We start from the raw sequence: 138,833 nt of genomic DNA, 5'->3' as shown, positions 1-138,833 counted from the left end.
CAAACCTGAACTGAGAAGGGACTGAAGTACTTTTGAAGCTATCTGGGCTGAAAAAGATCGCAAATTTTTGATACTTCCCTGAGCAAGTAGGTCAGTTGTTACAGAATCTCCACAGATAAGTCTGGGTAATGCTTCCTTTATTGATGCTTAATATGTTACAGAGTTTTAAGTAATTCCAAGCAATTGTCAGAGATTTATTATGTTTAAAAATATGCACATTTCAGGTAGTACTTATTTCGAAATGATAATCAGTGCACTTTTTTTTTAAATGGAAGCCATATTCCAAAAGTACAAGGTTTAAGAGCAAAGTTAAATCCTTTCAGCCATCCTGGTAGCTTTTAATTAGCCTAAGTTTAGAGAAGTTTAACTGGATAATATCTTTTGTTATATATTGCGCAATATTAAACTCTGGTATGTTTATTCTATCTATTGGAACATTACATAAATATTTCCTGTGTTTTGACTAGTACATCTCATCCAAAGATGGTTAGCAGAGGCATAGAAGCTGCTACTGCTTTGAACATTCTTGTCCTTTCTCCTTGCATCTCTCAGTAGAGGGTGCCAGAAAAATGAGCTCTAAATTTCGCAAACAGAAAACTTGTGTGATGTCAGGACTGCCTGGGATACCCTCCTTCAGGTAAAGCCTTTAATAGTACATATGAAATTCTGAGCTACTGGTCTGCTTCCCAGAAACAAAACAGATGCAAAACACTGTTTAAATTTTGTACTTGTCAGTCCCTGCCACAGGACAAAATTAGCTTGGTAAATAATACAAATAAATAAATTAATTTGGATTTCAGAATAATAGCAAAAAAAAACCCCCAAACCAAATGCCGAAAGCCTTGGTTCATACAGGCTGCCACTGAAATGCCAGAAGCAAACAATGACTCTATTTTAGCCTAATTGTTCAAAATTTAAAAGTATTTAAGAGCCACTTTCTCTTTTATGATAAAAAACAGAGCTATTGAGAAAAAAAAAGTTTAATAAAATGGGTAGATGTGCAGAAGGGAAATTAATATACAAGCAGTGCCCTAACATCATCTCTCTAATCAACAGTTAACAGGCCTGCATTATCTTATGGGTTGCTGTAGGCCATGAGAAAACTTTACCTGTGCTCTAAGTGGATTAATACATGCAAGAGCTTTTCAGTTTTGCTTACCTGTTTCTGGTGCACTTAGATTCAGTAAATAATTTTTTTCATTTTACCTTTACCTTGCTTGTATGGGCAATGATGTCAGGTTAACTAGCAAAGACCAAGGCATTCCATGCCTGCAATGCAGAAATCCTTCAACTTCTCCCAGCTAGGGATCCCAGCATCAGTCTTCTGATGATCCACACAATAGATTTTGACTGAGCTCCAATCTTAGAACCCTACCCATGATTTCAGAAAGCCGTTTGCAATTGAAGAGTTACCCAGAGTTGATGGGGTGCTTGGGAGAACAGCTTTACAATCATTGTGTTAAATTCTCAAAAATATGTGTTAACACCTTTCTGGAAAAGCAAAGTTATTACTTAAAAATTCCTATTCTTAATATGTAAAAACAGTTTTCAAACTATGCTTTGAAGAGAACTGATTTATCAGCAACCATTGTGTAGTCAAAATTCTTTTCATTTCCTTCAGAATTGGTCCAGAAATTAGACTGTGTGGAACTTTGCAATTCGTAGGGGATACCTTGGTGAACAGTTTTCAGACACTGAAGGCAAATGAGAAATGATAAACCATCCATGTATCAACAATATATATGTTCATAAAGTCAAATAAGCAATCCTTTCTGGAAACAGAAAGTGGGGGTTTTTACAGGTACAGGGCATATCTCAGAATATGGAGCACTTGCTTGCTCTTACAACATCTTTTCTGTTTCATTAATCAGCTGAGTTTTTCCTGTGTATAGAAAATAATCTTCCCCTAAAACTGCATCAGTCCCTCTTTTTTTTAGATTCTGAAAAACAGTAGCAGTACATTACCTTTACAGAGATCATGAAATGTCCAGGGACATCAAGGACAACAAGAAAAGTTTCTTTGTCAGTGATAAAAGGAAGACGAGGGAAAACATGGGCCCCCTCCAGAATGTAATGGGAGACCTGGTTAGCCAGGATATGGAGAAGGCTGAGGTATTCAACAAATTTTTTGCCTCAGTCTTCACCAGCAAGTGCTCAATCCACACTACCCAGGTCACAGAAGGCAAAGGCAGGGACTGGGAGAATGAAGAACCGCCCACTGTAGGAAAAGATCAAGTTTGAGACCATGTAAGGAACCTGAAGGTGCACAAGTCCATGGGACCTGATGAGATACATCTGCTGGCCCTGAGGGAACTGGTGCATGAAGTTGCAAAGCTACTCTCCATCATATTTGAGAAATTGTGGCAGTCCAGTGAAGTTCCCACTGACTGGAAAAGGGGGAACATAACCCCCATTTTTAAGAAGGGAAAAAAGGAAGACCCAGGGAACTACAGGCCAGTTGGTCTCACCTCTGTGCCTGGCAAGATCATGGAGCAGACCCTCCTGGAAACTATGCTCAGGCACATGGAAAATAAGGAGGTGATTGGGGACAGCCAACATGGCTTCACTGAGGGCAAATCATGCCTGACAAATTTGGTGGCCTTCTATGATGGGGTTACAGTGTTGGTGGACAAAGGAAGAGTGACAGATGTCATCTACCTGGACTTGAGCACAGCATTTGACACTGTCCCACATGACATCCTTGTCTTTAAATTGGAGAGACATGGATTCGATGGATGGACCACTCAGTGGATAAGGAATTGGCTGGATGGTCGCACTCAAAGAGTTGTCAGTGGCTTAATGTTCAAGTGGAGATCAGTGACGAGTGGTGTTCCTCAGGGGTCAATATTGGGACCGGCACTGTTCAACATCTTTGTCAGCGACAAGGACAATGGGATCGAGTGCACCCTCAGGAAGTTTGCCGACGACACCAAGCTGTGTGGTGTGGTCGACGCACTGGAGGAAAAGGATGCCATCGAGAGGGACCTTGACAGGCTTGAGAATTGGGCCCGTGCGAACTGCATGAAGTTCAACAAGGCCAAGTGCAAGGTCCTGCACGTGGGTCAGCGCAATCGCAAACACAACTACAGGCTGGGCAGAGAACGGATTGAGAGCAGCCCTGAGGACAAGGACTTGGGGGTTTTAGTGGGCGAGAAGCTCAATGTGAGCCAGTAATGTGTACTTGCAGCCCAGAAAGCCTGGGCTGCATCAAAACAAGCATGGCCAGCAGGTCGAGGGAGGGGATTCTCCCCCTCTACTCCGCTCTTGTGAGACCCCACCTGGAGTACTGCGTCCAGCTCTGGAGTCTCCAGCATAAGAATGACATGGAGGTGTTGGAGTGAGTCCAGAGGAGGGCCACAAAGATGATGAGAGGGCTGGAGCACCTCTCCTATGAGGACAGGCTGAGAGAGTTGGGATTGTTCAGCCTGGAGAAGAGAAGGCTCCAGGGAGACCTTACAGCAGCCTTCCAGTACCTGAAGGGGCCTACAGGAAAGCTGGAGAGGGACTGTTTACAAGGGCATGGAGTGATAGGACAAGGGGTAATGGCCTTAAGCTGAAGGAGGGTGGATTTAGATTAGATACTAGGAAGAAATTTTTTACTGTGAGGCACTGGAACAGGTTGCCCAGAGAAGCTGTGGCAGCCCCTTCCCTGGAAGTGTTCAAGGCCAGGTTGGATGGGGCTTTGGGCAATGTGTTCTAGTGGAGGGTGTCCCTGCCCATGGCAGGGGGGTTGCATGGCAGGGCAGGTGATCTTTGAGGTCCCTTCTAACCCAAGCCATTCCATGATTCTATGATACTTAAGTTCTATGTTACCTACATCTAAAATGATGTCATGATTTAACCCCAGCCGGTTACTGAGTACCATGCAGCCACTTGCTCACCCCTCTCCCCAAAGGGGATGGAGAAGAGAATGGAAGAAAACACTCATAACTCACACTTGAGATAAAGGCAGTTTAATAGAATACCAAAGAAAGAGAATAATATTATAATACTAATAGTAATGACAATTATGACAATAATGACAATAATAACAACAACAACAATAACCAAGTGATGCACAAATGCAATTGTTCATCATATGGAGAAGGGAAAAAGAAGCAACCCGATGCCCAGTCTGTTTCTGAGCAGTAATCCTGCCTCTTGGCTAGCTTCCCCAGTTATATCCAGGCATTCTGTGGTAGGGAATATCCCTTTGGCCAGTCTGGGCCAGCTGTCCTGGCTGTGCTCTCCCAGCTTCTTGTGCACCCAGCAGGGCATGAGAAACCGAAAAGTCCTTGACTTAGTGTAGGCACTACAACTACCCAGCAACAACTGAAAACATCAGTGTGTTATCAACATTATTCTTATCCTAAATCCAAAGCACAGCATTCTACCAGCTACTAGAAAGAAAATTAACTCTCAGCTGAAACCAGGACAGATGGTAAAGTCTTCAAACAAAAGCAACTATTAACCTTTTGTCTAAGATTGTATTTCCTGATCATTCCATAAGGTTTAAAAAGCATTTACTGGGAAATGTTAATTGCAAGGGCCAATAGCAAAATACTGCAATTCAGAAGGATGTTACAGTAAAACTTGTTTTAGATTATGAGGAGAAAAGTCTTTCCTTGCAAGAAGTCACCTTTAGAGTAGACAGTGGGTGGTCTGTTAGAGGTGGATGTCAATGTGGTACTTGCCATGCTTCCAGGGGTAAGGAATGGAAATCAAATGAGGTAAGATAAAGACAGGAACATTAGGAAGCATTCATTAGCCTTCTTTAAATTGAGCCTTAAAGACTTCTAAAAGAATGTTACCCACAGAACACATCTATTTGATATAAAATCAAATAGTTCTATGTTTTAAACAATTTATGAAAATAAAATTTAACTTCAGATTCAGCTACTCTTGGGGCATTGGTAAAACTTGCCTCTGGAATTCCCAAGACCCTGAGACCAGTGAGAAGGTCTGGAGCAAGGAAGACATACCCTTGGCAGAGGAGAATCAGGTTTAACAAACTGTACACACACGAGTCCATGGGACCTGATGGCATGTTCTTATGACTGCTGAGGAATCTAGCCGATGTCACTGTGAGACCACCATTAGTTATCTTTGAAAGGTTGTAGTGTTTGGGGGAGGTGGATGTCACCTCTAGATTCCAGATAGGGAAGAAGGAGCATCTGGAAAACTACAGGCATGTCAGCTTCACCTTGATCCCTGGGAAAGTGACAGAGCAAATCCTCCTGGAAACCATTTTCAACCATGTTAAGGACAAGAAGGTGATTGGGAGTTGTGAGCATGGGTTTATGAAGAGAAAATTATGCTTGACCACCTGATAGCCTTCTACAATGAAATGACTGGCTCCATGAACAAGGGGAGAGCAGCTGATACTGTTTGTCTTGACTCTAGCAAGGCTTTTGTGACTGTGTCCCATAACATCCTCATAGACAAACCAATGACGTACAGATTATATGAGTGGGCAATCAGGTGCATTGGAAGCTGGCTGAACTACCCTGCTCAAAGGCATGGGATCAGTGGTACAAAAATCCAGCTGGCAATGAGTCAGTAGTGATGTACCCCAGGGTCGATATTGGGTCCAATACCATTATATCTTCATTAATGACCTGGACAGGGGGACATAGTGCAACCTCAGTAGGTTTGTAGATGATACAGAATTCAGAGGAGTGTCTGATACCTTACAGTGTACATGCTGCCATTCAGAGGAACTTCAAAGGACTGGAGAAATGGGCTGAGAGGCATCTCATGTTGAGCAAAGGGAAATGCAAAGTCTTGCACCTGAGCAAGAATAACCCCATGCACCAGTCCATGCTGGAGGCCAACTGGCTGGTAAGGCAGCCATCAGACATGGACCTGGGAATCCTGTTTAACAAATTTAACATGAGCAAGCAAGGCACCCTTGTTGCAAAGAAGGCCATCAGCCTCCCTGAGCTTCATTAGCAAGAGCATCACCAGCCGGTTGAGGAAGGTGCCCTTTGCCCTCTGCTCAGCACTGGTGAGGCCATGTCTGGAATGCTGTGTTTGGTGCTGGGCTCCCCAGCTCAGGAGGCTTCTTATTGATGTGAATAAGTACCAGATGGAACAGTATAAACAAGACAGCCACACTTTTCTTAGTGTTGTCCAGTGACAGGACAAGAGGCAATGGAAACAAATTGAAATACAGGAAATTTCATTTAATCATAAGAAAAACCCCTTTGTTTTACTGTGAAGGTGGTTGACTGGTGGAACTGGTTGCCCAGAGAGGTTGTGGCGTCTCTGTTCTTGGAGATGGTCAAAACCTGGTGGGAGTAACCTACTTTAGTTGACCTTGTTTTGGGTAGGGTGGGGTTAGACTGGATGATCTCCAGAGGGCCCTTCCAGCCTCAGGAACTCTCTGATTCTGTGAGAATTAAAGGTGCTTTCCTGAACTGACTTCACTTAATCACCCTTAATTGATAAGAAGCTTAGAAAAATGCTTTTTGTTAACTTTCTGCAATAATGGAGATATTCTTTAGTAATCTCAGGAAGTCTTTGAATATCCATTAAAAGTGTTACATTACTGCTACCTTGCTCAGAATGTCTGTAGTCAATGCAGGTCTACGGTTAGTGGAATAGTTCAGTCTTTCATTTTTTACAAGATTTTTCAACTACTTCACTGATGTTTTCCACAATCGTATCTTCTTCAAGGAGAGAGAATCTAGCAGACTTTAATTTTTACTGTCATGCCAAAAGCATTGATTAGAGAGAACCAGCAATGTTTTGATGAATTACAAATACATTTAACAGGATTTGATGGAATGTGATTAACAAGTGAGACTAGCATATACTAGTTCAAATAGGAGAACAAGCGTGAAGAATTTGTTTTTCTGTTCTCCTATGATAGAAAGGAACAATGCTTGACTTGTACCAAGATGTGATTAAGAATGAACAGGATTTCTGCAAGGAAAGCCTAGCTGCCAGTTTCCCAGATAGTATTGTAGCAGTCAGTCATAGAATCATAGAATCCTTAAGGTTGGAAAAGACTTAAGGTCATCAAGTCCAATCGTTAACCTAGCACTGCCAAGTCCACCACTAAACCATCTCCCTAAGCACCACATCTACACATGTTTTAAATACCTCCAGGGATGGTGACTCAACCACTTCCCTGGGCAGCCTGTTCCAGTGCTTGACAACCCTTTCGGAGAAGAAATTGTTCCTAATATCCAATCTAAATCTCCCCTGGCACAACTTGGGGCCATTTCCTCTTGTCCTGTCACTTGTTACTTGGGAGCAGAGACCAACACCCACCTGGCTACAGCCTCCTGTCAGGCAGTTGTAGAGAGCAACAAGGTCTCCCCTCAGCCTCCTTGTCTCCAGGCTAAACAACCCCAGTTCCCTCAGCCGCTCCTCATAACACTTGTGCTCTAGACCCTTCATCAGCTTCGTTGCTCTTCTCTGGACACACTCCAGCACCTCAATGTCTGTCTTGTAGCGAGGGGCCCAAACTAAACACAGTACTTGAGGTGCGGCCTCACCAGCGCCAAGTACAGGGGGACGATCGCTTCCCTGGTCCTGCTGGCCGTTGCTCTTTCTGATACAAGCCAGGGTGCTGTTGCCCTTCTGGGCCACCTGAGCACACTGCTGGCTCATACTCAGCTGGCTGTTGACCAACACCTCCAGGTCCTTTTCCACTGGGCAGCTTTCCAGCCACTCTTCCCCAAGCCTGTAGCGTTGCCTGGGGCTGTTGTGACCCAAGGGCGGGACCTGGCACTCAGCCTCGTTGAACATCACACCGCTGGCCTCAGTCCATCAACCCAGCCTGTCCAGATCCCTCTGCAGAGCCTTCCTAGCCTCCAGCACATCAACACTCCCACTCAACATGGTGTCACCTGCAAACTTACTGAGGGTGCACTCAATCCCCTTGTCCAGATCATTGATAAAGACATTAAAGAGAACGGGCCCCAGTACTGAGCCCTGGGGAACACAACCTGTGATCAGAATGTTTGGAATTGCTCAATAGATCATATAAATTAATACTTTCTATTGGCCAAGCAGTACATAGAATATCAAGCATATTATTACCAACTTAAGTGTGACTGCAGGATAGTATACAAAAGGCTTTGTATGAGAAACCTTCTGTGGGTACATGAAAATCTCAGATAATTTGCATCACTGTCAGCAAAGCCAACTAATCTCAGAGGTTTATATCTGTCAAAGTATTTGCCTGTGTGTCAAACTGCTTTTCCCACTTGTCATAATATTTTTCTCAATCACCAGTTATTCTTTGTGTGATGCTGTAGCACCTGTTACTCACCTGACTTAACACTCTGTTAAACAAAGAAAAAAGATTAATAGGTACATTCTTTGGGGAAGAACCACACATGGTGGTAGTGTGGCTGTATGACTGATACTCCTTTCAGTGGGCATTTCTCAGCTGAGTTTGGTTGTCAAATGAGTAGATGTTTCAGTGTAGGCTATTTACGTATCAACTCACATTAATACACTTGCATGCTAAACAACACACTCTTTGTTCTGTTTTTTTCAGTCAGGTTTTCATAATTCTGCAATTAATCACTGAACTCAAAAAAAAGCTAGTGGTCTACAGGGGAAAAAAAGTCCAAACATTAAAATACTCATTGTGTAACACAGTCTGAATTTAGGGAACTTTTGACATCTTACTGACACTTTGAGAAAATTTTGAGTGAATGGTACAAATGTTTAAAATACTACCATTATATAACTATAGCTAGCACCTTTGGTTCTCATTAAAGCATTCAAATTGTCTTCAGTATACTACTTTTTATTTATTTATGATGAAGTTTTTATATGTTTAATTTATCTTACATAATATAAGAGTGATTAAAATAGACATGTATCAATCTGGTGAAGAGATCCAAATAAAAATAAAGTGGTTTTCTTCTGAATGTCCTTTCACAAGCAGAAATGGAAAGCCACTAAAACCCAGTATATTTGTATAGCTTTTGCTACATAAGTTTATTTCCATACACAGTAACTTTACACCATTTGCCTTATTGTACAACCAAAATGCCAATGTCCTGTGTAGGTGGCCAATGCATAATATGGGAAACAAATGTGTCTCTTACAACATGAATGTTCCTTGTCTTGTGAATTTATCAAGATTTTTCAAATGCCAGTCTCCTATTACCACTCACAGTAGACTGCCTGTTCAGACTGAATTCTGATAATGCTCTTACTTTCCCAGACACATGCTCCAGGTTGGGATATTTTTCTGTCTCTCATAATCATTTAGGAATTTTACTCAATGTATAAATTCACACAGAGGTGCTTGCCAAGTTCTGCACGTGGCCAGAACATCAGATCTGATAGTGTGAAGTGTTTTCTCATCAAAGTAAGCGGTTAACATGAAATCTGAAAACAACAGTATATGTTATGCCTACATCTATAGTTATTTTGGAATAAAACTGCACGTGGAAGTAGGATATTTGAAATATCTAATGCAATTCAGATTCACATCTCAGTTTAACTTGAACTAGCTTTCAAATACAGACAAATTGGAAAATGTCAACTTTTTAGTGTTTCACAGACAATAGACTTCATTCTAAACTCCAGCAAATGGACAGTCACAAATGGACAGTTCTTCCCAAATGCTAGAAATTGATTTCAGCCTCTTTCCATCATTATGCCATTCAGGTTTATCAGGTAGCTGCTTTCTTTTTTGTATATGTCTTAGTATAATTTGTTGTTTGGGTTTGGTTGTTTTTTTTTTTAAGACGACTGTTGTTTAGTAGAGGAAAACATCTTATAGAAAACAAACTCTTAATTCTGTGAAGTAATCCCTAATCCATCACATCTGTAATCTCAAAAATTATATAAAATGCATTTAACAAGACCTATATTTCACAAAGTGTGAGACCATTTTTATATCTCTACCTAGAAAAATTATAAAAAGATTTTTCCAGCATAAAATTTCTCTAGTAGTAGTTGGTTTTCCCAGATGAAACTTGATCTAGAAATATTAAAATCCTACCTATATTGAGATTAACAGATGAACTCTACATAAGTCAATGTAAGCATCTGAAACCCTTTCAGAGTTCCTGCCTCTGGACGGCAGTCATCTATATAAATTGTCATTCATAAACTGAAACAGCCGAGATTTCTGCATCTGCTTTTTATCTGTTTTATGGCAAATACATGAAAAAAGTTAGGATTGCTGTACTTAGCATAGCAGTATCAATTGTAAGAATCATATTAGCAGCTGTATGAGTGTGTATGTTCCCCTTCTCCCCATTAAATTGCTTAAATCAAAGATGGAGTACCTTTTCTCAGCTTTCGATTCTTTTTAAACTTACTCCAAAATAAGATGAGGGACTTAGCTGACAACCAGTAGTATCTGGATAGTATTTTTATCTCTGAGTCTCCAAGCACATATTAACAAAGGAATATTATCACCACCATTTACAGACTGGGAGGATGCACCAAAGTGGGTAAAAGAAAGATCTGAGAAGAGATTCTGCATCCAATTATTGTTTCACGGCAGCATTTCTTCAGTCACTTATGAATTCTAGTATCTGTTTTCCAGACAACAGCACTTGGATTACAGAAGCATCTCTTCTTCAAAAGGGGTTTTTGGGAGACCCTCTTTTAAAATGTAATTCTACATATCAATTTTGCAAGTTTATATCAAACTAAAAGTTTTACGATATACTTTTAAAATCAGTAAGTGTGAATATGTATGTGTAGGAGAAGGAAAAGAAAATATTAACATTCAGCTTTTTTTTATTATGAGCTACTTCTATTTTTCTGACAGGACAAGCTATTGGAGCTGTTTGGGTAGGTCCTCGCTATTTCTGGAGGAAAAAAGACTCTTTTTCCTTTGCTGTGAGGTTCACTCTGCTGTGAGCAACAGCATGTAGCTCTACATAAAGGGAAGATAGTCTTAAATCTCCAGAATACCTATCTGAACAAGATAGTTCAAAGGTGTTGGACAGAAAATTCTGGAATTCACTGGGAAGAACTTCCTCTGCCTTCCAGCCAGAGTTTGTAGGAGCAGGGCAGGAAGTTTAATAGCCAAATAATTTCATATATACTGGAGAAACTGCGGAAATGGGTCTTACTATTTTAGTGCCTGACATGGGGCCGCAAACACAGTTCCAGTCTACCCATTAGATATGAAATTTTCTTTTGTTGTGCAATAGTTGAGTTACTGTCATCATATGTATTGGTTTGATAAACTGGAGTTCATAGAGCATCATCTCCAGCTGGATAATACCACCTGGAACTGAAGAAGTCACAACAGTAATGAGTTTTCAGTCTGGGGACATTGTTTTGAAGGATGATAATCCAGGTATGGTTGCAGCTAAAGTAGCTGCTTTACTTTGCTCTCACATGCTGAATTTCAAAAAATGCTTCTTTTGCCTTAAGTTGGAAAAATAATACCAGGTCTGGTTACATCAGTCAGGCAAATTATTCTTGTATGACACACAGAAAAAAATATGCAAGATAACTTGCACAGTTAAAACTGTAATCGTGTGTCCTGCTGCAGGACAAGATGAGGAGGTCTGGGTACAGACACAACTCCTTTGCCAATGGTTCTAGTTCCCAGTTTCCTCCATGGCATCAGAATACAGGCTTCCACTGACAATAGAAGGATTAGAAGCTTTATAATTGTGTAGTTTGAAAACATACTGGAGTATAACTCAGTGCAAATAAACATTAACATTTTATTTATAACTTCTATTCAAAAGTGGTATAAAATAGACATTATTGCAAAACGAATCGTGTTCAGTAAGTACTAATGCTGAAAATTCTTTTTGGTATCTTAACATGTTTTGGTTATCGTAAGATGTCTTAAAACATAAGCACATCATGATTAACGTTATAATATAACTTAATTACAGTCTGTAATTAAAAACCCAGCACACATCACTTACTGCAGAGTTAGTGCCATTATTCAATTCATCAAGTGTATTTTCACAGGTTTTTTAATTAAAATGCAGCATAAAAAAAAGACTGGAGGTTTTATCTGTTTGGAGGCATTTCAGCATGGTTTCTAACCCTTGCATGCATCAACTCCAACCTCATCAGTCATTTCTCATTATAGTTTGCAAATGAGACAATGTTACATGATTATTTCATTTTCCCCAGGACTTAGTATTATGTCAGCTAACCAGCTGTTAATATCTATTTCAATATTTATTAGTAAACCTCACTTTCTCAGTAGAGGAGCCATGGCTTTCAACTGAAGTACTTTTGGCGGAAACATTCTCAGCAAAAGTACCTTCTCCATATTCAAAACCAGTTGTTGATTATTCTATTGTGAGTGGAAGTTGTTGCAGACAAAAATCAATCAAATATGCTAAAATGTTACAATGCTAGGAGCCTTGGCACATTACTTTCAAATCATGTGTTTTGTGAGTGCATACTCATAACTGAGTGGAAAGCTTTTCCACCTTTTTTTGGTTTGTTGGGTTTTTTTCCCCTCCAAAGTTTCCTTCAAAAATCATCAACATTAGCAATTGAATGAGAATTTCTTTGTAGGACATCTGGTTCATCTGCTACCAGTTTCTCTATTAAGAGACAGTTCTTGAGAAGTTTGTCCAAATCAGTATTTTCCCATGTCTGGCAAACAAGAGTGAATATTCTGTCACAGTTTTTTTTCATTACTTTAGACAATACTGAAAAAGAAACAGTTCAGCAATTTGTAGTGTCCAACCACGCCTCATGGAATGTCTGCAGTGCAGAGCCATATTCCCCTTTGCGTTATGCAGCTGCAAAAATAGATGTTGCAAACTACTGTAATCAGAAATTTAATTCCCGATGCTCAAAAGTTTGGACTGTGCAGAAAAGCAATGTCATTTCGGCAATATCACCTTTCATGGAGAACTGTTCTTAGCCATCTCTGGAACCTTGCCAGCCCTGGCACATGATATTTGTTCTCTCGCACCTTCTTACTGGATCTCTCAAACTTTTGATTGGGTATTCATATAAATGTGACTGGCCAAAGGTGTCCTCACTCAGACATTACATGCTACATGTTAATGGCATCTTTCACAGCTTAGTAACATTTATCCATAGGTACTTAATAGACTTTTCCCTCAGGTGGGATAATTGCAACCTACGTCTGCAATGCAGAAAATCCTGTGCAGAGTATTTCCAATGTAGTCTAAAATATGTAGGTTGTAATGCTTATTTCATGTTTTCTCTTCCTTTAGGCCAAATAGCTGCTGCTTTTCCTATACTTAATTCTTATCCTTAATACAAAAGCCGTATTTCAAATTGCAGTACAGAAATACAAGTCATGTTCTTGCAGAGAGTATCAGGAAGAGCAAACACAAGAAGAAATTGGAAATCAGAGAGTGCAACAGAAGAGGGGCAGGACTGGGCGGAGGGGTGATGCTGTACTTGAAAGGAGGTTCTTAGAAAGTGGTTGAAGAGGGGGACTCCGGGGAACTCTGAGAAACTTGAGGATACCTGCTGCTGCCAGGTGTGAGGCAAGGGAAGCCACAGGGCTGTAGGCCTGGGGAAGCCCTGGCAGCTTCTAGCCAGCGTGGTCAGCAGCCCTTGATGCAGGGTGCCTGGACCCTTTGTTGCAGCTGCCTCTGCTTCAGGAGGGTGATGCTCCCACTCTTTTAGCTGGGGTCAGAGCCTAGTGGATCAAAGGGAGTGCCTGGGGCCTCTCCTGCAGCAGCTGTGCTGCTCAGCAGAGAAGTTATGGAAGTCAGCAGGCTGCATAGCATCGGGGAGAGACAGGATCTCCTCAGAGACCCTACAGCTTCAAGAGCCCCCACCGCAGCACAGACCTGGGCAGAGTCTGTTGCTAGCAGAACTGCAAGTGGAAAATCACTGGAAGGCAATGGCTGGAAGCTGGTGTCTCTTGGCACCATGTGTGGGGCTCCTGCTCCACCTGAGGTTCACTGCCCTCAAAGCTAAGGAAGAGCTGAGGGTGCTTTCAAGCAAAGTTTCTGGACAGACTGACCCTCAGCCACGCCAGACCACCTGGAGGAAGCAGTGAGTGATGTAGTGGGCAGCTCCCCACTGTGGGACATAGAGGCACCCACCTGCTGACCTGACCCACTGGCTACAGAAGTTTGCTGCTTGCTGGGGACCCAGATCGAGGATGTTGTGGAGAAACTGCCAAAGCTCCTCTGACCCTCTGACTATTACCGTTCTCTCATGTGGACACCAGTGACACCTCCAGGAGAGGACCAATCTATTGCCCCCAGTCTCTGGGGGATACTCAGAGGTGTGGGGTCCCAGGTGCTCTTCTCAATCCTGCTCACGAGGGAAGGAGGGGACTGGTACTGAGCAGCAACAACTGGGTACAGAGCTTGGGTCAGCAACACAGTTTTGGTTTCTGTCACCATCCAATCCTCTTTAAGGATGAACGTTTGCTGGGAGAGATAGGATCCACCTAAGTGGTGCTGGGGAAGATTCACACAGTGAAGTAATCATCTCCAGACATAACTTTCAAAAATGTGCCAAGTCTAGAAATGAAAAATATTTTCACTATTGGAGCATATACTTGTACAGAAACTGTGTGTGCACCTCCCCTGGGTAATCAGAAAGCCCCGACTACTGAATGAATAGTATGGATAGCTGTAGAAAACTAAATTTCTTCAATGACAATAAACTACAACAACAGCAATATGATGAGAAATGTGATATGAAATTAATTTTTATCAGTTTCCAGAGGCTTTTTGTCTTAGGATCATCATTATAAAAGCTTCCTCTCCTTGCCAACAGTCATCAGTAGTTTTCTTTAGTTTTCATAATTTTCAGTTTTTCCAAAATCACCTGTCATAGGATAAGGTAAGATTTTCTTTTTGGATGTTTAATTTCAAATCCAAGTCACAAGGCAGAACTTGACCTTCCTTTGGCATTAGGAATTGTTTAAAGCAAGAGTTGGTTTTCTGTCTTCTGTTGAAGGTAGTTTAGAAACTTACAGGTTTATCCTCTAGGGAAGAGTGAAAAAACACCAAAAAGCCCCTGAAAAAAACAGAAATAGAACACTGGGATAGATCTGGGATTATCCCATGGCACAGAGGCACTTGTGGCCAGTCTTCTTTGTTACAGTCCTGTCACAGAGCAATTCTTGCAGAAAAAGTATTCAGGGAGCAAGGAAGTCTAGATGCAAACTTAAAAAGCAATAAAGGAATAAAGACAGAAGTTATTTACATTGAGCCGTCTAAATTAGATCAGTTATTGCAATCATGATTTGTCTTTGTTTTTTCATCTTGCAGGACAGAGTCTGAAACTCACCATTTTCCAAAGAAAAACCAAAACCTGTAACTAATGATAGGCTTTTTAGATGCAGTATCAGCCACTCATGAGGAAGCCTCTGACACAAAACAACAATCTTCTAAAATACCTTAATAGGAGGAAAGTTTTATTTCAGAAAGTATACTTGTTCTGGTAGAACAAATGTTCCAACATCTGTTTTTGGAGGACAGAGGCATGAAATGAAAAATATACAGAAAGCTCTAGTATTTCTTTAATTTTCTATGTAAGACCATTCAGAACAAGTGATCTACTCTGAGGCACTCAAAAACTTTTAAAATTTATTTATTCAGGTGGGCCTCTGGGAAAGATAATTTTTGATGGCAGAAGAGCAGAAATTATTTAATACTGTAACTTGAAAAAAAAAATATCCTAAAATCAGACATACCCAGCTGAGTAGTAAAAATTGAATAAGGGAAGATTTTGAGAAAGATGTTTCTTCTGTTGTTTGATTTTTTTGTGTTGTTTTCTAATACATGCCTGTGGTGGGTTGACCCTGGCTGGGGGCCAGGTGCCCACCAGAGCCGCTCTCTCACTCCCCTCATTCACTAAACAGGGGAGAAAAGGTATAACAAAAAGCTTGTGGGTCGAGATAAGGACAGGGAGAGATCACTCACTAATTATTGTCACGAGCAAAACAGACTGAACTTAGAGAGGGAATTCATCTAATTTATTACCAAGCAAAACAGAGTAGAGGAATGAGAAATAAAATCAAATCTTAAAACACCTCCCCCCACCCCTCCCATCTTCCCGGGCTCAACTTCACTCCCGGCTCCAACCTCTGCCTGCCCCCAGTGGCACAGGGGGACGGGGAATGGGGGTTACGGTCAGTTCATCACACGGTGTCTCTGCCGCTTCTTCATCCTCAGGGGGAGGACTCCTCTCATCGTTCCCCTGCTCCAGCATGGAGTCCCTCTCATGGGAGACAGTCCTTCACGAACTTCTCCAACGTGAGTCTCTCCCACGGGCTACAGTCCTTCAGGAACTGCTCCAGCGTGGTCTCTTCCATGGGGTGCAGACCTTCAGGAACAGACTGCTCCAGCGTGGGTCCCCCATGGGGTCACAAGTCCTGCCAGCAAACCTGCTCCAGCATGGGCTCCTCTCTCCAGAAGGCCACAGGTCCTGGCAGGAGCCTGCTCCAGTGTGGGCTTCCCACCGGCCGCAGCCTCCTTCAGGTGCCTCCACCTGCTCCAGTGGTGGGGTCCTCCACGGGCTGCAGGTGGAATCTCTACACCCCCTCATCCTTCCTCCATGGGCTGCAGGGGGACAGCCTGCCTCACCATGGTCTTCACCACGGGCTGCAGGGGGATCTCTGCTCCGGCGCCTGGAGCACCTCCTCCCCCTCCATCTGCACTGGCCTTGGTGTCTGCAGAGTTTCTTACATCTTCTCGCTCCTCTCTCTGGCTGCAAAAGCTCTCTCCAACTGTTTTTTTCCTTCTTAAATATGTTATCACAGAGGCGCTGATGGGCTTGGCCTTGGCCAGCAGCAGGTCCATCTTGGAGCCGGCTGGCATTGGCTCTGCCAGACACAGGGGAAGCTTCTAGCAGCTTCTCACAGAAGCCACCCCTGTAGGCCCCCCCCCCCTCAAAACCTTGCCACACAAACCCAACACAATGCCACAGGGAAAATTTATTGAAATAGTGTCCTTGCTCATGACAAAATATGGCTCCAGTTACACAGACAGTGAGATATCACAGAATGACATAAAACTGGCCAAGATGGATTCAGACACTATCGCAAATAATTTCTAGCCATATTTTGTATGTTTCAGCCAAGAATTCATCAATGGTGCAGGACTGTAGGTAGAATATTGCCTAAGCAAGGCATTGAACTGACAATAATTAGGTCTGAGGTTTTTCTGTTGACTTCAGTTGACCAATGTATGATCTTAAATAGAAATTTTCACTTCTCTTAGTTTGGCTACTTCAGTTTTTCATGTAACAACTCTTTTTAGCCAGGGGCAATTTTACAGTGCAGTTGTAACGTCTGGTGCAGTGGAACCTCAGTTCAAGGTAGTTTCATGGATGCCGCAACAGAATCTTCTGGACATTCCAAAACTGAATTTAATCCAAGGCAACAGAAATGACACACCAAAACCACACTTTCTCTCTGAAAAACTGCCTCCAGTCAGGAAAGTACAAGTTGGATCCAGCTTCTCAGATGCTGGATGAAAAAGTGAACTGTTGAGTCATGAAATGAAGTAGACCAAAGGCTCAGTTGCACAGGAATGAGGCTTACCTAACAAATAATACCTGTGAAACTGGAAAGAGTAAGTTTGAAGTCTGATGCATACAAGGCAGAAAAGACAACAAAAAGGTTTTCAAAAAGAGAGCTCACAAGGGAAAAATGAAGGGGGAAAAAATTCCAAAGCCCAAGTAGGGACCAGATACAGAAAACCTTAAATAAGGAGGGGACAATACTCAACAGTCATCAGGGCTGTAACCTGTTATTGTTAGAATCAGTTTTCTGTGTAGAGGAAGCAGGAAGTCAAGTGGTAAGTGATATTGATATGCCGGATCCATATGTACAAGGAAAAAAGACTAAACAGTTTGTGTTACTACATTGTCAGGTGATTTCCAAGAAAACTGGGTGTAAACCTGCATTTACCTCTCTTGTGAAATTCCGTGCCTTGCTCTTCACTTACTTTACCACATAACCCTTGCACATCTCACCTGAGCACTCTCAGGACACTCTCCTTGGCTGAGTCACCCCACTCTGCTATTGAAAACAGTTTGCATCAGATAGAGACCACTCATCTCCTTAGGAGAGAAACCACGGGCTGCCTGAGCTGATTTCATTGCAAGATTGGGTTATTCACAAAAGTACTTCTTTACTGTGAATAGCCCAGCCTTGCAATGAAATCACCTGGAGCAGACTCTGGGGCACTGAGATGCACCGGGCCAGAAACACAACTATGACTTTAGTAATGCATATTGGTAGAGTACTAAGGTCTACAGAAACTATAGAAGAGTAAAATGGTGTTATAGCAAATTTCCTAGAACTTAAATAAATCAATTACACACAGCTTTAAAGAGCATTAGTTTATTATCTATTCTCCATGTGTTACCTCAAAACAGTCTAATTATATACAAAAATTTGGAATGTTGAGTAAATGCTGATCAATAAAAACATTTTGTAGCTGTTGACAAGGGAATATTTCTAAGCAAAACCAAAATAATCATAAAGGTTTGATTCTGTGTGTTGTTTATTGCTATGTTTGTGTTCATAGAATGCTTTCACGTATATACACATTTTTTTAACTCCAGTCAAAAAAAGAAACTAAAAAATATTTACATAATAAATATGTGGGAGACTTCATCTTTTCATTACATCAGTTGAACTGATTCTTTAATGAACTATTAAGAATAGAATGAATTAACAGAGTTTGCATCAACTCATTGCATGCTGAATAACTTAGGCCGCTGATGGATTTTATTCTATTCAAAATGTAGTTTAAGATGCATTCAAAATGAAAACTGCTGATATTGTCTCTCCCCCTGCTGAAGCCTGGCTGGACTAGTTCAGGAGACATCTTTCTCCCACTCTCTGCAAAATAATCTTGTTTGACATGTGTTTACCTTTACACACAGACACTGAGGGAACAAACACATTTCAATCCACTGAAAACTCCAACATTTACTGAGTAAAATCAGCATAATCCATGTTTTATTAGATGGTTAATTTGCTAATTTATTGAAGACAAGCTTTGGCCAAGTATTTCCACAAGAAGTACTAAACTTCTTGCTGTAAATCTCTACTTCTATAGATCTACCACAGCCAAACAGTTTTTGGTAGAATTTTCCTGTGATACATAGATCTGAAAATTAAGTGACACAACAACATTTAAAACTTTTGTTACCATTAAAGCAAAATACAATACAGTATAATTCCCCAGTGATATAGTTAAATGTACTGCAATATGTATACAAAGTCAGTCCAAGATCAGTAAAGAATCAGTTCTGCTTTTTGGACTTTTCCCTTCCCAAAGATACAGGTTATGTAGAAGACCAAGGTAATTTAGGACTTGTCTCTATGCATTCCCTTTAAAAGGCAGTACGTGATTAAAATAACATGATTAAAATTAATGAACATGTGATGTGAACATTTTGCATTTTCAATAAAAAAATAGAAACTAAGCAACAACAAAAGACATCTTAGAAGGGGAACACTGAAGCCTGCCATTATATAGCCATGTTTCTCATTCTTTGAAGATTAACAGCACACAGAAAATAAGTGAATTTTATCAAAATACAGCACATTTCTGCTAATATATCAAAAAAATCGTTTTCTATGTAAATATTACCGGAAATCAACTAAAAAGAATTAAAATATACAAAGAGTTGTTAAAGGGTTTCAATTAAAATTATTAGAACTATACACAGTACAATAAGCAATAGTTAACATCTTTGAAAGAAGTGCAATAATATTGGAGTTCACTTATTTAAAAAGTACTGCCTGTTTATTACCGCTAGCTATGTATAATTCCCCTCTTCCTGCTTATTGTCCAAAAACTAAAGGAGGCTGGTGTTTTTGCTAGCTTTATTAAAAGCATTTACTTTTGTACACATGGGTTGAAAAAAGCAACTCATACCTGTCTCGAACTACCAACTTACATGTAATTAAAAATGAACTGCAATAACTGAATATTGCTCCGATGACAGGCTAATCATTAGCCCTGATTAAAAACAGTTATTGGTCTTCTATGGCACTTTTCCCACTGGTCCATAACAACCGTGTATTAATTATCACTGCAGATTATGCAGTCTCTATTCAATTACAAAGGAGAAAGAGAGAAATGAAGTTAATGTTTCTGGTAAACAAAATTAATAGAAGCATAATTGAATATTTTTATACAGTAATAAGGAACAAAGGCAGCCTGTGGTAAATCACTATTAACATTAATATAGTTAGAAACCCTTTAATGACTCTGAAGTGTCTAGTTCACATTTAATGTTACCTGTAGGAACAGCCCTTTAAGAAACATTGTTACGAACTGGTGGGTTGTAAGAACACCCTGGCTTTGCTCTCCATCTCACCACAGCAGTTCTCCATCACTGTTCAAAGTTTCACAAACTTGCTTTGGTTACCTAGCTCCATGCGTATGGTTTCCTTTTTGATTAACAAGGCAATGCAAAGGCCAAACAAAATCGAGATGTCTTTCATAACCCTTCCTGCATCATTTACGTTGTGTGTGTTTAAATATATATTACAGGCAACAACCTTAAAAACTGGCCATTTCAGTTTCATTTTTAAAATCTATAAGGTTAAAATGGAGTACTTTTTATAAAGATAAAAGTATTACCATTTGCACAAAATTGGGGATTTCCACGGCAGAGAAAAACCTCTGGGCACATTTCCACAGTACAGTTGAAAAAATTATGTATGCAGGAAAACCAAACTAAACATGAATCACATGTGGCAAATGAATATTCAATGACTATATTAAGAACAAATCCTGTAGAATATTACAAATTTGTAGTTACAGTCTTCCTAAAAAACACCGTAAGCTTTTATTGCATTTTCTATTGGTAGACGTACACTCCAGAACTAAACGCTTTTTCTTCTTTCCTGACTCCAAACTTAGATAGCAGATAGTTGTTTCACCTGACCTTTATTCTGTCCAACCAGCACCACCTTCCATCTACCCATTCATCTATACAATGTGCACATAGCAAACCCAACATTTCATATCTCCTGTCCGTATCTACAGAATTGGTTTCAGCATAACACATTAATATCTGGTGAATAAAAATAAAGGCAATAAACAGCTACAGGATAGACAGCCCTGCCATCTGTCCATTGGCTACAACTGAGGCTTTGCAAAGCCTTGCACAAAGTTTAGTAATGTGTATGAATTATCCAAAAATAAACCTACCATCTGTACAAAAAAAAGCAACACAGGTTTGTTCTTGGAGGCATGATCCTTAGATTGTTATAATGCTTAAAAACAAGTTTATTCACCATATGCATTTCCAAAATGATTTCCTGTACGCTCTATACAGTGGTTTTTCCCCCTTTAACCACAAGTTTGGTATTTCCTGTACAAATTTTGATCATAATTCTTTTCAAGTTCCTTTCACGTATAAAAATAGGCAAAATATTCAGTTTCCCATAAGTCCTTCAACGAATCCTGCTGGCTCTTCTCCCCAATCCACAGTATTTATGAAGAAACTTCTCGCACAATGATGAGTTCCACTGCATTCTGAAAAGTCTTTAGCAATGATACTGCTTGTCCATGATCAATATTGATGAAACTGTATCCATTAGCCTAAAAAGAAATATTTAAAATTGAAAATGATAAGTCCCCTATGCCATGTTAGTGAAATATGTCTCATATTTCATGTTAATTTATTTAAGCTTTAAGGTTTAAAATAACCAAATTCTATATGAATGCAGACAACAAAACACTGCAGATTTGCAGATTACATTGTTGATATGAGTTGAACATGTACCTGTTGAACATGTACCTGTATGCTACGAGAAATTAAACTACTATGTTAGCCTTGGAAGAATTTTGCCCCAAAGGTATTGCAAATAATCAAAAAAGAAAACTGAACTGTAAACCATTAACATCAGAATTCACTTCATCAGCCTTAATATAGCCATGCCAAAAAAAGCAAATGCAGTACAAATGATACATCTCTGTTTAAGTACTGGAATATTAGAAATGGCATTTATGATAAACTGGAACTACTGAAGACTAACAAAAAACATTAATGGCATTGGGAGCCATTTTAGGGTTTGAGACCTCCTGAGGTCACCCCCAGCTTGGATTTTCCTATGACTCAAAATACTTTGTCATTCTTGGGACAGGTTTGGCTTGGCAAACACAAGCAGGCCTGAGTGGTCTACAAAAGATAGGGAAAACATAGCTACGGTTCAACTTCTCAGGGTGTACTGCTGCAAACTCATGTTCAGTCGGTGTGATAAAATCTTGCAGAATGACAGATTTGTCCAGTTTAAACTGTTACTGCTTCCAGCTGTGCATCCCACCTTTCTCCCTGAGCTAATGCCCTTTATGTGGCGGCAGAGAGAACTGGTTGTGTACTCTGCGCTTTAGCTGTGCCGTATTGGAGTTGTGGTTCCTTATCCCATCACCAAATACTTGCTGTTGGTACCAGCTGAATCCTTTGTTGTAAAGGCAGTGGTTTTTAAATCTGTCGAGGGGTGCAGAGAGAGATTTATGTATAGATTGCTCAGACAGCAAAAGTGCCCATAACCTTTCCAAATCATTATCTGTACAGAATGTCCTAACTCTAACCTAATATGCAACAGTATTTTAAGACTTACATGCAATTATCTAGTCACTGGTCACATAGAGTATTTCTATTAGACATATGTATTAGACATGTGTTGTAATATGCATGCCCATTGCATGTTTTACAGAGAACGTCGCAAAATCAAGCATAGCAAAGTCATTTTGGGAGAGCTGATATTCAGTCAAAAACTGCAGAAGTTGTCTAAGTGGCAACAAGACAGAGTGGGACTGTCATTACATCATCACTGTGATTATCATGGATATAAAGAACATGCTGTTACGGAAATAAATATTCTTAGTTATGAGAAATGAAACAGTCTGTAATTGTCTAAGTATGCAAATGCAACTTCTCCTTCAGCTCTTTTTCAAACTATGAATTCCTCATTAAACAGAAAGCAAACCCCAAGCAGTGCCAACATGACAAAAGAAAACTTCATTATGTAAGTCATGCAGACAAACGAAATTCCATAAAGACAGGAATAAACCATTAAAACAAAAGTCACCTTTCACACATGTTCCACTCTATAAGTAAGTAACAAATATGCTGCCAGGATTTTCAACAAACATGCTTTTTGTTCCTGTACGGTGTGTTGGAGGGTTACCCCCATCCCTTAAAGTCATCTACATCGGTAAGAGAACTAGGACCTTTCTTAGGGGAAGAAGGAAGAACAAGTACAGAATTATTTACTGTGCTCAAAACAAAGCCATTTGCAGTTGGAACAACTACATCTCAGTTTAGTTCTCATGTTCTTTTTGGCTTTATCTTTCGTTTGAAGGATTAGGCTGTGTTTTCAGTTTGGCTGTGTTTTAGAAAGCTGTTCACATGATGTTATGGTTTAATTGAGATACTAGTGGGGTTTTTGTTTTTAGAAAACTGAAATGCAGCAGAGTCTACTCTATCAACATGCTCCAACAAGTAATCAGATGAATAATTAATAATTTTTAACAAGCTCTGCAACTTCAAGGGTGGCTACAGCACCATTCAATTGTCCTGTTAGACTGTTTCCAGGTTGCCCAAAGCCCCATCCAACCTGGCCTTGAACACTTCCAGGGAAGGGGCTGCCACAGCTTCTCTGGGCAACCTGTTCCAGTGCCTCACCACCCTCACAGTAAAGGATTCCTTCCTTATATTTCACCTAAATCCACCCTTCTTCAGCTTAAGGCCATTACCCCTTGTCCTATCACTCCATACCCTTGTAATCAGTCCCTCTCCAGCTTTCCTGTAGGCCCCTTCAGCTACTGGAAGGCTGCTGTAAGGTCTCCCTGGAGCCTTCTCTTCTCCAGGCTGGACAACACAGACTCCCTCAGCCTGTCTTCACAGGAGAAGTGCTCCAGCCCTCTCATCATCTTCGTGGCCCTCCTCTGGACTCGCTCCAACAGCTCCATGTCCTTCATATGTTTGGGACCCCAGAGCTGGACACAGTACTCCAGGTGGGGTCTCACAAGAGCAGAGTAGAGGGGCAGGATCCCCTCCCTTGACCTGCTGGCCATGCTTGTTTTGATGCAGCCCACGATATGGTTGGCTTTCTGGGCTGCAGGCACACATTGCCAGCTCATGTTGAACTTCTCGCCCACCAACACCCCCAAGTCCTTCTCCTCAGGGCTGCTCTCAATCCATTCTCCGCCCAGCCTGTAGTTGTGCTTGGGATTGTGCCGACCCATGTGCAGGACCTTGCACTTGGTCTTACTGAACTTCATGAGTTCAACCTCTCAAGTTCCCTCTAGGAGACATCCCTTCCCTCCAGTGCGTCGACCACACCACACAGCTTGGTGTTGTTGGTAAACTTGCTGAGGGTGCACTCAATCCCACTGTCCATGTGGCTGACAGACATGTTAAGCATCCCCCTGTACACTTCCTTGACCCCTCCACAAATAGGTTGTGAGCTCATTAGACAACTTCAAACAAATCTGATACAGAAGAGATCTGAAACGTACTGGTCTCCTACAGAAAAGAACTGCAGAGCTGCAGCCCAGAAGCCATGACCTCCTTGGCTCACCTGCAGCAGATGGGGCAGCTTGGAGGCACATGCTGTGACCAGCCAGGTATCAGCCAGGCAAGAGCCAGCTTCTGCCAGCACTTGCACATGTCCAGCCTGTCAGCTGGGGTAAAGGCAGCAAAGACTGGCAGAACCACAGGATGGAGGGGGATATAACAGCAAGGTGCAACAGGGAGAGGGATTGTGAGGGGCAACTTGCTGGCATGGAGACAACACATTATTCAGAACACTGCATGTGAATGACCACAACTTAAATAACTGAATGATAGTAAAGGCTAATGAAATGCTCATGTTCCATCTTGAATGACAATATTAGGCCTGGTTTTTTGTCTTTAAAGGTGTGAAAAATGTTCAGAGTTTGAAAAAATCATCCAACTGATTAATGCTTTAGCCTGTATCACCCATCCTAATGTTAGATGGAAGAAAATTAAAAGCATCATCCTAGAATGTAAGAATGCTTCTGGAAAAGATACTGGCAATCTATCTAAAAATTAAAGATTCTGCTCTTAGAATAGGTACAAACTAAAAATGAACTGGTATATTACACAGTATGTACAATTGTGTATTACAATTAGATGACCACAGTACCTGAATTATTTTATCTCCAGGCTGCAACAACTTAGATGCTGGTCCTTCTGGTTGTACTCTGGTTACAAATATACCCTTGAAAAACAGAGGTGGAAAACATTTTTGACAACTTACTGCAAGAATAGTAAGGTAGCATGAAACAAATGTAATTCAAAACATTATTTAAATTTTCCATCCTAAGTAGAAGAGAATGCAGTAAATGCAGGAGAATTACCCTTAAAGGAGTACTGAAGGGCAAATTCTGATCTGCCTTTGTTTAATTTGGCAGATGTATATGTCAAGATGAATTATCAACCACCAGAAATAAGGCTGTAGGCTAAATCCTGTTCTCTTTTAAGAGGCTTCCTAATTGTAAACTCAGTATCTCAAATCTGTTGACTGATATCTGGAACTGTGCAAGAACCACTCAGCTAGAATAATCCTCTGTCTTGTCATGTGACCTCTGTAGTCACCTACCACCTTGATTTTCCATATCATTTCCCCCCAGTTTTGTCCCCTCCAGTCCTGGAGTTTAGTGGTTTGGGTATATATACTCCCCCACCTCCTTTGCTAAACAGTAGAAACATTATTAATCAGAATGATTTTAAGATGCATAACTAAAAAATACTCACATCATCTTCAGGTCTGAATGGATTCCCTCTACCACCAACTCCTCCTGATATACTAAATCCAAGTTCTGGATCCTTGTCAATTCTCACTCGAATCTAAGTAGTTACAACCAAAGTTAGATAAACTGGCTGAAAATCTGCATTCAAAGCTACTGTAATGAAATTATTACTAAGGAATTCAGGTAAACAAAACCTTTAAAAAGAAAAAAAAACCTCAAGCATTTATCACAGTTCAAGGGAGTATTATATCTGATAATATTAATTCAGAACAAGATTCCAATACAACAACATCATGTATCATTGTACATAAGTTTTACTCCAATATCACTATTGTTATGATCATAGTTCACATGGGCTTTAAATTCAGACATTTAGATATTATGTAAATGAATTTAATGCCCTCCCAGCAAAAAACATGTTCCTATGACAGAACATGTTCTTCCTATTTCTTTGCTACCTCTACCTGAATTTTAAAAATCAAACTTTGTTCCTACTTTCGCTCTAAGTTCTACGTATCTAACACTGTCCCCCCTTTCTCTTACCAGAATAGTTGACTAGAAAACTTATTTTACACAAGAAGTGAACATTGTTGTCCTAGCACAGAATGAAAACATAGTTCTCAGTATATTCTCAAAAAACCCAAAACAATACAGAGGAAACATCCTGCGTCCAAGAACAGAAAGAAGGTTGCCATAATGAAAGAGCCATTAAATTGTATAAATATTTCTTACCCACATCTGTCTATCATAAATAGAACTGATAATTGTCAGGCCCGCATCAGATGCTCACTTTTTTTTTATACTGGCTTTTGTTTATGGATGTGCATTTCTACATTTGCAGGTTTTTGGACCGTTCTGGATAGCAATGCAAGACGCAAAGAACTCTTAAGTTGTACTGCTACTTTGTATTTTTTTCAGTTACTAGAAAAATAATGAGTTGGTGATCAAAAATGTAGTTGAGAGACAAATTTCTAGCTCAGTAAAAAGATGTAAGTTTAAGTTTCTAGTACATTCTGTTAAAAATCTACCATATTTATCTCTTAAAATGTACGTGTAAAAAGAACTCAAAACTAGAAGGAACATGTGATTTCAGTAGAACTGCACTGAGATAATGCTGTCTTCTGCTGGAGATAAATCCCTGTATGATTTCTGTCACCATCTACAGAGACATGGTAATAAAGGAAAACAATAACAATTCACTGCCACTGACAGATAGATGTCATATTGTCAAGTAAGATTTTATTCTTACCTCTTGCTTTGGCAATTCGTGGCTTTGTCTGGGAGAACACTGGGACTGGGTATAGGGAGGTTGGTGGGCAACTTTCAACATCAGATAATCAATTAATTGCTCTCTAGATGGATGTCTTGCTACTGATGATTGAGGAGGGAGATGATGGACTTGGCTGTAGTTTGCCTGAGGTCTTTGAGGCTGGCACATTTGTCCATTTGTCAAAGGTATCTGAATAAAACATGAATACTCTATGTCATACATTTTATAAGCAGCAGTCCTCAATTCCTCCTTTATTATTTCAATATTTCTTATACTTGACTGCTTTTAATTTAGGGAACATTACTAAAACTCCTCTTCTGGATCATGTGCAATTACACTCAATTTTCTTTATAGTCATCAGCTCTGACCTCCTGAGAACAAATATGAAAAGCAAAACTTACTATGAGTGCTAATCTACTAGAATAGACTAGACAGTCTTTGCTTTTAGCAATTGTTTCACTGAGTTATCCAACGACTATTTTCTAGCAGTGCAACTGACAGTATTGACACTCAGTTGATATCATTATAGTTTGCAATTTTATTGCATAAAATTCAGAGATTTTATAACAATTCCCAGTAGATCATACACAAAATAAAAATTCCACACAGCTATCCGACAGAAATTATATGCTCTCTGAGCATCTTTTGGTGACCACTTTGCCAGAAAACCTTCTGATACAAGCTCAAGATTTTAATATCAAAACTGCAACGACATTTCTAATATATATTATCCTTTTGTTAACACATCTGTCACTGATTTGATAGGTATAATGACGACAAATAGCAGTAAGGCACACAACTGTCAAGACATACAGTGCATTCAAACAATTTCACTGGGAATGATGCTGGAGATGACAAAGTCTCTTACTGAAGCCCCAGAGTTACTGTACAGCTCTGCAGCTCTGTCTTGAGATGGGTAGCCTTTTCCCGCCTCACAGGTATGTCTCCTGCTCTTACCTAGCCTAAGTAGTCACTCATCTGTCTATATGATTACCACATTCCAGAAATGCTACCATCTTGAGTTACAGATGGCTGCCTGCCACCATTATCCCATTACTTACAGGATACGAGGATATTAAAATACTCTCTCAATACTATAAATAACTGAAGTGTACAAATTTCAACCTTTAACCATGCTATGTGAATGGACACATATCAGAATCTATTCTGTTAAGATGAGTTTTTCATGTCAAAGTGATTCTGAGAAACAGTAATGTGTGTATATACATATATTAACTTATTTACAGATCAGATGCATTCAATTCACGTGATTTTCTACTGCCTTTTCTGAAAATCTAAAGCATGACAGGAAAACTATTTTTTGTTGCACTGCCAGAGGAAGAGTTTACATAGGCCAACATGTATCAACATCTATGCAAATTCCCAATATCCAATGTCTGTAGAAATGCAACTGAAATTACTGAGGTTATAAAAAGAAAATCAGTTGCTACATTGTAACAATTTACAAGCATCCATTTATTTTCATTGTAGTAAGTCCTGCCTGTATAGATGGACCTTAGAGATGAATACAGTGTCTCCTACAAATTCTAGCTTATCATCACAATTGCATGACAGCAGATTGCAAGTTTGTTCTTTAAAAGATTTAATCAGCTTCAGATTGCTTTCCTGAAATCATCTGCCATATTCCAATTTCCACTTACAATTACATCTTTTGCTGCAAATTTCTTCTTTCAAAGCCCCTGCTGAAAAGAAACAAGAACTATGCCCCTTCATTTAGTTAACTATTTTGTCTTCCAGAAAGAGGATGCTATTTCATTTACACCACCTTCTATATCTGGGCATTAAATTTTAAAGAAGCTTCAGTTCCAACTGCTATCCCAACATATGTTTCTACTACTATTAAAAAAAAAATCCCTACAGCTAATAAAAAATATATCCTATCCATGGTGTCATGTAGATAATTACCTGCACAGCTATTTTCTTCATGCTGTCCGGAGGAACATCTTTGAGACTAAGCGTAGCAGATGAGTAATTCTGCTGTCCTGAAATGAAAACTTCATCCTGGCATTGGTCTCCTGGAGCAGAAGCCTGGGGATGCTTTAAACAGAATGGAGCAGTAAAGACGACTATCTTCATATAATTCAAACTAAAAAATTCTCATAAGAAGCCCAGAATAAAGTATTTTAAGGGCTTTATTGTTCTTTATCTTCTTTGATTAACTAGTACATTGTAGAAAATCTTACTAGCCAAGACATCACACCCATAAAATATTGATGGATATTTACAAAAAATAGCACCTGCAGAGGTGTCTTTGATCACCAATAAACTGCTAAGTCAACAAATGCTAAGGACTGCCTATTCAAGGATTCATATGGTTAAAATTCTTCTCTTGACTTTATCCTGCTCATTATGGATACCATAACATCACTCAGGATGCTCAGAGAATCATTTCCTCACATTTTCTTACAAAGTAAAATATTCATTTTCTTGAATGCCTAAGATATCTTACAGTACAGTTTACATCATCGGAATTCGTTTGGGGGAGGAAAAAGCATAATAAGATTTTGACCAAACCTTTATCACCCTAGGTTAAATTCAGAATGGTAATTTCTTGTTCACATATGTACAATGAAACCAGACAGTTTTACATATGTTCAACCTCCTATAAAAGCCAATTGGAAAACTCAACTTCACAACATTCAATTGAAAAGCCTTGCAATAAGTTTAAGGCAAATTAAGTGAAGGCAAAGTATTTAATTTAATGCCTATAAAAAAAATCCAGCACATAAATTATATTCTTTTTATTGAAAGCATTGTCCGTAAGCAAAAGGATAACTCTATCAATTTACAGACACCTCTCACAGTTTGCTCTTTCCCCCTCTATATATTGCAACAGCCTCCTGTAGGTACTCACTCGAACAATGTGCACACCAGAACCTCTTCCGTCAGCAACACTCAAGGCAACACTACCCTGGCTGCCATGCAGATCCCTAGAGCTGCCATAGTGAAAGCTGCTAACTGGAGCATAATTGGAATTAAAGGACCTAGACAGCATGCTCTGAATAAAGAGGGGACAGATTTAACACAGAGATTAGTGCAGCATGCATAAACCACAAGACATGTTATACATAGACTAATACAAACATATTCCATTGTCATGCAAGATAAAAACCATGCAAGAACAGTACCACCGTGATGTATAAAACATGACTCAGTGACCCCTATTTACCTTTATTTACTGTAAATCAGCATGCAATCAGCAGTTAACATGCAGAATTACATGTAAATAAAGTCATTCAAATGTTCATGTGTCTGGAAAAACAACAAAGGTACACAGCTTATCAAAATTTCTAGGTTTTCATTGAAGTTGCAACATATCAAATACGTTGTAGGAAGAGAAACTGGCAGTCAAGATAAACACCTGTGGAAAACCATCTAATTAGCAGTTGTTATTTTGTCTAATTTTTTCCTCCTATTACTGGTACAATGCAAATAAAAATTTACAGAGATTTCACTGTTTGACTGGGTTTTCTTGCTATTGCAATGCTGTCAACATTCACAATGCATTCCAGTAACCATTCAAGAATGTGAACAAGCCTTATGTAAAGAAAAAGATGCTCAAAAGAAACTTTGGAGTCCACCCCTCTGCCACTGTAGGCAATCAAACAGGTAACACAAGCTCAGGGACAGAAGCAATAGTGGTTTGGTTTTGAGCTTCATCACCTGGCAAACCTGACCTTTGCAATATTGGCAAGGGTAATAGAAAGAAAGCAGTAGACATTATTGTCTTGCCACCACAGACTTTTGTAGTTGTCAGGACAAAACAAAATAAAAAGACTGCACAAAATAAGAAAAGGAGAATCTTCCATGTGCCACTTGACAAACGAAACAAAACTTCTTGAAAAAATGAGAAAGAACCATGAAAAAATATCACAGTAAAAGATAAAGCACAAAGCATCAAAACCCAGCAAATGCAAAGTTTTTGGTTTTTTAGTTTCTATTTTTTCCCAGTTTAAAAAAAAAAAGTTAAACATACATTTAACTGGCAACAACTCTTACATGAATAAATACATTTTGGTGTTTGTCTGTTGACTACATATACTAATCTGATTTTGAAAACAGTCACTAGTCCTCAGGCAGACATTTGCTCTTTCATACTAGCTTTATCTTGTGAAACTAGAACTAGTTTAGTAATCAAAGCCATATGCCTCTATATACTCATACTCCCCAGATACTCTGGTAGCACAGTCTTTGGAAACTCCCTTGGAAAACAGCATTTACTGACAATATTTGGCTTTTCTTGGCCAAGGCTCTTGGATAACCTCTCACTCAATGGCATAGTGAGCTTTCTTCATGGTCCTCTTCTACACGTACCCTGTTCTCTAGTCAATGGATTTTTCAAGATTCCAGACAAATCTCCAGAGGCTCTCCCCCTCTTGGGAGGGGACGACTGTACTTGGCATTCAATCCTCTCTTTATTAACCATACAATCTGAGCTTACTGCTCCTCTAAGTTTCAGGCCAAACACCCATATGAAACTGCCAAAGCCAGTTTTCCTTAGCTCCTTAATGCCTCAAAGCATCTCCTGACAACTCTTCTCAAAATAGTCTCTATAATTAGCCAGGTGCCCTTCCTTCCTGACTTGCACAGGAAACTCCCTGAAGTCTCATTACAAGAACCTCCTCTCAGAGGCTCCTGTCTCTCTCCCTCTTCTGTAAGTGGCAAAAAGACAGATAAAAATAGAAGAAATGCACAGTGAGACTAGAAAGTTATCTTCTGAAAGTGTCTCTAGCAGACCATCTTCCTATAAAGATCCCTAAATCCACTAGGTTCACTCTTCTCTTACAAGGACCCAAACAGATGGTCAATAAATAGTGACAATCTAAATACAGAGTTGTATTTACAATCTAAGACAGATCTGCAACAGGAGATCGAACTTTCCTAAAATTTGTAGAGGCATGAACTTGTCCACCAGGAATTAAGATTTCAGTTAACTCAGTTTAGTGATCTTCAAGGTGATTACATAGCCTGAGAGTAGTTTTATTCAAGGGTTTATAAAATCTCCTTTCTTGGCAGACACTTTTTCAGACTTTGATTAAAACTGCAATTCTGTAGCAATACTGAAACAGTTGGATGTTTTTTATTTAATAAGGCACTGTACACTGGTAACTTTGAGAATAAACCCACCTATTCTGCGTTCTGAATTGAAAAGTTGGAATCAAATTTTATGACCTCTTCTCTGAAGCTCTGCCATTTTAGATAAATAATAGATAAAAACTAGAGGACTTATTTCCAGATGAAATTAGAATTGAAAGCAAACACGCACCTGATGAACTCCCAAGAGATCCACAACAAAAAAAGAAAATATACATATGTAAGGAAAGGACAGAGTCAGGCTGAGTAACTGTTTCTGCCTACTCAGCACATAGAAATATAACAGATATTTACAAATAACTTATGCAGATATTTGTTATTGCAATTTATGGATCAGAAATTCCTCTACTGCACAATAAAATGTATGTGTTTTTACACAGGCAATATTTTAGTTTAAATTCCTAAATGAAAACTTTCAACAAGACTACTACAGAAGACTACTGCGACATATCAGGTAGTAAAATTGGCAAGTCACACTCAAAAAGGAAAATATGATGAAAAATATTACTATTCTAAAAAACTCACCCGTGCACTAAATTTATGAAGTTTGGGGAGGGGCAGCATTGACTGCATGCCTTTCAACAGCTTACATATATAACCACTAGAGAGCAGCTTGACATTTAAATAAGCTCTTTTCTCTGTCTCACAATTGAGATAATTTTAGTTGACTGGAGTATGCCCCCTTACAGCTTGTCAAAGGGATTATAAATGCTGGTTACTTGGCTGGAATCCACTGTTAATAATTTTTGCTGGACTATCCTGTATCTCTCCTCATGCAAATTAAATTCTTGAAAGCCTTTTTCCCCTACCTACATCAGGTAAAAAGGGCTAATAAATAAAACAAGAACTAGCTTTTCCAATGTGTCTAACAAGCAGACACTGTTTACTTAAGTCTGCTCACCTGCCCCCCCCCCCCATTACCAGATTTTATAGAATCAAAATAGACAAGTACTTCAGGAGCTTAGCAAAAAAATAAAAACAAAACAAACCCACAAAAATACCAACCCCCAAAAGCCCACTGCACCCTCTGTCCTAATAAACACAGGACAGAAATAATAAACATGATTAAATTCAACAACAGACTCAGAAGACTCACAGCAAAGGTAATGCTATTAACCCATACTGTTGTGTACAACCACGGGCAAGAAGATATGAATTAAATATTCATTGTAAGGCTTAATTTTGTATACCTGTGTTTGTCAGTGTTGTGTCTTATGCTTTAAAAAAAGAAATGCCATTTGAAATCCATGAAAACTTTGTCAAAGCAATTTCCAAGAAATGTTCCTTAAATGAGCTCTGTAATTGAACTTGTTCCTTAAATGCTTGTTCCTTAAATGAGTTCTGTAATTACTGATTTTTTTTTCAGACTTCAAAACATTTCAGAAGCCTGGTTACTAGATTAAGCCCCCCCGCCCAGCTAATTTTTAATTACAAACAGAAATACTGAAACCATTATTTTAGAAGAACAAAGAAATGCCCAGTAAATTCCTAGAATTTCCATATTATCATATTTGCCAGCTGCCATATAGGATCATATCTACATTTTTCACAGTTCAGATTTTTCTTTTTAAGTCTGTCATATGCCAGAGAATATAAAATTATATACACATTCACTTTTACACCCATAAATAAGTCTCAGATTGCTAAGTAAAAGCTACTTGAAAATGCTTCAAGGCCAGAACAAAAGAAACATGCATATAAAAAACAGACTTCTAAGATCTGTTAAATTAGATGCGCAGCTAAGATCTCAATAGCAGCTATTCCATATCACTCTAGTAGGAAACAAAAATTAAGATTTACACATGAAGTATGATAGAAAGTATGGACGGATATAAAAGTAATGAAGTCAGACATCAATTTCATTTCAGTAAAGATGACTACACTGCTACAGTACCTGAACAGATATCACTGGTGTATTAAATGTTGTTCCTAACATGTCAAATGTAGATGATGTAAGAATAAGCTGTAAACAAACTGCATTAGCAGTGCAATGAAGGTTTTTTTCACTCTGCACTCAGGGATTGCTGGGATTTTTGCTTCTCTGTTGCTTCATGTAAGATTTGATACATGCATCCAAGAGAATGGAATATTAGAGAATGCCCCTTTTATGAGGGGTGGAACATGGTGAAGTTTGTGACCACCTTGTGGGAGAGTGGGTCCCCACATTACAGCACAGTACTGTGAAAGCCTTAAAATATTTTACATTTATGTGACTCAAACTGGAACAGAAGAACAGATGCAGCTGCTGTGCAGGCTTCTTTAAAAAACAAACCAACCCCATCCTTTTCTCTCACCAGAAGTTATGCAACTTAAAACAAACAAAACCAAACCCATCACTCTAAACACTTGGATTTCCAAAGAACAATTATAGTTAAAAGTAATTTTTCCAACCATCTCCAATTAAATTTCTTTAGCTATCATAGATATTGAAGTATTTAGCATAATAATGACAAACCAAACTATGGTCTTTCAAAAGAAATCAAAAAAGAAAATCCATCTAGCTAGCATAATCAAAATGTATTTTGGCTGCTTTACTCGCTTCCCCTCCAAGGAAACAGGATCAGGCTAATGACATTCTACCCATTATTTAGTGACGGTATTTTAAACTGGTTTAGCTGGACAGCATAGCTTACACTCTTCCAGTCTCTACTCAAATTCTTTGAAGATATATAATTGTTCAACTCTACATATCAGCTCAAATTCTTGATAGCATTTACGGTACATAAAGAATCCTGTTCATCATCTCTAGTTATGTCAAAACCTCCTGTGATTTCCTGAAATGAACAAGGTTTTTGAGTGTTCTCATCTCACAGCAATAAATATTCATTCAACAATCTGTCAGATACCCAACTTCAAAAGACAACTGGCTTGGAAGCAAATACATGTTAATTATGGCTTTTGAATTCTTCTGCAACTGAAGCTGTAGACCTATACTTCCAAACAGATTTTACTGATATTCTTTTCCTTGTTCTTAAAGAGAAGAAATAGGTGAAAAAAGGCAGAACTGAAGGTTCAAGAAGCGCAAGGGAATAATTTAGTGTAATACAAATACAAGGCTACAATAAACATTATCTGCCCTAAAACAGCTGGGCCTGTAGTCCAGCAGGTCATTGTGACATTACTGTATTCTAAAGTAATTGGACTAAGCTAGCAAGTACAATGTAAAAACAAAAGGGACTTGTTTTTCTTTGGGGGAAAGTTCATTTACAGTCTACTATTTGACTGTTTCTCACATATCCATCACAAACATGTTTATCCTTTATAAGGCAGTATCAGAAGTACATTTTCACTGGTAATTAAAAGCAGTTCAAAACACAGAATATTTAATTTATTCCATATCCAGGTAACAGAAAAGTAGAAGTTTTAAAATTATTATTTTTACCTTTTCTAGCTTTTTAGCCTCAATATGTCGCAGCACCTGTTCCCTCCAGTCATGAGGGACTTTACTTTTTCCTGGAGGGTCTAATAAAGAGTGCTCAGAGTTAACCCTTGGGTTTGATCTCTTTGAAGGACTAGTCCGTGAGTAATTGAAGTCACTAACTGACATAGTTCTTTCTGGTATTTCATTCACTGATGGCCGAGCACTCTGCGGTCGGGGTAAATTTGGACCATCAATGCTGTATGTCCTGGCAGAAAGAGGTCTCTGTTGCCCAGACATTACTGGTGGAGCTCTTCCCATTGAATGCAAATCTCTGTATGTTAAATAGTCCCCTTCAGAAACCTGGGTCCGCCTTGACGGTCCAGTATCCCCAACATTTATAGAAGCTGTAGAAGACACACTGCTCTGCCTTTGAAGAGTGTGTCTGGTTGCTCCTGGCAGTAGTCTATCATTTGGTGGAATAGCCCACATATCGATATGTCTCCCCGCCATCCGTTGATGAGTGTTATACACAGCACTGGCTCGGACATTGTTATGATTGGAGAAATTCATATTGGCAGAATGCTTTACATAGCTGGGGGTTTCTGCACTGTCAGACCTAAGCAGACGTGAAGGAGGTAAGCTGCCTTGTTCTACTTGGGTGTTTTGTTTCTGAGGCCACAAGGCATCTTTCGCTGTTGCACTGCTGCTGTACTGAATATTATACTGGGGGGCGCAGAACATCTGTGCACCACTTGTCACTGATCCTCTCACTACATTAGCACCTTCCGGATTGTGATTTGAGTCATACTTGAACACAGTTTTTGTAGAAGATACTAAATCAGATGATGACGATGACCCAGGAAAAACCTGCAAAGGCTGATCATACAGAAGAGTAGCGGATTTACTTCGGACTATGTTTTTTCCATCTGCACTGTCAGATGCCAATTTTACCACTGAGTTTGCTTGTTGAGATCCATTCTCATTGACAATGTCGTAGATTTTCAGACCACCAGTGTCCATAGTGGTGATGCTGTGAGATTTCATCACAGGACCACTTCTCTGTGGGGACAAATCTTCAGTGCTCCTCGAAACAGACAGCTCAGCAGAGTCGCCATCAACTGTAGTGCTTCTTGTTAGTTCATCTCTACTGGGAGACTGTACTGCTTCCTCAGGATGTCCATTTACTTTATTTATAGGATATTTATTTCCATTTTCCAAGTGCTCACTTTCTTCTCTCATGTTGTTATTTAAGAAACCCTTCACTGAAACTATTTCCTGTGTTTGTAACCTTTCTACAGGAAGTGGCACTGCCTCTCCACTAACCAGTTTATTGATATTCATGTTTATTTGGTCTAATTTGTGAGACTCCTCCGTAGGAGTGCTTAGATCACCACCTCTTCCTATCAAGCTTAATCTTTCTTCAATGCTTAATTCATATTCAGACAAATTTGTAACCTTCTCTTGCACATCTATTTTTTCTTCTAACGTAATGCTCAATTCACCTCCATTTTGCAAAAGATTATTCATATTTTCATCTTCTCGCCTGGAAAAAAATATGGCTCTTAAAAGGTATTCCAAAAGGAACCAACATATTCCCTTAAGAACTGTTTTAGAAAAATAATCATTAACATGCAACACAGCCATACAGTGCACATGAAACAGAACAAAGACCAACATACAAACAGATTTATGACTTCCTATCTTACCACTACAAAAGTACATTGTATAGAGAGCTCATTTTGGCAATGTTTATGTCATCTGATTTCATAAGTCTGTTTAAATTCAACAGGATTTATTAAAGACAATTTAGAAGTGTCAAAAAGTACAAAGTGACAATAGCTCAAATTTTTTTTATGAAATATTTGCAAGTTCCATGACAATTTTGGACGAATGTCTTGTTTCTATTGGCAATTTTTTTAAATAAATGGCACCAACTAAAACCTCAGGAAGGGTAGCAACCTGTAAGTCCATTCTTTATAAGTTTCTAAAAGCCTTTTAGTAATATAATTGATCTTCAAAATTATGCAAATAAAAACACAGAGGTTTTTTAAGTGGTCTATTGAAGTATTTTGTAGAGATAACAAATTATAAGGATGAAATTATTATACTCTGTTATTAAAACAGATGGGAACCATGTCTTGTATACTAAAATTAGATTGAATTTTATTGTCTTTTTTTTTTTAAAGGGAACTATTCCATTATTTAACATTATTTTAAAACATTACATTTTAAATTATTTCATGAATGATAAATTAATGAATTAAAGAAATGGACACATAATATGAAAGATTAAGTAACATTTTTGTATTATATTTGCTCACTGGTATACAGCATCTTACAAACCTGATCTTGGATAAAACAGCAGCATGTGTTTCTTTGTCTGGAGAACAGAGAGAAATATCTTGGCTACTATCAGTATTTAAGGAAACAGAATCTGACATTCGAGAAGGAGAGGAACAGTTGCTGTTATTCTGATTGCTATTGTGGGTAGCTTCATCTGATAAGGAATCAGCATCTTTTGAATCATCTGAAATAAAAATTTGTCAATTTAGTTACAGACACATACATCTGTTTAATAGCCATTTAATGTGCTTTTGTTATGGTATTTAGAAATTGTTTCTTGTTCTTCAGTAATTCTTACTACTGGAAACTAAAATGTAAGCTAATACCTTTGCAAACTTCATTTAAACTTGATACAAAAGGCTGTTCGCAATAGTTCCTATTTTTTAAAGATTTGGCTCAATCTAAACAGCCCTCACCTGTAATGAAAATTAACTTGTTGCTTTATTCCAAGTTTCCTTGGCATAAGCTAGTGCTACATTATGTAATATTTCCCCAAAATATCTATCAAATCTTTTTTCTGTTTTTGCAATGATTTCAAAGTTTTGAATTACATGAGTCTATTAGCCCCTATGAAAATGAAGTACACTGCTGCACATGCAGGATTTTGAAAGTGTACATAGTTCCTGATTTTGAACATTGTTAAACAGCTATTTATTAGACCAAGCACTCTGGAAAGACCTAGATCACTGGATAACCTCTGTATAGTTTCATAAGTGTAAAAAAACAGGAAAGAAGAATGTTCTGCAGAGTTGGAAGACAACATTTTCAGAGTAATTTACATGTGTACACATTGATTCTTATATAATGTATGCATACTTACATACTACATCCATATAAAAATAGTCCCTCTGTGGGACTTCAAGACAACCATGATTCTGATATAAGTGTACAAACAAATATATTTAAATTTTTGCTTCGAGGCACAGGTACAGGTGCCAAAAGCATAAGTTTTGTGAAACTAATGTCTATCTCCAGAGACAAGAAAGAAGTTTTGACTTAGTACTTTAGCCAGGCACAAAGACAGCATTCATAAACATCAATCCTTTCACCTACATGTGGTCCTCAGCAAACTCTTCCTGCTACCTCCATGTGGTTTTCCTTCATCCCACTAAATATCACCCTTTTATATCTAATGGCCAGAAAAGCCTTTTGTCCTGGAAAGTACTGAATTAGGATATCATATGAAGCAAAATACAGTTTACTTTCCAACTTTTAAATTCTGTTTTTTCTGAATCCTAGGTCGTTCCTTACTCTTAAGGAAATGGTTACCCAGACTGAAATAATCTTTCAGACAATATAAAACTTAGGTAACGACAACAATGCTCTGAAGTTTCCTGTTAGAGGAAAGAAGAAAAATAAGAGAGTAAAGCAACTCTGGTGAAAGAGTTGCCACAAGAGAAGTTTATTCTTAAAGTCTAGGAAGAGACCACAGCTTCTCTGAGAAATTTAAACAAGTGATATTGCTGCCTACAGTAGCAATAATCCACAAAATCTTGGGGAGGGGGGGAATATGGAATATTTCCAAAGTAAATACCACTTTCTTTTTTTAAGCGTATCAAGAGTGTGTTCAAGCTAACAGTCCCCCAAAACATACACAGCTCCTTTCCCCCCTCTGCTTTTAAACTGATGACAAGAATCAAGAAAATCAGGATGTCAACATAGCTTTCTCTAGCACATACGCAAGTGTAAGATATTGCAGATTTTTTTCTGCTTTCATTGCTTAATTAGATAATTTATCTCCTTTCTTTTAAAATATACAAATTAAATCTACTTTTACATAATTTAGTTGGAAAAACTAGCCACCTAGAGTCAAGAAATTATCAGAATCACACAACACTGATTACTTTTATGGTATCTAACCTTTTTTGTTATTGCTAAGAGCTACCACTTTTGGTTGGTTTATGGAGGTTTCTATCAGCGGTGGTCTCATTTCTGCCATTTTCATCTCTTCATCAGAGGAGAGTTCTTCTGACTCCTGCTAAAGGAAAAACAGCTTTATGCCATGCATTTTAAATAACTGCTTAAAGGTCAAGTAAATGCTATCTGAACTGTCACCTACTGAACAATAAAGGGGAAAAAAAGAAAACAAGCAACATAACATAGGCATAACATAACAAGTGTGTAGTGCATTTGTAGTGCAAGTCAACTGAATTTAGTAATATTTGCCACTGAATTACGTTTAAGAAGTAGCACATGCAGACTTACATTGTCACTGATAACTGTATGGGAATGACAGTCAAATCAGTAACTTCAACTGCAAAAACCTACTTGGAGCAAGCAGATGCAGCCTCTGTTCCACCACTGGAGAGAACCTCCATTTGAATTGAAGTCAGAAAGTTATCACTGAACCAGCGAACGTCCCAGACTGACTAGTTGGATATTGGTCTTGCAGAAAAGAGCTCAGACTGAAACAGCTATAGAGTAGCATGACCAAGCCAATCTTAGGAATGGAGAGCTATGCTGTGAGGAAAGACAGAATAAGCTTGGCCTATCTAGCCTAGCAAAAAAAGAGCAAGTAAGCTTGGGGTTATATCTTTAAATTTACATTGGGGATAAATTCCAAAAGGAAGAAGTTATTTAACTTCAAGAACACTGGCAGAGGAATAAAGCAATGCTGACTACATTTAAACTAGAAATCACTAGTTCCTAACCATAAGATGGAGCTCAGTACACTTATAAAAGAGATTGACTGACAAAGCTGCTGCAAGAGCAGCCATGATTCAGTATCCTACTGCCAGCTCTGTATTCCTATCATCTTCAAGAAGTGTTGGAGGGAGTCCTGAGGAGGGCCATGAAGATGATGAAAGGGCTGGAGCACCTCTCCTCTGAGGACAGGCTGAGAGAGTTGGGATTGTTCAGCCTGGAGAAAAGACGGCTCTGGGGAGATCTAATTGCGGCTTACCAGTACCTGAAGGGGCCTACAGGAAAGCTGGAGAGGGACTGTTTATCAGGGAGTGTAGTGGCAGGACAAGGGGTAATGGGTTTAAGCTGAAGCAGGGTCGATTTAGATTAGATGTTAGGAAGAAATTCTTTACTGTGAGGGTGGTGAGGCACTGGAACAGGTTGCCCAGAGAAGCTGTGGCAGCCCCTTCCCTGGAAGTGTTCAAGGCCAGGTTGGATGGGGCTTTGGGCAACGTGGTCTAGTGGAGGGTGTCCCTGCCCATGGCAGGGGGTTTGGAACGAGATGGTCTTTGAGGTCCCTTCTAAACCAAACCATTTTATGATTCTATGAAATTATTGTTTCAAGTAATATTTTGAAGGAAAAACCCCTTCCTTCCCTAAAGTGGAAATCTCTTTCTAGTAAACATGCTTCCTGTTACAAGTGCTACAAAATCCATGTTGCAGATTGCATAAATAGTCTGCTAATGTCCACTTTTTCTTACAAGTTTCAGAACATTTAATGTATGGAACCTGCTGGAGCACCACCTTTCCCATGATACTAACTACCTGACCAGTTCTCTGGACTGCAGGGAGGACAAAACTCACTGAAATGTAGCAAACAAGCGATGATAATCTTCTTTAAAAATAAAATATAAACATCTGTGCAATCAAAACAGACAAACTCCTCAGACTGCCTTTCCTCTTGGATGTGACATACAAGTGTAATCAATGGTGAAATGAAAAACTTACACACATGCAAAGTTTGGATACCTGGATTCAACTGCAACAGAGTTACCAGTAGGTTATTACATGGAAGTAAGGAATTCACTATCCCTGATAGACTACACAGTGCTGCCTCACTTACTGGCATACAGCCAGCTACAAAGAATTGCCATCACTATTGTTAGACAACTAACATGATTTTCCGAAATTATGTTTTTAAACTAAATAAAAATGTCAAAACCAGTATTTTCAGAAAGTATGTAGAAGCAGGAAGACACTAGTGGGGTAATAGCCAGCAACAGCCACAACCGTTTATCACAAAGTCTCTTCAGCAAAAGTATGATATAACACAGGCAAAAATAATCTGCTTGTGAAACTATGAAAAAAGCATTTTACAGGTTGTGACTGGCAACTGATTAAGAGAGAAGTTCCAAAATTTTTCACAAGTCTAAAACATTCTAAATAAACAAATAGATTATGTTTGTCAGAGAGATGTACGAAGAGTTTAGAAGTTTAAAATCTCTGACTCTTTATAAGAGGTAAATACAATCCAATTCATATTCATGACAGCTCACTAATAAACACAGAGGAATACATATTTTTAAGCCCACTTTTCATTTGAAATGAATGTGCACAGTCACTTGGATATACAAGTTTGTGATTGTTCCCACTAATCAGATATTTTGTCATTTCCGTGACAATTAAAATCGATTATTTAATGAAGAACTGATGATCAAGCAAAACCTGGAAAATTCTCTGAGAGTCTATTCACAGTTTGATACTTAGGTCAACTTTTAATCAAGTTTGCTCAATTTTTCTTTAAATGCATGTATCTTGCATTATGAACATTTTATTAGCTATTTCAACTTTTACTTAATATAATCTGAAGTAAGAAAAATATTGCATTGCAAACCATCTGTATTTATAGCACTTAGAGATGGGAATTTTCTGCTATTGTCAACATGAATTTTCATCTCCCAGAGTAACAAATTCAATACACCACCAGCACAATTCTTTGACTGCTATGATGTTCATCACAATGCCATACCTCGAGCGTGTCTTCATGGTTGACAATTGTTTTCGTGTTCTGCAAGGTTTTAACAAGTGCAGTCATCTGTGAATTTGCAGTGCTGTGCTCTGCTTCTGGTTCAGTAGGCTTCTGCACAGAGCTTCCTGCTGAATACTGCTTTCTCTCATCTGCTTTATTCTTTATTGAAGCAATTTCTGAAGTCTACAGTATTAAGAACATTAGCACAAAAAACATCTTGAAAGGTTTTCAGTAACATATGACATTTAGACTTAACATTATATATTTTGAGAAACCATGGAATGGAAAATCTGAGCTTTGAAATTATAAAGAATGAAATGCACCAGGTATAAAATGCAGAGAAATCACTGCAGATTACTGAGGTAGAGTCCCTACCCTTTGTCAATCAGTTTGACTCTCTTCCTTATTGGGGTCAATTTGCACCATTAAATGTCGTGTTAAATAAAAAAAAGGCCAAGAGTACCTACAACAAGGCACGTCAGCACCAAACAGTAGTCCTATCACACTACATCAGCCTGTTAGAGACTCCTGACTCCTGTGTCAACTTGCTATGATTGGCTTCCCAACTTATCGTGTAAAACCTCCAGTCACGGGGGCAGCAGTGAGATTACCCCAATTTTCATTGTGAAGTCTGACAGATAAAAGAGGATCAGAGGATGACAAAGATGATACCTGTCCTCCAGAAACCAAAGCATCCAGCTCCTTAACACATCCATAGTTTGCACTTGCCTGAGAATCAAGTCACTTCCCTTGTTCTTAGTGTCAGGAAAATTGCTACTGCAAACCCAACATTTATGACATACTTCTTTAGATGGTGAAGAGGTAAATTCTGTTCTTTAATCTGGCAATTTTTCTTGCTAAAGCATTAGTGGGAAGGGAGAAGAGAATTAAAAGGAATCGATGACACTCTAGATCTTTGGAAGTTCTTGCAAAGTCAGAAGAGAATATTATCTCTAACCTTTACCCCCACATCTTTTACAGAAACCGTCTGGCCTTCTCGTTTTGGCTCCCTTGCAATATCTTCAGTAGATTCTTCATCCTTTAGCCTATGTACAATTGTCTGGACTGTTTTGACCATATTCTTCAATTCATCAGGATACGGAGTTGGATATCTCTTCAGGTTGCCTTCCTGTGTATCAAAAAGCAATAATGTTCTACATTTAATTAAATGCCATAATTAAAAGATCAGCTTTAAAATAGACAATGAATTGGGACAAAGCATGGAACAATCTAGGATCTCCACTTTAGTGTTTAAGTGTACCTGGACTGATGCAGACTTAAGCTCACAAAAGCCAGCAAGATTATGAATCACTTCCCCCCTTCCTCCCCAAATGTGTCCATTGATTGCAAGCAGGACGAACTATGAGAACTGTGATTTACTTGAAGAAAAATCAGGATTAAGAATTGTTTCCCCACTATCCTTCTCCATGGCAGCACCAGACAGGCAGTCTCCTAGTTATACCCTACATGAGCTGCGAGTTTTTCCTTTGTGCTGTACTTTAAATGATCTGGGGGGAAAAACAAACAAAAGCCCCAAACAAACCAACAATGCCTCCCCTCCCCCTTCCCCCCCAAAAAACCCAATCCACCCAAAACGTGGTGTTTCATCCTGTTAGATACTCTTAAACAATAACTGAAGAATTGATTTCTTCAGCAGAGTGAAATCTACAGCCAAAGGAAGGAAAATGATGGGATTCAGGGGTGGGCATAAGAGGGAGGGAAGCACCAAGTATTCAAAAATAAATTCAATACTAACCCGAGGTGGAGCCTCTCTCTCATCTTTATCTTCATCACACTCAAATGCCACCTGAGCACGCTGTTTCCGCTGTTCCTCCCACAGAGATGGATTGAAACTTTCATTATCAGATATGAACATAACTTAAAAAAAAAAAAGAGTCTCTTATAAGAATAGGATACATTATGCAAAATAAAAATCCTCTTTTTTTTCTCTTGGATGGGATTGGTGTGCTTTTGTATGCATTCTTAAAAGGTAAGAGACTAGCAGCACCATTAATTGAAGACTAGCTGCATTGCCACTGCTCTATGAACTTGGCTGTATTTTCCTCATAGTGAAATCCCAATCTGTAAAGTAAAAAACTTTATACACACAGCTGTATACTAGTCTTAACACACTTGAAAATTTTCAGCAGAACTCTGCTGCGAAGTATTTTTATTCATGTATATATATAAATATAAAAATAAGTATATATGTGTCTATATATATACACACATGTAAATTATACTATAGATTTCTATAGCTTGAATTCAGTGAGGTAGTCTTATTAGGCATGTATAAGAGCATTCACCTGATTTCATTTAATGAAAATTTTAAAATGAAGAATGACTCAGTGACAAAAACCTGCATTATTACTAACCCTGGAGAAAACTAAAGCATCTAAAATTTAAGGTAGAATTTGTACTTGGTAGTGGAGGAAACATTTTGTCTAACATTCTGTTAAAACAGTCAGTCTGAAGCAGACACCTGTTAAGGAGAATTTCACCCCAAACCATTAAGCTCTACCAGAATGAAAAAGGGTGTCACACTGTGACCACCACAGAATGCAATCTCACCAGTCCATTTCTCACCTCGCTCACTGGAACAGTTTCATCTAGAATTTAGCAATATGCAGAGCACATTAAGTTACTGTTCTCATTCTTCAGATGTAACTCTTCATCATTTACAAGTTTAATTCAAACTTGTATTTAAGTATTTTCTAGTGAAAATCGTAGTAGCCAGACAGTCTTCCCATTATTATTTTCAAAAGTGAGCATTCTGACAAGGTATTTCAGAAATTCTTACCATCCTCAGTCCTTGGTTGCTGGGGGAACATGTAATTAGTAAGCACTGTTTTCTGTGTGTCAGGGTCAGCTTCTTTTTGAAGAGGGATAAGTGGTTTAGACTAGGAAGCAAATGAAAGGAGGATATGTTATGAGAATATATATAAAAAAGTAAATATGATCTACATATCACAGAGCTTGCCTGTCCCATTACTTTGAAGACTACTCTGCCTTGTATTAAACCATTTCTCCTCTGAATAATTTTCACAAAATGAAGTTATTAACATGTCTGACTGACTGACGACTGGCTTTGACTGAGAACTGAAACTCAGTAACAGCTTTAGGAGAAAAGCAAACACTGGATATTCAAAAAACAGCCCAGTTTCTTGCTAGGACTTATTACTACCCCAAAGCAGGCTGATCTGGAATACACAGATATATTTTGCCAGCTGCAGACAATCACATAAAAAGAAAAATTTTGTACTCAGTTTTTCTAATTGACACCAGATTGAATATCCCCCACCTCTTATTAAAAAAAGGGCAGCGGATTCTCGAAATTACTGTATTAGTAAGAGTGCTTTTATTATACTACATCTGAGGCTAGTGGATTTCTTGCAGCCCTGTACACCTTACTGCTGTTCAGAAAATCAGCACGGTACAGAGGGCTTCAACACGCAGCAAAAATACAAGCCACAAGCACATGAGCTACTGCTTAGCCGCTTGAAAGTCAGACAGTCACAGAGTTCAAGGTGTGGCAAGAAACCTAGCTCAAAAAAAGGCATGCTAAGTTTCCCCAATGGTATAGCTATGGAAGAAACAGCATGCTACACATTCAAGTACTAACTTATCAAGTACTAACCCTCCTGTTTAAACAAGCCTGAATTAAGAAAAACAAAACAAAACAAACACCCCAACATCTGTTAAATGGCATTTCCTAACAGCACAGAACTTTGCTAGAAGTATGAAAGTCTCCATAGACAGGTAGGCTCAGTGTTGTTTATTTCAGGAGAACTGACATAGTAATGTCAAGGAAGTATTGATGTATATACACAGTACCAGGTCTCATTATTTGACAGATGGCTCTGTACTTTTTAATTCTGTTAGGAATAAAGTCAACACTAATCTATTTTTAATTTTAAAAAAGTTCACCTGATTGTCTGATAGCCACATAGCAGTGAGCTGTTGCAGTTTTGTAAAGGTGAATGGCAAACTCTTCAGTCTGTAATTACAATAAGAATTTATGTAAGTACACTTATCAAGACTGTTAAGACTGTTAAGAAACAATCCTGCATTAGACTGTAAAAATGTTTAAAAAGGACATTTACAGGTATAGTTAAATAACTATTAACAGCTGAAAGGCAACAGCATCTAATTTAGATTTAAAGCTATACCTGGAATTAAAAAAAAAAACCAAAAACAAACAGCAAGACAAGCAAGCAAAGAACGTTTCTGCCCAGTTTAGCAAGTAGCTTAAAAAAAAGTGACTATGTAACTTGAATTTAACTCAGAAATACAATTTTGTAGACAATTAACCTGAATTAATGAATCTAAATCCTCATCATTTTATCTTTCAATATACATGCACACCAATTAAGAAAAAAGTGCTACGTCTGAAAATTGTTGAGGTTTTTTCCAAGATACATGTGTTGGAAAGGGGATGCCTTGGGTACACATGGAGTACCGAGAAGCTGGATTGGCAGAACAGGAGGGAGAGCTCCATTAGACTTTTCTCTCCCAATATATTTCAATTCTATTAATTAGCAATTCCCAAAACAGAAACATTTTGTCAGTTTTTAAGGACCAGCTCTAATAAAACACAACTTTCCTTCCTCCCTTCTCCAGCACACTCAAGTGTTTTACACTATACTGTGATACTGTTTTGTGTCCTCCATATGCAATACAGGAAGATAGTAACTTTTAAGTAAGAATCAAAAGTTTTATGAAACTAACCAAACTAATTCCCCAGAAAAATACATGCTAACAATCGTGAATGTATTGAAGCTGTGCTTCAATGCATGTGCCATGTGCCAAGTCATTAAAATAAAGATGGCTTAATACAATGGAACTGCAAGATCCAGAATACAACAATAATACATTAAATACATGCATCTCAGTCAGCTTCTAAGCTATGCATGAGATAAGGAAAGATAACATAATATATTCATAACAATACCTCCACATTATTATTGCATTTTATACAACTCCTACTTAAATAAATGCATTCACAAACCTATTGTCACTCAGATTGATGACTTTTAATTTCTGCATATCACCCATTTCTTCAGGGAGAAATTCAAGCTTATTAGAATGCAGAAACAACACTGTTACATGCTTCCAGTTTCCAATCTGAAAAAAAACCCCCCGAAGAATTAATTCATCTTTATAACTCTAAATATGCAAACTTTTAGTTTTAAAACAATTAGTATTATAGGTAATTTTGCCTGTAAAGTATAATTAGATTTATTCTTACATATTAAACCTTCTTTTAGTTTCAATACACTAGCAAATTTCTACTTCTTGCTTAAAAAAAATTCAGAATTTCATTATTTGAAAACTTGTATATTTGTATATACCCTCCTTTAAAAACACACATGAAGAAAATCTACTCAAGAATTAACAACTTGTTATCCAAAAGTTGTAAAGGTTTTATAGTTTAAAATACATTAAAAATTCATCTTACAGTTTTGTAATTAAATACATACCTCTGATGGCAGCTGTGTTAAAAAGTTATGATCTGCAGCAAATGTCCTTATATTAGAGAGCTGCCCAACAGACGAAGGCAATGTTTCAATCTCATTGAAACTACAATCCAGTTCTTCCACTGATATTAACCTAAAAAAAAAAAAAATAAAATAAAATTACTCCTCCATGCAGGTTAATTCATCCAACATTAATTGAATACTTTAAGTTTAAATGAAGTTAATACCACACTTAATTACAAATCTCAAATGTAATTCAAAATAAAACTCTGAAGCCCAAGGGAATTCAAATTCAAGAAAAATACTTTACTAATTGCCTAAAAGGTGTTTTGGGTTTTTTGTTTGTTGGTTGGTTGATTGTGGGGGGTTTTTTGTTGGCAGTTTTTTGTTTGTTTTTTAAAATCTTCTTTACGCTGTCCTTATAAGAGAACATTCAGTAAAAACAGGGGCGTCAGCAACATCAAATGTTTGTATACTACATGAAAATGTGCTAGTGCAAGGCATAAAAGCATTCAGAATGGGACAGATCATAGCCGAACAGGAGCTGAGTGCAGTTTCTGAACAAGAAAAGAATTTCAAGAGTTAGAGCCAGTGAACCTAAGAATCTGGCATTGAAGAAGTATTTTGTAAATTCTGACAACAAAAGATAACCTACATTAATTGTAATAGGAGAAAAGAAATTGGAGCAAATACCCTTCATTTGTATAGCACTTAATTCTGAACCAATTATTTTTGTCATCAATTGCGAGTTTTAAATTAAATTGCTGAACACCAAATTACACTTTAAAAAAACCTGTTGATGAACAGGTGAAAATTGTCTTTCTAATATAAAAAAAGATAAATGTGTGTGTGCGTGTGTGGTCAAATTCACTTTTGACAAGCTTTTTGATAGAGGTTCAATCATTTGCAACATTTACCACAGCTATGTACTAACAAAAAACTTTCAGGCAGCTGACTGTCTTTTTAAACATCTTGATTTCTTTCACATTCAATTTTTCTTGTATAGACTGGTGGCTGCATTAATAAGTGAGGAATATAGGTCTTTTGATATTAAATAATACATAAAAGAATATACATGCTGTAAACTAGAAGGTATGAAAACACTTGTTTTCAATTTTATTAAGATATTAGCACGTAGAAGAAATTAAATCAAGTAGTTTTAAAACCCTCCAAAAGAGGAGCCATTGTTATAGGAAAGTGTGCAGAAAAGCAGCTCAACCTTTTATTCAGATTAAATACCTACCCTCCTATGGAGTCTGGCAAATAAATTAACTGGTTTTCATCAATTTTAAGTGTTGTTACCTTCTTCAGGGAACCTGTAATAAAATGAACAAGTAAATCAAAAAGGACATTTCAGTTCATTGGGCTTAATTTTAATTAGGGAAAAAAAGGCTATGGGCAAGCAACCACATCTTCTGCATTCCCTGGCATGCCTATAGTCTATACACCTAAGGAAATAAGCAGACGAGCTTACAGAACTTGTTTGCCAGCTTACCATGTGACAGCCATGGGACGAGGAATTAAAAAAAGTATTTTTTCATCCATTTACAAACTACTGTATAAATTTTAAGAATGGGCAAAACCAAATTTTATTATTCAGCTACACATTACAGCTTTATCCAAAACTGGCATTTTAAATCAATTGAAACTTGGATCTAAAATGGCATTTGTCTATTTTCAAGTGTTCTTTGTCTAAACTATAAGCATTGAAGAACATGAATTAATGGAAAATACAAACCAATAGACTCTGGCAGTTGCTGAAGGGAATTACTGGATAACAGTAGGTCTTGCAGGCTTTCACAACCTGAAATACCTTCTTCAACTACTTCAATGTTGTTTTTAGAAACATCCAAGTAGGTCAGTTGTTTCAAAGTGCCTATAAACTAAAAGCAAGAGAAAAAAATGCATTCTAGAAAGTGCAAGTTCAAAACAAAAAATCCAGCAGATGTGACAACAAACTGTCTCTCCAAGTGTAATGCCAGAGGAAAAGAGAAAACCTATTTATAGCGCTGAAATACAATTTTATGCATAATATCCGAGCTTTATAACGAAACATTTTGTGCAGATACACACAGTTTATGTTTTTTCACACAGACAAACATACCACATTAATTCTGCAGGTCTCTAAAGTCAGTCTGCTGCAAATTCTACGGTTTGATCAGTTACTGTGACTTAAATAACTGAAGCTTCAGAACAGACTTCAGACAGAGATAGATAACGTAAGGACATCACTAGGCTCCAGTAAAGCTTTTAATGCTTATTTTTGCCTTTTGTGTAAAACAGCATCCTGCTTAACCTCAAAAACAACAACAATGAATCCCTAATTGTACTAAACTGAAGAAACAAGCCAAAATATAAGCTTGTATTACCTTTCCATATGAACCAAGAATAAGCTTGAAGATTTGTGCACACTACTAAAATCTTCACAGGGAAGATGCAGTCACTTTCACAACTACAGTTTTACTTTTACTATAAAGTAGGAATGTTTAATACATCCATTCAACTCTTCAAGGAAGAATTAGATGAAGTGAGGAAAGACAATAGAGAAGACTGCCTCATAAGGCAAGAAAGCCTCACGTCAGAAGACTGGTAGTGATTTCAAGTCTGTAAACAGACCGGCTGCTTCCCAAATTTCAAATATTCATTTACTAGAACATAAGCACAGGTTCACAAGTTCTGCAATAACAGGTCTGGGTCCCATGGAATTCTGAGAGATGTCAGGAACCCCGAAGAAGTAAATAGAACATTTTCTCAGGAACTGGCTATATACCCTGTATACACGGCACTTGAACAGGCATTGCTTGCTTTAGAGCTGTGACAGTAAAAATTCACACAACATATTTATCCTGTAAATTCCTGCTTGCTGTCTAACACAAAAAAATCCCTTTTTAGAACGACCAGTCAACCCTAAATTTGATCCAGGATTTGATAGGGGATTTTTACCCCTTTCCTGAATTGGAATATAATTTTTAGATGAGAACTATTAACTTCAATGAAAGAAAAGCAGTGTACCCAACTCCTATGATCAGTGACAATTTCTAAGCAGACTAGTTAAGCATTTAAATGGCATTTAGCCTTTTGGCTCTAAGCAACATTAAAATTACATAGCAACTTTAACATATATGATAGCTAACAAAGCAAATACCACTGTGAATTAAAATACTAAATGTTTAACACAGTCAAAAGACTTACCCCTGGAATAAGTGTTAGTCTATTACCATCCATCCAAAATTCCTTTAGCCCACTCAGTTGTTCAAGTACTTCAGGCTGTAAAGGGAAGCCATTTTTTAAAAACTTCATACAGAAATAGTGAAAGGCAAAAACAACTTCAGTGATTCATCTATTGCAATTTTAAGTAATGTCTTGTCATGGCTGTTAGATGCACTTGTTTCACTAGGTCATCAAAGAAAACCCAGGCAACTCACTTTTTGAAATGTAAATATGTACTATAGAAAATTTTTTTTAAGAACTTGATCACAGCACTAAATAATCCTTACAGAAAGTGGGGGTTTTTGTTTGGATGGTTTTTTTGGTGGTTTTTTTTTTTTTTTTCAAAGAAAGTATTCTTTTTCAACTGGAGCACACAATAAATAAATGTTACGTGTATAATTCCCTCTTTCATGGAGGAGGTCTAAAAACCCTTAAAATCCATCAACTCAGAAGACCTGTTTTTCAAAAACCACAAATATTTTGTGGTTTTGGGGAAAAGGAAAACAAATTTTAATTTTCTAGCAACAAAGGGTGCATCTGCGTGACACAAGCAAACCACTCCATCCATAAAGTGAAGTGCAGGATTTTGCTTCCATTACAATTTATTGTTAGAAGTATCTTACGTATCAGGGAAAGGCCACTTCTTGGTAAACATCCATGCTGCATATGCTTTCCTATTTAAACTTCCCTCCCAAGAAAGTAATACAAAACAGGTGCTACTGCACCCTAACAACCACAATCAAGTTCAGTTAAATGCAGAACTCAATTTTGTTATACTGTAAATATACAGCATGCCTGCGTAAGTTGCAGTCATGACTCCCAGTAATTCATTTTCCAAGAGAAAATCTTAACTGAAGATGACCTTTCAGACTGATCTTTATCTAAAAGAAGCAGTTTCAAACCTTTTTGTGCTTCTACCAAAAGATCTTAATGAAATAAGTTACCAGGAGTTGACTTCTGTAGCTAAAAGGCTGGGAGAGATGAAGCAATCAGCCAAAAATATACCCCAACAGGTAATTTTTCTGCCTATACTTCATTCCTGGGTGTTATGGCTTAACATGGGCCTAGGCACGTTAATTTAAGGCTGCCACACGAATATCTGTCCTGTAATGAGAATATGGCAGTAATACTAATGGCTGAAATAATACTAATGAACAATTCCTTAAAATACGCTTCCCTATCTGCCAAACCATACAACTAGGCAAGTGTTCAGCTCCACATGATCTACTGGTGGCACACAAAGGCTTGAATTTATTATACAGCAGGTCAGTATGTTCCACTACACTTCTATCTCAATTCCTTTATCCAGGTAAGTACTTGTAGAAGCAGAGAGATGTTAAGTGATTGTAAATATAAGATGTATTTGTCTGTGAGATCATGAACAGGAAACAAGTTGTTCCATGCTGAAGGAAAAATCTGAGCACCTCAACTGTAAATACTATTTTGAACAATATTCAAACTCAAAATTAATAGAGTTTCTCTTGGATCTAAATAGTTTGTACAAAATAATAAAAGCAGGTTATGCACAGCATATACTGAACTTGCAATTTAAATACATGATAACCAGTAAGTGGTTAGAATCTATTATAAGCCAAACAATTATCAAACACATATTAACATTAATTTTTTTACCAGTACAGTAACCACACTATACCACAGGAGTGTTATTTTCAACTTCATGAAAAACATACCCATATTCATCAGAATATGCACATAATTTTTCTAACAGGCTCCATAAAGTATTATGAAGTATACATTATATTTGCTCAGTAGCAGAACTCTTAAGCTGATGTTTACTTTTTCATATTGATTAAAAATTGATTAAAGGACAAAGAGACTTATAAAAGATACAAAGCTCTGTTACTAAGACAAAACTCACCACTTCTGTGAATTCATTACTTCCTAAGTCCAGTCGCTCCAGCTGAGTCAGTCTGGACATGGTTCTGCGCAGGAAGGGAATAATAAGGAATTAGATTTAAGAAAATACCAGTTACATCCAATCTTCCTGTATTCATATAAATATATTACTTTAATCAGTATTAAGTAGTGATGCTGTTCTGTAACTGATATCTCAGTAAGATCAAATTTTCACACACTGTTCACCCAGGCACACATTAATGATTATGCCAACTGTGACTGTCACACAGAATACACTGCAACTCATCTACAAATGAGTTTACAAAAACTAAAGACCACTAGAGCAATCTTTATTATAAAGAGTAACTCAGTGAAGTTACTCTTCTTTCGAGTGCTTCGGCTTTTCACCTACAGCCACGACAAACCTTCTCAGCAGCCAAAGGCTGGTTAACTACAAGTTTTCCTCCCAAAGACCACTGCCTAAGTTGAATCACAGTAACCAACACCACCTTCCTCCCTCTCCAAGCTGCTGACAAAGTTGCTTCCATATGATATGGTCTGTAATCCTAATTGTTTCTCTAGTCCTACAACAAATTAGATTACTAAATGGGATTTTGTGACACATCAATACTCTTTAAGCCAACTTATGGCAAAGATTAAATCAAAGACTGAAATAAAGTAAAATCCATTATTTCAAGCTGTGTTTTGGTAAATTATTTCCTCCATTTAAGTTTACTTTGGGGACCCCACAGAGATAATCTACCACTGTACATGGTGGTATACACGATTGGTACTCCAGTCAACAGCTGTACTACCCAAAAAATATTTTCAAAGGGGTTGTGAATCCCTCACAAGGCATTAAGTTCTGTATTCATTTAATAATAGCTTTCCATAGAACAATTAATAATATCTAAAACTTTCAAATATAAATCATGTGGACATACTACAAAATTCTGGAAAAATTAAATATAAGAGCTTCTAAATGGTAGAGTTTTTTATATTATCAGAATACATGTATGAACCCAAATATCTTTAAAAAATATCTTCATGAGCACAAGATGCTCTATGCAGATATTCAAAGTTTCAGTTGTTCTTCAAATACACTATTACAGTTGTTCTGAATATACAGTTCAAAAACTATGTTCTACTGAAAAATGCCTTATTTACTCAAAGTTAATGTGATTATTACTATTATTCATGAAATAATTTCCAAAAAGAATTACACTCTACATTTGTCTATAGATTTAGTTTTCATTACCTTATAGTAATTATGCTGGGGACAAACTAGGAATTTAGCATAAGTAGGTAAAGAAATGATTAAGACAAAAGCAGAAGCCATTTTTTGCACTGCACACATAGTATACACAGGCTTTAGGGGAAAGTCTTTAACTCACATTCCCACTGTCTCAAAGAAGAAAAAGAAAAAAAATACATGAAAAGGCTACTTCCAGAAAAATCTGAGACACATTTTCCCTCATTTCTCAAAGCTCATGAACAGGATGACTATCAGTAAGCCAACTGCTAAAATTAATTTTCCAATTCTAACATAAATTATGTAAGTCTCTCCGAAATACTGGGTAAGCTGAATTTCTCAAAGCTTTATGAGGCCATGCCACTACCAATTTTAGTGCTGTATGCTGCTAATGAATCTGCCCCAATGTGACTCCCAGAAGCGCAGCTGCAGACTCACTTAAAGGATCTAGCACATCATTCTGTGCTTTCAAAACTTGGTGGGCAACACCATGCTGTACTTTTACTGAGGGCTTCAATTTAAAAATATTTTAGATTTCTTCTGTTTTCAAGCTATGTTAGCTAGACTGTGGGCTGCTAGAGAAAGCAGTCCAAAACTCCACTGCTGATCTAAATTTCAGCCTCAAAAAGTAAATTAAGGGAGATCACAACTATGTAGAACTGAATTTGATATATTAGTTTCAATAAATTATTATTTGGAAAAAATGGCTTATTTTAACATTTTTATAGTCCTTACATTTCAACAGTTTTAAGGCAGTGCCTTGATTTTTATTTGAACTGAATTTTCAGCTTATAAATAAATACAGATTTTAAAAGTAAAGAAAAAAAAAACAGGTAAGACCAACAAAATGAAAAAAGTTCAATGTGATTCAGTGAATGAGGCTGAATTGAAACAAAGTCACTGTCAAATAAATCCAACACTAAGGGATCAGGTAGTCTAAATTATGCCTCAGATTCTGATGTTGTAAATAGTCAGCTTCACGAAGGTTAACACTACAGCTTACTTAAAGGAGCATTCAATCCAAGGTGAGTGTGATAGCCCGATTGGGCCCTGAATCATTGAAATTACACTCTCAAATAACTTGCTTCTTTCTAAAAAGGTTACTCTCTTTGTTGACAATTAGGCAACAAACAGAAGCTAAAAAAAAATAAAATCAAGCCCCAACTTTTTTATTTCCATTAGACCATTTTTCCAACTTTCAGCTACCTATCAGATAAATGCCTCTAAACAGTATCTGTATTTTTTGCTTTCCCTTCAGTAGAAATATTTTCACTGAGCTGGTTTGCATTATAATACTGACAGTTTTGCAGTCTCTGGCTGTGGATAAACTCCAAGCAAAATGATGCATTTGCAACAAAGCAAGGTTGATTTAGTGTGTTGGCATTAATTACCCATTTTGATTAACAATCTTTCAAGTGCTTTATGCTTTAGTGTTGAAAATTATGTGCATGTTTAAATCAGCAAAAGGGCTAGCTGATTTTGTAGAAATTTATCCAAATATATTTCTCATTACAAATATGAAAGAATTCACTGTAAGTATGAAAATACTAAAAAGGTGAGAGTGACAGGGAAACAAGAAAAGATGTTTGTATTCTATAGCAAAAATATTAGCCTGTACTACTACTTCTTATTAGCTTCAAAAGAAACCCTTTGGATTTTCTACGCTGTCTAAAGCTCTACAGCATGTTTCTTTTAAAACACACACTCAGGTTTGGAAAACAGTGTAAGTTCAAATTTCACATCAGCTTCTGTTCTGACGTAACAGTTAAGGCCAGGACATGGATGTCTTTTTTGGCCACATTAACTGCTGCATGGTTGTATTAACCTGAAAGGCAGACTCGCCTCTTGCATACTATGGACACCACAATGAATTTTTTCTCCCCAGTGTACATAATACATAACCAATGTATGTTTCCACTGCCTCACTGTAGCAAAATGAATATTAATGTGGTTAAATAAATAAATTAAAAATTAAAAATTAGTCTCAGTAGCTTAATCTCCCTTAATTGAACCACAAGAGTACCAGAAGAGAATAATAAAGGTGGCATCACAGCATGTACTGTAGATCTTATGGAGGTGCTGCAGAGAACTTTTTCATGACAGCTGCTGTTTAGTTTTCCAGCAAGGATGAAATCCTGAAAACACTGAAGTCAACAAAAAAATTCCCAGCAACTTCAACATAAGTTGTGTTTGGCTTAAATACATTACAGCATTTGTTTAAATGTCTCTTATCACTACAACAGACCTCCGTAAACTACTCTTTTTAAAATATTGCATGTAATTCATGCTATTAGTGTTAATTATGGCAATTGAAGTCAGAGTAATTTTATAAACAAAATCTGTATTAGCTATAAGTTTTAATTATAGCTACTGGTCCTCAGTTGGGAGTAACTTAATTTACAGAGCTACTACTCCAAATTACATGTCCTCTAATTTTTTTCTACTGAAAATTAGTGATAGCAGAAAGAGCAATGGAGGATAGAATATTTATATCGCATGAATGAGTAGAAAGCTTCACACTTGGAAGATTTAAATTCATACTTTCTGATGCTATACATTTCATTCCAGATATGAAAGATATGGCATCTTTATACAGCAGACAACACAGTACAGTATCTAGACACACAAAAAGGGAATTCCAATGCAACTTACCTCTTGGTCATGTCTTAGGCGTATAGTTAGCTACAGTCACTAAGTAAATTGGCTGTTGTACTTGAAGAGCTGACAATTCACACTTCAGTCTACTGCATGCAAGTCTCTGCTAGCATATGAGCTCCTGTTCTCCACCAAAACATCTTACATGCACTAAAACCAGTACATCTCTTTACCCGTTTCTGTTGCCAGAGGAGGATGCCTTTTACAGCACACGACAACATATTTAGGACTCTACAGCTGGTTATTAACATCCCATCTTTGGGATTTCTGTTTGTCTCTTCATTGACCTTTTATATCTCTCTTAACCCACTTAGATCTCCAGGGTCCAAGTCAGAAAAATTCAGAGCATTGCTCTATCTCATAGAAACAGCAGAAAATGCAACACCATCAGTCTGGCCTTGTTTGATGAAATCAGTGAGAATTGCAAGGCAGGGCTCAGAAAGATGCTAGATTTTAAGAGAGACGTCCCATTGGATTTACTGTTAAAACAAATGCTTTTAGATTTTCCAGAACTATTTTACTATTACAAAAAACACACCTGAGGAATATGCTGCCATTATGTTAAACAAGCCTGTTGCATTACAGAAAAGGTATAGTACAGCAGATTCCATGCAACACAGTAACGAGTCGTTATTTTCTTCAGCCCTGAAGTATATTAAACAAAAAAAAAATTGTGTTCAAGTCATGTAAATTGCATTCCCTCAGTCATCCTAAAGCAGCATCTCTAACTCAATATTTGATTTAGAGATGATAATCTTAATTACCAATGCCTAAGTCTTAGACACTTAGCCATCAGACACGCATGTGGGAAGCCACACAATACCACGTGCAAGCAGCATCAGACCTCTCAGAATTATCATCCTGAGGTGTCCACATGCTGACTTAAAAGCTCAGTAAGTGGATCAGAAATCCACAGAGCTGGACAGGGACAGAAAATTTAAAAAAAAAAAATCTCTGAACAGGAAAACCAGTCAGTCCAAAGGGAGATATCATTTCAGCAGTATGAAGGGAAAGTTCCTTGTGAGACCTTAGCTACACGTTTTAAGCTGTGATCTACTTTTCAACAGTCACTACATTATTAGTGTAACTACAGAAAAAAAACCCCACAGTAATTTAAATAAATGTCATCCATACTTACTTTGGCAATATTTTTAATTGGTTTTCTCTAAGTTCCAATATCTGGAGTTTAGTTAGTCTGTAACAGAAAGGCATAACAAATTATCACAATATACCATATTTTATAACAAAAGTAATCTATGAACGTATTTATATTGATGAATTTAAAAAAAAATCTATAAGTTTGAAATATTTTTTTCTGTAAGAATACAAATATGTTTTGTGCATAAATCTGCATGTTATTTTAAATTCATTTATTCATTGGGGTTTGGTTGTAGTAAAGCAGCAAACAAACTAGATCTTGCCTGTTTTTCTGCACCTGTTTGAACACATTTGTTTTCCTTCATCCCTAAGATTTTAAAGTACTTCGCTGGATTCATTATGGGTACATGTTATCATCATATAACTATACAATCTGTAAAAAACGTAAAAGAAATATATAGCAGGTATAATTAGTAGCTTGCTGTTTAACAGCAGTCATAGAATCAAAGAATCATAGAATGGTTTGGGTTGGAAGGGACCTCAAAGATCATCTAGTTCCAACCCCCCTGCCATGGGCAGGGACACCCTCCACTAGAACACATTGCCCAAAGCCCCAGCCAACCTGGCCTTGAACACTTCCAGGGAAGGGGCTGCCACAACCTCTCTGGGCAACCTGTTCCAGTGCCTCACCACCCTCACAGTAAAGAATTTCTTCCTAACATCTAATCTAAATCGACCCTGCTTCAGCTTAAACCCACTACCCCTTGTCCTGTCACTACAGGCCCTTGTAAACAGTCCCTCTCCAGCTTTCCTGTAGGCCCCTTCAGGTACTGGAAGGCTGCTATAAGGTCTCCCCAGAGCCGCCTTTTCTCCAGGCTGAACAACCCCAACTCTCTCAGCCTGTCCTCATAGGAGAGGTGCTCCAGCCCTCTGATCAGCTTCGTGGCCCTCCTCTGGACTCGCTCCAACAGCTCCATGTCTCTCCTGTACTGGGGACCCCAGAGCTGGACCCAGTACTCCAGGTGGGGTCTCACAAGAGCAGAGTAGAGGGGCAGGATCACCTCCCTCAACCTGCTGGTCACGCCTCTTTTGATGCAGCCCAGGACATGGTTGGCTTTCTGGGCTGCAAGCGCACACTGCCTGCTCATGTTGAGCTTCTCATCAATCAACACCCCCAAGTCCTTCTCCTCAGGGCTGCTTTCAATCCATTCCTCGCCCACCCTATAGTCATGCTTGGGATTGCGCTGACCCACGTGCAGGACCTTGCACTTGGCCTTGTTGAAATTCATGCGGTTCGCACGGGCCCACCTCTCCAGCCTGTCAAGGTCCCTCTCTATGGCATCCTTTTCCTCCAGCGTGTCGACCACACCACACAGCTTGATGTCATCGGCAAACTTGCAGAAGGTGCACTCGATCCCACTGTCCATGTCGCCGACAAAGATGTTGAACAGTGCCGGTCCCAGTACCGACCCCTGAGGAACACCACTTGTCACTGGTCTCCACTTGGACATTGAGCCGTTGACCACAACTCTTTCAGTGCGGCCATCCAGCCAATTCCTTATCCACTGAGTGGTCCATCCATCGAATCCACATCTCTCCAATTTAGAGACAAGGATGTTGTGCGGGACAGTGTCAAATGCCTTGCACAAGTCCAGGTAGATGACATCAGCTGCCCTTCCCTTATCCACCAACGCTGTAACCCCATCATAGAAGGCCACCAAACTTGTCAGGCATAATTTGCCCTTAGTGAAGCCGTGTTGGCTGTCACCAATCACCTCCTTATTTTCCATGTGCCTTAGCATAGTTTCCAGGAGGGTCTGCTCCATGATCTTGCCAGCCACAGAGGTGAGACTGACTGGCCTGTAGTTGCCAGGTCTTCCTTTTTTCCCTTCTTAAAAATGGGCGTTGTTTCCCCTTTTCCAGTCGGTGGGAACTTCACCAGACTGCCAGGACTTCTCAAATATGATGGAGAGTGGCCTGGCCACTTCATCCGCCAGTTCCCTCAAGACCCGTGGATGCATCTTATCAGGTCCCATGGACTTATGCACCTCCAGGTTCCTTAGATATCCTCGAACCTGATCTTCTTCTGCAGTGGGCGGTTCTTCATTCTCCCAGTCCCTGCCTTCTGTGACCTCGCCAGTGTGGCTCAAGCATTTGCCAGCTGTGACCTGGGCAGTGTGGCTCAAGCATTTGCCAGTGAAGACTGAGGCAAAGAAGTCATTGAGTACCTCAGCCTTCGCCATATCCTGGGTAACAAGGTCACCCGTTTCTTTCCGGAGGGGACCCACATTTTCCCTCGTCCTCCTTTTATCACTAACATACCTATAGAAGCTTTTCTTGTTGTCCTTGACATCCCTGGCCAGACTAATCTCCATCAGGGCTTTGGCTTTCCTAACCTGCTCCCTGGCTGCTCGGACAGTTTCTCTGGATTCCTCCCAGGCTACCTGCCCTCTTGCTTCCACCCTCTGTAGGCTTCCTTTTTTCGTTTGACTTTGTCCAGGAGCTCCTTGTTCATCCATGGAGGCCACTTGGTGTTTTTGCTTGACTTCCTCTTTGTTGGGATGCATCTCTCCTGAGCTTGAAGGAGGTGACCCTTGAATATTAGCCAGCTGTCTTGGGCCCCTCTTCCTTGCAGGGCTTTGTCCCATGGTATTCTACCAAGCAGATCCCTGAAGAGGCCAAAGTCTGCTCTGCTGAAGTCCAGGGTAGTGAGCTTGCTGTGCACCCTCCTCCCTGCCCTAAGGATCTTGAATTCCACCATTTTGTGGTCACTGCAGCCAAGGCTGCCCTTGAGCTTCACATCCCCTACCAGCCCCTCCTTGTTGGTGAGAACAAGGTTCAGCATGGCACCTCTCCTCGTGGGCTCCTCTGTCACTTGAAAGAGAAAGTTATCATCAACATATTCCAGGAACTTCCTTCCTGGATTACTTGCGCTCTGCTGTGCTGTCCCTCCAACAGATGTCGGGGTGGCTGAAGTCCCCCATAAGGACCAGGGCTTGTGAACATGAGGCTGCTCCTATCTGCCTATAGAGGGCTTCATCTGCTCGGTCCCCCCAGTCAGGTGGCCTGTAGCAGACCCCCGCTACACCCCCCCCACCCCAGTCATTCCTTGGAAATGTAAAAATATTTCATAGAAAGATATTCTTTATTTTTCACCTCCTTTGCAGTTTTGCTAATGAACTTTTTTTTTTAAATTGTTAACTAAAATATAAAGGCAAGAGGACTGAAATACATGTATCCTATAGCAGGTTGCATTTGCAGGAGTTTCAGCAAAATTGCATATATGCAACTAAATTAAGTCCCAAATTTGATTATCACTGTACATTTATGTGAAAAATTATGCCCAACTAGATACTACTAAAAATATCTACTACTGCAAATACTACTGGCAAATTGTTGAGAAAGAAGATAAAAATAAATTTAAACAATAAATTTATTGCAACATCACAGTAAAAAGTCTCTAGAAGCAATACCTCATTATAGACAACATTTTCAGAGTTTTTAGAATGACACTGAAGATAAACTCCTTGCTTATCTTAAACACCCATCAGTAAATAATGTTTCCCTTTTAAAGCCCTTTCTCAAAATCAGCACACAGTGAGCTTCAAGTTTAGAATACTCTGCTTATATATTTGAGTAAATGTGAATATACATAATGTATTTAGATACAACAGATACAGTTTTCTTAAGCAAGCATAAGCAATTCTCAGATTTCTGTGCACTGGCATAAAGGTTAACCCTGGGATCTGTGCCAATATTAATGGATTCAAATCAGAATTTGGGAGTGGAGGAAAAAACCCCACCACTTCATCACCTCAGAACTCCAAAGGAACTGGCACATTTAATCAAAAGTCTGGTGATTTTTCTAACAGGCTGGACCGGTACAACATTGCTGAAGGACAGCAAGTATGTAGTGTTCATAAAGAAGGGGGAAGAGATTGGATAATCTTGACCTCAATAGTATGCAAAGCTTTAGCATAAACTTTGAGGGCAAGAATAAAGCATGGCGGTAAATGTAATAAAATGTTGCATGGATATAGAAAAAAAGTAGTTTGCATTACACAAAGTCTTCTTTCCTAATCATTAGGCTGAATGTTACTGACAGAGGTGCTCAAAGACCCATTCTGGGACTACCCTGTTCAATATTTTTAACACCAATCTTAAAGAATAGGAAAAATGTTTAAGTTGGCTGATGCCACAAAAAACAGTCACAGACAATACAGTGAATTATTAGGATATTGTAGGGGAAAAAACCATACTACCTTAAGGACTGAAAAAAAAAGAAAAGGGATAAGATGCCATAGTAGCGAGTCAAGTACTTATGATTTCCTTGTAGAGTCATCAGCCATTTCTAACTCAGCTGTCCAATGCTTTAGTGGATCATGTGGTAAAAGACACTAGGCAGCTGCAAAAAGGGCTAGTGGAATACTGGAGCGTAACCACAGACGTTTCCAAGAGAAACAAGAAGATAATCATGACATTGTACAAGCCATGAAGAGATCTCAATTTGACTTCTAAATATAGCTATATATGTCATCATCCTCCATCAAACAGGAGAAGATTAATTCAAACTGAAACTTGCTCCAAGATCTATTAATATCATCAGGCACAAAGGAAAACCTGCCATACCAGAGGGAAACAGAATTTGTTTAGTCTAACAAACTAAAAGAGGGATATGAGAACACTATAAAAACAGCAGGTGAGAGAATGGGGGACAACACTTGTGAGAGACGACAGCAATTGAACTGTGGAACAAATGAATATGAACAGTCAGAGAGAAACTGATGTGGGAAACCAGGTTTCTAACCTGAACTGCTGGAACAGAGACCCTGACATATGGAGTATAAAAACTTTGCTAGCTTTAACATGGCATTGGCTTAGCTTTTAAGAGGCATTATTGCCTATAGTTGTCAGTAAGAGCAGGCAACAGAACTCAGTTACTTCATGTGTTCCCATGTAATGAAAAGTAATAGCAGGAAGGCCATATACAAAACAATTAATGCACCAAATTGGAAGAAGCTGAAGGATTGTCCTTTAAGGGAATAACCAACAATGCTCTAAATATCCCAAAACTTCATACCATATTTGTTTTTTTAGAAAGTATTCCCATATTCTGAAGTACAAGTTAAAAGACTGTTTACATAAGCAAGTGTTTATACCTAGTTGTAAAGTTGTGGGGTGGCAAAGAAGCCTGATCACTTGCTTACAGAACAAAAGTACTCCATGTCAAAGGGGTCTGAATCTTCCTTTGAAACGAAATTTTACCAATTCATTGTTTTCTAATGTATTTTACCTAAATATCATCTTCCTGTAGAATAGTATTTGTTCTGTGCAATACCATTAGTAGCAGGTAAACTTACATAAATTGAATTCATTTAAAAACAGCCAATGAGAAAAGTCTTCATTTCAGTTTCATTCTCCTAACTACAAGCTAGGATGCTGCAAGTCACTATTTATATTTTAAAAAACAAGGCTGAATTCTGAATTCTCCATAGCTGTTAAAACACTACACTGGAGAATTGGCTTTCAAGTTGCCTTCAGTAACTGATTTATTCTTAAGCTGTTAGTAATTAATGACTTCACCATCTCCCAAACCATTAAGCATTACAGAAGCAGACAGTGATGAAGAAAAAATTATAATGACACTTTTTAAAATTATGTGTAAGATTAACTACTTAAGACCAACCATGTCAACTGAAGTCTTCAATTCCATCTGTACTGCCTGTTTTTTTTACAAAGAAAATCTTGTCTTTTGGTCAGACTATTAAAAAACAGAACAGAAAAATGTATAGGCAGTCATTAAAATGTCCCAACAAGTAACGACTATGTGTCTTCCAGATACTTCTTCTTCAACCTTAATGAAGGCTTTTGAAACGCAAACTTCGTGTACTAGAAAGACACATAATAATTAATGCTCCTGTATCATAACCAGCTTTTTTGTCAGCTCAGTGTGTAACATATCTGGTGCCTTTAATCACTCATCAGGGAATGACTAATAACTGGACAGAGAAGAATAGGCTAACAACTCCGATCACAGATGACTAATAAACTAATGGTCATTAACAAACCGCACCTGTGCTCATCTTTCATTGTACATCTCCGGATCTGCCAAACTTCTGCAGCACTCTATTCAGGGGGTGTTTCTAATCTCTTGTAAGCTGTGCTGACCCAACTGTAACCATACAGCCTAAGGCAACTGCTTTCACACAGCAATATGCCTGGTTAACTAATGGCCATAATTTCTGAAAGAGAGGCTTGCTGGACATGGGGGAGGAGACTAACAATCTAGGAAAGGAGAGCATGAAGTAAGAGTGAAGAGAGGGGAAAAAGCAGAAATTATTAAATCAGCATGATAAGGAGAACAGGATGAACTATGCTCATCTAGGAATCTTCCTTTTAATAATAATGTCCATTCACATTTGCCCCCAAGATTTGATCCATTTTGAAGAGGTAGTGGTTTAGTACTTGTCTTGTATTTAAACGAGCTATTAGAACAATTTTGCTTAGTCAGTGCACTGTAAATATGCTAAGTCCTTCAGAAAGTGCAAGGCACTTGAGAATTGCAGATGTGCACGAAGCAATCTGTGCATCCAGAGGACAAGTGGAATTAGAGATGTCATTATTTGCTTCACTCCAATTACTAAATGATAACCAACCTGTATTTCAGAAATACTAGTCTCCTGTACTTACCAGACCTGTACTGTAAAAGAAGTATGTAAATGAGTTTTATTTCTTGGCTCTTTAGAAACATTCTGTCTGTCCTTCAAAAGCCCAATTAAAAATGGTGATAAAGATTCAGGGCTTTTTTCTGCAACTAGTATGTGGCATAAATGGATTGGCAATATATACTTCTTCTGCTCCTCCAGTTCATGTTTTGCTTAAGAAGCAGCAGAAACTGCTCTGCATAAACTTAAAACTAAGTTTCAAATTCAACTTACCTGCCAAAGTTGGCTGGCAAAAACTCAAGAAAAGCATCATTCAGGTACAGCTGCGTTAGGTTTAACAGTTGGGAAAATCCATCCGGAAGCCTATATAGAAATAAAATTATGTAATGCCTTTGTTTCAATTATATTCAGGGCATAAAGTCATATATTGTTAAACATCAATATCATATTGAAGTCCTGCATATTGATAACATTAAAATTAAGGTGGTACCAGAATTTCTACAAAATTGCACTAGATACTTGATCTCTGTGAGATTAGTCTCAAAACATTTTTTTAAGTACTGAGGACAATATCTACAGGAAATAAAAACTACAAACAACAAACGTAGTCTTGCTATGTATTTGTGATCTCCTGACACCTAACGTGGAGGAGGCATTCATTAGATTCACAAGATAAATTAAAACCTATGTAACACCTTTTTTCCCCAAAAGTTACATTGCACAAAGTCTGTATTTCTGGCAGTGCTACTTGTAGCAAATTAATTTTGTCACTATAAAAGATGACAGAGAAATCTACTCATACAAGCTGTTTGAAAAACAGTGGTAGAGGTTTTAGAGTAAAATTAATTATTGTTATTAAAAAGAAAACTCTTTGTGCAATTCTCTATGTTCACAGAGAAGTGATGGACTTTAAAAAGCTGAGAAAGCCACATGGTATAATGCAGGATTGCCCACGTAGCCTATTAACTTGGGCAAAATACTTTAATGACATAGCTATACTGTATCACAATGCCATGAGGTTAATGATACTTCTCAGGTAACTGCTCCTTGTCTCCAAGGGTTGGCAAATGTCTGGGGCAAGTTTGAGACTCAGCAGTGTTTTCACAAAATATAAAACATCAAAAAAACCTGATAAACTTACTTTGAAATTGGATTAACGCTGGCCTCAACAACTGTCAAGACTTTACAGTTTTTTATATTTTCTGGAAACTCCTGTATGCCTGCAAGATACAGAGAGAGGTAGGGAAACAGCGTTAAATTATTAGACTCCATCGCAGGCATGAAAATGAGGCACGTAAAGCCACTAGCCATAAAAATTTTAATTCATTTAGCAACCAGTGGACTGGTTCTCTGATATTTCATTTTAGATACAGTTCTCATTAAAGAAACACTCTTATGCAATATCCATTATTTTACTATTCTATTCCTAAAGCATTTCATATTGCGGCATAGCAGACAGCTCATCAAGCAGCGTTAGAGAGACACAGTACACTAACAATTCCCACAGCTTATTACTAAATATTAAAGTACTTGTACTTTGTAATGTACTTAAGATCAGACCCTCAGTCCCCCAATTATTTTTTTTATTTTTTTTTAATACAGAGAGGCATTCATACATATGATAGCACAGTTTCCAACAGAATCTGTTTGTCAAATGCATGACAAACAGATTCTTGTATGACATCCAGGTGAAATGGTAAGGCTTCAAATCTTAAAGTATGTTTACAGCATTCATAGTTCTGAATAGATAGCCCAAAATCTGACACGTTTGCAGTTAGCTTCAGGTTATTTGTAAAGAAAGACAAAAACGCTGCAAACACTTACGTATGAAAATTAAAACAACAAGGAACCTCCTCTTTTTCTAAGGTTATCTCCAGAAACGCCTGAGTGAATTTGAAACCCACATACCTGCCAAATCTGTATTTGTCAGAAACTGACAAACAGGCCTTGAAAACAGAAGACAGGTATCCACCGCTTCAGTAGAAAATCAGTACTGAATCATTCTCTGCCCAAGACTTTCACCTCAATCTTTACTACATTATAAAACCAAATAAAATCGCACTTATCACAACTGCAGTTACATTTGTAATCTATAGAATCATAGAATCAAAGAATCACAGAATGGTTTGGGTTGGAAGGGACCTCAAAGACCATCTAGTTCCAACCCCCCTGCCATGGGCAGGGACACCCTCCACTAGAACACATTGCCCAAAGCCCCAGCCAACCTGGTCTTAAACACTTCCAGGGAGGGGGCATCCACAACCTCTCTGGGCAACCAGTTCCAGTGCCTCACCACCCTCACAGTAAAGAATTTCTTCCTAACATCTAATCTAAATCGACCCTGCTTCAGCTTAAACCCATTACCCCTTGTCCTGTCACTACACTCCCTGATAAACAGTCCCTCTCCAGCTTTCCTGTAGGCAACTTCAGGTACTGATAAGCCGCAATTAGATCTCCCCGGAGCTTTCTCTTCTCCAGGCTGAACAACCCCAACTCTCTCAGCCTGTCCTCATAGGAGAGGTGCTCCAGCCCTCTGATCAGCTTCGTGGCCCTCCTCTGGACTCGCTCCAACAGCTCCATGTCTCTCCTGTACTGGGGACCCCAGAGCTGGACCCAGTACTCCAGGTGGGGCCTCACAAGAGTGGAGCAGAGGGGCAGGATCACCTCCCTCGACCTGCTGGTCACACTTCTTTTGATGCAGCCCAGGACACCGTTGGCTTTCTGGGCTTCAAGCGCACACTGCCTGCTCATGTTGAGCTTCTCATCAATCAACACCCCCAAGTCCTTCTCCTCAGGGCTGCTTTCAATCCATTCCTCGCCCACCCTATAGTCGTGTTTGCGATTGCGCCGACCCACGTGCAGGACCTTGCACTTGGCCTTGTTGAACTTCATGCAGTTCGCACGGGCCCACCTCTCCAGCCTGTCAAGGTCCCTCTCTATGGCATCCCTTCCCTCCGGTGTGTCGACCACACCACACAGCTTGATGTCATCGGCAAACTTGCAGAAGGTGCACTCGATCCCACTTTCCATGTCGCCGACAAAGATGTTGAACAGTGCCGGTCCCAGTACCGACCCCTGAGGAACACCACTCGTCACTGGTCTCCACTTGGACATTGAGCCGTTGACCACAACTCTTTCAGTGCGGCCATCCAGCCAATTCCTTATCCACCGAGTGGTCCATCCATCGAATCCATGTCTCTCCAATTTAGAGACAAGGATGTTGTGCGGGACAGTGTCAAATGCCTTGCACAAGTCCAGGTAGATGACGTCAGTTGCCCTTTCCTCATCCACCAATGCTGTAACCCCATCATAGAAGGCACCAAGTTTGTCAGGCACGATTTGCCTGACACTACATTGTTCTTATACCCTGGGACAGATGTTTTTATTTTAAATAATTTTTTCCTAAGTTTAACAATCATTCATACTGCAATCCTTCTACTTGGACTACAAATACACTATTTTTTCAAGAACAATCAATATGCTATTAAAATAAAGTTAGTTTAAAACCACTCTTTCTTTCAGGTAACAGAAATCTTAGCTCTTCGTCTTCCAATTAATGCATGTAATTGTGTCCGCTTCTAGCATGCTTTATCAGGTGTGTGGAGAGGGCAGCCTGAACCCAGGGAATGAGACCAGTAAGGAGGAACTGTACTTTGTGGATGCTTTCTTTTAGGCTAGTCAGAATGTGAAATTTCATGCTTCTCTAAGCAACATTAACTCTCTTACAGTCCAGCTGCAGAGAGAGACAAGGGCAGTGTGTCTTCCCATTCACATTTGCAGGTGGGACTTGGTTATGTCTCTCCATGTATCTGTTCTGAGAATACTGAAGCAGAAAAAACGTGGCAAAGCATCAACTGCTAAGTGATGTTTTTACTTACATAAGAAATTACACAATTTCTGATGCTAGCTTAGAGTTTGTTTTTTTCTGTTTGTGCAGTATTGTGGTTTAACCTGGCAGGCAGCTAAAACAACCACACAGCTGTTTTCTCACTCCCTGCCCCAGAAGGATGGGGAGAGAATCGGAAAAAAGGTAAAACTCGTGGTTGAGATAAAAACAGTTTAATACAACAGAAAAGGAAGAAGATGATGATGATAAAAACAACAACAATAATAATACACAAAACAAGTGACACACAGCACAATTGCTGACCACCCGCTGATTGATGCCCAGCTAGTTCCTGAGCTGCAGTGCCCCCCAGCCAACTCCCTCACAGTTTATATACTGAGCATGACATCACATGGTATGGGATATCCATTTGGTCAGTTTGGGTCAGCTGTCCTGGCCATGTCCACCCCCAGCTTCTTGTGCACCCCCAGCCTCCTTGTTGGTGGGACAGTATAAGAATCTGTGAAGTTGTTAACTGCTTGGCAACAACTAAAACATCAGTGTGTTATCAACATTATTCTCATCCTAAATCCAAAACACAGCACTATACCAGCTGCTAGGAAGAAAATTAAGTCTATTCCAGCTGAAACCAGGACATGTAGTAACATGATTGACCTGATATATTAGGACTTAAGAGATGGCAATACCACCTGACAAGAAAAGTAGTCACAAAACACGTATTTTAACATTAAGTCAGTTGGTGATGTTGAAGGGCAAAGTCACCATTCTGACTTTTTCATAAATTCAACTGAAGTAGAAACACCATTTCTGTCAAAGTAGACTTTTAGGTCTTTCTTGACAGGGACCTGTTTGTCATACTAAATGGCTGAAACTATTACTTTTGACTCATACCAGATGTTGTACTGTGTTACTGAGGGGTGAAAGGCAAGAAAAGCACACTAAGCCATACAGTTAAACCGGGTGTTTAAACACCTCTTAAAGTACCATGGATCCTTTTGGGAAATAGCTTGCTGAACTCAAGAACAGTAAAATACAGAAGTAGAGGGGACCAGAAGGAATTGAACCATCAACTGTTACATAGGTCAGGATTTATGACACTTCTGGTTTACTACCATGCATGTTCAGGTATATGTACACGTGTAAATAAATATTGCTCGCTATATATGGCTTCAGCCATGTGAAGCTTACTGGGGCTGTGAGTGGAGTTAAAGCAGGAAAAGATGACAGGGGATACTGATTAAATTCACTTTATCGCTCTCACAGTTCAAAATGAAAACTAAAAAGGTAATACTTATCAAGTAACGAAGCCTCATTTCGGGAAAGCAGTAGTGATATTTTCAAGTCCAAAGATAGGTTTAAAGAAAAATTAGAAAAGTAGCATAAAAGGACTAGAAATATACCTCACCTACTGCTGTCATATAATCTTTGTATTAAGAGAAACACATATCCAAGAAATTCAAATATACATGATCTTCATTCCAGTTGTAGCAAAAAGCCTTTTTCACCAAACAAGAATATTCAAACATACAGATGGAAAGCATCTAACATGATGCAGGATCCTAAGCCATAGCAGGTGAACAAAAATCTAGCACATAAGAGGCCTCTATAGATGAAACTATGGTTGATTTGCCTGAAGTGGTCTTCTATTGTCTAAAACATACATCAAGACCTCTTTATTGCTGATGATATATAACTTTATCTTCTTAAAATAAGTATCTATGCTAACCAGAGCAAACCACTGCTAAGCTCTTCCTTGCAGTCAGAGTCATGTTTCAGACCCATTCTGTGCCATTAGTTTTGCTGTTTGAATCACATTGAAAGATTCTCTAAGCTTAGCTTTTCTGATAGATGGTCACACTACTGGCCTTGGCTTGGTCCTTGGATGAAAGATTGCTCTGGTCCAACCTGTTAAACCTCATGTTTTTAATATTAATATTAGTTTCCACTGCCTGCGTCAAGAATTTATTGAAGCACAGAAGACTTAAGTCTGTGATAACTACCTAGAAAACAAAACACACAGCACATCTGCTAGAGAGGAGAATGTCACTGTAAACTTACAGCCAAATAAAATATTAGCTATCTAAATACAGACATATTAAATCAGCATGCTTTTGTACATAATCAGTGGACTCTACAGTAGTCTCTTGTTTGACTATGCCTTGTGCAAGAGGCAGCAAGTTTTAGTAACAAATTGACAACAGAAACTGAACTTGTACGAGGAAGCTAACAACAAGGAGCCTGTGAATTTGATTTTGCTGCCGCTTAGAGCCAGGATTGTTACAGTATACACCACCTTTACTAACTTCACTCAGCAGTTCAGTATGGATAAATGGCAGCCATCATTCAAAAGAGCAGTAAATTGAGAATGACAGCATGAAATATACCTAATACTCCTCTCTACCACGTGACTGGAAGTTGCATTTACTAACTTGGCTATACAACAACCTTCAGACCCTCACTCTTCCTCAGCTATATTCCTCCTGCATGCTAGAAACATATAGTTACTGTTGGACTAGTATTCTTTCAGTTCTCCCACCAAGAAAGCAAATTCAAAAAGCAAGTAAGTAAGAAGGCAGAGATACACTGGAAAAAGAGACGAGAAGGACAAAGGGCTGAAAAGAGCACTTTATAAAAGGATCTGTTCCTTCTTTCTCTGCTTTCCATGTATCCTTAAGAGTTCTGAACCTTCTTCCCCATTAAGGAAGCTCAGCAATTCTCAAGGGTCTCCATGACCACAGCTTTCCACACTCCTTTGTAACACTGGGCTAATTAATCCATTTGATAGCCACTCCCACTCTCCATGAGCATCTGATCAAATGAGCATTGCAAATTGAGATCCACATTCCTTTCTAAATCTTTTAGCTGTTTTACTGCTTCTTTTATACACTGATACTCAAGGATTATACAAGAGGAACACAACTAGATAACTTGATGGTTATCTAGTCTGTTGCAGCCTTATCCCACTTTCCTTGGAAAGCATCATATGGACAGGCTCTTCATTCTGCTGTTTCCTACTTTATATAACAACCATCACCCCCAACCCATTTCAGTGTTGTAGCTGATTTACAGATCATGCTTATTGTTTTCAAAAAAATGTAAACCATCACACTTGTGGACTATGACCATTTGCAGAGCCCAACAGGAGAAAATACAATTTGCTGGCAATTTTTAATTCTAACCACCAGATCCAAACTGAATTGAGACCAAAGTTCTTTTTGTAGTGTAATTTCCCAGAGTGAGATTTACATAATAGCTTTTAGTATTTACTTGTCTCTTCCTTCCTCCCCATCTTCCCAAATAAGGGAAGGCACTCTTAAACTGTCTGGCCAGTTTCCACTAAAAGCAACACTATTAAAAAACCAAACCAAAACAAAACCAAAACCAGCCAGACAGGGGAGGGGTGTAGGAGGTGGGTCAATGACTGTAAGACTGTTAAGGAAAATTCGGCAGTAAGGTAAGGAAGAGGAATTTAAAAGTCTTGTCTGCATTAAGCCAAAAGCAGAAAGCATTCATCATTCAGAACTCTACTTGGCAAAAACTCACCAGCTAACCAGCATAATCTAAAAAGTGGTATTTAATCAGGATCCCAGACCAGCTGCAGCACATGTCCAAAGGGCACACCAAAAAGGTCATATAGGGATTTCAGGTCAATGGCCACAAATCTGAAGGTAATCAGCCTCAGCTCTGGATCACGTAAAATGGCTGAAATATGGAATTTCGCCTGATCTCTACCTCCCTGGAGAGCAATGATTGTTTTGGCACAGCTTATCAGAGCAAATGTGCACAAATGTCCCTCTCTTTGTTTAGACTGGATTAAGGCAATTGTAAGTATAATTGGGGTCCCACTCACCATCTGGAGTTACAGTCATCTCCTCCTCTACATAGCACAATCCTTTCCTATCACCAGGGCCAGCATAACTTGCAGAGCAGGAGAGAAAACTGGCATAACTTTTTCTCTCCATCAGATTTTTTTTGCTCAGAAATACTGGCAATTTTGGATTTACAGAAAATCATGCAAGTCATCCACCACTGGCAGTATCCTTCACTGCAATGGATCCCAAAGCTGACACCCCAGTATGCCACTGTTTCAGCTCTACTGCAGATGGGGGCTTGCTCTGCTGTTCATACTGTAGTCATGTAGTTGTATTTTTCTTCACAATCCAATGCTAAAACTAGTATGCACAAAGTTCAGTTATTAAAACCATTACTGCTATACAGCAGTGGCAGTGCCTCCAAATCAAATTCCACCTCTTCTCACACAGAAATGTTTTAAATACGCTTGCCAAAGGAAAAAAAAAAGAAATAGAAAAGTATTGGTTCAATTCCTAAAAAGCACAGAGAAAGAAAATCACTATTATGAGACCCATGGAAAGCATAGCAGTGATGTCCCCAAAGCAAAGAGTTTACAGCTAGATCTTTGAGTTTGTGGGGAATGCAAGGGGAAAAAACATTTCCCTCCAAACAGCAGGCACACCAAAAAGCCCTCTTGCTGCAAAATGAAACTACAGCCCGCTGTGCACCCATCCCACTCTGCACCCTTACAAGTATCGAGGACACAGAGGCAAACATACAGGGTTAGTTTGCATGAATATGAAAGGATCTTAATTACATACATTATTCGCTCAGCTAATCTATTCATCCTGGTCTCAACTTCTGGGCAAGCAAGCAACCTGCCTGAAAGGAGCTCCACCATAAAAAGAGCAGCCTTTGTTTGTTCTTCCACTCAGGCCTCTGCCCTTCCAACCAATATGGATCAAAAATGGCAATCAAAATACTTTCAGAGCTCATGAATACACACCACAACTCTCCCACAGATCTCATAAAATCTGTTTGCAAAAGCTGAAATTTCAAACTGAAAGCTTAAACTAAAGCATCAGTCATGGTCTGTATTCTTATATATTTATATAATTTGCTTTAATTCAGGATTTCTGCATACCTTCTGAATTAAAAGCAGAATTTTTCATTATTCAAAGTAAACAGTGTGTGAGAGCCCAATCAATTCACTGCACAATGCTGACCCATCCATCCTTCCTTTTGATTGTTCATTCCTCTTTCCAAAATTCTGAGAGGATCCCCTACCACAGCTGGTTTCGGATCAGCCAGGAGATGCCAAGACCAGGCTGCAGGGCAGCAGCAACACCTTCCTGCTCAGAGGTGGAGTAGCAGCTCAGGACAAGGCTGGCCTCCATGTACCTGCACACAAAGTGGTACTCAGTACACTAGTGGTCGCCAAGGAGCTTAGGAGCCCCTGGCTTATTTAGTGAAAACCTATCCTAAAAAAAAATAAAATCAATCAATCAGTTCAAGAGAAAGGAACAACTATTGCAAATATACTTTCATCTCGTTTTGCAGATATCCCAAAGCTTTTGAAAACCACTATATGTCACATCAGTTGTTCCTCTTGCACTCTCAGAGTGTCAGAATTGAAAAATTCCTTGCAACTAGCTTTCCATATATATGAGCATTACAGAAGCCATGACTTTCTGTCTGTCTCTTACTAAAGGCAAAAATATGTAAGCTTGGAGACCTGTGGAAGAAACCTACCTTTCTCAAGAAATGCAACTCAAAGAAATACATCTGTCATAGATTTAACCTATCATCATTAAATTTCTTACAGATTTAATAAAACACGATTTTTTATGCATTTATATAGCTTTTCATTCTCTCTCCACTTTGTTTACACAGAAAAGTTCCCTTCCTAGAAAAATTTTAGCTTTTATCAAGGAAATCACTAATCTAAAAATCTTACAAACTCGACTGGATTTCCTGATTTTTCTGTAATGTGACTTACTTGACAAGTATCTACTTGTAGCTTAGTAAGCGGATTCACCTCTCCTTTTTTTCAATTCTTCACACACTGAAAGTTTTCAAGTTTCCTCTCCCATTTGTCCTCCCTTTAATGATGGGCACTTGCAGGGCTGTAAGCTATGACTATGCTGGGGGCTCCTTTCTTAAGTTTACACAATGAAAAACGGAAGTTGGATCTTTATTTGGAGGATTGTTTGGAGGTCTTTCATACAGAAGAAGAGGTAACATTTGTACAGTCCATGTATAAATGCAAAATGCAGTCCATGGATGCAAAAATGTCAGTTGAGCTACAAATCTGACAGAAACAAGTTAAACAGTGTTTTCATTTTAAAAACGGGGAAAAAAACCTAGGAAATACTTCCATAGGGAAATTTTTAAGCTTTTTCTAATGAGTTTTAAACAAAAATGTACTCTTACTGGTTGTGGTAACTATTATAATAAAATTAGATTTACAGTAAAATACAGTATTGGCAATATATTTGGTACTCATTTTGTTAACAAGGTGGGTACTTAACTACATACATTTATATAGTAATAAAATATTTATTCACAATTAAGACAAAAGGCTCTTTTGCAGAATAAGTGTGGAAAAAGCAGCAGCATTAGGATGTAAACTGCTTTTTAATAACTTTGAACTCACTACAAGTCTGAGACAAGTTTAGTATTTCTAAACTTTTTGAGACCACTTGTGAAATTCAAAATTTTAAGTTTTTAATCTGAAAGCTAAAAACTCACACCAATTCTGTGAGGTTCAGACAGTAATGAATCCTATTTTATACTGTATTTTAGCTTCCTGATATCTTTAAATGGATAATGCTTCCTCATCATTCCTCCAACAACAACAACTTGCACTGCTAAATTATCAGAGCTGATGCAGGCAGAGAAAACAAGATGACAATTTAGTGGGGGGTTTTGTGGTTTTGGAGGGGTTTTTTTAATTCCTTTTATACACATGTACTGGCACAGATAAGATACTTCAGCAAGCCCAAAAGAGTCTTCCAATTGTTCATCCTCAAACCATTTGGAAGAACTTCTATTTTTAGTTTAAGGTATATCTAGGCCTGCTGTAGCCACATTCCTTATACAATGTAAAGCAGAAGGAGTGTGAGTAAAAAGACAGGCTCCTAAATGCCTTTTCTCTGGAAAAAAAAGGACAGGCAATACTGCTGCTTCTTGAAGACATGCCTGATACACTCACTCACATAAATCTAAACATGCCAAGGCAGGGTAAAATTGCAAAACGTGGAACCCAAGGAAGGCTGTGGGCAGCAGTTTTGTTTGTGCTTTTTTTTCCTCATCCCCTACCACCCTGGACTGCAAATTCAGTATTGCCTATCCAGTCACTTTTGGTTGATACATGATGACTGTCACTCAAAGCACATCCCTTTACAAAAATAAAGGTACATTCTGCCTTTACATGCAAATCCAAATCTAAAAATCCATAATTACTTCTGCAATGCCTTTTCTGCATTACAAAAATTTCGAGTCCAGGAAGAGATTTGCATTAAACTTATTTCAGAATTTCAGATATGTAGATTCAAATTTCACATTCAAGACCTTAACTGCATTGAAATTCTATTCTGTTCACATCGTCTTTTACACACAGAGACCATTTCATTCTGCAGAGACAGATCCTATTCAATATCATTAATAAGACAGACAATAAATTTAAGAAAAAATACTATAAACACTTGAATAAAGAACTTTAAATACAATAGCTGCCTACATTTAGCATAAATTCATGACCTCTATATGATCATATATTATAGCAAAGCTACAGACTCAGGAGTCACCAGCAGATTAATTATCTTTTATTTTACAGTCATGGATGATATAAAACTCCCTGCTCCTATCTGCCCTCCTCTCTCCACCCCAGTATAAGTAGATAATAGCAAATTTACAGCAAGTTATTTTTATATTTGGGATCTTCCTCTCTTACTTCTCCCTGCAGAAAATAAAACTTGGATCTATCTCCCTATTAATTATGAATACTTCTCAACTCCTTGAAAAAAAAACATATTCCTAAATGCACCAGATGGGCAACATAAGACTAGACACTCTCCTGAATTCTCATTTCCCAACTCCCCAACTTCTGGCACACAGCGTACTAAAGCTAATTTGCCAAATCAGCAGATGATTTTAAAACACTGGAGAAAACATATTTGATTTAAATGTGCATCTGTTAACAAAATTCTTTAAAATTACTTAAAATAATTTTATAGGCTGATATGCCTGGAGGCAGGGTATGAGTGTGTATGTTTGTTTTCTTGGGTTTAGTTTGTGTATTTTTCCATGAAGATTCCTTGCAATACAGACTGACAAATTGACGTGTCTATATTTGCTGTAACATCACAGTGAAAGAGAATCACTCCTTAATATCCAAGAGACTATTGAAGATACCTTTATTTCCAAAACACCATGTTTCTTTTGGTCTTGCTAGTTATTTTTTAATCTTGCTGCTTAATCCTTCAAAGGCCTGAATAACATAGAAAATGCAATCTTTCTCTTTTACCACCTGCAAGCAGGGAAAAACAGACCAGCTAAATGTTTCCTCCTACACTAACTCCACAGGCACAAGCAATTTCAAGCCTATTTTCCAGGCTTCCAGGGAAGCCTGATTTGTCTAGCAGTCACCTCATCATATCCTTCAGCCTTTCAAATCACTTGATTCTAGCAACCTGTAAAGCTAACTCTTCTGTCCATTTATATATACCATCATACACAGTACGTAAACATTTTCCCCATCTTCCACATTGTCCTAGGTGCAGGCTAAGGCTGGCATCCTGGAGCCATAAGGAAATTATTGTCTGCTAAAGGTTAATGAACCCTGAAAGAGACAGATTTAGGGGTGAAGAGTGGTGGTGTGTGGTTTTTTGGTGAGTGGTTTTGGTTTTTGTGGGTTTTTTTTCTATACAACTGTTGATGCATAAATAACTTGGCCATAGAGGATTAAAAAAAATTAAGTTTTCCTTTAGCTTCATAAATAAAATACTCATTTTTCTATTTTTCTACTCATTTTCAGGTAAAAGCTTCAAAGTTGAAGTGTACCTGGAAGGAAGCAATGGAATAGAATACCTCTGATATTAACGGTTCACGATAGCCTTAGGAATCAGGTTAAAATGCCATAAAAGGAGAACTGATATACTCACTACCACAAAACCTACAGAATTTATTAACTATTGCCAAGACTAAAGGCAGAGTTAAAACTCATTCTATTCCATGCTTGCTGCACATATAGCAGCAGTTTGATATTTTAGGCTACATCTGTGCCATGACCTCTTCAGCAGCCATGAATAATATATGCCAAATGAAACGCTTGTACAAAGACTTCTGTATGCTCCAGAACACATGACTGTTAGAGGCTTCTACTCCGTAACTCAGCACATATCTTGGTTGCAACAGTGGATAGCGAAACAGAAAGGGAAAGGCACTTAAGCCAACAAACTGAAGTCTCAAATAATACCAAATTTATTAAAGAATGAACAGCACTATTGCTTACCTCACCCAACAGAGACAAATGGGGACCCTGATTTGGTTTTTTGAGTTTTACAGAGCTTTCAGGAATAGTGGCAGACAAGGTGTCCCAAGTAAACAAGCGTGTGACCTCAGGACTATTTTTGATGTTCAACACTAGGCAGAGACGCTATCCAAACTGTGATAAGATGGAGAACAGGCACATGATAATAGTTTATATAAGCTTGTGTCCTGTCATTTCTCTGAAAAGTGTTCAAAACAAAACAACACCTAGAAAACAGAGCTTCACAGTTTACTGGGATAGCGTATCATTCAGCTATTGCCTCCTTAAATTCTTTATATGCCTCAGAGGAACAAGTGCTCTTTCAGCAGCTCTCTGAAGGCTTAGCTAAAGGTTATGCCATTTTGGACAGACAAGTAAGTCTCCAGCTGGTAAGTGACCAGATGCCTATATATGTACATAAGCTAAGGAATTTGCCAGCACTAGAACTCAAATGCCCTTTCGCTGCTTAAGTCTTCTGCATTGAGAACTTGTGTTGGAAACAGTTAATCCTTTCAACATTTCGGTCTAGGACAAAAAGATGATTCTTTCTCTGTTGTGTGTCACTATGAAAGTTTAAGGCCAGTGTTCTTCAAAAAAGACTATTAATCCACTTGTACCAGGAACAGAGCAGTGACAATCAGGTCAATTTATCACACTAAATGCTGCTTTCATTAGGCAGAAATAATAAAGTAACAGTTTAAGTACAGATTGGGCTACAATGGACAATCAAGGAAAATGCCAACACCTCAACAACTGGAATACTTTCTTAATAAAGCAGAACTTAACTTTGTGGAGTCATAATTAGCTAGCTGTCCAAATAAAACAATGAATTTAATATGATAAAATCTGTGGCATATTTATGTAATTCTCATTTTCAAATATGATTTCAAGGAGAGGTCCTTTTACTTCACTTTGAATTAATAAGACAAGACTATTATATCCTCATCAATTAGCATGATTGAACTTTTTTTTTCCTCTCAAATAAGCCACACAAGTAAGTCTGATGACAATATAAGTTATTTCAATTTCCTAACAGTTGCACATATCTGCCAGCTTGCCAAAGCAGCACCATTAATAAAACCCCATGTATACAATACTTGGCTGACAACATTTCATAATTTATAAAAGGCTGACTCACAGAGAATGATAGATTTTTAACAAGTCAGACAAGTGAACCACTCATTGTCCACAGTCACTTTTCCCCATGCAACAGAGGTTGCCATCCCCAGAGCAGGACAGCAAAGCAGTCAAGTCCTACTACAATTTTCAGACAGCTCATTAAAATAAACTGAAAACAATTCTCATATGAAACAAAATATAACAATAGAATCAAGCAAAATTTTACAAATTCTTGTCCAAACTCTCATCAGTACTAGTGAAAGATGAAAAAAGCCAGTAAAGTAATAAATTTGAGTATATGCATTTTGAAATAATATTAAATACTTTACAATATCAGTTTTCAGTAATAAATCTCAAAGTACAAACCAATCAATTTGAGAAATACAATTAAATATCACAAACAGACCATAAAAAAGCATCTTTTGTGTTAAGCAGTGATTTAGAATAGTAATTTAAAATTTACTAGCTGTGTAGCTTCTAGAAATTATACTTTCACTAGTGTCCTTGTACAGCCAATGGTGTTTTGCCTTTTAGCTACCCAAATACAATAAGTGAAGTGACTTACCATTCTTGCTGACATCCAGTTCCCTGAGATTAATGAGATTTGCAATGGATGCTGGCAATGTGGTTAGATCATTGTCTGGCAAACTCAGCTTGTGCAGAGACTGACAGTTAAAAAGTTGCTATTGAAACAAAGAAAAAAGTGAATGCAACTTTCTCTTAGTTTCCTCTACATAGCTTTTGTTTTCAATCCCTTTAAACTTCTGACCTCACAGCTTGAAGGCCAGACTATGTAGAGACTTTGACTACAAAAACTTTATTTAAGTAGTTTTATTCAAAATTGACTAAGTTTACAATGCTTAGGGAAGTCCTGCAAACATCGCAAAACATTTCCAATAATAGACATGCCATGAAATACCCCAGTTTCTGAAAAAAAGAAAAAAAAAATCGATAGATACATTTTTTAAAGTCAAATAGTTCTGGAACACAGGCTTTGAGTAGGTATTGATATTCTCTAAAAGTTTAAATTTTGTTGCACTATATATATTTTTTCCCCTTCCATCCTTCCTAGCTCAAGTACACAAAAATCCAACAAAATTATGATGAAAATTAGTGAAAGCTTGATCTAAGGATATAGAAAAACGTATAATCTCTTCTGTATACATGCATTATAATTTTTATCAAGTATTAGCTCAGAGCCAGATCTCTTCCTGTATGCAAGGTACCTTGATTGAGATTCTTACCCAAAAGCTTTACAAATTGACAAAATAGGGCAAGTAATATTAGCGTAATGGAAGAAAAATCCTCAAATTATATGTAGGAAGCTTACATATAGTACAAAATAAATATCCATAAGAAAGTGTTTGAAAATGTCCATCTGAACAATTTATGATGAATATTCCTTTCCCAACAATTTTGAATAAGATCATTCATAAACACCTGGACTTACTGTTCTTTTCTTTTGAAATTCTGAGAAAAGATCATACAAACACAGGAAAGATTCTATGACTAAAAAAAATTTATCCCAGTCAACATCACAGCAATGGGCTTAGTTCAACCAAAATTTCTTGGGTCTTTCTCAATTATGAGGCCGTTATTTCAATCACAGACTAGCCGTTTTTTCAAACACAGATCGCTGAACAAGCCCCGCTCGTGTAACGTTTGCATATACTACCCCAGAACAAAAGCAGAAATAAATTAGCAAGATGGACAGTTCGAGCAATGAGCTTCAACTTGCTTACTGATGTTTCCAATTCCTCAGAAATATGCACCTAGTTAGAACTAGTTGATATCATTAAGGTTTTGAAGAGTTACAAGTTACTTAGGATATTATATGGGAGGGAGGACTTTGATTAGCTGATGTGTTTTGGAGCCATTCCTTTATTTCAGCACTTCACGCAAGAATATATACTTAAAACTCATCCCTGAAAACAATAATCTGGACTCTTGGAATCATGAGAAATTTCCCCAATTAGTCAGGTGAAAGCAAATGCAGTACAAGAAATTGCAAGATCCCCAAAGGAAAATGGGCAGGGTAGTTTTGTGTGCTGTTGGCTTTGCAGTTGTTCCTTTTGTTGTTCTTTTTTAATGTTTGCATATTCAGTGATTAAGTACATCATCATTACTGTTAGTAAACACCAGAAGTCATATAATTAAGGACTATTTTACTGCAGAATTCCAATTTCTTCCAAATAGCAAGGTGAGAGGGAAAACTGAAACTGCTACAGTTTGAGCTTTTCAGCTCAAAGGCACACCGGCACTTGGGATAAACAGGGTACCTTTTCAAATGTGATTTAGCACACAAAATGAAAGCATTTCAAATGCCTGGTCACTTTGGGAACTGAGACTACACACCAGCACTTCATGTAAAACAAAGTTCTTCTCTGTCACCACCCTTCTCTGCACTGCAGTTTGTTCATGTAAGCCAATCAACTAAATTAAGGAGCTATTCTGTGAGAACCAATTTTTGAAGTATGCTGGCGTTCTGAAAAGATTGGAGGTACTTTAAAAAAAAAAGCCACATACACTGACAGGCCATTTCAGTGTCAGGTAGATATGACAGCTCAAAAACAGTGGTGTGGCACACAAAGATGGCAGCAGATTGCAAAACAAGGATAAGAACACACAGCAGGGGCAAAGAGGAAAGGGGAAGAGTGGGAATGTCTTAACAAGGCTTCAGAAAGCTGGAGACAGCCTAGTAAGTACCGCACCCTTCAAATGAGATGGCTTAATTAGAAGCCTTTTTCAAAGTTAAGAGACTAAGTAAGAGCTTGGACTTGGGAAAAGGCAAACACAGCCTGAAATTCTGGCTCAAAATTGGCTAGGATAATTTCAAATGTTAATGACCTTCCCTTACAGATCTTCTACAGATAGTTTTAAGATGACAATTTCTGTCAAATGATTAAACAAAACATTTTTACTGGGTCTTTACTGTTCCCTAATCTCTCTGCTTGTTTCCTTTACAATATTTGAATTTATATGTGGGGGTTCTTTCTTTTGAAAATTGAAAGGGTAGTAAGAGATAATGACCGAAATTACTTAAAAGCTGAAAAAATCCACTTAGCTTCTCAAAAATAAGTCCATAAGATGAATTCTTATAATGCACAAACACAACAGAATTAAGCACATGTAGGCTATCATGCGTCCCTGCAGCCCAGCAAAGAAAAGCAGAAATGAACAAAACAAAAATGGTCAAACAGTCTTTCTAATTGCATGGATAACTTAATCTTAGACTAGACCAAGGGAAGTGGTAGAAGGCCCACCTCTGAGTTTACTCACATATCAAAATTGAATTTCATATAGGAACTGACTAATGAAATCAAATGGTATGTAACAGAAAATGAAGATAAAGCAGACTAACTGCTTCTTCTGGTCTAAACTGCCAATATGCGTTCATTTGATCACTACAGTAGAGTCTTTCTTCCCCTTTTAAGATTACTAAAAGGAATTTTTTAGAGAATTATGAGTTTAGGAGGAAGATGTTTGCTTAGTTCTTATCATTTGGAATCAGGAATTTAATGCAAGAAGAGTTCAGAAGATTTCCCTTTTTTGGCTAAGAAAGGTATTTAATTCTGTTTTTTCAGCACTCAATTTTATTCTTGTCCAATAAAGAATGAAAGACAGGAATGAAGTTCTGAAATCATCTGAAAAAACCTCAAAGGCTGATACAAAGTCTTTAAAAGTAAGCTACTAAGACCTAAAGTAACTAAGTCTAAAGAAATATCTGCTTGGGAAGGGAAAAGAATAAAATAGTGGAAGTTCTAAACGATAACAGACTTCGACAAAATGTATAGTTTTAACTTACATTTTAATAGCTCTATTCAACATATAAATACATTGATGGCTTCTCAGGAGCATTTAAGGCTGGATTTTCAAAAGCACTCAGCTGGTTTAAGTCAGCTTTACTGGAATACAAGGCTTCTGATAACTCTCAGGTTACTATCCTGAAATTGTTTTACTTCCTTAGTTGTTTCACTTATCTTTCAAAAAATCCAAACCAGCAAAACTTGAAGTGATTATAGCAAACTTTCCACAAATCTAACAAAGCATTCTACAGTTGTTTCACATGACAATGAAGATTCGTACACAATTGTGACAAAACAATTTTTAATGTTAAGTCTTTCATCTAACTACTAAGTGTTAAATTCCACCAAGATAGGACCTAGTAACAGAAACAAGTCTATTGTAATGATCATTTTGTACTTCTCAGAAGCCTCACTGGCACAAATTTTCATTCTTTTCTCTAGTATACTGTTAATTCAGCATGCAGTTTGTCTTCAGATTTCAGAAAAAACAATAAATATTAATTTCTATAATAAAGATGTAACCAAAGCAGCATTCCAGCTGTCTAGTTTTTGAACTTAAGTAATTTGAGATACTTCAAAAAGTCTCTTCAGTCATGTACCAAAGAAGAAAGAAGGACTTCAAGTGAATAGATACTTTTGGATTGTAGCTATCTTTTGTGGGCACAAAGATCTGAACAAGACATTAATCTTGCTTCTTCTAATCTTCATGTGTTATCGGAGATTCAAAATAATGCCACAATTTGTTGAATACAGTTAGTCAGTTTGAGCAGATATTGACACAGAAATAAATTAGCCTGCCTCTTCTGCTATGTACCTTTCTTGGGTTGGATCAGCTGCTGAAGCAGTTTCATCCCAATTCATGCAGCAGACTAGTCAACCTGGAATGTATAAACATTCCTTCTACCAGGGCTGCTTCTTCTGGGACCAACATTTACTTAAAAATATTTGGCACACTTCAGCCTAAAAGATAAAGCGGGAAGCTAGACACTATCAGCTTCTACAATGCTGATGAAGTAACAGAGTTAATAAACGTAACTAAAAGGAAAACCACCCAACATACCTTTGGAAGCTCTTCAATCTGATTAGCATCTAAATAGAGTTCTTCCAAGGTCTTTTCAAAAGTAAAAATCTCCTTAGGCACCTGCTCCAGGCTGCAGTGAGAATAATCAAGCGTAGTGACTGTTTCCTCCTCTCCACGCAGACAGCGGCATGGCACCAGCCGCACAAACAAATTGCGCTTTGTTGTCATTTTCAGGCACTGTAAAACAGAAATTGGTCCATTTAAAAAGAAAGACAACTACAGAAATACTTACATGGGCAGGTTCTCAAACTTCTCCTGGCTGCTAAATACTTAAAAAAGAAAGAAATGTATACACGCCTGCATATGCGTGTAAGTATACACATATGTGAAAGACAGGGGGGAGAGAGAGAATTTATTTATTTTCTTTTAAACACAACAGATCTGTAGTGGCATGAAATGTGGTTAACACACCTACAGACCCCAGAAGATCAAGTCAAAATTGAGCCTGTAACTTGTTACCTGCTAACACAGCCCTACACTGCAGAGAATTTCGAAGCAGCAATTCTGAAGTGTCAGTTGTGGTTTTACAGCATAGTTTATTCCTACCTTTACAAAGGTTACTGGGATTATATTTTTCCTTAATATAATAAAATCCGCGCTCTACAGACCATTAAAATATAGCTACAGAAAGCTGATTTTTTTTTTGGGGGGGGGGGGGGGGGGCGGGGGGGGAGGCACAAGCAAGATTAAATTAAAGTACCTTAATTTCAAATCCCTCATTTAAAGACAGAACACAACAAAAAAACCCAGCATGGTTTCTACTAACTGTTCTATTTACAGTTTAAAAGGAAAGGTTTCCAAGTACACAGATAAAGAAGGAACTTCTTTTTGCAACTCCATCCAGTTTGGAAAAATTCAACACATCTTGCTGTGCATGCTGGAACTAAGGAAACTTCACCTTGCTGTGGAAATGTGTCTTTCTTCCTTTAAACTCAATCACTGCTACAACAGTCCTCCCTACTCTCCATGGCTTCGACAATATTCCTACTCAGCAGGAGACAGCAAACCTAAATGGCGCAAACTGACTAGCTGATTACTGATGGTGTACACCAGCCATGTTCTGCCTCTTTTGTCCTCAGCAAGAGCACAAGTTTAGCTCTCTTTCCTCTAATTAGAAATTGATATTCACAAAATTCAGAAACAATCACCTGCAAAATGTCACCTCAAGTTTCAAGTTTGGCTGAAATCAGATGACAGGCTCAACAATTTTTCAGGAAGGACCAATATGTGCAAGATGGACAACATGATCATGTAAGCTTCATTTCCTCAGGAAATTGGTCTAAAAATACACACTTTTCCAAAACAGCACTGAGTATTTATTTTCTCAATCAAACTGCCAACACTCCAAATTAAAATATACTTTTTCTAATCTCCATTTTTTGGAATTGCAGAAATTATATTTCAACTTTTGGATTGGTGACAGGAAACTTTCTTCTCCATGTGCCAAAAAAGTCTTTCAGACACATTTAGCACACTGCACTTCAACTTTCAGAGAGTATGTTAGTAATACAGAGAGAAAATAAAATACCACAGCCACCATGCTATATGAAGTCACAGGCTGCGAGACCCCTCTTCTTATTAAGACAAGAAAAAAAGTCATGCACTTGGATTTTCCTCTTTGAGCAGCTAGCTTGCCAAGTACTTCACAGTATGTTTAATTTATATGACAACAGGTCGAGGGGCTGCTGTACTTCAGTGTTTTCACTAAACAGAAGTACAACTTATCACTCAGACTGGATACAGTCAGATTCTAAATCCATCCATTAAAAGGATGGAAAAAACCTTTTAAACAGATAGTGGGATGTCAAGACTTCCTTTTTTAAACAATGCTACTAGGATTTTGTTACAATGTTGATCATCCACCAGAATATTTAGCACTCCTGTAGAACTCCAGCCATGTTATTTAAATAAAAAGTGATCTAAAAATATTTATCTGTATTGCAATGCAAAGAGTTTAGAGACTGCAGATTACATGCTGGGGATTTCCACAGAATGGGAAAGTCAGCAAAAGAAACAGAATAACCTCCTCCTGTGTCTTCCACAGGAACAGGCTCCAGCATGGCATCCTCCAGCCACCCGCAGCCAGATGCCAAAGATGCTACTGAAGCTGATGTGCTCACTGGGTCACAGCTACCCACACCTTCTCCAAGCCTCAGAAGACACACGTGAAGATGTAAGAGGAATTCCACAGCCAACATTTACAAATGAAAAAGCCTTTAACAAAAATAAAAATTTGTCTCATTTTGTTATTACTTCAGAGAACTGCAGAGCTGTAGAAAAACACACCAGTTCTGAAAGAAGCACCAACAGCAGCCTCTTTAAACGGGAGTATAAGCAGAAGAACATACCCCTTAGAAACAACAAGGACTAGAAGCAGAAATTGTACGTGTGAGTTGATTACCAGAAGTCTGGCAAGGGAAGACACACCTATATCATACCGGCTGCAGCCATCAATAAGTTCACTTCATCCAGTCATTTCAACTTCTGAGAATTATCTTTTGGTTTCCAGAGTATGACAAAGTTCACTACACGGTTCATATAAATAGTGAAGTATTCATTCAAATCCCTCAAAAAGAGCATGCATTATACTGTTTGCCCTCTCTTTTTCAGTGGCTTTTCTCTTCATAGTCTTGCTGAGGTCTCAAAAGTTTCTGAAGCAACAAAACTCATCAGGCCTGACAATGCCAAATACATATACCTAGTTTTCCCAACTTACTCCTTTATTTTGTAAGAGAGATCTTGAGCTTTTGCCGGGGCTGAGGAGGAAGGGTTTTTTTAAAAGATCACATGCACCCACAGCACTGTAAACATGGATCAGTAAACAAATGCCTGTACAACATCACAGTGCTGGGTCATATCTCCAGTGAGTTATCATGTCAGTTAAAGTACCTAAGCTCACATCTCAAGCCAAAATAATCAAACTCATATTTAAGTGTCAAATAAACAACCCTCCTCCAAACCCACTGATTTGATCAACTTGAGCATACATCTAATTATAATGCTTCAAAAACCATAATGAACCAAGAGAGTTGCATTTCAGTAAATGTAGGAAACTACACAATGTGATTTAGTTCAGATTTGTCTTATATTTGTTCAAATTTTACTTCTACACACATATGAATGGTACTAGTGTTCTACAACAGAGAAGGCTGCCAATACTAGGAAATGGGTACAGCAGGATAGTTACAGCAAGTATTCCACATTACCACTGTTCTGCAATATATATATATACACACACACATTCAGTCAGCACACCCCTCCCTATCTGTTTGTCTGTCCACCTATCTTGTGGTCAGTTGTCCAAGCAGAAAAACTGTAATAGAGGAAAGGAAGGACGTACTACAGAAGAGAGTCCTCTGTTATAATTACCAAAGACAGGAAAATGTGATGTCGCACAGAACATGTGCTTTCCTTAAACTGCTCAAAATAAGAACTTCTCCATGGATAGTCTGGGTAAATACTCAGAAAGTAGAAGGGAACACAAAGTATAGCATTGCTTCCCTTCCCACAAAACAGGGAAGTCTAGCAAGCAGAAAAATCTTAGTTTCATAATATATCACAACATTAGAGCATCTGAAGGCAGCAAACCAAACAATATAAAATTGCTCTGCAGATCTACAACACTGTGATGGCTAACTTCTCTCCACTACTTAACTACTCCAAAATTTTAAGAGGCAGATCTACTAAAGAACTCAGAAGAGGGGGGGGGGGGGGGAAATACACAAACAAAACCCCCTTGTTCACTATACCATTAAAACCTTGACACAAGTTTGCCTCAGGTTCAGTGTTCACAGGCAACAGAGAAAAAATTAGAATCTTCATATAAGAGGGGGGTTTTTTACTTCTTGAAGGAAAGGGAAGGAAAAAATATTGCTCTGTAGTCAGAAGCTTTTATTGTAATCATTAGCGGCTCAAAAGTTGGAAGGCATGAGGGAGAATTAATGTTCTTCTATTTGTGAAGACTTAATCTACCACCCCAAAAAAATTCAGTGTTAAAAAAATACCTTATTTAAATTGATATGTATGCTAATTATAAACTAACAGATTTCTGATCATATTTTTTTCTCCATGAATCATTTTAATAATTTTTTTCACACCTCCTCTTCCAAGCTTATATGAGGATCCCACCTAAGGATCAGAGACATTGTAGTATCCGTAGTAAACTCAAAAATACATGAGTGGTTTAAACTACACAGGTACATGTATTTGAGTGAAGTAGTCTTCACTCATTCATATACATTAACTGTGACAGTAATAGGAAACAACTTCCACAATAACTACACAAAATGGGACAAAGGAAAATGTTATTTATTGACCTGCCTATATCCTGAAGGTGGCAATGACTATGCAGACAGGTTTTCCTCTAGGGGTTCAATGGTGGTAAAGGCTGATTATTCTGTGAATTCTCAAATCTGAGAGAACAAGTAAGTGTTTTCTGATATAAGTATGGTAGTGTATATACATATGGTATAATGGTAGTATTCAATCAGTATGATTAAAAAGAAAGGGAGGTAAGAGTTTGCAACTGGAAAATGTTTTGTTGTGAAACTGTGTATAATTTATTTAATATAACCTATGTCAAAGCTTCATCTTATTTTTTTCTGCCTTATATCTATATAAATAGATAGATAGATACGAATTTATATAGTCTATCCCATTTGAGACCATGAATGACATGGAGGACTTAAAAGTTTCAGAATTTATAAGCAAGGCCAAACTGATCAAGGGGTATTACAGCACTTGTTCAAGAAGGCTACAATATCCAATTAAAAAAAAAAAAAAAATCAACCCTTCATTTTTGAAATTGAGGGTTCTCTACTTCCAGACACGTTTCCCCCTCCCCAACTGATCAAACGGCAGATGAAGAATCTACTACAAGCCTTTGATTTAATTATAGCTATCAGACCTCCACTGTTACAAGCAGTGGTTGACACTTGCTAGACGCCAGTGAAGTAATAAGTGGTGAATACTGTGTAATTAATCAATACCCAGAAAAAAAATTATTGGAGAAGATAGGGCAAGCAAAGACTATTCTATCAGATCTACACTGTAACAGCAGTGGGCTGTATCTATGTGGTGGGTTGATCCTGACGGGTTGCCAGGTGCCCATGACTCTCTTCTCCCAAGTAACAAGTGATAGGACAAGAGGAAATGGCCCCAAGTTGTGCCAGGGGAGGTTTAGTTTGGATATTAGGAAAAATTTCTTCACCAAAAGGGCTGCCAAGCACTGGAACAGGCTGACCAGGGAAGTGGTTGAGTCACCATCCCTGGAGGTTTTTAAAAGACGTGTAGATGTGGTGCTTAGGGACATGGTTTAGCGGTCGGATTTGGCAGTGCTGGGTTAATGGTTGGACTTGATAATCTTAAAGGCCTTTTCCAACCTAAGCACTTCTATGATTCTATGAAAATCACTGGAAGCACAAAAGTAAAGCATTGGTTTGAAAGACCATGACCAATGAAGATCAATATCAAGCTTGGATACACACTAAATATTAATCCGGAAGAGTCAGCATCATTCAGTGAAACATCACTCTTTCCCAGAATTCTTTGATGACTCCCTGCATATTCCTGTCATCCAAGTACCTGGCAGCCCAACAGCACCTGCAGATCTGCCAGAACCCCAGGGGACATTTTTGTTTAACCACATGTCTACCTAAGTTTTGATGAGTATTTAAAAAAAGCAAACAAACAAACAAACAAAAAACAACCCCCCCAAAAAACCCTACACAGCCCCCCAAGTATCACATTTCTTTTAAAATTCTGAACTCAGGTTTGTTACAAATAGGATTTAAGTTCACAGTAATTTTGTTTCTAATGCCTGTTAATTTGCTCTAAAAGCAATGGTTTCACTGTGCCATTAGTCCCTTAAATTTCCTGTCTGATGCTAACAGGATGTGACTGCTCATGCTCTAAGCTGGTGAAAGCACCTTCCCCCTCCCTTAAGCCTTTCAAAAGGCTGTTTACCAGTTACATCAACAGCGGAGCTGAAAACAAAACCAGCTATCAGATGTTTATACAGAAAGGCACTGTGCTGGTTCTGGCTGGGATAGAGTTAATTTTCTTCAGAGCAGCTAGCACGAGGCTACAGTTTGGATTTGTGCTGAAAACAGTGTTAATTCAGGGATGTTTTCAATACTGCTGAGCAGTGCTTACACAGAACCAAGGCCTTTTCTGCTTCCCACACCACCCCACCAGGGAGGGGACACAGCTGGGACAGCTGACCCCAACTGACCAAAGGGATAATCTATACTATATGACATAATGCTCAGCATATAAAGCTGGGGGAAGGTTGGCAGGGGAAGCCGCTGCTCGGGGACTGGCTGGGCATCAGTTGGTGGTGACCAATTGTTTTAATTTGCATCACTTGTCTTTCTTGGGGTTTATTTCTATTATTTTCCTTTTCATTACAATTTATTATTATTACTATTACTACTACTATTGTATTTTATTTCAATTATTAAACTGTTCTTATCTCAACCCACAAGTTTTCCTACTTTTACTCTTCCAATTCTCTTCCTCCTATCCTGCTGGGGGACACAGGGCAGGAGCGAGCAAGCAGCTATGTGGTTCTTAGTTGCCAGCTGGGGTTAAACCACAACAGGCATGAAAAACTAGGCACAAAAATACCTGGTCAGGTTCTTTTTAGGCCACTCCACTATCTACGAACAAGTTCAGAATTATGGAGCTGAAGATGTGTAAACACAGGAAAGATTGTGCTGTGGAGCGTGTAACCTAACACACAACCCAACAAATACAAGATGGCTTATTTGGCCAATGGAGAGAAGTCCCAACAAACTCCTGTTGAAACACAGAACTATGAAAAAAAATAGGTATTTTTATTATTAAGAATCTTATTGAATCCACTAAAAAAAAGAAAAAAATAATTGATCACTACCTCTACATTCAAAAATCAGTAGAAAATGAGGGTTCCTATATAAGAAATAAAAACGCAAACCAGTCTGTTTTTAGAAATGTTAAAGATTTTTATCTTCCTAAAGCAGCAACATGCATCACAGAAGATACCCAGACACAGGCTATTTGGCGTGTTGATGAATGAGGCTATACTGTGAAAACTCACAGCACAATTTAGATGAATCTCTTCCCGCTAAAGCTCAGCACACTAGTCCTCATGAATTTGGGGAAACTGTAAACATCTTAGTACTTTATGGAACACAAAGCACCCTTGGCTCTTATAATAAATAACACAATTATCCTTCATTCTTTAACCTGAGAAATTACTTGGCACCTCTTGCTCATCAGCAAATCATGTAAAGAAGCTGGAGGGGAGAAGGGGTGCTAAGGGTTGGTTCAGGCTTCCCCTAAAATCAGTCCAGTCCTCTTGGACAGGAATGGCAAAGTCTTAACTTAACAGACAGCAACTAGTACCTTGCAAACCCTCGCTTGGAAGTTTATTTCTCTGCAATCCTTTTTTCTTGTTCTCTTTAGGAGAGAAAAGTATGGCTCAAACCTGATGGCCACTGACAAGGAGCTGAAACGTAAAAAGACAGCACGTACTGTGAAGAGACTGCCTCTCTGCAAGTGGCACTGGCATTCTCTGGTTGAGGTGTCAAAGCCTCATTTGATAACAATGCCAAGTCAAGGTATTTTCACCTCTTCCTCCCTCTCATCCAAGCTATCTCCTTCTGTCTCTTCTAGGAAAAAAATAACTGCGAAACTGGATTGGTTATGTCATTCGTTTCACTGAATGAGACTGGCAAACATTCAGATTAGTATAAACCAATGAACTGCAGTGCTGCACTCTGGGGGAAAGAAAAAGTGGTAGGAAATAAAAGGGGTTTTGAAACCATTTCACCATTTTAATGTGAAGCTATAGTCTGAGCCTCCCTGCTCCTGATATGAAAACAATGTTCAACTGCACCCATGGCTGCATGTCCTCACGCAGGCAGGGAACACCAGAAAAACACATTGTACTTGCTCACATACAGCATTCAGCACAAAAGAAATAAAAGGCATTACTCATGAAACTACAATGGTGAATGGTAACAACAGGAGGAGGAATATATTAGTAAATATAGTAAATAATAACCAATTGCTAAATGCAAAAATATGAAGGATGCTTGCTACATTTTTTGAGAAAGCGAAGGGAACAGAGTGGGCAGAAATCAGTTTTGCTTTTATTAGTTCAACAGCTGCTAGGATATAAGCAGCACCAGTGATACTATACTCCTAGCTTGCTGAAAACCAAAACTGAAAGCTGGTAACAAAACTCAAAGCTTCTCCTGAGATTAACCACTTTTCAAGCTCCCAATGCCCATGTATGTATTTAAAAATGTATACATAAAAACCACAAAGAAACAAAAACACCCCCCCCACCTCCAAGGGCCAGGGCAGCAAGACAATTTCAGGTAACTCTCAGAAGATCAATGCCAGGTGTGAATTCTGGAGATATTGGCTTAAATTATCTGTGTCTTGTATTCTATGAAGTAAATTCTAACCAGATTTCAATTTAATATTTCTATTTTGTTTTGGTTTAAAATATTCAGAAATCCTTTACACAATTAAGATCTGAAGCTCTTGATCAAAGTATTTTGTAAAACCTCTTTACTTAGTTACAATGTTGTTGATGGTATCAATAATGTTTCCTTGATTCAACAGCATTTTCCTGCTTTATTGAAACTAGAGGCTATCTAATTTGTTGCAACAGTTATTTTCCAGTTTAAAAATTTATCTAAACAGACTATGCTAAAACAAACCCAAAGAGTTATTATGACAAATAAAAGCCACTGTAAGTATATCAAAAGAAATCTTTGGAATATTTATTTCTATTCATTTCTGTAACTGTAAAAAAGCAGCCATACAACAAAGCCGTCAGTACTTGGCCTTAATCATGCCAAAAGCTTAATAATGGCAAAACCAGACTGACTTTGTGAAAACAAAACAATAAAAGTAGTATTGTTGAACTGAGAAAAACAGCAAAACACCTCTGGGCAAATACCTACATAATAAAATATTTTACTTTAAGCACAGCCTTTAACTGAAATGCAGTAATTCAATACTCTGCTATAATCCTAGACCGAGGCATCAGTAGGGCACAGGTATATGAGAGTACAAATTTTTAATTCAAGGCAAGATCCATTACAGAAACACCCTTAGCAAAAAAAGAGGATTAGGAAAACTACAGATTAAGTTTACAGTAAAAAATAAATTAAAAAATGTTCAGACACCCAAACAATTGTAATGTTGGCTTTTTTAATATTTATATTGACTTTTTATATTTACACTACATAATAACTACACACACACCACCCATCACTACACAACCACAATCCAGTTAGTTGCAACTTAGTTCGCACACATTTCTTTTTGCTCAGAAGATTTTTTCTAAGACAGTCCTAGAAACTAACTTCCATCTGGACAACCCAACTATCCAAGTAAGTGGCACTATAACATTTCATCTGAAGAATGGTCTCTAATTGTACACCATTAACAATGCTGCTGAGATTAGCATTAGATCTGAGCTTCATTTCTGATGTTTGACTTGATTGCTTATTCTTTGGGTAAGTATTTGTAGTGTTACTAAGAAAACAGTAAGAGGAATACATTGATTTTTTAAAACCATTGTGCTTGAGTCTCACCCATTTCTCCTCTCCAAATCAAAAAAAGCCATATATATTCAAGTATATCCACTATGACTAACTGAAGTTTGACAGAAACTGTAGGAGCCCCTCACACCTTCATGGAATATCAAAAAACCTGAGCTTTTTTAAAAGCCATGACATTGATATTTCAGTATTTCAACACTGATGTTTTCAAATGGCTGAAGAACTCCTTTACATTATGGAAATGACATATTTGGGGTTTCACGTTTGTCACTTTTGAGTTAATACATAGCCAGACACATGAAATATCCTAATAGGATAATGAAGTGAACTCCATCCCCCACTAGCCATCATATCCCACTTATTTATTTTTTTTTAAAACATACAGTAGAAATAATCACTTCTACTGTAGAGATAGTAATAACAGCTATTTGGTACAGCAAGCTGTACCAAGCTACTTACTGAACTGCTTTGCTTTCAGAATCCACTAATTTCTACATTAAATAACCCAATTTTCTGTCATTGTTTCTGTGAAAAAGATCCATGGAAACAAAGGAAAAGTTCCTGACTTTCTATACAAATAAAACGATGAAAATTAAATACATAGAGCAACCAGACTAAGAGATGGTAAGCCTCTGGAAGAGGTATAAAACCATATTAAACCTCTTACGCTTCAGATTTAGTCCTTTGAGGGATTATGTCTGGATCTATTGCATGAGTAAATGCTGTGTATCACACACTGTCAACATCTATTCAAGCAGAAAGGAAGAGATACTGCCTTAATTCCTCCAGTTATAATGAAGAGATGAACCAGCACATGGGAATGGAAGGGAAGGGAAGAGGCACTGCTAGCCATTTGCCCACAGGAAACAACAAACCTTACAGAGCAGTAAGCACAGCTGAGGCAGTGCGGCAACAGCACAGTTTCTTAGCTCAGCAAAGAATGCCAAAGCACACAAAGCCTACAGCCTTGTAGGCAACACAAAAGGCTGGCAAGAGCGAGCATGTGCACATGCTTCTATCTTAAGTATGTGCTGTTTGTAGCAATGCCAGATAAAATATGCAGAAGATTTTGTATGTTTTAAACTGATATTTTATAGTAAGTCTCAAAATTACAGTCACTGAGGCGTCAATATTTATTAGCATTTTCACAATCAGAGCAGCTCTATTAATAAAATCAGAGCAGATGGAAGCTGCTGTCATATGGTGTTGGGATTTGTTGTTTCTTGGGGTTGGTTTTTTTTGGAGGAGGGAGTATGCAATAACAACTCCTCCACAGCAATTCATAGAGAAGTTCTGCAGACAAAATATTCTATTGGGCATTCTTTTTATTCATGAGAAATACTTGCCTCTAGAAATCCTTACAATATGAGGCAAAAGCAACTTAGTGCCATCTGCACTGGCATCATTTAATAAAGAAAAAAGCTGATTCTGAACATGTGTTGCTTTTCCATAGAGCTTTGAACAGAAAATTGAACTTTATTTGGCTTCTTAATACTTCTCACATTAAATATGCTCTCTTGCTAAAGCATGTTAATACACCAATAAAAGAGAAATGACACTATGCAATGTTTGCCTAGGCTTTACATCAGCAACCAGAAAGAAGGATGATAAGAGGCCTGCCCAAGCATTCAAAGCATTTTTTGAAACTTTTATCCAAGTTTTTTAAAAATATGCTTATCTTTCCTAAGAACTAAAAAAAAAGATAAAAATTAAAAAGCAGCATAAAATGCTAACATGCCACAAGCCAAAACATTTAATAATCAACATTGAGCTTTAAACCACAATTACTTTCCTGCAACTTAAGTTTCCTATATATTCCCCTTTCTACATAAGCATGCAATTACATGTAAATACATATCATTCACTTGGGTCATCAACAGATATTTGTAACTGAAATATCAGAAGAACATGAGAGATACAGAATAACATTCAAGTTCTTTGGAGGTGATTATTACAACATATGAATAAAGAAGAGGATTTCTATTTTAATATATTGTGCAGTTGGTTCAGAGGAAAGAAGAATAATGTACTTACCACTGTGTCTTTTTCTCCCTGCTGCTTCTTCCCTGAGCTTTCAAAGCCAACATTCTGTTTAAGACAAAGGTACAAAAATTTTAGTCAATCCTATCCCTAGAGAAGAACAAACTAATATTTTATTGTATTGGGTATTTATTTTGCTGTCAGTATTTTTTTAAAAAAGAAAAGCTGTACATGTGTATGAATAGTAGCTTTAAGATTTATGAGAACTTGAAAGACTTCATATATACTTTTGGGGGAGTTTTTTGTGTCTGTAACGTAGTACAAAACATTGCTTTTTATCCTATTTTAATTTTTATTTTATAGCATTCTGCATGCAAAGTTTCATTTCTACTCCACTTGTAATTGCTGTATTTATTAAATTTCTTGTATTAGACATCTCTTGCACGCAATTCTAAAGAAAGTTAAGAAAAAAATATTGAATTAACGGAAACATGAGAAGAGCACACTTCTGTATCATTAACTTTACGAATTTTTTAGAAAGTTACAACACATTTAATAAAGCGTATCAGATCACTTACACTAGTGTTACCTTCACTGAAGTAGAAGAATTATAAACAAACAAAAACATTCAGCACATTCAACTGAAAACATTCAAAATTAGTGGCTGGATGTACAGAAAGGATAAATTTTTCCTCTAACAAAGGTAGAACGTATCATCAGAGGGATTAAACATCACTATAGTCAGAGAGATTATCTAACTGAGCATGAAGTCATGTACAACAGCTAAAGAGCTGAGTCAGGCAGAGTACAATCTGTCAGATTTGAAGTACCTAGAAAAATAAATTGTGGGGAGTACAGGTAGTAGTTTCATTTGAAGGATTTACCTGTAAATATTATATATTATATTTATATATTATACATTATACTTCATTTATTTCCAATAAAAGCGGAATCAGCACATCATAAAATCATCATAACTGTGTCCTAAAAAAATCCTAAAACAGATGTAAAATCAAAATTGTTCCAAGAGGAATGAAATTTCCTTGATTTGGGGTAAGAAGCAAGCAGCAATACAATAACAGAGCGATGAACTCTTTAGGAAGTCAGGATTACCACAGCAGGATCACACTATAACCAACTTTCACATGTTATGAGTCCTGTTCCGCATTCAGCAGCCACTAGTGCCACTCTGTCCATTCCTACCAAATGGACTCCAATGCACTATACTGCATAAATCTATACATTTGTTCTCAATAGAATGACAGCCAGGACATATAAATAGCAAAGAGAAAAAAGTAATATAGGTAAAAGTAATATTAAAGCCTCTAGTCTTCCAAGTTTCCTCTGAAAAAAAGCCTCTATCAGTTTAGCCAGCCACAGAAATACAGAACAGCAGCACTCAAGACAATTAAAAAGATCAAGAAAGACAGCACGGATCAAACCAGATTCTGAAACCTGGACTCTTACAAGACAGTCTATCAAACTACCATGGCTGCATGCTGCTTTCCTTTCCTACAGCACTCTGCTCCTACTGAAAAACTATTTAATCTTTACAAAAGCTATTCAGAGGCACTATACACAAGCTCCCAAACAGCAGAAACGCAGGTTTGCAATAGCACTGCAAGGATAAGCAGAACTAATCGAGATAGTGCAGGGCTGAATCTAACAGTGGGACAGTCAGGTGACTGTGCCTCTGGAAAGAAAAAGGCATAAAGTCAAAATTTTGCAGGCAGAGTGTTCAGACTAAGAAAATGATCAAAGAAATAGCTAGCCCATAATCATCACAAAAACAATAAACAAAAAGGGATTACTCTTGCCTCATTTCCTGACACCTGTTAGGCTGCGTCTGTTGAAATGCCTGGAAGAACAAACTCCAGCGGTAGGGAGCCAATTCCAAATCATGAACTGCTTGCAGACTTCCAAACCAAGCACAAGGAACTCTTCTGATCCCAACCATCCACCGGAGAGAACACAGCAAGTGGGCAGGGTGCGCATGGGAGGAGAAATACACATCACAACCTGAATATTTCAGGTCATTCTGCTTTGGAGATTAAGCAGCTATAAGCTGAATAAAAGACAGCAGTTACAGAACCAGACAAGAACAACGAACTCACTGTACCAATGTTACCTTAGTGTCGCTTGAAACTGTGACACTGAGTCAGAAAACCTTCAGTCCGTATCAGAAGGGAACAGCTAAGAGTGTTCTGTAACTACAACTGTAAGTACTGATGACTCTCCAATAGCAGGAACAAATCCTTCAGGTTTCCAAGGCACTCACATTGCCAGGTCCGGTTTGCAGGAAAATGCAACAAACTCCCAAAGAAAATAGACCAGGGTATTCAGAGGAGTCCAAGGTAACCACGCATCAGGGCCTCGACTAGCTCAGATCACTACTTTCCTACTTGTTTTGCAGAAATGGTAACAGGTGCTTTAGGCAACTAGTGATAAATTACCTTCAAGATAAAAATACGTAATGAAAACTTTTTTAACCCTGCTCTAGCACGTGATATCAACCTCATCAGACTAAGTCTCAATATCTGTTAGGTTCCTCCAACCAAAAACACACAGCAGAAGAGCCCTACCACTCAGCCTAAAGTATGGGGAGAGTACTTGGGGGAACTATCACATGTGTTTATCCTGTTCTTACTCTTCCTCGGGTAGAACCCAACTACTGCTAGAAAATGTTTGCCAGATGGACTGCTGGTCTGCTCCAGTCCAGCTGTTCTGACCACTTCACTGTAACCTAGAGGCTGCTCACGTCTCTAAGTATCTAAGTTCCAGCTTGCCTCTAGTTTTAGACAAGCGAGGCCTGCAGCTGTCTCACTAAACATCTTTCTTACTGTAATTTTCACACAAACACATTTCACCTCAAATCCTCATCATTCTTTCAATTGCTTATTGGAGGACTTTGGATATTGACACACCCAGAACCCCAGTGGCAAACTTTCGCACAACATATCAGGAAATCGGGTTATATTTCAATATGCTAAATGACAATGAATAACCCCCAAGCACTTTTTACTTTCTCAGAAGAGAAAAGGCGGGGGGCGGGGGGAATGACAACATTTACACTCTTCATCTAAGCAAGAGTTGGAAACAAGTGTCTTAAAAATTGCTTGCTTCAGAGATGTTTCAGGTAGCCTTTGGCCCATGGTAATCATCCTCCATTTTTAATAGTTAAAACTGTAAAAAGAGTGAATTATTTCCTTAAATAATTCGAAGAGAGTATTGCAGAAGTCAGATTACCTATGCTTGCCCTTGAACATCCACTCATGTTCAATTAAAAAGTCTGTTTAGTTAAAAAGACTTTAGATTGGTCAAGATTATCCAAAGCAGATACATACATTAAGCAGAAATATCCCATACTGCAGCAATAAAATCCATCTTGTAAATCAAGAACAATCAAGGACTATTTAACATCTTTGTCAGCGACATGGACAGTGGGATTGAGTGCACTCTCAGCAACTTTGCCTACATCACCAAGCTGTGTGGTGCGGTCGACACACTGGAGGGAAGGGATGTCGCCCAGAGGGACCTTGACAGGCTTGAGAGGTGGGCCCATGTGAACCACACGATGTTCAACGAGGCCAAGTACAAGGTCCTGCACACAGGTTGGGGCAAAACACAACTACAGGCTAGGAGGAGAATGGATTGAGAGTAGCCCCAAGGAGAAGGACTTGGGGGTGTTGGTGGGCAAGAAGCTCAACATGAACCAGCAATGTACACTCGCAGCCCAGAAAGCCAACTGTGGCCTGGGCTGCATCAAAAGAAGTGTGACCAGCAGGTCGAGGGAGGTGATCCTGCCCCTTTACTCTGCTCTTGTGAGACCCCACCTGGAGTACTGCGTCCAGCTCTGGGGGCCCCAGTACAAGAAAGACATGGAGCTGTTGGAGCAAGTCCAGAGGAGGACCACAAAGATGATCAGAGGGCTGGAGCACCTCTCCTATGAAGACAGGCTGAGAGAGTTGGGGTTGTTCAGCCTGGAGAAGAGAAGGCTTCAGGGAGACCTAACTGCAGCCTTCTAGTACCTAAAGGGGGCCTACAGGAAAGCTGGAGAGAGACTGTTCACAAGGGCATGGAGTGATAGGACAAGGGGCAATGGGTTTAAGCTGAAGGAGGGTAGATTTAGGTTAGATGTTAGGAAGAATTCTTCCCTGTGAGTGTGGTGAGGTACTGGAACAGGTTGCCCAGAGAAGCTGTGGCAGCCCCTTCCCTGGAAGTGTTCAAGGCCAGGTTGGATGGGTCTTTGGGCAACCTGGTCTAGTGGACGGTGTCCCTGCCCATGGCAGGGGGGTTGGAGCTAGATGATCTTTGAGGTCCCTTCCAACCCAAACCATTCTATGATAATTTTACAGCAATAAGATTAGATACAATTTTTCCTTTTGGAATGGGGGCCAGGAAGATGAGGGGTTCCGAAGCAGACCAAGGAAATGCAACCATATGCACAATCACTATCATCAGTGAAGCAGGTTTTGCCTGCACAAGGATATCCATAACCAGAATATTTTTATTAAGTATGAGGGGAGTATACAGAGATGCACATAATCAATTTCACATACAACAATAATAAAGAAGTTTTACTGTCAGTGGTTACTGGCAAGATTCATATTCAATTGCAACCTGCCACATAGATGAGAAGTGTGTGCCTTACAGTGAGCTAGATTTGAAAAAAAGAGTAACATATGGTCTTGATTGAGGAAATAAAAGATAAACACATCTGGCAAAATATTTATCTCTAGATAGTGTACCTTTTAAATCAAACAGACACTTCACACAAAATAGGAAGGTCTGTAGACCACAGACAGTTTAATTAATCTTGGATTCCCACACTGGGGAACAGAGAGGGATGAGAGGGGAGGACCAGGGTGACACAAAGTATTCAGAGACCATTCTCAAGAAAGAGAGCATCTTGTTTTTACTGGAAGCAGATGCTGTCACCATGGTTTGCTGTTTCTCGTTACTTCAGTGTCTGAACCAAAGCCAGACATTTAGAGTGAAGCAAAGAAACAAGTCTCTGCTGCATGGATTGTCTCATTGTCAAAAACCTAGCAAGCTTCAGGAGCTACAAAGTATTTCAACTGGTCTTTGATGGTGGAGTCTAAGATGTTAATTATGATATATTATCTTATGTGGCATGAGACTGACCTACTTGAGGATTTGTTACCTCCTAGCACCAACACTGTTGCAACTGTTGACAGCCAGAATCGTTCAATGCAGTAAGAGGACAGCTGATGGCACATTCTTAGTGAGCACACGAAGATTCACATTTGCTTCCAGCATGCCCCAAAATAACCTGTATTTGGCAACACTGTTGGTATATGGCAGGGGACATGCAGTTGAGAAGTGTTTTGCCAAGAGATACGTGTATGCTTGACAACAATGGAATGGAAAAGGCACTTTTAAAGGTCCCTGACTGGCTAACTTGCTATATGAATTATATTTTAATATGAAGACTTTAATTGTTTTGCCAGAGTATCTACAGTTCTATTAGAGATATTTCTAATTATCTTAAAACTGAATGAAATGCCTAGAGGCTAGAAAAATGAAGCTTTGTTCATTACTTATATTGTAACAGCACTTTTGGACAAGACAGTTAAGGAAAGGCATTCATACCTGCACATATGCAGATATATCAGATCTGCTGAATTTTGTTGTTGATTGCTTTCCCTTGGGGAAGCTGGTCAAAGAAGTGTCTCTAAGGCATAAATGAAAACTGCAAATTTGACCTACATTTTTTTTAAAGAAACTATTTTCAAATTATTTCTCTCACCTGTGTGGATATAGCTGCAAAAACTCTCACTGCGTAAGTGCTCCGAGCACAAAGTGTGGTTTTACAACAAAGTAAACATACCTAGATTTAGAAAAACTGTCTGGGATTCAAAATCGCCCTTTTGATAGTAGTGCAATCAGAGCAGAAATTACCAATATGGCTGAGTTTGATCTCACCAGTAAAAAACTGCTATAATGCACATGCATCAGATGGGAGGAATTTCTCAACTTTTAAAACTGCAAAGAAACATTTATGAATCAAGATGCTTGTTTCTCAAAGCATAGCCTCAGTATGTATGCTTGTCATGGTTTAGTCCCAGCTGGCAATTAAGCACCATGCAGCCACTCACCTACTTCCCCCATCCACTCCTGATGGGATGAGGGAGAAATAGCAGAAGAGTGAAAGTGAGAAACTCATGGGTTGAAATGAAAACAGTTTGATAGGACAAACACAAAAAGGAAAAAAATTAATAATAATAACAATAATAATAATAATATATACACAAAACAAGTGATGAACAGCACAATTTCTTATCACCCAAAGTTGATGCTATGCACGACCCCCAGCTGCCCAGCCTCCCAGCCCACATGCGCAAACAGAACAAGACAAGGAATTCATTCCCCACTTCCCACGGGCAGGCAGGTGTTCAGCCATCCCCAGGAAAGCAGGGCTCCATCACCTAACAGTGACTTGGGAAGACAAACACCATCACCCCGAAGTTGATGGTCCACAAGACCGCCCACCTGCCACGCAAGGCCCCCAGCTGCAAACAGGACATAACATCATATGGTATGGAATATCTCTTTGACCAGTTTGGGTCAGCTGTCCTGGCTGTGTCCCCACCCAGTTTCTTGAGGGCCCCCCATCTTCTCGTTAGCAGGGCAGTATGAGAAGCTGAAAAGTCCTTGACTGCTTGGCAACAACTAAAGACATCCGTGTGTTATTAACATTATTCTCATCCTAAATCCAAAACACAGCGCTATACCAGCTGTCAGAAAGAAAATTAACTGTATGCCTGCCAAAACCAGGACAATGCCCTGAAAAGTTATTTTATAATAAAACCAAAATATTGTTACTAAATAAACAATTATATCTACGACACCATCAGAAGGCCTAGCGGTTGCAGATAAGTAATTATTTTGCAACTTTTAGTTACCCTTAAACCCAGTATTCCCACTAAAAGCAGCAAGATACCCGACTATTTCCCACTGTTTGCCCCAAGTAATTAGAACTGCAGAATGATGGAGGTTGGAAGGGACCTCTCCAGGTCATGTGGTCCAACCCATGACCAACAACATTACCACATTAGGGCTAACTTCAACATTAGATCCAACAAAGTCAAAAGTTACTTTTGAGTTAAGGTCAGTGTCAGTATGTACAAAAGGAAGCAGGTCAGTTTGCTTATTTGGAAACATTTCCAGGGGAAAAAGACTAAATTTAGTGCTTTTCGTGAACCATAGAGATACATGTTTCCTTGCCTCCACTCTAGCCAAATTATTTAGTCAAGGTAGTTGCTCTATGAGTTACTCTTTTTTCTAAGTCTTACTAAAGCAGCTGAATAACCACACATTGATTGAATCATTCATGAATTCATGACATATAATACTTCATCTCTCAGGAATTCCAGTATCCTTTCCTACCATAAAAATAAAAATACCAGGAAAATCCCCTTATAGAATCAAGATGGCTTATATCACTGAACAGAAATGAAACAAGAGAAATCACCATTTAATTGAAACTTATTATGACTTTACAGAAGATAACAAATATATTCAAAGTAGATCCAGTGTTCACAGACTTTTAAATTATTCATTTCTATAAACCAAGGTTGCTTTGCAGAACAGTAAATGTGAGGAGGATTAAATTGTTACTAAATACTGTTGCTAATAATTCTGCTTAAGGCTTTATTGATGTTTACTGGCTGGATTACTGTGATGCCATTGCATTAGATCAAATAACCAGAGATCAAACCAGGAATGAAAACACAGAGAACAGACATGACACTGATTTTATACTCCAAACTCAATGCTAAAAATTAAGAATTTTAGGAAGGCTTTAAAACTAAGCATTTGGAATATTAATTTACCTATCATCCTTAAACACTGTTTTTATTTAATACAGGCTTTTTTTTTCACACACAAAATAAACAAGTTTAGTGATCTATTTTCACATCAATTTGTTTCTTCTGTAGTACACAATACAGTAGTATCTGAACTTTAAAAAATAAGAAACAAACCATGCACAACTACCTAAGGTCTTCTTTCTGGACCACTATGCTGGTTTTCGCTGGGATAGAGTTAATTTTCTTCATAGCAGCTAGTATGAGGCTATGGTTTGGATTTGTGCTGGAAACAGTGTTGATCACACAGGGATGTTTTAGTTACTGCTGAGCAGTGCTTACACAGAGCCAAGGCCTTTTCTGCTTCCCACACCACCCCACCAGCGAGTGGGCTGGGGGTGCACAAGGAGTTGGGAGGGGACACAGCTGGGACAGCTGACCCCAACTGACCAAAGAGATATTCCATACCATATGACATCATACTCAGCTGGGGGGAAGAGGAAGGAAGAGGGGGACATGTTGGGAGCGATGGTGTTTTGTCTTCCCAAGTCACTGCTATATGTGACAGAGCCCTGCTTTCCTGGGGATGGCTGAACACCTGCCTGCCAATGAGAAGTGGAGAATTAATTCCTTTGCTTTGCTTGAGTGCACAGCTTTTGTTTTACCTGTTAAACTGTCTTTTTCTGAACCCAGGAGTTTTCTCACTTTTACCCTTCTGATTCTCTTCCCCCATCCCACCAGGGGTGAGTGAGCAAGCGGCTGCATGCTGCTTAGTTGCCAGCTGCAGTTAAACCATGACAACCACTTACCTTGACCTTGCAGACCATGCTTACAGATCACCAAACCAGTAAGCCTCAGAAGAGAAGCAGTCTGCATCCCATGCACTGTCATAATTCTTTACCTAGTTACTTTTCTGTAAGTGAAATTTGTGCTAACTCACTGACCAGAAGTGAGTAGCTGTGCCAAGCTACAAACCAAGGTCTAGTTAAGCTTGAGGAAGCTTTGTTGTTAGCGGTAACACAAAGAATCCAACTTGACACAATCTAAGCATTAAAAAGAAAAAGCAGAACCCCCATTCTTTGTAAGTTACAACTACTCTCATCCAAGCTTCAGCTATTTTGAAGATTTCCACTGCTGCTATAGAATTGGCAACAACTTTAGATGGAGGACTGGACATACCTACATCACATCAGGAGGCCAATTAGCACCACAAACAATGTGACGTGAGCATTCAGGGTAACAAGAGGGGTTGCATATCCGTAAGAAAACTATCTAGATCTGGTGCCCTCACCTTTTGCGCCTATGTGACCCCCTTCCTTTTCACCCTTATTTTCTCCCCCTCATTCTTAAGAGTTTCCCATCAGTATATGGATCCTAGACAGTGACAGCTCCAAATGGTCAGAGCTTTTCCAGGCCTATTATTGTTAGCCACAACAAATGTGTTCAGACCTCAGCCTTCTTTCATAGCAGCACAAAAGAGACTGATGATGGGAAAGAAGAGGAATGTGGAAAATTTGGGGAAAAAATGACTAAGAGAATAAGAACAGTTGAGACAGAATATCCCAATTTAATCAGTAGTGAAATCTGTAATTGAAAACATGCAACTGAGTCATACACAAATTATACCAGAATGCATATCACCATTTCTAGAAAGGACACATTCATCTAAGTAAAATAGGTGAATAACTATCATGACCCTTTACTCTTTTTCTGTACTGCCATTCATCACATAAACCCTTTTCCCTCCTTCATCACACCCATATCTTTTACTTGGTATTGAAATATTTTAGGGAGCGACACAGCTAATTTTTTTGTGCAGTACTTAAGAAATAAGGCACTATGTCTTATAGGGACCATAGGTGTGTGTGTATAGAATGCCGGTGGCACCCAACACCCACACTTCTGTGAGCAAGGAGTGACTGGCTAATTATTGCATTAAGTAGATGCTGACTCACTAACACAGATAACCTGTTAACTACTAAGTATGAAGAAGATAAAAGTGATCTAGATACCAAAGTGAATATGACTACCAAGTGTGCGAGAAAGAGAAAGGACAGGGAATAGGAACTTTTGCAAAGATTTTGGGCACAATATTTAACTGTATCTGAATTTTCCAATAGCAACTTGTGAAAATCAAACAAGTCCCAGGATAAGTTATCCATCTGAATGACCCAAAGATTGTCACAGTCGGTACTCCTGTCCTAAAAAACAAATGATCTGAGATTCAGGTCCTCTTGGACAACATTTAAGTGTAGGTTTAAAAACAGCATGGCCAGCAGGTCGAGGGAGGGGATCCTGCCCCTCTACTCTGCTCTTGTGAGACCCCACCTGGAGTACTGCGTCCAGCTCTGGGGGCCCCAGTACAGGAGAGACATGGAGTGTTGGAGCGAGTCCAGAGGAGGACCACAAAGATGATCAGAAGGCTGGAGCACCTCTCCTATGAAGACAGGCTGAGAGAGTTGGGGTTGTTCAGCCTGGAGAAGAGAAGGCTTCAGGGAGACCTAACTGCAGCCTTCTAGTACCTAAAGGGGCCTACAGGAAAGCTGGAGAGGGACTGTTTATCAGGGAGTGGAGTGATAAGACCAGGGGTAATGGGTTTAAGCCAAAGAAGAGTAGATTTAGGTGAGATATAAGGAAGGAATCCTTTACTGTGAGGGTGGTGAGGCACTGGAACAGGTTGCCCAGAGAAGCTGTGGCAGCCCCTTCCCTGGAAGTGTTCAAGGCCAGGTTGGATGAGGCTTTGGGCAATGTGGTCTCGTGGAGGGTGTCCCTGCCCATGGCAGGGGGGTTGGAACTAGATGATCTTTGAGGTCCCTTCCAACCCAAACCATTCTGTGATTCTACGGTTTCCGACACCCTAAATTAACAACCTCTAATTTATATCTCATTAATAAGAACTATAAAGGTGGTATATTTCCCTCCATTTACAACCTCACACACGTACCTTGGATACACCTGTATCAGGCACACGCTTTTTCATGTATGCCACAGCTAATGTATAAAATTGGATCCTAGGACTGTTTCAGATTACTAAAACACAAAAGGCTGTGGATACATGCTGCAGCAAGACGTAGGCATAGACAGAATTCAGACTGCAAATTTTACAGATTCAGTGAATGTTTGCGGCACTCTAACTGCATGAGTTTGTTTTGTGTCTGTGGCTTTTTATTACTACTGGCTAGCCAGCAGATTATGCAACACAGTTTGAGCTGCTAACCATCTGATGCTTTATATTTGAATTTATCCAGTTACACATAAAATACGCTGGACTAAATCGTCAGAACCAATAACCACCTAGTAGTTGTCTGAAACAGGTATTAGGAACTTCATTTATCTTTTGCAATTCCCATATTTTAGAAACATAATTTTATAGCAAAGTAGAGATTTCAAATTAAAATTGTTTAAAAAAATGGCAGAAAGTACAGCAGATAGTTGCTATAATTGCACACTTAATTACAGATATCATTCTACCAGCCAAGTCATTGTTAGGGTATGTAAATTCCTGAGTTCCCTTTCCTTCAAGGGCAGAGGTGAGCAGTGCTAGTTGAACAACACTTAAATCTATTTTTAGGTGTCATCTTCCCACCACACGTGTACAGGCATAACTTTCCAGTTAACAATTGCTCTTACGAACCTTTTACTTCCTTCTGCATTTATTCTGTTCCTCACTTCTTTACAAAGTTGAATTAAGAGACATTATTGACCAGTTTCATTATAGGTACAATTAGCCATCTGAGAACATGCTTGCAAAATTGCCAAACATTCATGGCTACAAATGAAATGAACCTCAGCTATGCTCTTAACACACAAAATGATATAAAAGTATTAAGGTGTTACTGCTCGTTTGGGTGGGTTTAAAGAAAGAGAATTGTCAGATACTTTTTATAGCTTCAACTGTCAATTGTTGTGCACATCAATTCACTGTCATAACAGTGTATCATTAACTCACCCCATAGGCACATTATGAAGATCGATTCTTGCATGTCAGTGTTCTCTATAAAAAATAACAAAGGAAGAAACCGGGAGGAATAATACATTTCCATATTTAAAACAGGAACTAGATAGTAGAGCAGGAACAAAGCAGAATCATAGATTACCTTTTAAAGAATCACAGAGAGATGATTTTTTTTGAAGATACTCTGATTTGACATAGGCATATACTCTCAATGCAAGTGTCCGGTATTAAAACATTCTAGTAAACTGTGAACAATCATACAGGATTGTTCTTACTGGAAGTTTAAGTTTCCTGTTTGAACCAATATTAAATTCATAACTAACTGCAACAGCTACTCATTGTGAACAGCCATATACAAAGTCAAACCAAAATGTATTTATACTCTATTACACTTCACACAGACATGTGCCATCTGCCACTGAGGTATGATCCGTTTCTCCATGACATTATCACATTACTCTTGAACAGACTAATGCTGCTGCTTCATCTCATGGTTTCAGCAAATTTATAAACACTAAGCCTTGGTTTGCTGTCAGATCTCCTCACTACCTGTCTGAGAATCAATGATGAAGGAGCAGATTGTCACTTTTTAACATATACTTTAAAGCCACCCAAACCCCTGTTGCAAAGCTGATAAACATTTTGCAAATTCTGTTCTAGAAGCTGTTTTATGGATGGAATGGCGCTATACAACCCCCTTGGATTTTTACTATGTAACAGGATTATAATTCTCTTCTAACACACAGAAACAATCCAGGACCACAAGCCACCTGAACTAAGAGGCAAAAGGTTCATTAAAGTAATAAAGATTTCTATTACTGGAAATCACAGACCTGCACGATAATTAATCCCCAGCTTGCAAGAAAATTTAAGTCAATGAATACGCTGAATTCAGCTGATTGAATAATTGTCCTAGTTTTTTCTGCCTAAAAAATGTAAGACCTCTGCAGATCAAACTTGAAGTAAGCAACACAGATAGCTTTTGAATCTGAAAAATAAGAACATAATTGTTATTTAAAACCCTGGGTAGAACATGGCAGTGTTAGAAAAAGAACAGTATACAAGTTTGCTGTGTTCCCTCTGATAATGAGGTTATAGTCAGGGTTGTTTTACCTCAATTCTTAATGGCTTTTTATTAAACTTGATCTAAACTAAAACAGCGTGAGTGTAACATGCAGAAACTGCTGCTTGTGCATAAACTGCCAATCACCAGTAGATTTCTCCTCATTCCCAATTTCTCATTCTTTGAAGGGCTGTCTTGGAGAAATATACAGCCTGGAGGAATGTGCTCTTCACATATTGATGGAAGTGCTACCAAACTGCATGCCCTGAAATGCCATTTGAAGATAATATTCATGCATCTTCCAAAACCTTTTTTACTGCAGTTCACAGTATCTTCCAGAAATATATGAAATGCATTATTAGTTCTGATAGTCAAGCATCGGTGGCTGGGAGGGGAGGAGGTGTGTGATTTTTAGATATAGCTCCCTTCTTACTTCTGAGTGAAGGAGGGAACAGGATGTGAACTCTGAAAACAACATGATGCCTGTTTAATCTAACCTCAAATCAATTCCTCTGGATCTTCCAGACCTCCAACAAGCCAATATGAGATCTGGACAAAAATATTAAGTCTGTATTTAAAGCTTTAATAGCAATAAAGCAATCTGTTTGCTTTATTAGATTTATTAGATTACTGAATTCTAACTTCTTACAGAGAAAAATGGACATTTATTAAACTGCATTGGATGGTATCACTATGCAATATTCTGTCTTGTGTTAAGACGTTGCAACTAAAAAAACCCAACCTTTTCCAACAGGTTGATTTTTAACATATCAGTCACCTTTGTTAACAGCTGAAAAAGCACTAAATTTTTTTCTAGTAGGGAAAAATCTCAGTAGTAAAAGATCAGTAGTGAGATTAATGGACTAATTCCATTCTAGATACCAGCTTTCATTTTAATACCATTAAGGGATCAGAACTGAGACAGACTGAAAATGTCATGGATAAAATAATTCAACACAGTTGTAAAGCATGCAACTACATCCATATAGTCCAGCTTTCCCATAAAACTATACATATCTAAAGAAAATAATGCACTTGAATTTAACAAGTCTGGTGTTCACACCAATGAAAGACCGGGCTGAGAATAAATGCTAAGAGCATGATCTATAAAAATAGAGACCAGAATGAGCGCTAGCAGTTAGATAGCAGTAGTGCTTTTAGCACTCTGGTTCAAAAGAAAGAAAAGAATTCTCAACAGCTTCAATTAGATCTGGCCAGCCAGTATCTAAACCAAAAATAGCAAACACTGAGACAAAGCTTAACCAATTTATCTAACACCCACTAGTTTAAAACTAATGAGTCTTAACTCTCTAGATGTAAAAATGCCTGGGTAATTGCTCCCTACAGAAACCACATCTCTAAAGCCACTCAATGGGTTATCAGTTTGCTTTAAATGCACATTTCAAGAAAACTACAGCCAACATGCTTCAAAAGGAGGAAAATTTAAAAGACGAGTATTTAAGAGAGAAAATTTTGACTGAGAGTAAAGAGATTTAGGAATAAAAAGGGAAATAAGGAAAGAAATATAAAAAAGGGAAAAGAAAAACTTGGTTTGGTTGCTAACATGTCTCCTATCAGTCCAAGGCTTCTCAGAGACCTAGTACTGCTCCATAGGTGATCCTTCCAATAAAAGTCCTCAATCAAGGTGATAGCCCCAAAAGTTATCTCTTTTGCTTCCTCATCCATTCCATCATGATTTCTCGTGCTGTTGTTAATCCACTCCTCTCCACTCTTCTGTGGCTGTTGTTCTTTTTCAGTGTGTTCTTTCCCATCCTGAGTTGCTTCCCTCACCCTTCTAACACTACAGCATCCCTGATGTCACTCTTCCATCTCACAGGAAAGCCCCACATAATTAGCACCTCTGGGGATTACCTACTTAAATTCAGTGTGTATGAAAACAGAACTTAATATCTACCACCACCACCTGTTCTTATCACATGTGTTGATTACTGCTGTAGAAGTCATCAGTATCCTGCCTGGTACTCTGACACACAACTCTCCTCAGCTGTTTCTCCCTTCAGTTCCTGTAGTCACACTTCCCCACTGCCCCGAACACCCGAAACAAAACATAACCATACAAACTTGCACCACTTACTACAAAAATAATCTCTATGACACTGCTTGACTGTGGTGCTGTTTTAAGTGGCCCTATTTTCCCCCTTTTCTATTACAGAAATAAGCAGCTTATTTCACTTATTTTTCCAAACTATTTTCTCATTCAAAATCAAGAGGGAGATGCCTGTGTGATGGTGGTGAGGAACAGGTTGCCCAGAGAAGCTGTGGATGCCCCCTCCCTAGAAGTGTTCAAGGCCAGGCTGGATGGGGCTTTGGGCAACGTGGTCTAGTGGAGGGTGTCCCTGCCCACGGCAGGGGGGTTGGAACTAGATGAGCTTTAAGGTCCCTTCCAAACCATTCTATGATCTATGATTCTATTTCGTCAATAAAGTTAGCTTCTATCACCATCATCAATTTTTCAAAACAACATTTGACAGCATTCCCACACAGATATAAAATTAATTCACTGTTAATTCCTTCATCTTCCTTCACAACAATGCTTAAAACTAAAATCCTGACAATTGCTGATGTGCAAAAATCAAGCTAACCAGTACTTCCCACCATCACACTCCACATCACGTGCTCCTCTATCCACCTACGTCATCTGAACCTGTCCTGAAGGACATACAATCTGTTGTCTATCCCACACTTGTGTTGAATCATGATAGGTGAATTCCAGTTCATTTACTAAAACTCTTTTAGGTTACATCATCACAACGGGTGATCGTACTGTTTAAGAAAAAAATTATTTTACCCATTCTGCTCTTAAACACATTAAAATACATTACACTCATTACATTTGTACCAACACATGAATAATAAAACCAGCAGAGTTACGCTGGTACAAGCATTTAGACTTCCTAACTAGAAAATTTATAGCAGAGATATTTACCTGGTCTGTCTCCTTCCTGTCCCAAATAGTACCAAGCAAAAATTCAAATGAAGTTTAATAAGAACATAAGATTCAAGAGAAGAAATACACTAAGTCCTGACTGTCTTCCAATATAACAGGGAATCTGCCCACAATTCTACCTAATATGTGCTGAGAGCAATGATCGTAGGCAGTAGTCAAGCACTTTCCTTGACATCTGGAAGAAGGAGGGCTTTTTCCCCTTGTGCTCCAATTAGCTCAATTACAGCTGTAGAAACTACCTTCATGCTTTCAGAGAGTTTTTCCTCCAGATTAGAGCAGAGGTTTTTCAGCTCCTAAATAAATGTGAACATATCTGTAATGGTGAATAGAGATTTGGAATAAGTCTGGAATACTTTTTGCTTGAAGTCTGTATTTTAGCACAAAAGGTAGGGAAGGAATGAGAGACCATCAGCATCTAAACTGAGCAAGAGAATGGCTTGAGTTCTAAATAGCCTGGTAGCAGCAAAAAGACCACAGAGGCTTCTTCATCTAGCCAAAGATAAGAGGCAGATCAAGCAGTTTCATACCCTCAAACAGCAACAGTAACATGCAAAAGATGAGCAATGCTCCTTTCTCACATATGCAAGTAGTTCAAGGGGGAGAGGAAGGGAGCATAAGAAAACATTATTTCACACAATATACTAGGGAAAACCTTAATCTTCTAACCTAAAACCAGATTGAAACATATAATTATAATCCTATAACTTCTCGAGTGATCCAGAAATTAAAAAAGCAAGCCATTTGTGTGCTGAACAAGCCTACAAAGGAGTCAGATTTTTAAGTTTAACCATGAAGCCCTTGTCAATTTTCTCAAGTATGAAAGTCTTCTATTTTGCCAAGCAACTGAAAATATCTATTAAGTATATAAAAAATGAAGAGTTGGTGTATTTTATCTCATTCTCAAGCACCTTAGTGGCCCTAACATTAGCATCCAATGTATTTTAGGTGGACTTTCTGCAGTCTTCAGTTTCTAACCCGTAACTCACTGCAGTAGCTTTTTTTCCTTCATGTCATTAACAGATAAACATGCTTCACTACTACATTACCCTGCTTTAGCTTTGCTGTTTTCTAAGCAGCTAGTAAAACATCCTTTAATTGATTATCCTTTAAAACTGAAGTAAAGGAATTTCTATACAAATGATTTGGCTGAATAGCTTCCAAATGGTCTTTTTCAAAAGGAACAAATAAACGCTGCTGATTATACTTTGTATTTATTATGTACAATCAAAATCAATTCATAGTAACTTATACTCTATCAAACACAAAGAGGTTTTAAATGCGCAGTTGGTTACTTGGCACCAATAAATATCAGGTGCTACTCCAAATCCTTCTACATTGACTTCTAAGACTATTGAATTCATTATTTTTTTAATGAACGTTTCAGCATTAGCAGTATAAGACCACCTGCACATAAAAATTGTTTCCTGTACTTATGGAGTTAATCATCCATGACTGCAATTTGCTGGTCCACAGCAAGCTATTTATGCTGCAGCTTACCAGAGAGAACACCAATTAGCAAATATTAATTTTTTTTCTTCAGTTGTCAAAAGTCAAAAATAGGTAAAGTTATTGTAATCAAAATAACAATACCACAGCTATTTTAACCATCAAACATATCACTCTTCCTACCAAGGGCCAGTGATATTAAACAGACCAATCATAAGCTTTTTCTTTTTTTTCCTCCAAACTGAGTACGTAACACTTCTTTCCTATTATTCATCAGTCCTTGATGACCAATATTTCCAATATCTTGGTTTTGTATTAGAATAAAGGGGGGGGGGTTCTGTCTGCACAGGTTTTATTAATTATTCTTTTTGACTCTCCTCTGTAATTGATGTTCACTTCAAGTAACTCTCTTCGGAGAAAAATCTATCATCTTTTTTTTTTTGCCCTAAAACCAAGCTACTGCTTTGTAATAGGAAAACTCACCCCTTTTTCCACCACTTACCTAGTCAGCTAGCTGACTTTTATCATCATCTGCCTTTATCCTCATTGACATACTAGCAGAAAAAAATGTCAGAAGACCCTCGGGACCTATGGAAACACAGCGCACCTGCCTTTTGTCCATTTATACATTACTGTCTTCCGACTGTCTTGATGTAAAATCCCTCAGAAGGATAGTTTGTCTGTCTTGAATGGCTAAAGATCTTTATGGACATGAAACCTGCAGGATGACAACTTGATGGTAATTGGATATTCCTACATACACAGCACTCTTGCCATACTACCCCTTCCCTAGAAATCAAAGGCAACTCATTCTTCTTGCTATTTGTGTACAAGGCTTCTTCGGCCTGAACTCGTTGCAAACTGGCTAGCTGCAAACTAGCCTGCTCCATTTTCCACTCTATTTAGTGACAGCCAATACTTCTCATCCTCATGTGGAGTCCTATAACACAGAAGTCTGTGCAGCTCTCCACACCATTGTTGTACGGCCCTCCAGACATAGTAGCAGTACTGGAAGAAATTTTTACTCCATATACACTTGTACAATTAAATCTGCAAACTTGTACAATTTGTACTTCATATAAAACTAAGTATTTTGGCAGAAAAAAACTATGGCACGTTCACTACAGCTCCCCATGGTTGCTTACAACATCACTGGAAGTAAAGCATTACTAAGCATTTCTGCCTCATGTCATTTCTTCTCATAAGCAGGAAAATATACTTTCACATTACAATAGATACCATTACATCACTAAGAAAAAATCCAAGGAAAAAAAAAGGAGGAAGTAGTCAACGAGGTCTGTGACATAGAAGTCATATCTTAACTGAAGAAATAGGCATAGACATTCTTGAACCAGCAAACTGCATTGGCCAAGACCTTCAAAGACAACTGTCAAAACAAAGTTTGAGTGCATAAACTAGTTAGCACTTAATTCTATCTCCAGTGAACAATGTAGCTGGAAAAGAGGGGAGAGGAAAGAGGAAGAGGAAGCCAGAATGCACTATGCTATTTAAATAAGTTAGAAGTATTCTCTGCATACTTTTCTTCTGAAACCACCACACACATTTATGGCACTGTGTAAGAAGTTTTTTATTTGCTAGTTACTGAATTGACAAATAGGATTCAAGAACTGCTTACGCAATGCCTGAGGGAGTTTCCCCAATACCTAGCCTTTGCGTAGAATTAAACAAATTTGCCTAGATGCAGTCAGGACAAACATTGTTTTCCTTAGAATATCCAATTCTGGCCATGTGACAACCAGGAAGCTTATCACACAAGCCAACCCCCTGATAATCTAATCTTGTTTTAGAGTCCATTAGCAGTGTGCATATTTTAAGTGACAAACGAACTACACTCCTTCATAAATCCTCAAACTATAATAACATTCGGCCTAAAATACTTTGTTGTTAAATGCCTACAGGCCTGAGAATCATTTCACCTATCCAGATTGCTTGTCCATACCTCTTCTGCACAACAGGGAACACCAGGCTGATGGAACGATGGGTTCCCAAAGTGCACTGCCAAGATAAAACACATCTTGTGCTGATTGGATTAACCTTCATAGCTGAACTACCAAAGATATGTTTGAGAAGGCACGTCATGCCAGAACTTGTCAATAGAACTAGGAAGGGGGAGATTTGAGCCAGCATTTATTGCTATAAGGATAAATGAATCAGCAAGTCAAGAGGGTTCACAAAGTAAATATGCAAACCAGAGGTTATATAAGAACTTTGGAACATGTCCAAAAGCTATTGAAATAAAGGAGCCACAAGAATACCAAAGGGATAGGATAGAGGGATACAGGCTGTTTAGCCAATGTTGTTTTCTTTATTCAGGTGGAAGCCTTGATGGCAAGGCAATGAAAAAAAAAAAAAATCTGACTAATTTTAGCATTTCATAGAATGGTTTGGGTTGGAAGGGACCTCAAAGATCATCTAGCTCCAACCCCCCTGCCATAGGCAGGAACACCGTCCACTAGACCAGGTTGCCCAAAGCCCTATCCAACCTGGCCTTGAACACTTCCAGAGAAGGGGCTGCCACAACTTCTCTAGGAAACCTGTTCCAGTGCCTCATCACTCTTAACAGTAAAGAATTTCTTCCTAACATCTAATCTAAATCTACCCTCCTTCAGCTTAAACCCATTGCCCCTTGTTCTGTCACTCCACTCCCCGATGAACAGTCCCTCTCCAGCTTTCCTGTAGGCCCCTTCAGGTACTAGAAGGTTGCCATAAGGTCTCCCTGAAGCCTTCTCTTCTCCAGGCTGAACAACCCCAACTCTCTCAGCCTGTCCTCATAGGAAAGGTGCTCCAGCTCTCTCATCATCTTTGTGGCCCTCCTCTGGACTCGCTCCAACAGCTCTATATCTTTCTTGTACTGGGGCCCCCAGAGCTGGATGCAGTACTCCAGGTGGGGTCTCATGAGAGCAGAGTAGAGGGGCAGAATCACCTCCCTCAACCTGCTGGCCACACTTCTTTTGATGCAGCCCAGGCCACAGTCGGCTTTCTGGGCTGTGAGCGCACACTGCCAGCTCACGTTGAGCTTCTTGCCCACCAACATCCCCAAGTCCTTCTCCTCAGGGTTGCTCTCAATCCACTCTCCACCCAGCCTGTAGTTGTGGTTGGGATAATATTTAACATTTTGTTTCAAAGTTTCTTTCATATATTTCAGCTATTCACAAGTAAGAACACATTTATGGTCTGTATGTTCACCATGTATTTCAGTATCTGTAAATACACATTGATACATTACCTTAATGTTTGACCTAAGTATTTAGCAATGTGCTAACTGTGGATTTAGCAGCATGACAAATTATGGCACCTCTTCCAGAAACCTATTAATTATACAACTTTGAGAAGCTGGAGAACATGCACTCAATTGGCAGTAAGAAGCCCCTACCCAGGCCAGGTTGGATGGGTCTTTGAGCAACCTCTTTAGTGCAGGGTGTTCCTGATCATGGCAAGGAGGACTGGAACTAGATGATCTTTAACGTCTCTTCAAACCCAACCCATTCCATGATTTTATGATTCCATGATCCAAGAGGATTACAAAACATCAGAAACACAGAAACACTCACTATGTCTCTTGGGATACCTACAGTAAATACTTCATCATAACATGCTTTACAATTCAACTATTCCAAGATCTGCTAGCAGCTACGAGCCTATTGCAAAGCCAGCATTTGCTTCTCAATCCTGTTCTTTTCAGCTAGTAGATTTTTTTCCACCAATAAAGGCTCATTAATTAAAGTCCACCAATGAACCAGTTAGGACTGAAAAAGGGACTAGACATAAGAGCAAACTATTGCAAAGCAACAAAAAATAAACTCTACATTAACCACTCCGTTTGATTTATCTTCGTATGACTTAACAAGCACTTCAACCTGCAAACGAACAGATCTACAATGAAACTAGTATTATAAAAGAAGATTCTAATTCAATATAAAATTATTCTCAACATTCAAACGTGTATCAGCCTATTCTCTCATACATATTAGGGAATGTTATTGAACGATACGAATAGCATAACAAAGGAAAGAATCCTTTCTAAATCCATGCTGTGCACTGTTGCCTGAACTCCCTGCTTTGTTATTGTTAGCTTGGCAGTAAGTAGGACTGTAATAGCTTATTAAAAGTCTCAGCTTATCCACATTATAAAATCACTTCTCCTTTGTGACGATTTCTTCATCGTCACTCGCTAGTCAGAGGACTATGAAAGAAATCTTGGAAGTGTAATAGAAAAAAACCCTGCACTTTATCCAACCCTCTGTCACGAAGGATCTACAGAAACAGTAATTCTGAACCCCTCACACAGAATATCAAATACTTTTAATAAATATAATTAGGATTTTCCTCTCAAAAAATAGTCAGCTCCTCAAAATACATATTTGTGCTTTCCTCTTACTAACTTTTTTTTACTAACCCAGTCTATCCCCACAAACCCATTTTCAAGCAGAAGTTCCAACATTTGTACTATCTTTTCATAATGGTTCCTAATTTAAATCTCATAAGGCTTTTCCAAGCACCTAATTTCTACAATACTATTGAGCATTTAAAACAGTATTTTTGCTATTAAAATATTTCCACTCTCAAAAGTCAAGATGACAAAACAACAACAAAAAACAAACAAAAAAGACCCAATCATACTAACCTTTCTCTAGATAGGGTAATAGCATTTAAGTTAGCCTACCCAGGGCAGAAGTATTTGTTTGAAACAGCTTTTATTTTTTTGCACAGAGCTACCTGAATACATTACCATAAAATGGGTTACTGCCTTGCATGCATTATGTAGCATTCAAAGTAAACAAATAATGCAGAAAATTATAGCAGAAGCAATGAATGCCAGGTTGCCTATACACAAGTGCTCACACAGAGCTATATCAACATGTTAAAACTGCAGACACACAGACCATGTTCTGTGATCCAAGTGTGACAGATCGTGCCACTGCAGTGAATATCCCTAGCGCTTCTTGCCAAAAGTAACCACAATTCACAGTTCTTACGTATCTTCCCTGCAAACTACTGTAATACAAATTCAGCAGTTAAAACAAAAGTTTGTCGTTCTTATGTGTGAGGCTGAGAGAAGATATTATTAGTACATTGTAGAGTAACTGAAACAGTAAGTGCATCTAAAACATTTCCTTCCCCTCATCTCCTTCAACACATGGGGACAATCACCTACCCGAATCACTCCACCACTGCCAATTCACACCATAGGAGTCTGAATCAGTTTCTGAACTTGGACCACAGAATCACCAGGAAGCAGAACAGAGTTTATTAAACCATCCACAAGGATCTGTGAAAAAAAAAATAAGCATTTTCAAGATGACAGGTATAAGGGGCCTTGCACAAAAACTAAGACAGTTTCAAATCCACACATTAACTTTGCTTTACACCAGAATTAAACACAGAACACACAGAAGTGGTAATATGTAACTTGCCACTACAGCCACCATTCTACAATTACTCATTTTTGTCCTCTGCCAAATCTCAAAGTAATGCAAACAGAGAAAGCAGTGTGCCAAAATACAAAAAAGGTAGAACTGATTATAATCTCCTCCTTCTATGCCAGCCAGAAACAAAACATAAGCACTGCTAGCAAACTTGAGTTTGAAACAGCTCTCTGTTACTTGCATGTATGGAGTTTTAATGCAATTATCAGGTTAACAAAATGTAACCAAAACCAAAAGGGGTTATGTGCAGGACCTCAAGTGGATGACTTCCTCTAAAGCACTGCTATTCTGGTGTGTCTCAAGCACATTCTCTGAAAGAGAATCTATACCACCCACACTGTCACAAATACTCCCACAGCCCTCATGGGGAAATACAACTCCTTGCAACAGATGAGGCTTTAAAAAAGCTGCAATTATTTTAATTGGACCTGCCAGCTGCCTTTCATTTAGCTTAACATGAGGTTTTATTGAAAGTCTGCAGCCACAGCCATTGGCAAGAGTGAAGACAGTTGCTTACAAGTAGTTGGATCTATTTCTGAGAAGCTTACTCTGCCTGGTGAGCTTTTAGCAGAGTACTGCCATATATTCTGTATGTTGAGGATACAAAGTTTTATTATGTGGTCCTGGCTAGTAGGCTGGAATAATGCAGTAAGTCTAAGATGTATATGGACAAACCCATGGCCTCATCTTGATGACATTTGTTGGAGCAAGTTCAAATAAGGTGCCAAAATACAGAAGAAGGAGGACAATAAATTAAAGAAGAATGGTTTTGTCATCTGCTTTTAAAACAGCAAATACATCCCACCCACCCCCCCAAAAAAGTGTCTAATACATCTAAGTTTCTAAGTTGATAAGTGGAATCTTTCCTGAAAGAAAAGGTTTTTCAGGAGATCAGACCCTGATTAGCATACTCTTTTCATAAAGTATTCAACAGAGTCGCAAAACTGAGTTTCATGATTCCTAAAGTTTCTAAGACAAGGCACAGCAACAGAATAACTGTTTCTGCCACTTACACAACACTTTGAGATTTAACAAACACTAAAATCTCCATACTAATACAATTGTTTAGCAGATCTCAGCTACCTTTTCCAAAACACTGTTGGTATCAGCTCCCCATGGTGCCATGGCCAGCACAGCAAGAAACTCTGAAGGATGCCAGGGTTGATGACTGTAGTGCTACTTTCCTGGCTTGCTCAGAAATAAAAAAATTGGGTTGTTGGCCCTTACAGGGTTGGCTCTGGAACCCTGCTTCTGAAGTTTTCATACCGCTTTCCCACCTACAGCCAACATTTTTTCATGACTAAAATACTAGCATAAGTATGGTATTAAATCAAGTTTATATCTGGCCAGCAACTCCCTTTATACACACCCCATTTAGGAACTGCTGCTCTATGATGTAAACACTGAAACAGCTTTCTCAGCTCCTAACTAGGAAGAGCTGAATAACTTCCCTCTCCCTTGTCTTGCAATCTTCCACAGAACGTTAAACTTTCAGTTCAATTTGAGAGGTAAGTGGCATCAACAGCGGACTGTTGAACATGCTGACTCCTCCAGATGGTGTGTTCAGGTTTGTGGCTACCTCTATCAAGTCTTGAATTCTGCGGAACCCTCCATCAGTGCTTCAATCACCAACTCTATATCCCAGGTAGCAAGAGTACAGTAATTATAGGGCTATTTAAACAATGGACAATTGCACAGATCATGACAGAAAATATTATTATCTAAACATTATCTAAGGACTGGAAAAGGGGACTGGAACACTCCTCCATCCTCTGTTCCCCCCCACCAGTGACAAATAAGATGTTACAAAAGTTCAAAAGACAGACATCAGTTTAACTCCACTGGCAACTGCAATGTATTTCCTATGACTGTTAACCACCTTCTTGTTACGAAGTAAATAATTCAAGATTTCTTTTTTTCTTTAATAAAAAAATTACTACCCTGGCATACATGCTACAAGTGCTCAGTGTTAAGCTAGACCCCAAAAGTTAAGGGTTGAGGAGGAGTAGGAAAATAAGCATTTTACACGTCTTTAAAAGAAAGGTCTTTACTCTCCACTTTTTCCCCTAATGCAAGTTTTCCACACAACATGGTAACTTAGAAATTAAGTAGAACTAAGGCCACAGTTTACCTCTAGCTTTTCATTATCACATACTCCTAATTTTTAATTAAAACATATGCTGCCTAATTAACAACAAAACCCCATTCCAACTCAACCCCCTGACAGGCAGGTCACTGTATGAAAAAGCACCCATATTACATTTGAGTTATAAACTCATTTCAGATAAGTTATGAACAATCAGGACTTTTCATAACTAGATAGATTTGTGCTGTTGAATGCACAAAATCATCCCTTGCAGACAACATCTGACAAGTATTTTTGTGGCTGCAAAGACAATTACGAGAACAATCAACTTGGGATTTTACTCCACTACCACACTTGTGAAAATAATGCTGCATGTCAAAATATGTTGAGAATTAAAACACAGAAGAAAATTCTTTTAATTGTACTCTGTTTATAGCCCTCTGTTACTGTTGTTCCTTTTTTTTTTTCAATAGCTCTACAACATGAAAGATCAGGGTCTGCCTAGCTATATGCAACTTTGTTTAGCTATTGCAGAAAAGAAGCTGCGGTTAGTACTGCTATCAAGCACTTCAGGCTTTGAAAGAAATTAACCTAGAGCCCATGCTTAAATCACTAGTAATATTACATTATAATCCCAGGCCATCTATCACTTTGACTAGGCTTACTGGAGGAAGATGCCAGACAGAACACCATAATAGACAGTACTCTCATTACACATTCCATGCAAAGGCAAGAGGCATGATAACACCACTATCTTAGCAATATAGGTGCAATTACTGATAGCAGTGAGCAATGGAAACGATCACTTAAAGCAACAAAATTCATTAGAAGCATTCCATTAATCAAGTTTTAATAGGGTCAAAAAGACTATTTGAGATATTCGTTAGTCAATTCTACTGTATCAGTAGACCTATGTATAAAACCTAGCATTTTGCTTTCACAAGCAACAGGGAAAAAAAACTCATTTAGTATTACATGATTCTTCCCTTTCCATTTTCTTCATCTGCTATGACAAAGTAAAAAAGGGATATCTGGATTTCTTTTAAGCATAGTTTACCTGAATCCATAGTGCAAAATAAGGGAAAAAGATGAACCTAGGAATTCATGAACACAATTACTAGGAGTGGACATACAAAATTGATAATCTAGCAATGACACTAATGCAATTGGGAATGAACAAAATAAACAAAGCAAATGTTATCCACAATTACTTTCTGAAAGCAATTAAATACATTATGTATTTGATTTTTTCCAGTAAGTGGGACAGATGATGCATATAATTACAGATAACACACAAATTAGCCTGTATTACAAGAAGTTGTTTTGACACATATTTATTCCACTTCTTAAAAAATCATTAAGAAGTGTTAATAGGTAATTCGGTTACATAGAAATTCAGACTGCAGGAAGCTAGGTGATTGACAGGAGAGGGCATCAACTTGCAGGTACTTTGTGAGTTTAAGTACTTGCCATTGAGTAGCTGAACTGGTTTTTTTACACAACCTAAACACATACATTTGACATTGGATCCTAAATTCTTCTCCAGATGAATGACTCAAGGGGATGTGACGGGATGGGAAGAAGGGAACACTCTTCAGCAGTATGTTAATCTCACTTAGCTCAGCTTCTCTACTGGCTATAATTTCAGCATGCAAAACTCACAGTTCGTATCCAAATACCAGGACCGATACCAGAAAATGTATGATCTTAGCAGAGAAAGAGAGTAATTTCTATTTTGGATCTTAAAATTAAAGGATCTTAAAATACCCATTTTTTCCTCTTATTTCAAGATATAGAGATATATACACATATCTAAAAAGCAGAGTCCAACTTGTATTCTACTCACACAGAATAAACGTAAAAATATCTATACAGTTACCTTTCATGAATCTTTTCTGCCCTGCACTGAAACTAGACTCCAATCCCTCAAACATGTCTCTGACTCTTCCCCAAAAGAGACAAGACTACAGCATCAAAACAAAACAAACAGTCTGCTTCACGTTTTAAGTGGGAAAAATCTAGACGAAAGACAACTTTAAAAACAGAAAAAGTGAATGCAGTTCATAATATTTCAATCACATACTCACTTGGAGGGGGAGAGATTAATACAAACATGAAGTTTTGCCAAAAAAAGATACACATGCCCTCAGGTTCGGAGTCGATTCCAATTTACCACACTTTAGATTCTTATTACAGATAGACTTTCGCCAACATAGACAACACATGAAGGAAACATGAAAAAATGTACAATTGTTTCATGCTCATTTGCAAGGTCAGCAGACACTTCCATTTTTTAATTCCTAACTAGACTGTGAATGCATTTTTTAAGAAAAATCCTGGTATATTTTGAATATGGGGGGTAGGGGAAGGAGAAAGAAAAAATAGAAGGACTCTGCATCACATTTCATTTTATGAAACCAAGATTTGGTTTCATAAAATAAAATTTCAGTCCCAGAGAATTTAATATCATTACAGTAGTTCCTCTCAAGTATGCAGAAGATCACTATTCAGAAACTACCTTACGGAAAGAATTCACTATCTCTAAATCCTGCATAGGTTAATCGTTGTACTACACAATTTGAAAGAAAAGCTAACACGTAAGTTATCTTCTCAAATACAACATTCAAAATAATTTGGGACTTGATATCTTCTGCTGAGCTCTGTTTCCATCCTTGCACCCTAGGAAAAGATATTATCTTCCAACAATCACTATTTCCTCTGATGTACCACGTGAAATACTTATCAATCAACCAGAACATACACAGTTCTTTTGCAGATTAAAAAGCAGGACATACAAATAGGTGTGAGAAATAGATTTATCTGCTTAAGGATACTATCCATTTGACACATTAATATTCCAGTAAGCAGGAAATGTCCAGCCAAGCTATCTTACAGAAGTAATTGTTGCCAACACTGGTATGACTGAAGAAGGAAAAAGTCCACACAACTCAACTCAAATGTTTCTCATGTAATGGCTCTAAGACATGCATTTCAGGAACAACAATTTAAATTCAGATATCAAGGAACTAATTTCATTTGAGGCGTAGTAACTGGGATACTTTTCCCCCCTTCTATTAGAAAGGGGGAAAAAAACTCACCAGTGCTTTTCCACATCACTCTACTCTAGTCTCTTCAGAGAAGCAGAGATAAGCACAGTATCAGAGTCTTAAAAAGCTGGTACCAATACAGGAAAAATCTGTTTCTGTTTACTTCATGCCCACCAATGCCACCTCCTCCCTACTGTATGGGCTTGGCCCTTCTGTGAGAGAGGAGAGAAACATCAGAAGCTTTGTCACCTGCACTTCACAAGTGCAGGACAGCCAAGTGAAACTATTATACACATCCTCACGCTATGGTCACACAGCGCCTTTACACCTGGGGGACAAATTTCACAGAAGATTTACAATGAAAAGGCTAAATACGTTCTATTCTTCCATCCCCTGGCCCCTAAATTATGTTGCACTTTTAATCCCTCCACAAATGAAAGTGGTTCTACATTGCCCTTCTGAGATGAAAAGGTAAAATAATGGCATCCCACATTATCAGTGACAGACACTTCTGAGCTCATCATCCTACCAGTGATAATACATAACATACAAACTTGTTTACTAATCATACTGACTGCCCATCAACTGTGAGTTCTCCATTCACACTAGCCTTGGGGTCTAATTTGAAAGCAGAGCATCCCACATTGATATACTGTTGACCTACACACTTCAATCAAGAGATCCCTCCAGACAATGAAAAATATAAAACCACCAGAAATCTCTAGGAACTAAAGAGACGAGCTACAAAAAGTCTCAATAGCAAGTGTTCTGCAAGGTAGTTTTCAGGAGAAAAGGCCTCCAATGCTGCTGCTTCGTTAGTTGTTTCCCAACTCTGCAGCAATTACAAACCATTTTACAGATAGGCATGAAATTCCCAGCCTACTGTCCAAAGTCTAGAAGTCAACCTGCATATGGCAAAAAAATCAGGAAAGATAGGAGTTGGCACACTCTAAATCTCTGCCCAAAAAGAAGATATAACTGGGTAAGTATCTGGTTTTAATTGCGCTACTGACTTCTATGGAAGCATTATTGAGGATCAAATCAGTGATGACGAGCACCATTTATATTTACTGTGATCCAGTGAAAGGCTATTCCAAACCAGCAACTGGAACTCAAAAGGCAAGTCCATTCCCATTGTGCTTAATTCAAACTAAAGATTGCTAAAGAAAGAGTAATCCCTGCTTTCCCCTCACACCTGCCTTTTATTAAATCTAGGTTTTGCATAACCACACCTTGAGTCTAATCAGTAACTGCCCCAAAAAGCCTAACCCTGCAAGATACTGGGAGAATTTTTCTTCTAATTAGATCAGCTTGCTTATCAACTCACTGACCTTCAATACCAAGTCTTCACCTATGAAGCAAAGTACCAACACAGAGGAAAGAGCAAGCGTACTGCTACTGTCAGAGGAGATGCATCAGACGGTAAGACTATACATTCAGTCACAGGCTTTCTAAATTAAGACTCCTTTAAAGTAAAGGTGATAACTTCATTATTACTGGTATTTTTCTCTTAGTATGAAAGAGATGTATAAAAAACCCATATGCAAGCATATTTTAATGCTCACAACAGCACACGCCAGTAGCAAAATTCATTCATGTGGGTCACATTTTATAATTTAGTCTGCCTTGGAATCATATTTTTGGTGGGTTTTTTTCCTGAAAGAATCAACCAGGGAAGACAAGAAGTCTGGGGAGGGGGCAGGGGGGGAATAATTTAAAAAAGGAAAAACTAACCATGCCAAATATCTCCAGACAATCGAGAACAAGCAAAGACACAGAGTCAGGTCAGTAAATAGTTATGGTCCAGACAGTGACTATGTCAGCAGTTCCTGAGTTCAGAACTGAAAGAAATATTTACAGGATGTGGTCTTAACTTCAAGACACCCTTGTTCAGCGAGTGCTGTGCATGTTTTTGCAATAAAAAGTCAATTACTTGCCTACAAAGCAATGCTTTGCATTTATAAAAGGCTTGAGCGAGTGAGATTAAAGCATACAAAACAGTCCATCATCCCCAACACAGTAAGTTAAAAATTTACTTACGCTTACTTTCTTTTAACCAAAGAAAAGCACCTCTTAAAATTCCCAAGTGGCCAGTAAAAGAAGGTGCCTTGTCAAGAAGTGCTCATGATAAAGAGTTTCAGTTGTTCAGTTGGGGCTAATTGTAATATTAAGATTAAAAAAATTGTAGAAAAACATTCAGTGGGTATCAACCTGCAATTTAAACCCTGAATACTGAATAGATTCGTAAAAAGAAAAATTGAGACCTGAAACACGCAACAGTGCCACTGATCTAGATGCACCTTTCATCTGTCCCAGTGCTCTTAAGTCACTGAAGATACACGAGATGCACCTCCAGCTCCCTATAGCATCAGAAGCTGCCACTTTATAGCAGATGATGCCCATTACCTGAAGCAGAATGCACTCTACTTCCAATCTTAACAGGAAAGATGATTTCTCCCATATGAAGTCCATGTAATTAATAAGACAGTCTCTGTTAACTTTTAGGTATCTGGATGTAAAGCAAGCCTAATAATTGGTATGCATGAAACCTGTCTCTGTAGTGCACACAAGCTTCTAATTCTAAGTCCTCTTCTACTGCCCCTCCTACTAATTGATTAACTAAGAGCCACCCACATCACGCACCTGAAAAACACTTAACAGTAAACCCCAATAGGCAGAAATGGAAAGAGCTTTTTTTTTTAATTAAAAAAAAAAAATTCTTCCATGATGCTGTTTTCTGGTCTGCTCCCAAGTCAACATTATCCATGTCTTGGAGAGCCTAAGGAGAAGGGACACGTTCAGGAAGAAACCACAAGAACGGATGAAACAAAGCGTAACACTCAATATGCTTTTAAAAGTTACATCAATTATGCCATGGTTAATTAAATCACACAGAGCAGAACTACGTTGCAAAGTACCTTAAAAAAAAAAAATCAAGACAACTGTTTAGTGTAAAAGAGATACTGGATAAATCCAGTAACTTGATTTTACAATGCTATCAACAGCACAGAAAGATGTTTGCAGAAAATTTGGACTGCACTCCAAAGAGGGACAAAATTTCTGTAGGCTTCATAGCCTTACTTGTCTATTAAAACCAGAAATGGCAAGGACTTTGATGAGAGTTTAAGTTGGTCAAACAGTGAGAAAAGGCGACATATTATAACTTGCAAATATACTGCAATTTGCCACCATTTACAGGTTCTGAACAGCAAAAAACAACCTTGTGTTAAGATTAGGTTTTGTGAAACTGCCTTAACACTATGATAGTAGCAAGTCCAACCTGAACACAGATGCGTGAACTAATCTTCCAAGTTTGTTTGAAAACGAGTTCCTGTTATTAGTGATGATGACGATCGAACTGGGAATAAGTTTTTAACTTGATATTTCACACTGAAAGTGTGAGCAAACCAGGCCAGACTCTAGAAAAATAACAGATACCTTTAAAGTGGGAGGAGGAGGGGGACACCCACAGATACTTGCTATAGTGCACTGGAAGTACAATTCAGAAACACAAAAGGACAGAAGAAAAATGTAGACCTGACAGAACTTTTCTTTGCACTACTATATCTGGTACTTCCTACAATTCAATAGCTATAGAACAGTGCTGTAGCCACTGATACCTGGGAGATGAGTAGAAATAGTGGAATTAATTGTGCTTGAGCAGGTCAGGCCTCCCTTTGGCTAGAAGGAGCACTGCTCATTCATGAAACACAAAATTTGATGACTTGAATGAAGATAAACACCACACTTCACAAAAGAAAGCAGGCTGAGGAAGAGGAAAACTCTTGTATACCTGAACATGTTTTCTACAGATTCTCTCATAACTATCCAAAAGAAGGCTGAGACCCAACAAACACACATCACAATCAGGGAAGACAAGTGGACTGCCAGAAGAAATACAAAAGTACACGAGAACCCAGCTGATGTGGCTGCTCAGCCCCCACATACACAAAAAAATAAAACACCCCCCCCCAAGAACCCCACCAAAAACTTGTACGATGTGCACAGGCCTACATATCCAAGGAGGAAAACATAATACTCTTTTTTCTATACAGCACCCCTAATGATAGCTTCCTTTTTTCAATTTCCATCTATGGCATATGTTAAAAGAAAAAAATAGATGGGGGGGGTGGTAGTGAAAATGCTGAAACTGTAAGTCAGCAATTGGTACTTGATACTATCCTCTATACAAGAATTCCTTTTTAACCCCTTAATTCAGGAAAGAAACCAGATTTGAAAAACATAACTACCACATTCTGTTTTGCATGAGTGTGATATTTTTTATTCATTTGACATATGTTGCTTCCTGAACAGATTCAATGTATTTTGGCATTCCAGAACAAAACTGCTCTCATCGTGTTTGGCACATCATGTACAACGCAGCCAGGAAGCCACTCCTTAGACTACGCAGCCATCTGCAGCAGATACCAAAGGTTTTTAAACAAGCAAGCTGCACTGCTGTAAATATGCACTATTTCAATATACAGGAAAAGTTCTCATCTATTTACCAGACTCTCTATTGCCTGCAGATAAATTCAGGCAATCTGCAATACATAACAGGTCAGCACAAATGAAAACAGCAGGGGAAAAAAAATTCTTATCAGAAGATTCCTGGTTACTTATTTTGCTTTCTAAATTGTGTGGTCCATATATTAAAACAGCCCCTGGTTCCCTTCTTTACATGCACTGCCCCCAAAAAAGTAATTGCCAGAATTACAAGCTAAAACTAGGATGGATCAAACAACAGAGGTCAGAAGAACACAGCAGGTCCATACCCATATGAGACTTTGAGATACAAAGCAAGCAGAGGTTGGATATGTGGGAGGAGGAAGAACCACACTCAAAACCCTCTACCTAATAAGATGCACAGAAAAAATGCTGCACTAAATCTATATAGGTTACACAATTCAGCCTGTGGTAACAGGAATGCAAGTGGAAACACATTCATAGACCAGAGTTCAAAAAAAGAGGAGTGCATGTGGATTCCCCATTTTGGGATTGTTAGATTTAAAAAAAATATAACCTACCAAAACCACACATAAATATGCACCCTGACACTTAAAATACTACACAGTACCCTAATGAAAGTCACTACTTAAACAAATAGCATATACAACTGGACTCCCATTTTACTTTAGAATACTTCCCCCTTAAAGAACACTTCTGTCTCTTGTGTTACACACCTCAACCAGTCGATTTGTTTTTTGCTTTTACATTTGTTTAGTATAAAATGCAGTACTAAACCCAGTACACATTTATTTACAATGCAGGTATAAAAAGAGTTATACTTTAATACACCCTTTTCACTGCTATGATAAGGAGAAGGCACTATTTCTATAATGAGCAAAAGTTAATAAATAAATAAATAAATCAGCATTTTCCGGATTCTAAGTATCTTCTCCCCCTAGTTTATACAGGGCGACATTATGACACATTTTAGCTCAACATTATTCTCAGTAGTTTTAAGAGCTACCATCCTGGGCAAATAGAGGAATCCCTGAACTGTACCTCTGTCTATTGTTTTCTTCTACATTCATTTTACAACTGATACATAAATCCTGATCCATTCCAATTAGTTGCTCACAGCGGTGATCCACAAGAATTACTCTTCTTTGCATCAACTGTGGTTCTACCTACAAGACTCCTCATATCTTCATGTGGCTAAGCACCGTTACTCTTGTCCTATACTTATTCAGCTTTCCTCTCACAACGCGCATTTGATTTTTGCCAACTTACCTCTTTTCACTCCCAACACAGTAATGAAGCATTTAAGGTAATATTTTTTGTACTAAATTATTTTTCTCTTTACTCAGTGTTGTGTTCCTCTAAGACAACAGATGATGATTAAAGAAAAATGAAGAGCTGTTACATTATTTTTATTTTACTACATCAAGCATTTTGGAGATCAGATAAGCAACTGTTGTAACAAATTTAACAGAAGGCTATTCTTGAATGGTTTTCAAAGTATTTTTGCCTCTTTAGGTAAGGAAGAATGATAGCTTATTGCTTACAGTAACAATTTTAAGAATTACTTAGAATTTAGACAATCATATTGAAGTACAGCTTCTCTTAAAGTACTGTTATCAACATAAATAATTCAGTATCTAAAGTCTAAAACAATTTTTTCACTTGATAGGAGGTTTAAGTAGAACTAAAAATCTTCCTTCCCATCACAGTGCAAATTATAGTCTCAAAACTGAATTCAAAGTTGATTATAATAACTCAGCCTAAAGTGTTACTTAACTTCTGACATCCTGTGCTTCCTAGCAAAATGAGAAAAGAGGTACAATACTACTTTGACACTATTAAAGTAAAAAGCGTGACAGTGCCATACTGATTTGCTATTAACATGTCAGCCTCCTTCTCAGAACAGGAAAATGGAACTGAATAGCACAATGTAAGAATTTCACAAAAATTTGTAACTGTGATTTCAAATAATTTGAATTGCCCAGTGCATATTTCCCTCAGACTTTTCTAAGATAATAAACAAGTTAATACAAGTTTGGGGAAAATTAGTAACATTCTGATTTTGAATGAAGGTTATTCCTCTGCAGATACTTCATACTCCGAAACTGAAATTTAAAACTTTGTCAAGATTTAACACAAATGGAATGATCCATGGATCTAAAATGAGGAAATATATATTTGAATTCAGTGGAAATAGGCAGGGACTCATTCCGGGACAGACGAGAGAAAGTGAGCACTATTTTTAAAAGCTGAAGGAACAATTTGTTGGTTCTTGATCAGTTGTTTTATGTAGAGAAGTAAGAAAGAGGACGAGAAAAAAGTATTGATTAAGGATACATTTTTCTCCCATCCCATAACACTTTATTTTAACCTGCTCCATTGACAGGGCCATAATCTTTCCCTTGAGGCATCACAGGCTGCTGCTGCAAAACCAATTCAGCAACACTAATGTCATGAGAGATGACAGAACATTTGAAATCTTGACAATACCTCTCCCACAGATCCCACAGATTTCTGTGGGATTTTCCTGTGGGAAATGTTTGCCTGCTCTACTGTCTTTCTCTAGTAAGAGCAGCATTGCAAAAAGCACACAGGAAACCCATGATCCTCAGCACTTCTGCTTTGCTTCAGCAAAGCAAGACAAAATAAGTGCTCCTTGAAAAATAGAGGCGCATGCCCAGATAAATGCAAGCAGAAGAGTAAATTATTCTCATCTAAGTCTATTAAAATCTATTTTAAGTCTATCTTGCTTTTCTAGTACTTGTATTGTTTATTTTTTCATTTATTTAGATGAAATCTCTGGTACTGGACCCAAAGCATTAACATCTAGATTAAGAATAACGCACTGGAAAAACAGGATTTTCTAATATCCACAGAAAGCTCCTTCCCCCACAAAACACTGTTCCAAAAAAAAGTCTCCTGAAAGACACAAATAAGATGTACTATAGTTAAACAATAGTATAGTAAAATAGTAAAGCTCTGATAGTTTCTTCCTCCCCCATATTAACGTTTCTGATCTTATGCATCAGACTGAGAGGCAGATGGCTTGCCAAATTCAGAGTTCAAATTGATTTTTCCTTCCTGCTACATTCCCAGAAAGGATGGAAACACACAGGTTTAACTGTCTTTTTCTCCTCTTTCTACTTAGAGTTGAGTCCTTAACTTAATTGTTTCCTTATTTTTAATAATTTTGCAACACCCATATATGAACCAACAAAAGTGACCTTAAAGTAAAATTCTAGGTTTGTTCCAAATGTTATTTTCTATCATTTTACACTCAATTTGCTCTGCCTGTAATTCCTTCCAGAAGGAGATCTACTAAAGAATTAATGAATATTTAGAATAAATCACCCTCTGTAAGTTTACTAAAGCACAATTGAAATAAATTATATAAAGGCTGGATAGCTATGAATCAGAAAGATGTGAACTTTTGAATTTTATCCCTCAGTGATGGGCTTTATTGCCAACTCAAAAAAAAATAAATAGAGCACCTCAGAAATTAAATGACCTGCAGCTCCAGGGTTAACATCACATGTGATTATGTGACCAGAAGTAACCCAAAATTACTATGTTCTTCTAAAAGGAGCTAACTACCAAGTTGACATTCCAGGTCACCACAGACTAATTTGCCACAGCAAGCAAACATACCAGCAGCAGGATATCAGTGCACATCAATAGCTGCCTGCACATTCATCTCCTCCTTCAGGTATACATACCCACCTTGCACAAAAAAGTGGAAACAAAGTAAATTCAACACCTGCATATTATACTTCATAGCACACGCATGGAAAGTGAGCATTTACAGAGCATTTAAGTCATGAAAGATTTAGACTGCTATGCTGCCATACTTTCATTTTACTTTTACAAGCCTCAACCTTGTAAATACTTCTGTAGTCAAGCTTTTCTGTTTGTTTTAACCACAAGCATGCATAAACATGTACAGATTATTAAGCATAACGTTTCCACAGAGAAAAAAAACAACCTGTAATTTGCATTAAAATCATGATTTAAGAGTTGTGTGATGCCCAGTTTCAAATATAAACCTCCATCCTATCCTCAGGGTTACCTGGTAAGTAAAAAGACATGCAGTAATTTGATCAAAAATGCAGCAGTTCTCAAGAAGTTTCTCAGCAGCCTACCAGAAGTCTTCTAGACAAGCCTAGAAACACTTTCCACCATCCAAACACTTAAGATGACATCCGTAGTCATTTTGGATGACTGAACCTGTGACTGACATTCACAGGCATCTGGCATTGCATTTCAGACATTTGTTCAGATGTACTGATGTAGCTTGAAGCATCTATGCTCTCCCCCCTCCTTCTTAGAAGGGTTGGGAGGTTTGGAAGATACGTACTGAAAAACTCCAAGGACAAGCAAGGCTGAAGAAAATTTCTACAACTACAGTAAACTTAGATTCCACATTATGGGACAGAGGGCTAAGGAAGAACATGAAACTTTTCTTTCAGAACTGTCTGGGAAGACGGAGCGCCCTGCGCAGCTGCTACAGGACCTTCTCATGCCAACCAGAGTTGAAAACTGATGAGAAGGCTCCAAAGGCAGCAATAAAACTCAAAGCACAGTACTTCAGACACCAAGACCATCCCTCTGCAGCTACCTTTAACATATTAATGGAACTTCAAATATTTTTTAGTTATTAACACTGGAGCTTTCCCCACAAAGGGGAATAAGGCCCTGCCCTCTTCAGAGGGAGATAGCAACCATTCCAAATTAAGAGTTAAATTATAAGTTTCAAGTATTTGTAACTTTTACTAACACTTCAAACCAATTCAGAGCTTCTTCTACTCCTAAAGCTAGCCCCAGACAACTGACACAAGAAGTAGCCACTGAGCATTAGGAGCTCAGAGGAAGACAGCTAGACCCCAACCATCTACTTCAGAAGTACAATTTTAAGCTCAAGAGAACACAAAACTCAATACTCCTAAACCAAGTATTTTCTTACTGTTGTTCCTAGAAAGGAAATTCTACTTAATAGCTGCAGTCTCTCCCACTGGAAGTGTGTGATAGTCCAGAATACTCAGATCATTCACTACTTGGACCATTCTACGTATCTCTGCTCCTTCCACCCCAGCCAACTTCATGATGGGGTCTACAAGACATGAAGCACGACACTGTACATATTGAACCTGGAGAACTCATTGTGCTTAGAAGACTTCTTGTTTTGAAAGGGAGCTCATGCACCCAGCGAATTCCAAACTGATCACTCTGAAGATACTGATCTACAGTTTCTTCTAGTTATTATTCTCACAGTGTGCATCTAAATAAGGGAATCCTAAACAGTGTTTGCTTTTAGCAGTTGTTTTACTTTGCATATATAATATAGCCTTATGCTTGCAGAATTCAATTATACAAAAGCATGAAACAGAAGTTTGAGAAACCATAGTTCTATTTACCAAAGAGGTAAGAGTGTGTAATATTGGATATTTAAAAATTGAGAAACTATGAACAAAGTTGTGCATTTTGGAATCAACTCCTATCTTTCTGGTAGCTTCGCTCTTATAGAGACAGAAATAGTCCCTCCTATCATAAGTAATTGTTTGGGTCTAAACTGTGCCTAATCATTTGATAGATACAGAATAGAGGAAGGCACAAAGAATCCCCCCACCTTTCTTAATCAAAGTTGTGTACAAGACTTGTCACTTAACATTTTCCTGTTCATGCCAAAAAATAATATAGAAGTGTATGGCCATCCCATTCATTATCTACTGAAGTGCACAAAGAGGGGAGGAGAGTACATACTATCTTACCTAACAAGACTGAGCCTTCAAATGCAAGAAGCTCCAAAGGCTTGGTTACCTGCTGACATTAATACAACTTCCAGAACAGCCACAGCAGCCAAGATCGTCCACATTGTTCTCAGACTCTGCTTAAACATCACTTTTCGTTCCTATGTATAATGATTGCTTAGTGTCAAGTATCTACAAATTAGTTCCAGATACAGAAAGAACTCATCTACTTTTCAACTTAAACTACCCTAGGGAAGCTAGTCACAATGCTGATATTCTCCAACATAAGTACACTTCGGTTTGGTTTCATTTAGACCAAATGAAGAGGTTTGTTTAGCTTTATTTCTCAATTATGAAAAGTCACAAAGCATTTTTGAAGGTGGAAGGTTCAATTTAATGTTGAAACATAATGCTTCTGTATCACCTTCAGGGAAAGTACCAGTAAAACTAAACAGAGTAATAAGCAAAATACCCGTATTGAAATTTAAGCATCGGAGAAACAATTATCTTAAAAAGAACTGGTAACTAATGAGGGAGAGCAGCAGAAAAAGCAGAATTATCCCAAGATTACTATATAATAAAAACACTACCAATTTCAGCATACCAATGTTCACTTATTCCATTTTTCTTAGGTAGAAGATGAGATTTATAAATCTTGCCTAAATCAGCATCCTTATTTTCAAATCTTAACATTTATAAGGTTTTACTCACAATACATGAACACTGTATTCTTAATTAGAAATGAAAGCTGTATTTCAATAAAGTAATCTTTTTACAACAAAAAATCCTTCAAAAAACCCCACACCCATCTTGTCATTGGAGCAGTGAAGTTCCTCTATATATCACCTGTCCCCTTATAATCTTAAGCTCAATAGAATTGCTTAACAATTAATTGTTACTGAAGTACACTAGGCAGTAGTGTAGGCCCACTAATTTTTACCGATAATTACTCAGCAGGAGACAGCGTGCCAGCTGTGCTGACACAGTGGGCTCTGCATGCCACCTTCACAGTTGGAAACCGCAGTGGCACACTGCAGGTGCTCCCCAAAAGATGAAAAGAACTATAAGGACTGCGGGAAATCCATGTTTGAAGCTTTGACAAGCCCCCACCACACCGAAAAAAGTACTTCTTGTCCAGAACTGGACCAGAGTCTGCCGTACGACAGAACTGTTTACAAGTTACCCACAACACTAACAAAAAGATATTCTTTGTGCATTCAAAACATTAAGCAAAACTCCCAAAATCAGTTAAACTTTTAGAAGTTGTAGAAGATGTAAACTATACCTCACAAGTGTGCATTGGACTTCACAGATGTTCCAAAGACACTAAGCTTGCATGTTACTACAAACACCGCACTTTCTAAATGTGGGGGGAGGGAGTTATGTACAGACTATTTACTATACAAACTGATAAACATGTTTCTTTCAATATTTTCATTCTGATGTGAAAAGAGTTGTCTGACATATTGTTTTACTGACAAGGCAAAAATAGCAATTTTTCTAAACCTACATTTTCCAGATAATTCACTTTAACTACCTATATCAACTGTCACCATCAACATTTGCATACTCACACAGGAATACAGTCTACTATTTTCATATCCATAAGAGCAGCTTTTCCATCAACTCAACTAGTTACTCATTCGGAAAAGGTTAGATTTGTAATTCCTCTATGTGGAGTAAATGTCAGACCCTCCTTTAGCAGATCAGGTTATTCCACAGGGACAATCTGCTGAAAAGTTGACATATCAACCATTTGGTCTTTACATAACATTTTCCCTAGAAGATTTTCCTTTTTGCTTGGGAGCAGGAAGGACAAAAACAAAACAAGAAAACAAAGCAGACAGCCAGTGATTCATTACACCCTTACAGGAAAGCTGAGTTGAGGAATTTGCTCCCATCCCCTTCTATTTCTAGAACCTACTTCTAATATGCTACATATTATGTACGTTACATATTCTGAAGCCTTTCCTTAGCTTTGATGTTCCAAGCCTGTCTCTTTATGCCTGGGATGACAGACTCTGAATGAATTCCACTGAGGACAAATCATAACACTGTTTTCTTACACCACCAGCCTAATCACTACTCAACTTTCAATCAATAACACTTTCTCCGTGGAGCCCCCTCATCAATTCTATATGAATGTCATGTGCAAATGGATACCCTACAGAGCACTACCTTTATACCAAACATTATCTACTGGGCAGCTTATTCATAGGACAAATTATTCATATTTGTTCTAACATGATAATCATTCTAATGATAATCATATTCCTTAGTCTGCCATATGCTGTAACTTCTAGCTCTTTGATTGCAAGCATGCTTACTTAAAATTACCAATGTTTACTTGAGCTTAATTTAATTAATAAGCAAGGGACAGCCAGGTCAAAAGAACGTTTCCCCAAGCCATCGACACGTACCTATGAAAGTGTCATTTCAAGCAACATGAGCTTCCTACCGTGTGTATACTTTAATCATTTTATTCAGAATGTGAATATCAATGTCAGACTGATTTTTAGTTGAGATAGTTGATTTCAAGAAAGAATACACCCCTTCATAACTCCGAAACTATGTTAATGACATGAATGGTATTTGATGATATAACCATTAGCTGTAAGCAGTACTGAATTACACTTTCATCATTAAAAAGGGCCTTATCCACAGCTACCATGGTGACAAAACACTAGCGTAAAAAGTTGTGGCTCCATTACAAGAATCTATTCTTCTACATGGCATTGAAAAATATCAAGTGCATCATGAGAAACACAAAAGGTCTGAAAAGAAACAAAATTGCATCCATTATGAACATAGTGGTTTACAACTAAATTTGTCATGCATTGCTACAGTTCCCCACTGCCCCCCAAGAATCTCAAGTCATTATTGGGACTGAAGCACTGCTTTGGAAAGTGATCATTCTTTGTAAAAGGATTACTCTATTTAGACTTCATTGCTTTTCTGCCAAGCATCAGCCATATAAGGAAACTGAAGTTCACTGCCATTTATTTTGTTCAGCCCTTTCTGACACCTAAGAATAACCCTTACTGCTGCCCGAAAAGGTAAGTCTATAAATTGGAAGCCAAATCATTTACTGGTTACCAGCCATAGAAGCTACATTAAGGTCAGTCAAATGTTAACATTTTTCCTCACAGTATATCAAACAGATGGAGTTGGATTAATAACTTTTTCCTCAAACACTACATTACTTGATGCTGTTGAAGAACTACATATGTAGGAATGTTAAAACATTTGCATAGAAGTAACTTTGTCCAAGCCTCACAAATACCAACACATCTCAGACACCGGAGAGACTGAAGCACAAACATCCTATCTGACCAACATGCCGCTTTTAAGTTTGACAAACAAGAACAAAAATTTAAATAAGCTAGCACAGAGCTATGGCTTCTAGCTCATTTTGAACATTCACAATACGAGAAATTCCTTGCCTTCACGAAAGAACTAACCAATAACTGCCTCACTGAGGCATGTGAAATGAATCTGTGGTGAGCAATATTGCTTTCGCTACATGCAACTAGTTACCTGGCATAATCTAATAAGCACCAGCAGTACAAAACCTTATACCAAAACTTGATGTTCAGTTTCCCCTCCAACAACTTCAAACAGGACTCCTTTCAAAAATGATAAAGGAGAAAGGGGTCACCAAAACCAAACAAGGCTACATTAACGTGGAGATTCAACTGCACATACTTGTAAGAAGTCAGACCGCTAGCTAGTTTTGGGTTTGTTTGGTTTTTTTAAACGGAGGTTCTTAAGATAAACTTGTGCAAGGATCAAAATGCAATACGGACCTCTCCTATACAAGTTAAAAAATACGCAGTCCAAATCGTCATCTTGGGGACAGAGGGAGGGCAGAAGGGAGGAAGAGAGGTGGCCGCAGCAGTCGAGGGGAAAAACTGCGACAGCATTTACAGAGGACTACGACAGCACATTTTTATAAAGTAATTTAACAGCTATCTTCAAGAAGACCGGCCAGACACTAACCGATATCCCAAAAAAGGTGAAAGACAAACAAGAAACGGCAGACATAGCGTCAAGCCTCAAGTTCTTTCGATTAAATATACTACCTCCTTTAGGACTTTCTTATTTCCCGAGAAGTTAATTATACTCGCAGGATTAGCAATCGCTTTGGAAGGGAAGGAGGTGAAGCAGCAGAGTCACGGAGTCGAGCAGTTTCAGTTCAATACCTTCTCCGACCGAACAAAGAAACTTCTGTGAGGACCTTAAAAACTTTCGGTCTCCCAGACTCTCTCCACAGCCTCCATGAAACCAGCGACTACGTTCATACAAACAGCATTTCTGCGACAGTGGGAGAAACACAAAGGACAGCTAAACTATGCAAGGCGGAAAACACAGAAAAATAAAGGCCAAAAACAGGATATCAAAATGAAGCGTGAGGTCCTTCCTTTCTCCCCACCCCCTTCAGTAGAGGAAGGATTTTTCTGTTGTTGTTGCTGCTCCGTTTAATTTACCTTGTCTGTCGGGCGTCTAAACCAGATCCAGCAGGCAGGAGTTTCTTCCGACCCCAAGGAAACACATTAAATCCAAATCCAATAGACTTTTCTTCTCGTTAAAGCGGAGGGGAGGGGAGGAGAAGAGAGGAGGGAGGGTGATTAAAAAAAAAAAAGCAACAGCTTTCGGCGAGGACGGGGGCGTTCGCCGAGCGGAGCGTGCGACGTGCGTGTGCACGGAGGGGAGGGCGGCAACGGAGTCGGGCTCCTCCCGGCCCCGCCGGCGGCGGCGCCGGGGTCTGCCCCGCGGGCGGCCCCGAGCCGCTCCGGCCCCGCCCGGCGCCGCGACCGCCCGGCAGAAACGACGCCCGGCGGCGAGACGGCAGCGCCCCCCACCACCCAGCCGGCCCCGGCAGCGCAGCGCGGCCCGGCCCGCCGTCGCCCCTCGCCCGCCGGCCTGCCTGCCTCCCCGGCGCGCTGGGCACCGCCGCTCCGCCCCCAGCTCTTCACCCGGGTCCCCGCTGCCCGAGCGCGGCCGCCGCCCCACACCCCCCCCTCCGCTGCAGCCGCTGCGCCGCCGCCAAGGGCAGGAGGGGAGCGGGATGGCCGCCTGCCTCACCTGCCCGCCCGCCGCCGCCGCCCTCTCTCCCCGCCTCCTTTCGCACACTTCCCCCTTCTCCCGCCGCTTCAGCCTCCCGCCCCACTCCCCGGCCTCAACGGCGGCGGCGGCAGGAGCCCGAGAGGGCGCCGGAGCTGTGGGGAGGAGGAATGCCCCGGGGGCGAACACGCGGCGGGGAAGGGGGGGGTAACCGGGGGAGAGGCCGCCGCGCCCCTGCGGCTGCCGGCGCCGCGCACCACCGCCCAGGCCGGGGGAGACACTGCAGCGGCGGCAGCGGGGGGGGGGGGGGGGCGGAGCGGGAGCCGGGCCGGGTCGGGGCCGGGCGGAGGCGGCCGCCGCGGGAGCAGGCAGGCGCAGCGCTCC

The 138,833-nt window shown here is 38.6% G+C and overlaps 1 protein-coding gene across 14 annotated transcripts; it reads right to left on the bottom strand.

Moving 5' to 3' along the window:
* Window positions 1–19,654: 19,654 nt before the first annotated feature.
* Window positions 19,655–138,504, bottom strand: ERBIN (erbb2 interacting protein). 14 transcript variants are annotated; one of them, XM_054810199.1, is made up of 29 exons: window positions 138,471–138,504; window positions 137,873–137,963; window positions 117,771–117,884; window positions 95,388–95,441; window positions 83,770–83,967; window positions 79,469–79,586; window positions 65,754–65,832; window positions 64,886–64,975; window positions 57,988–58,044; window positions 52,965–53,028; window positions 51,068–51,142; window positions 49,614–49,758; window positions 49,119–49,191; window positions 47,879–48,008; window positions 47,407–47,522; window positions 46,326–46,395; window positions 45,199–45,298; window positions 44,155–44,276; window positions 43,357–43,527; window positions 42,399–42,581; window positions 39,608–39,725; window positions 37,748–37,931; window positions 35,426–36,947; window positions 29,804–29,947; window positions 28,855–28,986; window positions 26,908–27,117; window positions 25,663–25,755; window positions 25,052–25,126; window positions 19,655–21,476 (listed from the first exon to the last, which is right to left on the bottom strand). In XM_054810199.1, the coding sequence occupies exons 5-29, from the start codon at window positions 83,956–83,958 to the stop codon at window positions 21,369–21,371; spliced, it is 4,368 nt and encodes a 1,455-aa protein (XP_054666174.1). In that variant the 5' UTR covers window positions 83,959–83,967; window positions 95,388–95,441; window positions 117,771–117,884; window positions 137,873–137,963; window positions 138,471–138,504; the 3' UTR covers window positions 19,655–21,368. The 14 variants fall into 14 exon arrangements, with proteins under 14 accessions (XP_054666174.1, XP_054666175.1, XP_054666183.1 ...); XM_054810200.1 differs by lacking the exon at window positions 138,471–138,504 and adding an exon at window positions 137,588–137,699 and having other exon boundaries at window positions 137,873–138,381; XM_054810208.1 differs by lacking the exon at window positions 138,471–138,504 and having other exon boundaries at window positions 43,363–43,527; window positions 137,873–138,383.
* Between the last annotated feature and the right edge of the window lie 329 nt (window positions 138,505–138,833).

Source organism: Grus americana, chromosome Z (genome assembly GCF_028858705.1).
Source record: "Grus americana isolate bGruAme1 chromosome Z, bGruAme1.mat, whole genome shotgun sequence".
In the NCBI taxonomy this organism is placed as follows: Eukaryota; Metazoa; Chordata; class Aves; order Gruiformes; family Gruidae; genus Grus; species Grus americana.
The sequence above is the reverse complement of the archived record's forward strand: the minus strand, read 5'-3'. Positions and strand labels throughout refer to the sequence as shown.

What these genes read in the sequence shown, in the direction of transcription:
- ERBIN (XM_054810199.1), bottom strand. Translation starts at nt 83,958, where the DNA reads ATGACAACAAAGCGCAATTTGTTTGTGCGGCTGGTGCCATGCCGCTGT. An exon ending in ACTGGATGTCAGCAAGAATG is followed by an intron (nt 65,833 to 79,468) that starts GTAAGTCACTTC and finishes TGTATCTTGCAG; the next exon opens with GCATACAGGAGTTTCCAGAA. An exon ending in AGAGAGAGGCTCCACCTCGG is followed by an intron (nt 43,528 to 44,154) that starts GTTAGTATTGAA and finishes TTTGATACACAG; the next exon opens with GAAGGCAACCTGAAGAGATA.